Here is a 112906-nt window from a genome sequence, read left to right as displayed (position 1 = left end):
CCAAAATTTCTCGGGAAAACACTTTTTCTTATTAATTTTGGTGCGTAGAACCCAAAACAATTCGTACTTTTTCGATTAGACTTCTCAATCAAAAGTTATAGACCATTTTCGAAAAAAAATTCAAAGGGCTGTAACTTTTGAACTAGTAGCCCAATCTTGGAACTGTTTGAAATTATGGATTCTACAGGCCACATTCTATAAGAAAATTTTTTTCGGATCGATCTGAGACAATTTTTTTTTCGGGGCTCAAAAAAGGCAGTGTATTACCTTCCTTTTTTACCAAAAATCGACTGCACCAAAATTTTTCGGGAAAACACTTTTCTTATTCATTTTGGTGCGTAGAATCCAAAACAATTCGTACTTTTTCGATTAGTCTACTCAATCAAAAGTTATAGACCATCTTCGAATAAAAATGATGTCGCCACGTACGTAACTTCATTTGAAATTGCTTTTGAATTTTTGCGATTAATATAGCCTCCTTGGACTTAGTTTTCCCTAAATGGCACTTCAAGATGGACGGAGTCTTGCAAAATCTGTAGAGCAATTGTAGTTCAATGCCCCGGTTTTTTATTAATTAGTTTAAATATAATATGTACAAGTGGACCATCTCCTTGGTAATCAATACACTTCTTTCAAGTTATAGTTTTTACAGTTTAGTTGAGATGTCGAAGTACGTCCCTTTTTTCGTAATAACTTTTGAATTTTAGCCACGACCGACATACAGATTCAAAAGGCGACGGGACGACACCTTTGCGGACCTCGGGCATACATACACTCCAGGACATGGAGTATTTGATTGTAAGAGGTGGGAAAGGCGTACATGGACGCTGAGAATGGATTTGGTGGACACACACCCCCACGCACCCTCACCCTCACACACACTTATTACGGTAACCTCTACGGAGTTCTCCTATGCAGAGGTCATATGATGGCTAACATCTCTGCCTTGTGACAATTTTTTTTTGTCATTTGATATTATGGACCTGGATTTCGCTCGCTTATGCTGCGATAATTTTGCTACTATAATTGTTCGTTATGAAACTAACGGATTTCTTATCGGGTAATGTAAGTTTGGAAATAAGTTGCTTACCTTTTCTTGGTAAACCCGATGGCATTTTTGGGTTATACAACTTTTGGCGCACAATATCGCAGTAAGACTTACGGAAGTTTTGCAAATATAATTGTTCCGTTATTAAACTAACGGATTTCTTATCGGGTAATGTAAGACTAGCAATAAGTTGCTTACTTTATCTTGGTAAACCCGATGGCATTTTTGGATTATACGACTTTTGGCACAGAATATCGCAGTAAGACTTACGGAAGTTATGCTGCGATAATTGTTCGTTATGAAACTAACGGATTTTTTATCGGGTAATGTAAGAGTAGCAATAAGTTGCTTACTTTTTCTTGGTAAACCCGATGGCATTTTTGGGTTATACAACTTTTGGCGCACAAAATCGCAGTAAGACTTACGGAAGTTTTGCAAATATAATTGCTCGTTATGAACATGAAGTGATAATGTAGCAAAACGCGATAAAATAATAAAAACGCTAGCAAACAGTTGTCAAATTTGACGTGTCGCAATATAAACATAAGCTTTTCACTAAAGATTTTTGTTTTTATTTTTTAAATAAGGCACAACTCTGCATCAAGAACCTATATTTTGTGAAATACGTTTATTGTGATTTAAAATCATTTACTACAATACACAACCAGAAACTTGTAGCATCACGTGCACTTTAACTAAAAAGATCAGTAAATTTGCCAGTTTTTATTAGGATTATAAAATACTAAGCACAAATATATAGGTACATAAAAATATACATGCAATATCGTATATAAATATTTGTACATAGATTACAAGGCACATTTATTAAATAGGAGCATTATCAAATGTAGGTACATACGTAAATCAGTAATCTGCGAGGATTGTCGTCTTCAATTCCACGTACAAGTAAGCATTGTGATTTAGGTTTCTGATTGAATCTCGAGAACGTAAACTAAATTGAAATTAGTAAGAGCAATTCTATCACATTTCCCATTGAACTATAGACGTAGGTGTTAGTAATTAATTACTAATTGCACTTTAAGCTTATTTTGTAAGTAAATCACAACCAATTAAATTCTATAACGGAAAATTCACAACCTTTGATACAGCCTTCTTAAAGACGCTCCATTATTCGCATAGCCAGTCGCAGGGCAACTTCGGCATACGGCTGGCGGGCCATGGTAGATATCCGGCGGTTTTGAACACCCAATAGTCGTACGACACCTTCGCGATAAGAAACACGAGCAGCAACACCTCGGCGGTTATAATGAAGTATATATAGTCGGTCCAGTCCTGCGGACCTTTACATAGTATCGTCGGATCCAGATCGAGCACTCTCGACTCCATATTCTCACAGTAGATTTCGTCGAAATCGGGCACGTGCTTCGACTTCAGCGGCAGCCACTCCTACGACATGTTCCGATTAACCTAGGAAGAGAGATGCGCGCGGAGTTTACCTTCAGCACCTTTGCGGTAGTACAGTCGCACTGCAATTTGTTTAATCCAAGATTTACTGTGCGGTACTTGTAATTTCTATCGAAGATGTTTGACAGCAGATAGGGGGGTAACTGTAAAGGGAGGAACTGTAGAAAAATCGGTGTTCCGTTACCAATCTACGCGGGAGCATAGTCAAAAACAAATAATCTGTAAGCTTAAATTGACAAGGCCATTTTCCCATCTTCCCATAGTCCGTCTGCAATCCCGCGCGGCGATGCCAATTTTATAATTACAAATACGCTCAATGACCTATGCTGACATTGAAAATGAAAGATGACACCTTCAAAATAAAATTTTACCAAACATGGAACCGGTGACTTTTAATGACCTTGAAAATGATATAAGCTGAACATGGAGTCATTGACCTTTGATTAACTTCAAAATTAAATGACAGGAAAAAATGGGATGATCTTGGAAATGAAATGACACCGCAAAAAATGCGATCATTGACCTCTACTGACCTTGAAAATGAAATAGGACACAACATGGGGTCAGTAACCTTTGATAACCTTCAGAACGAAGTATGCAATCACAAAAAATGAGGTCTTTGACCTTTAAAAGGCATGAGAATGAAACATGACAACAAAAATTGGAGTAAATTGACATCTGGTGACCTTGAAAATAGAATATGAGACTACAAAAATTGGATCGTTCACCTTTGATATTCTACAAATTAAAACATAATAGCAGAAAAATGGGACCTTTGACATTTAATGACCTTGAAAATAAAATACATTGACCTTCGATAACCATTAAAGGTACCTTAAAAATGAAATAGAACAAAACAGAATGAAATATGATATGTCATCACAAAAAACGAGACCATTCAAGTTTGATAGCCTTGAAAATGAAACATGACACCTCGAAAATTGGCGTAATTGACTTCCGGTAACCTTGACAATAGAATGAGATCGCAAAAATTAGGTTACTAACCTTTTATAACCTTGAAAAAAATATAATACCGCAAAAAAACGGACATTGACCTCTGATGACCTTGAAAATGGAATGACATTGCAAAAACGTCATTGAACTTCAATAACCTTGAATATTAAACGTGACGACACAAAAATAAGGTTGTTTGTATCTGATTTCAAGGCCAAAACCAAGAGCGCTTGGGGAAACAGGCGAGTGCCCTTGAGCGTCACCTTGACCAAGTTTACAATGTCACAGCCGTGTAGCAAGTGCCCTTTGAAAGTCACCTTGACATATTTTACAAGGTCACCGCCAAATATTTTATTTTTTTGTACTTTCTTCAAGTTAGCGAAAAGTGCAACATTTACTTGGTACACATTTGACATTGTATTAAGTGGGATTATTGCGTTCAAAACGAAGCCTCTGTGAGCAGTGCCAACCTAGGCATTCTTTATCGAGTGTGGTATGTTCTTTAATACCCATCTAAACAGTAACAGTTACTGAACTGTAAGCTCGACCTACCTACCACAACATAATCTTGATACAGTTCCAGTCGCATCTCCAGAAGTGCTGAAAATTTAAATGGTACTAATAATAATGAGGTTTAACAGCCTCTTGCCCATCCGTCGACTGGTTTCGCAGCGGAAATGGCACCTATGTAGAGAGAAACAAACGTTTTTGAGGCTCTGTCTTTTTCTCAATAGTTAAGTAGACATTTTTAAAAAACACCTCCTACCATCTTTATCTTGTTGTTCTTCAGGCTGAGCTCTTTAAAGTTGGACATGAACTTCGAACCTTCCAGCGGCAAAATTGAAGTGATCTGATTGTTGTCGGCGTACAGCTCGCGCAAGTTCTGATAAGACACTTCGTCGTTCAACAGCTCCAAGGATGATATCTGCACAATTCTCGTGAAAGAGAACAATCATAGCACGTAAGGCACTTACATTGTTGTTCGACACATTTAAGGCGATCGTATGAGGCGGTAGCACTAACGGCAGCGAAGTCAATTTCAAATTGGAGCAGTTTACGAAAAGAGCGAACGTCGGCGGTTTTCCGGGAACGATATCCAAACGGGACGGCTCACAGGTGCAATTGATGATGCAATCTTTACGCAACTGAAAATCATTACTAGCACTGTATATTTTTGAGTCAGCAAAAGCTTCGTTATTGAGATATAATTTTTTTTCACATTGAAAGTAATTTTTCGAATTTAGTAAGCATAGGAAACTTTACACATGTACCGCTTAATAGTGAACTTGAACAACGATGTCTGGCGATAACGGGCCATATCAAGCAAGAACGTTCTCTTCGGGCCTAAAAATTTCAACGTTGCCGATCACGTGACAGAAATGCGGGTTTCTTATTGGCTTAAAGGGGTACCCGCGTCGCAATTGTTTCGTTCAGAAAATTGGGTCTGTATTACCAGACGACATTAAATAGTGAAGGCGGTAGGAGAAAGAGAGATTGTTCCACCTGTTTGGAGAGTCAAGTATTTGAAATTGGAATTTTCTTTTTCTAAGAAATCAAATATATAGCGGGTTGTTGTGTTTCAGGTTGTAATATGCATGCATTATTGTTTACAGGGCATTTTTTAACCATTCTTGGGAGTAGTCAGAATAATGTTTATTTTGTGCGTGTTTCATTGCACACCCCCGAGACGAAATATTATTATTGATCGATTGATATGTGCCCTTTCATATATATTTTTATGAAACATGACAGAACTATGCAAAGTTAGGTTATAAAAGAATAACAACTGTTTTTAGTTGTCATTTTTTAAAGTTGACAGCAAATTTGGCCCAAAAATGGCGGATGATTGCGGTACGCCCCCTAGCGGCCATTTCAGAAACTTAAAAATATTTGCCCGGTTTTTCTTGTGGCCGTTTTAGTAATAACTTTTTTTACTTTAAGCCTTTTCGATGGATAGGCTCTCAGATACAGTACCTCGCATTCTTAATAATAATAATATAATAATAATATATATATTCATTGTGCTAGTACATTAAAAGTAATGTTTACACGCGTCATAAAAGCAGAACAATACATATAAATATAAAACACAGAGACTTGCTATAGCATAAAACATAAAACGTAAACTCTAAGAAATATTAAAATTTATAATTTAACGTCAATGTTAAGAAAATCTTTAATATTGTATAAGGGGTTTTCAGTTAAAAAAGCCTTTATTTTTTATTCTTAGTTGGCCACCCTGTACATTGTAGATCAGAAATAAAAAATGAAGCCGGGATGCCCCTATTGGTCAAAATCCTATAATTTCGCAATCTTGTGACAATTTTCCTCACAGTGCCAGTGGTTATAGGTACAAACATCAATTAGTGGATTAGTGCAAGTAGCAATTTATTTTCGAACTCACCACGTGGACGCTAACGACCTGATTTAAGGGAACAAGCTCGGTCGAATTAAACCACTGGAATGTATTCGAAGACATGCAAAACGTATCATTCTCGTTGTTGAAGTGCAGTTCGGTTCGTTTCAGCGCGTCGACCAGATGCGAACACAAAAGCTGCTTGTTTGCTGAAAAGTTATCGAGTACAGCCCGGCCACAACGGGAAATTACTAACCAGAAATATCCAAAGTGACTATGCCCTCCTTCTTCAGTCGCGGTACGTCCATCATATTATTGTGTGACAAATCGAGGACGCTCAGATTGTATAGGTTGACTAGGGAACGATCGTCGAATTTGTCGATGGAGTTCGATGAGAGATTCAAGCACGAGATCGTCGTGTGCTTACCGAACTCGCCCACCACACGATTGATTACACCGTCCGTTATGGACAACGATAAAAGCTGACGCCAAGTCGAGAATGTCACGTTGAGAACGTCTAAAGTCGCATTTCTGATGTGCAACTCAATAACTTTCCCGTTCTTAATGTCTGCAAGTTAGAGAGATAAAAGGGCTGAACATGCCACGTGTCTTACCGGCGCACGACAATCCCTTTGTGATCAGCGACTTGTCTACGTTACAGCAAATGGCAGCCCTACTCGATATACGTCTACAGTGGCAAGTGTCGGAAGGGGGCGGACAAGCGCTTTCGGGTTGGTGGAAGCATTGAGTGCCCTTACTTTCGTTGATTGTCTCTATTGCGGCCTCCTCGTTTAAACGTCCCCAACATGATGTTATAATTGCTACATCGATAACTAGAGAGAGTAAATTCATTTGGAATCCTAACCTAAAAAAATTACTTCGTTAACGCTCACATTTTTTTTATTTTTATTATTATTTGAGGTAGCCTGTTTAATAAGTGAATGTTCTTAAAAGTAAATAATTAAATAAAAAACTTAAAGTAAGTAATTACTTTTGGATTAACCTAATCTTTTTATTGTAAACACATGACGCAATAGATGTGTGGTTATATATATGGTGGTTATGGTATGGTATAAGCGCGTTTCTTTTGCATTCCAATGGTATTTACCACAACCGAGTCTCACTATAATTTCAATTTTCTTTGTCTCACAGTTTCAGATTAATTCCCGATAAATTTTCCCGATAAATTTTGGTGCAGTCGATTTTTGGGAAAAAAGGAAGGTAATAATACACTGCCTTTTTTTTGCCCAGAAAAAAAATTGTCTCAGATCGACCGGAAAAAAATATTTTCTTATAGAATGTGTACTGTAGAATCCATAATTTCAAACAGTTCCAAAATTGGGCTACTAGTTCAAAAGTTACAGCCCTTTGAATTTGTTTCTAGTCTATAACTTTTGATTGAGAAGTCTGATCGAAAAAGTACAAATTGATTTGGATTCTACGCACCCAAATTAATAAGAAAAAGTTTTTTCCCGAGAAATTTTGGTGCAGTCGATTTTGGGTAAAAAAGGAAGGTAATAACTGCCTTTTTTTGGCTAGGAAAAAAAATTGTCTCAGATCGACCGGAAAAAAATATTTTCTTATAGAATGTGGCCTGTAGAATCCATAATTTCAAACAGTTCCAAGATTGGGCTACTAGTTCAAAAGTTACAGCCCTTTGAATTTTTTTCTAGTTTATAACTTTTGATTGAGAAGTCTGATCGAAAATGTACAAATTGATTTGGATTCTACCCACCCAAATTAATAAGAAAAAGTGTTTTCCCGAGAAATTTTGGTGCAGTAGATTTTTGGTAAAAAAGGAAGGTAATAACTGCCTTTTTTTGAGCCCCGAAGCAAAAATTGTCTCAGATCGACCCGGAAAAAAATTTTCTTATAGAATGTGGCCTGTAGAATCGATAATTTCAAACAGTTCCAAGATCGGACTACTAGATCAAAAGTTACAGCCCTTTGAATTTTTTGTCGAAATTGGTTTTTTGCCCATAAATATACCTATTATTCAAAGTTTTCGTTGACTAATTAAAGCAAAAGCAATAAAGGGGCCCGTCAGCAGTAAGAAATAAAATACCGTTCTAATCTAATCTTTTTCGCCTGTACAATAATAAATAGATAAATGACTACCAGCATCAGCAACCTGCAACCCAATTTCTATTTCTTAACCCCCACCCCCTCCCCCTTCTAGTACGCACTGGGTGACTGTATGTGCCACGAACTTGTTTATTCCCCCCCCCCCCCCCCCCCCCCCCCGAATACATTTCTACGTACGCCACTGAATAACCACAATTATTATTGATGTGAGGGTTGTTATCTGATCCCTTCAGGATTTTTGTGCTTCCCTAATTAGTTTTTAGGGTAATTTTAGATCGAAAAACCAACAACTTAGATACTTTTGGAACTTTCTTCCTGTAGTTCGTTAGGGATTAACTATCTTGTCTCTACGGGATGAAGGTGTACCCTTGAAGCACCCTGTTAATTCATTGGCCTACAGATCTCTTCTTTATCGATCGTACGCCATAAACAACCGAAACGTCAGTGGAGTTCTGTTTTTAGGTGTGGTTAGGAAGTTTGCCATGATTCATAAGTAAAATAGAACGGTCCGATTTCCGCGATCTACGATGGATAGTCAAGGTAGAAAAGTAATTGTGTGCGATAACGGAACGGGGGTGAGTTATTTTTAATTGATGCGAGCGGGGGGTAGTTAAATCTAACATAACCTCCTCACGCAGTTCGTAAAATGCGGATACGCCGGCAGCAACTTTCCGGCGCACATCTTCCCGTCAATGGTCGGCAGGCCGATAATACGTGCCGTCAACAAGATCGGAGACATCGAAGTTAAGGTACGACTAGCTTTAATTAATATTGAAGTGCGAATCGGTTATCAAAGTGTAACGTTCTGTTTCAATTCTAGGGTTATCATGTAGAAGTAAGTGATACGTTACTTAATAGGAATGCTTTGTGTTTGCATTTTACCGTTGTTTTTTTCTGCATGCTTAAATTTGTTTTTAAATCACTTACATTTTTACTAACTATTTTTCATGCATCAGGGTGTTGCAAGTACGTTACCTGTGAGTACACTAACCGTTGGCCGTATGTCTCGAATTACTAATTAATTTGTCTGTGACTCGCAGGATTTAATGGTCGGCGACGAAGCATCGGCGCTACGGTCACTTTTGGAGGTGAACTATCCCATGGAGAACGGAGTCGTGCGTAATTGGGATGATATGTGCCATGTTTGGGATTACACATTCGGACCGAAAAAGATGAACTTGGACCCAAAAGAAACAAAGGTAGAATTCATTCGTAAGCTCCTGCGAATGTGACCACAGTGATTCACAGATTCTACTGACTGAGCCGCCAATGAATCCAATCAAGAATCGGGAGAGAATGATCGAGGTCATGTTTGAAAAGTACGGGTTCGCTGGCGCATATATTGCCATACAAGCTGTACTGACACTCTATGCTCAGGTTAGCACAAACTGATCCGTTTACACCATTAAGGCTCCGTTTACATTTGATGGAATCAAATATTCGTATTGAAACTGATCATAGTCCATCTTTTTGTTAATAGAGGGCACAGCTTGTGAACGATTATAAATTAATTAGTACAGACAGTCATTTTACATGACCATTTACAGGGATTGCTTTCTGGAGTGGTCGTCGATTCCGGTGATGGTGTAACCCACGTGTGTCCCGTATTTGAGGCATACGCCCTGCCACACTTAACGACACGATTAGACATCGCCGGCAGAGATATTACGCGCTACCTCATCAAACTGTTGCTTTTAAGGGGGTACGCATTCAATCACTCCGCAGATTTCGAAACGGTGAGGATGATGAAGGAGAAATTGTGCTACATCGGGTACGACATCGAAACCGAGCAGAGGCTGGCATTGGAAACGACGGTACTTGTCGAAGCGTACTCGTTACCCGACGGGCGAGTCATTAAAGTGGGCGGTGAGAGGTTCGAGGCACCCGAGGCTTTATTCCAACCTCATCTCATCAACGTGGAGGGACACGGGATTGCGGAGCTCGTCTTCAACACGATACAAGTAAGCTGATCTCCGTTTGCAAAGAAAATGACATCGATTTTAGGCTGCCGATATCGATATGCGTTCCGAACTCTACAAACATATCGTGTTGTCTGGCGGTTCGACGATGTATCCGGGACTTCCTTCGCGTTTAGAACGCGAAATAAAGCAGCTGTACTTGGAAAGGGTGCTGAAGAATGATATCGATAAGCTACATAAATTTAAGATAAGAATCGAAGATCCTCCAAGGCGTAAGGATATGGTATTTATTGGGGGTGCGGTTTTGGCCGAGGTCATGAAGGATAGGGACAGCTTTTGGATGTCAAAACAGGAGTACCAAGAGCAGGGTCTACACGTATTGAAAAAATTGAGTACCCGAGCAGAATAAGTCTTATATGATTTTCGATCGATGTGTAATTTTCAACTGCAATTATTTGTACATTCCAATTTGCATTGTGGAAATTACTAGGCATAGATATTTTTTATTATAAAATGTTTATAGGATGTATGTGTATAGGAATTAAATTACTTTACCTTTACTCACAGAATACGGCCTTCTCAGAATAGAAACAGCAATGTTACAAATTTGTATGGTATTTTGGCGGAGCCTGGTGGGTGTACTGTGAACTAAAGCATCGAATAAAGTCACTAGATATTTACTATATTTAGTGACTTTAGCATCGAAATCAGAGTAGCGCCATCTGGTGACCAGCTTCTAAAGTCATGAAGTAATTTCCCAAATTCGATATAAATCATAAATATTGATAAAGAATACACAGTTGTTACATTAAAGTGTATTTAGATACAATCACATTACATTATTTAACACAGAGAACTTAAATTACATGTTTACAAATTACATATAAAACTCGGAAGTGAATGGAACTTACGGTTTGTAGATGTTAACACTTTGAAGAAAGATCCTTACATAACAATTTGTCGTACGAAATATTTGGTTTTAATTGCTGTTTGGACTACATATTTTTGTTAAAAAATATCTTTAGAACTAAATTTTTTGTTCCAAGAGGTAATAAAACCGTTTCAGCAAATTGTCACACAAGTTTTTGACAACAAATGTTAACTTGATTCTGGTGCTTACTTGTTACTTGAGAAGCGAGGGTGGAAGTTGTTGAATTATCTAAAACGTATTTTGTATTCATTGTCTAAAAGGAATTACAATATAAGTATCTACGTCTATATAAATATAAAACTCAAGTCTACTTTTGCGCCTATACCGTTGGTAATTTATAAATCTTCATTAGTGTAACCCAAACGATCCATTATTGACGAGAAGTGTAAGTTCAAGCAGCGAAAATTTGAATTTTAAACAATATCATAATAAAAACAAAAGAATAACATCAAGCGACTTAATTTTTTTATCAATTTGCCACAAGAAGTAACTATAACATGGAATATCTCGGAAACCGTTTAAAGCAGCTTTTCATAATTTGTATCAAATTGAAGGTCTGGGAAAAAGGAAAACAACGGTGAAGAACAAAATGGGGGGTGCCATTTGAAAAAATGGAGTTACGGATATTTAAGTTTAAACGTTGAGAGCTTTAAAAAAGTGTTGTAGTCTCACTTTTTTAGACTGTTACGCACACCATAAGAAAATTCGATCTTTCTTTAATAAATCAGTGTAAACTGTGTCGCAATATCTCTCACCGTTTTCGAATAATAAATTTTTAAAATTACCCCTGCAAATTCAATTTTTGACATAAACACTTGAATATCGGCGAAGCCCTTGGAGTAAAGGGTCAACCATGGGGTATCGTTGTACTCCAAATTCTACGTAGAAACTGAAAATGTAGAAAAAATAGGGGGTCCCTATTTAAAATAACAAAGTTGATGGCTACTTCCGGAAGTGACGCCATCTTGACAATATTTTAGTTCAATTCATCATGTGCCAAAACCATTAAAGAACTTATCAGTTTATCTTCATTTTCAAAGGTTTTCCATATCTTTATAACTGATGCTCGTCAAGAATGACCCTGTATAAGGATCTGGATCTGGTAAATATGACAACACTGTTCAACTCTTATAAACAAGGAAAACAAAGAACCCCTAAGTATAACTGGTTTCCCTGTTTAAAATAGTCATTATTTACCGCCCGAGGCCAAATATCCTTCAATATTTGTGGTAATTAACCACTTTGCAGTGAATGCAACACACCTTACACCAATTTCAGGTTTTTTATGTAGTTATACTTCTTTAAAGTGCTTATTCAATGGCTTTGCGTAAAGCCCAAACTCAAGGAAATACCAGAGACCATGTCTCTGGGAAATACTTATGTCGGCTGGTGGAAAAGGTATGAGATGAAAAATCGGAGACGGTTTTTCAATGACAATCTTTAGGTACAATGAAATTTGTTCCTATGAGAAAAGCCGTTACCAATACGGACAGTGCCGATCGCGATAACAAGAACCGAAATTTGACGAGCGAGCAGTTTAAAATTTGGTCAAACGCACAGAACAACAGAGCCCGTCAACCGTCATTTAAGTTTTTGTAATTTTCATCTCGAAGCCTAAATTAGAAAATGCACAAGAAGCAGTACAAAACCCCGAAACCGTCAAAAATGCGTGCAACGCCGGCGACCGCAAGAGAAACAACAGACAGCGGAGAGAGCTCCACAAGTTGTTCTTCAGAATCCTCAAGGAATAACAATGGCGAATTGAGTATTGTGGCGGAATACGATGCGATGATACGAACGTACAAGCAGTACATTTCTTTCCTGGATGTTACCGAAGAGTTTGAGGACTTCATCGAACAGGCCAAAGGAATTAACATGCAATGGTTAAAGACGAAAAACGAGGTGGAACGGTTGCGGATGGATAACTCTAAGATAACCGAGGATTACGAAGCTAAATTGCAGGTGGCACGCAGAATGCTCGATCAGGAGAAGAGGCGTTCGCGACGCTTAGAAGACGAACGTGACGAATTAGTAAGTCGAATCCTACTAAACTTTCGCTTTCACTAGATCTTTGCAGGGTCGTAAGATGGACACAGCCGCTCGACTTCTATTTAATAAACAAAATCATTTGCCTGACCCCTTACTCCGAGAGTTAAATTTTTTGCAGCGTGAAGGGAGTAACGCCAATGCCATGCTAGATGTTGGAGTACCACAACTGAGTGCCATACAGGAAGTGAATACAACAGGTATGCCGATTTTGTAATCAACAAAAATCCGTTCCTGTCTGCTTGTCTTTGTATTTTAGGAAAGTTTGTTGAGCAACAACTCCTAGTATTCGTGACTTTTGTAGACAGTGTGTCTTATTGAGATAATGGAGGGTGTGTTGTAATCAGTTTTTCTTGATGAATATCAGGGTACTCGCCTTACCTGGAGGCTCGTCAATGATTTTTACTAGTAGGTCAATAATTTGACTTAATTGCTTTCACAAAACAAATGCGGTGAAGCAATTTCTTTCACAGTGGTGTGCTCAGATTAGGGAATGCAATCTCGCAGCAAAATCTCAATCCCGGTATTTGCGGGATCCTTAGATGTTAATCCCGCGGGATCCCGCAAAATTTTAAATAAATTGGCAAATAAGCAATTTTGTGCAGTTAACTTCTGTATTAAAATAAATCCCGCAAAAATTCTGCGGGATCCCGGTATTGCATTCCCTAGTTACAGCCCGTTGAATTTTTTTTGGAAATTGGTTTCTAGTCTATAACTTTTGATTGAGAAGTCTGATCGAAAAAGTACGAATTGATTTGGATTCTACGCACCCAAATTAATAAGAAAAAGTGTTTACCCGAGAAATTTTGATGTAGTCGATTTTTGGTGAAGAAGGAAGGTAAAACACTGACTTTTTTGAGCCCCGAAGAAAAATTGTCTCAGATCGACCCGGAAAAAAATTTTTCTTATAGAATGTGGCCTGTAGAATCCATAATTTCAAACAGTTCCAAGATTGGGCTCCTAGTTCAAAAGTTACAGCCCTTTGAATTGTTTTTCGAAATTGGTTTCTAGTCCATACCTAACTTTTGATTGAGAAGTCTAATCGCAAAAGTACGAATTGTTTTGGATTCTACGCACCCAAATTAATAAGAAAAAGTGTTTTCCCGAGAAATTTTGGTGTAGTCAATTTTTGGTAAAAAAGGAAGGTTATACACTGCCTTTTTTTGATCCCCGAAAAAAAATTTTCTCAAATCAGCTCTATCTGTAACTTGACCAAAGAGAAAAAATACATTGCTGTTTCCCTATGGTGCATTCTACCACTTGGGACACACTGTATAATGACTTACAGACCTTTTTGACTTTTAATTTTTATGTTAAAAATGACATTATTATTAAACATTGAGTAAGGTTTACCACCTTACTATACTGCATTCATTATAAGAAAGTAGTAGATGGCGCTGTGTTTGAAGATAAACACGCACAGGAAAAATATAAAACGGCACCAAATTATTGTAAAGTAGAAATATCAAGCACTGCGAACAGAAATAAATCTTTTACATTAACAGCTAATGACACTTCGGCAGTTTAGTTGGCAATATAAACTACCACTTTACAAAATTCTCCAGTCGTTTTATGTTTCAGCGTTTAAAATGAATACATAATATTTAATTAGACAAACTGCAGCAGCAATCGGGAGTTTCTATGTATCACCCATAAGTATTGTATTGTGTATATTATGGGTTTTTTTTTAAATTTATACAGTTTACATAGGAAAGAATATATAACAATGGTCATAGAGGACAAATAAGAGGAATGATGTACTGCAGACCTCATTGGGTTTCAAAAAATAAGAATGGCATTCAATGCTGTTAAAATCAAATGTTGGTCATTTCAATGTGAAGGTAAAATATTTAAATTATGGGTTCCAGATGTGCAACTATACAAAATTAACTTTGGCATCCATCACTTTGTTGCTGAAAATCGATCAAAAACGTTTTATGCCCAAGTTTGTTGGGAAAATGACTAAACTCTATTGCATGATGCCCAAGGAATGATCCATCTGCATTTTTGGCAACCAAAATATTTTTATCCAAAGGATTTTGATCTTTTGTCCAAAACATTTTGCTCGCCATGGATCGTTTCTGGGGATCGAGTTTGGTATTTTTTTCCAAGAAAAATGGTGCTTAAATAGCGATGTTGACATCTTTTGTTTAAAAATATTTTGGTCATCAAAAATACACAAATACCATTTCTTGGTCATCGAGCAATCGAGTTTGCTCTTTTTCCTAGGAAATTGGTGCGTAAATCGGGATTTAGACCTGCTTTGGGCAATAAAGTAAATTTTTGGTAGTTGAACCTGGAACCTATAAGGTTTTATACACGGTGTCCATTTTTCGAGTGCCACTATGGGGATCTCGCTTACCTGAAGAGATAGAGAGTTGATTAAATGGGGACAAAGTTGCGAATTTTCCTGGTCTGAAAAGAAATTTAAAATATCTTTAGTAGTTTTGAAAATATTGCAAAAAAACGAAACTTTCTGATCTTCGTTTTTAATTTTTTCATGGTAAACTAATCATATTAGACATTTCTAATTAACACATGATTCAGACACTTTTTAATTTTTTCGGAAGTGCTTTGGAAAAACAAAACGCTCTTTTATCGTGAACAAAAGTTTGACAGTTTGATCCATCTGTGTTGAGAAAATTCGATTTTCATCTGAATAGAATTGAACCTTCGTTTTGCGAGAAAATTATAATTCAAATTAGAACAAAAATACATAAGAATAAATAATATTTTCGCAATAAAACAAACACAAACGTAAATGACACTACTTGAAATAAGTCAACGTTTTGTACATAACAAAAAGAACGTTTTGTTTTTCCAAAGCACTTTTTGCAGAAAATGAAAATTGTAATTTTAGGAAAAATGTGTTACTGAACCACCATGTGTGATTATATCGTTGTAAAGAGAAAAAAAGACCTAAAAATGTCAAAATCCAAAACGGCGCCCATAAGAAAAATTAAAGTTGCCACGTGTTTGCCCGTCATCTTAAAAGTTATTTAAAACGGGATGCCATATTCGAAATCTCCATTAAAAAGTGTCTGAATAATGTGTTAATTAGAAATGTCTAGAACGATTAGTTTACTATGAAAAAATTAAAAACGAAAGTCAGAAATTTTCTTTTTTTTGCGATATTTTCAAAACTACTGAAGATATTTTAAATTTCTTTTCAGATTATTATTCAGCACCAAAATTCACAACTTTGCCCTCATTTAACCAAATTTCTATCTCTTAAGATAAGCGAGATCCCCATAGTGGCACTCAAAAAATGGACACCGTGTATAGCGAAAACCGGAAGTTGATACAAGGTCTAAGAACTGATCTATAGCGCGGGGGGTTACCACATTCCCTTTGTCGGTACCCCCTTCCGACGTCTCGTTCACCCGCAAATCCCGAAAAGGTCTCATGGTACTAATTAAAGGTCTCAACGAAAGGAACTGTTTTCTACCGTTCCTGTCTTTATCCCTTATCAAAATTAGGGGGAATATTGGGGGGGCGGGGGCTGACTTTATGCTTTATGATACTCTAGTGAAAGGTCTTAACAAAAGGAATTGACTTCTACCAACTATCGCTTTCCTCCACGACCTATTATTGGGTTCGGTTATAATTCCTCAACACGTGTTACTATCCTTCATGGTATTCTAATGAAAAGTCTCAACAGTAGGAACGAGACATATTTATGGGTGATGTGAAAACTTCAAGTAAATTTATAACAGTCTTACAATAGATTAATTTATAACAGTAATTATTATTTATCACTTCCAATTTATAACATAACACAAGCGCGTCGAAGTTGGAACTGTGTTCAAACGCAATTCGATTTGCTTATATAGTAAACCCGAGTGTTGTCGATTCTGTTCTAGTATATACGCATATTTCCGAGAAAGATTACGTCACATTCGCCTTGGTTCTTTACCACCGATGATTAATCTTTCATGGCGCCTCAATGTCTATCGAGATATCTGGAATGTTCGCTACATTATCTTTATTTGAGAGTTTTAACGTTAAACAAAACGATCATTTTAGGTTCGTTAATCTCAGACTTCAGCTATTCTCGAAGTGAAGACGACTTGGATACATCAGTCGCGTTTTGCAACAAATTAAGTAGCACTATGAAATCACAGAGGCGAAGTGGCGAGTTTGTAACGGAGCCGCCGATAAAGAAGCGTCGCTCCAGCAATAGAGTTGTCGAGATAAATGCGGCAGACACAGTGAGGGCAACTACTACATTAACTGTAAGCAGAGATGGGCCGATTACGGCAACTTCAATAATCGAATCTGTGCCGCCAGAAGCAGCAAAGGTAAACTATAAACTAAAGGAGTCACAACTGTAAGTCTCTTATAGAAAGTCAAGGACTTTCGTCCGAGTGCGCCGCCCGCACACTTCGTTAATAATAATAATAGTATCGCATCCGGCAGCAATATAAACGTTAGGCAGCATCAGTTCCAAAGCAAGATCGTCATGATACCGGAAACATGCGCTCTATGCGATAAGCGAATCAAATTCGGACGTAACGTCTACAAGTGCGTACAGTGCCGGACCCACTGCCATCCCGAGTGCAGGGACCAACTTCCGTTGCCGTGCGTGCCAAACGTAAATACGCCGCAAAAGGGGGCGCTAGTTACGATTAGCGATTACACGCCGACCTCGTCGCCGATGGTGCCCGCATTAATAGTGCACTGCATGAAGGAAGTTGAAAGTCGCGGCCACAACGAGCTTGGTATATACCGAATTCCTGGTTCTGAGAGGGAAGTCAAATCGTTAAAGGTAGGTTAGTTGAAGGCACCTTCCCTATTTTTGGACGCGGTTTTTTTTGTCTTAAACTGTGGCTACATTACTTGTAGGTAGTGTAACTTCGGCCTTTAAAGAAACTAATTTAAATTACAAGGTGACAAACTACTACGCATAATTATTAACTACTTACAACGCAGAAATTTAAAAGAAAATATCTATACAAACGAGTTACAATCAAATTGAGTGACCATTAATTGCATTGGTAATTTTAGGAAAAGTTCTTAAACGGCAAAGGGTTGCCCTGCCTTAGCCAAGTAGACATACACGTAATTTGCGGTACAATCAAGGACTTCTTACGCAACCTTCAAGAGCCGCTGGTCACCTACTCGCGACGGTCCGATTTCATTAAAGCAGCCGAAATGGCGAACAAGAACGAAGCGATTCCAATTCTAAATCAGATTGTTTCCGAACTGCCGCAACCGAATCGCGATACTTTAGCTTATGTGCTATTGCACCTTCAACGGTAAAAGATTCACGTACATCGAATCGCATTAACGCCCAATTTACAGCGTGAGCAACATGCCCGAGTGCAAAATGCCAGCTGATAATTTGGCGAAAGTTTTCGGACCCACGCTCATTGGCTATTCGTCGTCCGATTGTAATTCCGAACAGCTTCTAACCGAAACCAGGCAGCAATTTATGGTGATGGATCAACTGATCGGACTGTCGTCCGATTTTTGGGAATCTTTCCTCGAGTCAAACGGCGAATTCAAAACGCCTATGGGAAAATTGCAGCAGACGCCTAGTACTGATTCATTACTTTACCCTCGAAACAAGGCAGGAATTTTTAGTCCGTACTATATGAAGTGAGTGGGATACAATTGCAATTTCCATTTTTTACCTTTCTCCATTTTAGATTGGGTAAACGAAAGCAGAAATTTTTTCCATCACCCGATAAATATTTGTAGGTATTTTTTTAATTATATGTATATTGTATTAGGCATACTTCACATTTAAGAATATTGTACTTAACATTTTATATAATTTAGTTTTACATTTTCTATAGGTATATGCTATGCTTTTCTATTTTTGTAAAAATGCAATAAAAGATTTCTATGTCTATTCTAGTTACGTTCTCCTAGAAGTCAAGGTTGTTTGAAAAAGTATCAAGAGTTAATTGCAATTGCAACATACATTTGAATCAGAGCTGGGCAGAATACTTTAAAAAAGTATTTGAATACTAAATACTTTTACGTCCAGCACAAGCGAATACTATAGATACAGATACATTGAAAAGTATTCAAATACTTAAAAAAATAAGTATTCAAATACTTTGAAAAGTATTCGAATACAGTAAAAAGTATTCAAATACTTGCCACTCAAATTTATTAAAAATTTAAAAATAAAATTTATAGAATGTGGCCTGTAGAATCCATAATTTCAAACAGTTCCAAGATTGGGCTACTAGATCAAAAGTTACAGCCCTTTGAATTTTTTTTCGAAATTGGTTTCTAGTCTATAACTTTTGATTGAGAAGTCTGATCGAAAAAGTACGAATTGTTTTGGATTCTACGCACCAAAATTAATAAGAAAAAGTGTTTTCCCGAGAAATTTTGGTGTAGTCGATTTTTGGTAAAAAAGGAAGGTTATACACTGCCTTTTTTTGAGGCCCGAAAAAAAAAATTGTCTCAGATCGACCCGGAAAAAAATTTTCTTATAGAATGTGGCCTGTAGAATCCATAATTTCAAACAGTTCCAAGATTGGGCTACTAGTTCAAAAGTTACAGCCCTTTGAATTTTCTTTCGAAATTGGTTTCTAGTCTATAACTTTCGATTGAGAAGTCTGATCGAAAAAGTACGAATTGTTTTGGATTCTACGCACCAAAATTAATAAGAAAAAGTGTTTTCCCGAGAAATTTTGGTGCAGTCGATTTTTGGTAAAAAAGGAAGGTTATACACTGCCTTTTTTTGAGCCCCGAAAAAAAATTGTCTCAGATCGACCCGGAAAAAAAAATTCTTATAGAACGTGGCCTGTAGAATCCATAATTTCAAACAGTTCCAAGATTGGGCTACTAGTTCAAAAGTTACAGCCCTTTGAATTTTCTTTCGAAATTGGTTTCTAGTCTATAAACTTTTGATTGAGAAGTCCGATTGAAAAAGTACGAATTGTTTTGGATTCTACGCACCAAAAATTAATAAGATAAAGTGTTTTCCCGAGAAATTTTGGTGCAGTCGATTTTTGGTAAAAAAGGAAGGTTATACACTGCCTTTTTTTGAGGCCCGANATTGAACTACAATTGCTGTACAGATTTTGCAACACTCCGTCCATCTTGAAGTGCCATTTAGGGAAAACTAAGTCCAAGGCGGCTATTAATCGTATAAATTCAAAAGCAATTTCAAATGAAGTTACGTCCGTGGCGACATCTCAACTAAACTGAAAATACTATAAAATGAAAAAAGTGTATCGATTACCAAGGAGATGGCGCACTTGTACATATCATCATTGAATTTACAATGAAATTATATTTAAACTAATTAATCAAAAACCGGGGCATTGAACTACAATTGCTCTACAGATTTTGCAAGACTCCGTCCATCTTGAAGTGCCCTTTAGGGAAAACTAAGTCCAAGGCGGCTATTAATCGCATAAATTCAAAAGCAATTTCAAATGAAGTTACGTCCGTGGCGACATCTCAACTAAACTGAAAATACTATAAAAAAAAAAGTGTATCGATTACCAAGGAGATGGCGCACTTGGACATATCATCATTGAATTTACAATGATATTATATTTAAACTAATTAATCAAAAACTGGGGCATTGAACTACAATTGCTGTACAGATTTTGCAACACTCCGTCCATCTTGAAGTGCCATTTAGGGAAAACTAAGTCCAAGGCGGCTATTAATCGTATAAATTCAAAAGCAATTTCAAATGAATTTACGTACGTGGCGACATCTCAACTAAACTGAAAATACTATAAAATGAAAAAAGTGTATCGATTACCAAGGAGATGGCGCACTTGTACATATCATCATTGAATTTACAATAAAATTATATTTAAACTAATTAATCAAAAACCGGGGCATTGAACTACAATTGCTCTACAGATTTTGCAAGACTCCGTCCATCTTGAAGTGCCCTTTAGGGAAAACTAAGTCCAAGGCGGCTATTAATCGCATAAATTCAAAAGCAATTTCAAATGAATTTACGTACTTGGCGACATCTCAACTAAACTGAAAATACTATAAAATGAAAAAAGTGTATCGATTACCAAGGAGATGGCGCACTTGTACATATCATCATTGAATTTACAATGATATTATATTTAAACTAATTAATCAAAAACTGGGGCATTGAACTACAATTGCTGTACAGATTTTGCAACACTCCGTCCATCTTGAAGTGCCATTTAGGGAAAACTAAGTCCAAGGCGGCTATTAATCGCATAAATTCAAAAGCAATTTCAAATGAATTTACGTACGTGGCGACATCTCAACTAAACTGAAAATACTATAAAATGAAAAAAGTGTATCGATTACCAAGGAGATGGCGCACTTGTACATATCATCATTGAATTTACAATGATATTATATTTAAACTAATTAATCAAAAACTGGGGCATTGAACTACAATTGCTGTACAGATTTTGCAACACTCCGTCCATCTTGAGTGCCATTTAGGGAAAACTAAGTCCAAGGCGGCTATTAATCGCATAAATTCAAAAGCAATTTCAAATGAATTTACGTACGTGGCGACATCTCAACTAAACTGAAAATACTATAAAATGAAAAAAGTGTATCGATTACCAAGGAGATGGCGCACTTGTACATATCATCATTGAATTTACAATGAAATTATATTTAAACTAATTAATCAAAAACCGGGGCATTGAACTACAATTGCTCTACAGATTTTGCAAGACTCCGTCCATCTCCATAATTTCAAACAGTTCCAAGATTGGGCCACTAGTTCAAAAGTTACAGCCCTTTGAATTTTTTTTCGAAAATGGTCTATAACTTTTGATTGAGAAGTCTAATCGAAAAAGTACGAATTGTTGTAGATTCTACACACCAAAATTAATAAGAAAAAGTGTTTTCCCCAGAAATTTTGGTGCAGTCGATTTTTGGTAAAAAAGGAAGGTAAATAACTGCATTTTTTTGAGCCCCGAAAAAAAATTGTCTCAGATCGATCAGGAAAAAAATTTTCTTATAGAATGTGGCTTGTAGAATCCATAATTTCAAACAGTTCCAAGATTGGGCTACTAGTTCAAAAGGACTGCGTCCATCTTGAAGTGCCCTTTAGGGAAAACTAAGTCCAAGGCGGCTATTAATCGCATAAATTCAAAAGCAATTTCAAATGAAGTTACGTACGTGGCGACATCTCAACTAAACTGAAAATACTATAAAATGAAAAAAGTGTATCGATTACCAAGGAGATGGCGCACTTGTACATATCATCACATAGATATATAAATACCTAGATACAGCCATCCTTAACAAACGTACCTCGGTTTTTAAAAAACATATCAAAGAAATTTGTACATCTCTCCATTACTTTCTAACCAAGAAGAAACATGTTCTATCTCTTTTTATTGCATTAACCACTATGTCGTACGCGAATCGGACGCTTAAAACAAACTTAGCGCGTCCCATAAGTCATGTGACAGTTGACACATTTCACGATCGCGCGAAATCAAATCTAACTAAAAATATTCGCCCTAAACATGATGGGCGGATTTTTCACTAAATTTTATGTAACTATTGCGTTTTCAATTGAATACGGATAACATTAGTGCTTGCCATAATGATAGACGCGTCCAGAATTGTTATTCCTGAAATAGTTTTATTACATAGAGCTACGCCATTCAAATTTGGGACTATGTTTACCTTGTTTGGCATGATGTGCTGCAGCGAATTCATTGCTGGCTTGCAGATTAACAATAAAACCGTAAGTAAGTAAAGTTTATGTTCAACATTTTAATTTTAATTGCATGGTTTTCGGCGTAATGGTAACGGAGATTAAGTTGCGACAGGAAGTGAATTCGTTTCCAATTATCATTTTGGCCTATATGATGTTGATGCAGTGCGTTTGTATCATGATCACAAAGAAGGATCCGTGCAATATTCTTAGGAAAACGAGATTTATAGACTGTGTGTGCGTGCAATATCAAATTTTGGTCGCTACGCGTCTTGCTTACCTTTCGGCATATGTCCAATCGGTGGGGTTTCTTTTTGAAATTATAGGGCTAATTGTAGTAAGTAAGCTACACGTGTACATTTATTTAAAATAAATACAACATCTTAACAATGATATCCAATTGGTGATAATACTCATTTAGTGAACATTCATTACGTTTGTAAAAGTTCACAATCCGAATCATCATCAGATGAAACTGACAAATCCGAATCATCACTGTCATTATTAACACTTATTATAAAGTTCAGAAACATCAACCAATATAACTTCTCTTTTAAATTAATCACTTTCCACATGTTCACACACTGTCTTCCAGTTGTCAGCTGTAATTTTTTCAAATTCTTCATTTGCCAGCTTTCTAAGTAACATCTTCCATTTTAAATGTAACATTTCTTGCTGCTATGCGATTTAAATAAATAAAAAGNAGGTTATACACTGCCCTTTTTTGAGGCCTGCAAAAAAATTGTCTCAAATCGATCCGGAAAAAAAATTTTCTTATAGAATGTGGCCTGTAGAATCCATAATTTCAAACAGTTCCAAGATTGGGCTACTAGTTCATAAGTTACAGCCCTTTGAATTTTTTTCGAAATTGGTTTCTAGTCTATAACTTTTGATTGAGAAGTCTAATCGAAAAAGTACGAATTGTTTTGGATTCTACACACCAAAATTAATAACAAAAAGTGGTTTCCCGATAAATTTTGGTGCAGTCGATTTTTGGTAAAAAAGGAAGGTAATAACTGCCTTTTTTTGAGCCCCGAAAAAAAAATTGTCTCAGATTGTTGTGTATTTTGAGGTGGCACACTATTAGTTAAATTCACATGTCTTTAGTTTAGTAAACTTTAATTATCCATAACACAGAAGTACAGAGATCTATTTATGTCGAAATTAATATCCTAATTGAAAAGCGATGCGTAATTAACTAAAAAATAATAATTGACAATCCTTTTTTTCCCTAGCAACAGCGCGCTAGATTTTTAGACTTAATTCTAATTTAAATTGAGAACATAATACAGATCGAATCGGAAAAAAAAATTTTCTTATAGAATGTGGCCTGTAGAATCCATAATTTCAAACAGTTCCAAGTTCAAAAGGACTCCGTCCATCTTGAAGTGCCATTTAGGGAAAACTAAGTCCAAGGCGTCTATTAATCGCATAAATTCAAAAGCAATTTCAAAGGAAGTTACGTGCGTGGCGCCATCTCAACTAAACTTAAAATACTATAACGTGAAAAAAGTGTATCAATTACCAAGGAGATGGCGCACTTGTTAATATCATCCCATAGATATATAAATACATAGATACAGCCATACCCCAACATAGTTCAAAAGGACGTACCATCTGTTACCATCACTTTCGGCACATTAATTACGTATAGCGCTATCCTTTATAGAGGTACCCTGAGCATGGAAGACAAGATTCGCATTATTTATTATAACTGTCAATCAAATTGTTAGCACAAATCACAAAGAAAATGATCAGATTTGGGACTTTACAACATAAATAAACCGCCCTTTTATTTATTTAAATCGCTTAGCAGCAAGAAATGTTACATTTAAAATGGAAGATGTTACTTAGAAAGCTGGCAAATGAAGAATTTGAAAAAATTACAGCTGACAACTGGAAGAAAGTGTGTGAACATGTGGAAAGTGATTAATTTAAAAGAGAAGTTATATTGGTTGATGTTTCTGAACTTTATAATAAGTGTTAATAATGACAGTGATGATTCGGATTTGTCAATTTCATCTGACGATGATTCGGATTGTGAACTTTTACAAACGTAATAAATGTTCACTAAATGAGTATTATCACCAATTGAATATCATTGTTAAGATGTTGTATTTATTTTAAATAAATGTACACGTGTAGCTTACAACAATTAGCACTATAATTTCAAAAAGAAACCCCACCGATTGGACATATGCCGAAAGGTAGGCAAGACGCGTAGCGACCAAAATTTGATATTGCACGCACACACAGTCTATGAATCTCGTTTTCCTAAGAATATTGCACGGATCCTTCGTGATCATGATACAAACGCACTGCATCAACATCATATAGGCCAAAATGATAATTGGAAACGAATTCACTTCCTGTCGCAACTTAATCTCCGTTACCATTACGCCTAAAACCATGCAATTAAAATTAAAATGATGAACATAAACTTTACTTACTTACGGTTTTTTTGATATTCTGCAAGCCAGCAATGAATTCACTGCAGCACATCATGCCAAACAAGGTAAACATAGTCCCAAATTTGAATGGCGTAGCTCTATGTAATAAAACTGTTTCAGGAATAACAATTATGGACGCGTCTATCATTATGGCAAGCACTAATGTTATTCGTATTCAATTGAAAACGCAATAATTACATAATATTTAGTGAAAAAACCGCCCATCATGTTTAGGGCGAATATTTTTAGTTAGATTTGATTTCGCGCGATCGTGATATGTGTCAACTGTCACATGACTATGGGACGCGCTAAGTTTGTTTTAAGCGTCCGATTCGCGTACGACATAGTGGTTAATGCAATAAAAAGAGATAGAACATGTTTCTTCTTGGTTAGAAAGTAATGGAGAGATGTACAAATTTCTTTGATATGTTTTTTAAAAACCGAGGTACGTTTGTTAAGGATGGCTGTATCTAGGTATTTATATATCTATGATATCATCATTGAATTTATCAATGATATTATATTTAAACTAATTAAACAAAATCCGGGGCATTGAACTACAATTGCTCTACAGATTTTGCAAGACTCCGTCCATCTTGAAGTGCCATTTAGGGAAAACTAAGTCCAAGGTGGCTATTAATCGCATAAATTCAAAAGCAATTTCAAATGAAGTTACGTACGTGGCGACATCTCAACTAAACTTAAAATACTATAAAATGAAAAAAGTGTATCGATTACCAAGGAGATGGCGCACTTGTTAATATCATCCATAGATATATATCATCATTGAATTTATCAATGATATTATATTTAAACTAATTAAACAAAGTTCCAAGATTGGGCTACTATTTCAAAAGTTACAGCCCTTTGAATTTTCTTTCGAAAATGGTTTCTAGTCTATAACTTTTAATTGAGAAGTCTAATCGAAAAAGTACGAATTGTTTTGGATTCTATGCACCAAAATTAATAAGAAAAAGTGTTTTCCCAAGAAATTTTGGTGCAGTCGATTTTTGGTAAAAAAGGAAGGTGCCTTTTTTTGAGCTAACCTCACTATCACCCTAACCTAACCTCACTAATTTTTTATCCTAACCTTCAATCTTCTCGCACATCATATTCTCCTGATACAAGACACTTTAAGGAGCCTTTCATTGCCACCTAATCTTTGAAATAATTATTTCGACGCTGAGGGTCAACGTTGCCAACGTACTGAGTAATATGGGGCGGACGAGCATATTAGTTTACCATAAGAGCCGAAAAACAAGCATATCTGAAACCGTATCGAGAGTTGACCATGAAATTTGAGTATCTTCATTGTTTCAGTTTTATCATTTCCATTATTTGTTATTTTCCAGAACATATTTGTCTTATCGAATTTTGAAAATCGCATCTTAGATAACCAAATTGGTATTTGTTATACTAAGAACGTAATTAAGAATCTTAAGTCGCATGGCCATAATAGATATTGTGTCCCCTCCGTGAAGAATGCTATTTACTGGATCGACAAAAGATCACTTCGGTGAAGCTGAAAGTGGAGTTGACTGTTATTTGTCGGGTTTCGAAATTTGTTTTTTGTTGATATCAATTTTTCAAGATGCATTTTATCTGTTTATCACCTGCGTGGGCACAGTTTGGGGCAGATGTCTATAAATACCCATAGGTATACCTACAAGCAAATCACCGTCAACATGTATTTTAAAACTTTGCTGGTTGTCATCGCGTCCCTAATTTGTGTTACTGTGGGTAAGTACCTATCTACTTCACTTTTTTAATTTTTTTTAACTGACCAATGAAAAACTTAGCTGATTTTCCCTGTCTTCAATGCTTGAGCACCAATAAGGGCCAAACTCCTACCGAATGTGAAAGCGGGCAAGGCGGAATTAAATTTGCGACATGTTCCAAAAATACGTGCCTGTATGTTACAGGAAGTAAGTTCTCTATAATTTAGCTTTGCGTAATAATGCATAATACCTATTTTTTCTATTCAAGTTTCCACTGACAAAAAATCACATGTAACAGCAAGAGACTGCGCTAGTTCTTTTAGGGTCTGTAATCGGAATGCCAAGGAATTGATGGTAACTTACAACATGTCGAAAATAACGATGTGTGGTGTTTGCAACGGTGATAACTGTAATAATAATAAATAATAGATTTATTAATCACATCCAAACTGTACTTTTTCTATGAAGATTTTATTGAAATCTATAAATGATGCATATTTTCCCAATTAAATGTTCACCTGTTCAAAAGCGTTTATATTTGGGGTTTACAAAGTAATAACTTATATGGTCCCAGTCTCTGGTGCAATAGATACCTATCCTAGCATTTGCAATGCAATCCATGAAAATGCGTTTATTACAGTAGAGCGCATTTCCGTCCGTTTCTCAAGCCCTTCGTGAGTGCTATTGTTGTGAAACTTTGGAAAAGATGTGTTCCGATTTAGGCCGCAGTCATTTCCTGAGTTTGGAGTGTTATGGTAGCATTAGTGACTTGACTAGTAGCAATGGAACTCGTTTTCTATTGCATCCAGCAGGACACTAGGTATAGGTACCTACTTTCCGAATCATGAATCTCTGAGATAATAGCTAATAACAACTGTCTAGTGCCTAGATTACTTTTCACGAACCTGAGATAACGGGTCTTGGTGCTGAAGGATCAGATCAGTGTGCCTTATCTTATCTGTAATAATACTTTTCCGGTGCGCTCATATCGAATCTTTCTAACTGTATCTCCTCCATTTAGTCGAATTGATTATTATAATACTTGAGAGTTTTGGATTCCGCAAGTATGAACCTATACCTAATCCTCTTGGACTTTAGCGAATGACGCTAAATAAAATTCTGTTGCGTTTTATGGAATATATTTGTAAGTAGCACCTTTATTCACAGAATTTCACAAGAGCACAAAGAAAAGTGTAAACTCCCATACCAAAGTATAGCATTTTAGCCCCAATATGGCGACCGAAACCAGCGACCAGTCAAAAACGAGATACCCGGTTGTCGCCACTGACGCCACTGTTCTAAATTATGTCACTGTACCTATACCTAGAAACGATTGGACTTAATGCCCTAAACTTGTGAAAATACAATAAATTATATTATAAAGCAAACGCCCATTGTAAATTGTTGTATAGTGTTTAATTTAGGGGTGTAATACCCCCTAATCCTTTACAAATCTGAACGGTTTACCGCGAAACAACCACGCATACATGGCATTACAGTGATTATGTCACTGAACATGACATGACGTAAGTAAACCTTTGAGAGTTTGCCACAAAATGGCTGCGGGTGGTACACCACGTGATTTAGCAACCAATCAAAAATGAAACCATATTTAATTGTCGCAACTGTCGTGTATAGAGTCACTGTATAGTAGATTGGTATAATACGTATACCTACATCTAAGAATAGATTTCATTTTGGCGTCATCTATTGGATATTGCGATTTAAAATGACGGAAAATAAAAAATGTCTTTCCGTACAATTTTTTGGAAATTATCTTTTATACAAATTTCATTTTTATTTATATAGGTAAAAAGAAACGTTTATAGATTTTAATAACATTGCCAATCGATTTGATGTGATTAATAAATCTATTGTCTATTACTATTACAGTTATCACCGTCGCAAACACTACACATTGTTATTGCCGACATGTTGAAAGTTGTCTTTATTTCGTGGGCTTTCCGACTACAGACCCTAAAAGAACTAGCGCAGTCTCTTGCTATTACAATTGATTTTTTGTCAGCGGCTTAACTTGAATAGGAACAATTGGTATGCATTATTACGCAAAGCTAACTTATGGAGTACTTACTTCCCCTAATCTACAGGCACATATTTTTGGGACACTTCGCAGATTTCACTCCGCTTTGCCCGATGTCACATACGGTAGAAGGATTTTGCTGCTCTCACTGACGTTCAAAATTTAGCGTCTCAATTGCTCATTAGCAAATAGCAGCTAAAGTAGTTCGCCGTCCTTTTTTGAATACCACGTATCTTTCATTTGCCAGTACACTCCGAATTCTGTATATGGTCCTCTATATTTGGGTTGAAGCTTCCCTCCACCGGCCAACTGCGATCCTTCCACTGCCACTTGCTCTCCTATCGTGAACAACTTTGCGCGATATCGTGACGAGGAGGGAACCTTACTGATGGTGGCACTCTAATTCAATTTGTTAATTGGACAACTGATATCCGCCATTTTGTTCTCGACATAATGGGCGATTAAAATGAGTGGCGATCGAGTCGCCTTTGGAAGTTCAAGTTAAATACGATTTCCCATGTAAACCAAAAATTCCAAAGGTGACTCAACAGCAACTCAATTTTGATCGCGTAGTGTTAGCGTAGTTCCTCCAGGGTTCTTGTCCTTGGGTGCGTTTAAGTGGTCCCTTCCATGAATATATACGTTCGTCTGGCATATTCCAAGGATATTCAGCAATGAATATACACTATTAATATATTTCTTGATTTTCTGTATTGAATATTCTGTTATAAAATTCCCTGGATGTATGGGGAATATTCGTTTTGTCACAATCACGTGTTAATTTCAAGCCTTAATTACAATACACAAAATGTCTGTTTTAGGTAAGTGGTTCGGTAGACACTTATTTTGAATTAAAAATTATCTTTATTATAGGTTGTCAACTACTTATATATCTCATCCGCTAAACTTCGGGGAAATTTACCTAGATGTCGCCACTGCAAACATTTCCGTTTAGTACGAGATTGTGTTGTGTCACCAAAGAGTACCTTACTCTTTGGTGTCATCTCCAGGATAACTGATTGGGAAAATCGAAAATGTGATGTTTCGTTCTTGTAATACACCTTATACTTATGGCATGCCGATAAGTTTAAATGTGGGAATTTTTTTTAATAAATAATTTTTTTCTCCACGTACATATTTTTATTTAAACAAATTAAAAATTAAATTCAATGTGAGAATTGTGTTCCGTTGATGATATTGTGGATTGTATTATACGGCATACCTTTGAATATATATATAAATTTTATAATCAAAGCTGCATACCTATTCCAATAACCATATGAATGTCCTGTGAATATTCATACTTCCAAAATTGCACATGCAGAGTAGTGATGGGTCAAGTGTAGAGCATGTTCTAAGAATATTGAGAAGAAACGGATACCGTTAATTCAAGTTTATGTTCAGAACATCCGAAAGAGCTATAAGTATCTTATAAACAGTGAAGATTCTGAATAAACTGAGAATATTCTGTAAGTTTATTCTCAGAATATCAGAAGTGGTAAATATCCTAAGAATATTGAGAATAAATAGAGAATATACTTTTAAGGTTACCTATATCTGAGATATTCCCATTCGCATTACTAGTATATCTCAGCTTACAAGGCACGTACATACATATTCCAGATATATTTAATACCTACATGTTCAAATACAGCTTTTTGACTATTCCTTGTATATTACAGAAATATTCAATGTTATCGGGGTTGCAAGAAGGCTGGCGTATTTTGCACCGCTGCCTGTGCCAACTGCCAAAGAAGCTGTTTGAACTGTCCACAAATGAATGATGAAGAGGAAGCATAAACACCACACGTAGGTATATGATTCTTGTAACAAAACGAAAATCGCATGGGATATTGTTAATATCCATAATTTTACGGTAACCCAAATAAAAATTTATAACGAGGGAAGTAGTTAATAATCAGGAAGCTGTGAACTTGTTTAAATAGTACTCATTTCACTAATTTATATACAGATAACAAATCAAATTTATCAATCATTCGCCAACAATTTTTCCTCTTTATTTTTTCACTTATTCCTTTGGATTGAATCACTATTATTGACGCGCTTAGATCGTCCTTTCCATATCATCCTAATTATATCGTAGATTTTATTTCTTTCCTCTTTCTTTCTTCTATTTATATTGTAAATTTTATTTTCTTCCTTCCCGTTCAGAGCTGGGCAGTATTCCATTTTGTAAATACTTTTTAGTATTCAAATACTTTGTAATTAAATACTTTTATGGAAGCAGTATTTGTATTTGTAACTCAAATACTTTCACAAATATTTAGTATTCGAACACTTCGCAAGGTATTTGAATACTTTGAGAAGTATTCGAATACTTCGCATAGTATTTGAATACTTAACCTTCCTTTTTTTACCGGGTCGATCTGAGACAATTTTGTTTCGGGCCTTTTTTACCAAAAATCGACTAATCCAAAATTTCTCGAGAAAACACTTTTTCTTATTAATTTTGGTGCGTAGAATCCAAAACAATTCGTACTTTTTGGATCAGACTTCTCAATCAAAAGTTATGGACAAAAAACAAATTTCGAAAAAAAATTCTAAGGGCTGTAACTTTTGAACTAGTAGCCCAATCTTGGAACTGTTTGAAATTATGGATTCTACAGGCCACATTCTATAAGAAAATTTTTTTTCCCGGTCGATCTGAGACAATTTTTTTTTGGGCCAAAAAAAAAGGCAGTGTATAACCTTCCTTTTTTACCAAAAATCGACTACACCAAAATTTCTCGGGAAAACACTTTTTCTTATTAATTTTGGTGCGTAGAATCCAAAACAATTCGTACTTTTTCGATCAGACTTCTCAATCAAAAGTTATAGACTAGAAACCAATTTCGAAAGAAAATTCAAAGGGCTGTAACTTTTGAACTAGTAGCCCAATCTTGGAACTGTTTGAAATTATGGATTCTACAGGCCACATTCTATAAGAAAATTTTTTTCCGGGTCGATCTGAGACAATTTTTTTTTCGGGGCTCAAAAAAAGGCAGTGTATAACCTTCCTTTTTTACCAAAAATCGACTACACCAAAATTTCTCGGGAAAACACTTTTTCTTATTAATTTTGGTGCGTAGAATCCAAAACAATTCGTACTTTTTCGATCAGACTTCTCAATCAAAAGTTATGGACAAAAAACAAATTTCGAAAAAAAATTCAAAGGGCTGTAACTTTTGAACTAGTAGCCCAATCTTGGAACTGTTTGAAATTATGGATTCTACAGGCCACATTCTATAAGAAAATTTTTTTTCCGGGTCGATCTGAGACAATTTTTTTTTCGGGGCTCAAAAAAAGGCAGTGTATAACCTTCCTTTTTTACCAAAAATCGACTGCACCAAAATTTCTCGGGAAAACACTTTTTCTTATTAATTTTGGTGCGTAGAATCCAAAACAATTCGTACTTTTTCGATCAGACTTCTCAATCAAAAGTTATAGACTAGAAACCAATTTCGAAAGAAAATTCAAAGGGCGGTAACTTTTGAACTAGTAGCCCAATCTTGGAACTGTTTGAAATTATGGATTCTACAGGCCACATTCTATAAGAAAATGTTTTCCCGGTCGATCTCGACAATTTTTTTTCCGGCTTCAAAGAAAGGCAGTACTTTTAAGTTATTCAAATATTTGAGAACAATTTAGACATTTTTAGGGAAAGTTTCCATTGTCACAAAATCAAATGTAAAAATCCGATACATCTGAATACCGAACTCGATAGTCTACGTAACTTAAAAACAATAAGGACCTTTCTTATGTCCTTAAGACCATGTGTACCAATTTTCAAAGCGATCGCACGTTTCTAAACAAACTATGCACACGGACAAACGGATGGTCAAAAATCGATCTGTTCCAAAATCGCTAGGATTAATTTCAGAAAGGCGTACGTATCATGTGCACGACGTACGATCGCTTTGAAAACTGGTATACGTATTCTTAAGGATATAACTGGTATAAGAAAGGTCCTGGTAGGTACGGTTTTGGTCAGAAGTAATGTCCCTCGATTATCTCAAGTGTAGCACATAATTAATATACCGGATCTCCTGTGAGATTTGAGCTTCTTTTCAACATGAGGAAAATGCCTAAGATTGAAATGAAATTGAACTAAATCACGGAGAAACTGACACATTGGTACTTTTTCTACAGTTGCAGTTTCTAAGGGAGGACATTACTTCTGACCACGACTGTACCTCCTATATAATAATATAATAATAATAATACGCTTTTACTCCTCTTAAATTTGTATATAACAATAGAAATATAAAAAAAGCTAACCCCATACAAAGTATAACTTGATTTTTTAAGTAGTATTAAGCCTTTTATCTAGGTAGAATACTATTTTAAATTTTTAATGTATTTGAGTGACAAGTATTTGAATACTTTTTACTGTATTCGAATACTTTTGAAAGTATTCTGCCCAGCTCTGTTCCCGTTGCTGATTTTGGTCCAAGTGGAAGACCAGGAGCGGCGCTTGTGCCTGCCCCTGAACTTTCACCTATTGTCACGCATAAATGTATCAACAAAGAAATGTTATTTATCTGCTGTTTGTTCGCTTGACAATAAAGACATTTATTATTATTATTATTATATGCTAGTTAACCTTTAAAAAATGCAAGAATACCATTGACCGTCCATGTTATATTAAATCATGCCATAAATTTGTGTTAATTTTAAATTTCTTTTAAATATTGTCCAGAAGACTTGCGCGCTTTTTATCTTTGACAATCGAAGGCAAGATGCGGCATGGATTTTTTTAATAGCTTGATAAAGTCGTGTCCGGATTGGTTTATGTAAGTACAGTGTTACAGCTGAATCACATAATGTTATTGATATTCAATGTGTTTTGAGCCGTCGTACAGCTCACGTGAAAGTAGTTCAACTTGGCCAAAATCCATAAAACTCTCATTGAGCCAGGTCTATTGCAGAGAAAGCGCAATCCCAATGAAATTGGCGCATAAAAAAGGAGTTGATCTAATTAATTGTAGAGACGTTCCAACCGCCCTTTGCGAATACCTTTTCAGAAAATGTACATTTCTTATTGTCAAAATAAGAGTCCAGGTTTATAAAAAAAGGTTTACTGTTAACACGTTCGCTCGCACTTATCCACATCTACTCATATAACTACAGGAAAATTAAAAAATAAATATAACGTTGTACTTAAGGTTTAAACTTAAAATTAATTCTACGTTTCCGTCACTTGGACATTCGTGTGATTCTCGCCGTTCTCCGCGCTGCGAGTTTGTTCGGTTTTTTCGTCGTTGTCGGGATTGTCCCACGGCTGCCTGTCGCCCGAGGCAAATATGGCGAAGATCGTGGCGACGACTATATAAACACCGCCCGCGGTCACGAACACCTTTCCCCACTGTTTTAGCGTCGGCTGAAAGTTGGGCAATTAATTTTGGAAGTTAAAAGGAGAGGGGATTACTCACCTGGCCTTTGACCATGTATCCGGCGTAAAGCGGCGCGAGTAATCCGGCGAGATTGGCCAGACAGTTCGTGAATGCCATGAGAATTCCGGCGAATCTGGGCGATATGTCTAAATGGTTTACTTTGAAGCCTGAGTATATGCCGCCGTTAAGGCCGACGCCGACGGTGAGTAGACCCACTGTCAGCCATCGATCGCAACCGGTGAAAGCTGCCGCGATTAATGCGATTCCTGGACCGAATTGACCTATGGTTTGGCGAATTGACCTATGGCGACTGTGGCTAGTTTTCGGGGCACTTACCAATTCCGTTGATCACTTTTCTAACCACAGTGTGCGAGAATCTGCCGCTTGTTAACATCCAGTCGGCCACGTGACTGATGAAGATTGAAAAAATCCACATGGCGAGGTACGGCAAGGCCGACAAGAATCCATTCTGTAATCTTGACGTGAGGAAAAGCGAGTTAAATGTGGTGGACTTACGCTTTTCAGGCTGAAGTGCAGCACTTGGTTCATGTACGAAGGAAGTTCGGTCATTAAAGTCTCGTAGCCATAATTATGACCCATGTGCGCGATGAGGATGGCCCAAAATGGCAACGACGTCACGATGGATTTCCACGGTATGGGTGGAGACTGTGGATCAACAGTTCAGGCTCGCCCACTTTGGCTAGCGTAAGACTCACCGTTGCGTTCGCCGCCCCCCACAAGGATTTCTTAATGTAATGTTTCTCCTCGTCTGAAATCCTGGGGTGACGTTCCGGATCTTCGAACACGAACAGTAGAAATAAAATCGACCAAATGGTACCGATAGCTCCAAAAACGTAGAAAACCGATGGCCATCGAAGTGATGAGTCGGATAATAGCCCACTTAAAGGCATCGAAATGACCGTTCCAAACTGTGCACCTGAAAGCAAACGGATGGTTACTCATTGACCCGAGTCCGAATGGTAAGACACAAACCAACTGGACGAGGGACGGGTAAATAGAAAAAACATATACCTGCGTAAACGAATGCGCCCATGCGACTTCTTTCGTTAGGAGGAATCCACTTAGCCAACAACGCATGCGTGCATGGTACAATAGGGCCCTGGCCAGAAATGAATGTTTGAATACCAAGACAAGGTACAAAAGTGAAATGTGCACATTTTCGCTCGGACTTACGAGCCGAAAATGAATTTCACTTATTGTACTTCTTGCAAACTGCAACTTACCTCCCCTAATCCTTGAATAAAGCGACACGCTAGCAACCATCCGAAACCCCAATGCGCCGATACCGGTACCAGGAATGCGAATACCGAATTAATCAACATTCCCACGCCCAAAAACCACAGCGCTCCAAATTTCTTCGACAAGATCCCGAAGGGAATCTGCGTAACAACGTAACCGTAGAAAAAGGAACTTAATATGAGGCTTTGCTTGTCGGCCTCCCACGCGAATTCGCCGTTGCCGTTGTCCATCGGCGGTTTCGTCTGGAAAAACCAAAGAAAATTAACAAACGTCCCCCGCTGTGTAACGGTCGACCCCATACCGCGTTATATGCGCCGCACTCTTCGTCTATTTCGGGATTTTCGGGCGCGATAGCGTCGTGGTCGACCATCGCTACAATCGCGACGGACATGTTGGTTCTCATAACGTAGGCGTTCGCCATTCCCAGGAACAGCATGAACGTAACGACGTGACGTGATCCTATCCATCCTGCAACAAAGATACAAAGACTTAATTTCGATACTCATTCCATGGGTCCCTTTCCCCAAGCCATTTCAGGCCCTCATAAGTTGAGGAAAAGTGTAACATTTTGGGAAAATACGGTATAATCTATGCGCCTAATCAACGATTACGAATCGCTCGATGATATTTTCTACACCTTTTGGAAATTATCTGGCGTGTTTTTTTTTTCAATTTCCTAGGATTTTTTTTGGAATCATTACCTAGGAACTTGTCGCTTGGTTTTTCAATAAACCTTTTCCAAAATTTCTTAGTAATCTAAGACCATTTTAGCACTTAGAGATCTTCCAAGAAGCTATCGGAGATCAAAAAAATTGAACCACTTCCAAACCACTTCATTTACATTAATGAGGCGCAGTAGTAAAAAGCACTGAAATCCATAATTGAAAAGTACAGCAGACCATTACAGACAGGGGTAAGATTTTTTGGAAAATTTTTGAAAAAATCGCCTCAACTGGTTCATTACCCTTTCGTCTGACGCATAGGTTTAGTAATACATTAGACTGTCGACAGTCATAGTCAATTATCGCGGGGGGGCAAAGTTCAACTTATTTATGTAACTCATCACTTTTTTTAATCGATTGCAATTTATTTTAAGATCACGCGAGGAGTAGGCGTACAGTGACGGAATTTACCTGGATTTTTTTAACGGCCCAATTTTCCAGTGCCCTTGATATGTTTTTTCGATCTCTTTATCAATATATACTCAAGAGAAAAAAAGGCGGTAATTTTTGCGATTTGTTCGTATCGCATGGGGATGAGGTGGGGACGTACACTTAAGTTGCAGTTTAATAGAGTACAATCAGTTGCCAATTGACATTGACCTTTGGCAGCCGTAAATTTGCACCTATTAATGTTCTCCGTTGATTGCGCAGTTTCATGGAATTAAAAACATTTTTTTTTGATTTGATAGACTAGTAACAAGCGGATCAAGTGATCTGGGCAATAAAGGGAATTGCACTCGCCCTCCGCGGTTTTCCGTTCGATATCAACAAACGTCCTGTTATGGAAGTGAGGGAAACTAGACCACAGATAGATATCAAAACGAATAGTGTCGAGGGAAGAATCACACCGCTCGCTCTGATTGCACCATGTGCGATTTCTATTTCTGAAACGGACTACCCCTCTTAATCAGCGACGACTAGGTTCGTCGTGGATGTCATGGAATTGTCGACTGAGTGCTTACGACTCGGGACGTTTGCCGTTTCTCCAACGAAATCGGTGGCCAACATTCTAGTCTATATATGCGGATGACGACAGGATATTTTTCATGCGTAGAGTAGTATCTTGTACAGCATATACACTGTGTCCAAAGACAAGGATGTCTATCATGGGGATCTCCGAAACCATAGAAGAAACGACATCGTCAAATTACGGTTATAATCATGCTTTAAAAAGAAACAGAAAATTCCGATGGCTTCGGAAGATATGCTAGAAAAACCGAAATTTCCCTTTGGTTTTTATTTTTTTTTTCTGATGTTATTTGAACACACATTCTCATTGCCGCTTTTTGAGCTCTACAAGACCCCGTTGAGAGATTTTCAATACAACGTTACAACTTTATTTTTTTGTATAGCCCGTAAAATAAGTACACACTGTATTCAGTAGCATTTTTTTGAATTATTATTATTATTATTATTATTCAAAAAATAGTGAATATCTCGGAAACGGTGCAAATTTGCGGGCACAAAAATTGTCTTCTTTTTTTGTCATAAAAAAAACTACGTTCCGGTTTTTCTCGGAAAATTTGAGGTTATGTGAAGAAGGTGTAGAAACAAAAAAGCCTAAAATGAATAGTTTTGCCCTCGGTTTTGCCACAAATTGCAAAATATTTCAACCCCCAACAAAAAGGCAGTATGCAAAAACACAAAATAGTGGTCCCTGAAGAGGCAAATACAATTGTACGAGATATTAACGGATCAGGATCCTACATGAAGAGGAAATGCCGTTTCCTGTAATAAAAAGAAAAATAGCGAATTAATTGAAAAAGTCGGACATTCTTGACCTTTTTTTTTAATAAAAAAAACTGAGTGCGCTATTGCAGCAACTTTCTCTGTCCGTCTCTCTGCCCCCACGCCGTCCGTCCGAGGCCTAGTTTGCAATATACATTTTTGGGCGATACCGCGTATATCGGCGCATCAGTCAATTGTTTAACTTATTTTAATGTTATTATTTTATTTTATTTATTTTTTGTTCTGTCTAGAGGCATTTTAGTGTTTTGTAATAGTTCAGATAAGTTGAACGCTTTTATAACTTAATGCTTTTATTTTGTTTCTTATTTCGTTGACCCCAAATAACTATTAACGATTATTAAAAGCTTTTCAATCCCTTTAAGGACTCTCGCAAAAGGTCTAGGCCTCTAAGGTCCATCTCAAAGTTGTGGAAACTGTTGAATACTCACAAATACTAAAATCTCTCAACATTTCTTAAGACTCAAATTTAGTACCTTAAAGACTCTTAAAAATGACTTAAGTATTTGGGAAGTCTTAAAGGACCCATAAAAGCTTTAGAATTTCTTCAAGGAATGTCTCGCAACGTTCTTAAAGTAGGAATCGACTCTCGACATACATACATACTAGGAAGCCATGATTATCGACTATTGCAAACAAATTAGAATTATTGATTTAATAATGGGTAAACTTCCGTTTTTGTCCGAGTATAACGACGGAATTCGGAACAGTACTAAAATAAATAGCGGGCTATATACGATACTTTTCGCCTAGAAAAGATATCAGTTTCAGGCGATGATTTATTGGAGTTTAACTATACCTGCATAAGCCAGATGATTTAGGGTGTAGAGCTCATTTCTTTTATAAGTTGCGACTACCAATTCCGTAATCCTATATCTGAATGTCAATTAATTTATATACAGGGGGTCCTATTTATCCCGAGACACTTTTTTCACGTAACTTCAAATTCTTTGAGAAAAACCGGAAATTTTTTTTTGTTTTCTATTTTTATTTTTGCGCAAAACCGCTCGGGGTACATTCGACTTTACTATATACCTAAGCAAATCGAATTGCGTTACAGTTGAGTTCCTACTTCGATGCGTTCTTGCTATGATATATATTGTGAGTGATGAATTGTATGACTGTTATAAATTAATCCATTTGAAGACGTAGAAATAATTAAATTTACGTTACATATTGAACAAAATATTATTCCTCCTTCTTTAGGTCTTCGAATAAATGATGAAATTCTGTAAGCTTGTCCTTTTCAATACACTCCAATAGGGACTTCTTCCTTTTAGAACAACTGTCCGCAACGGCAAGTGTGCGACAACCTTCATTCGATCAGACAGTTATTTTCCTGATTTTACAACGTAATAAAACGCTAGATATTTGCTAATTTATAGCTCCAATAATAACAAAGTTAGTCATAGCGTGTCGGTTTTACTTGGAAACCACTAAGCATAATTATACATTTCCGCAGTTTGTAAGAAAAAAGTGGCCTGTTTCTATCTACCTCTCGGCGAAACTAATCGAGGCAATTTCCACGTTTACGAAATTTAAATTGAATATGCGCCACTTCCCTCTGGCGGTACAAATTCATAGGTCGACTTCGCTCATCTGCGCGTAAGCGTCCAAAAAGCCCCTAATTAGCGGTTCTGTTTATGTAGCCGTTTTGCTTGTGCATGCCGGAGCCGTGCTGTAGTAACGCACGTGTATGCATTTGGGTTGATAGAGGTCTCACGGCCACGCACTCGCATTTAGCGAATATTCTAGAAACCCCGATAAGAAACAAAACACGTTCTTTCCGGGAAATATGACGTGTTTGTTCGAGAATATTCTAGACGATTCGAGAGCGTTCGGGAACTTTCGAGAAATATTGGTGTTTGTTATATAAGCAAATCAAATTGTGCTCGTGTTATGTTATCAATTAATTAATACAAGATTGTTATAAATTTATTGTTAATGAATTGTAAATAAATAAATCATATAATTAAATTTACGTTAAAGACTGGTGTTTAGCACACGAAAATTCGCAAAGCAAAGCGTGTCGTGAGAAATAACAGAGAAATAAATTTTTGAAAATGGCCCATACGCCAATATTTTATCGGTATCGGCCTTTAGGCATAGCAATATCGGCCAAAAATGCCGTATTCTCGGCCTTATCGGTTGATCCCTACTTCCTGCAAGCAAAGATCATACTTTGCTGCAAGGGTTTACCAGTGGCGGATCCAGAAAAACTTTTCAGGGGGAGGGGGGGGGGCACATTGTCCTTGGTGGAAAATTTAATTTTATTCGTATACAAAAAGAGATACATATAGGTGAGTTAGGTCAGGGTTCAATTACAAGCAATAGATTCAAGTCTTCGATGTCCACATAGTACATGTAGTACACAAGATAAAAAGTGGAGAAAGTAATGCCAATTTTACATAATAATATATATTTATGGTTATATGGAAAAAAAATTGCTTCCGCGCATACTTCAAACTCTTCCCTTGGGAAAAATAAAAAATAAATTAAAGTTGTAAATCAGCATATGCATGATTAAAGTACATTTTTGGTAATNTTTTTAGGCTATCATCACAAAAACGTTGATTTTGTAGTCGCTTTTGCGGCCATAAAGTTTAACTTTATTGTACGCTTCTGTCAAACTTTACTTTATTGTACACATCTGTCAAACTGTACCTACTTATTTGAAACTGATGTGTGAGAAACAGTAATCTGTTTGATACAAAGCGTCTATCTGGTCTAGCCCCATCAAGGATTGGGCCATCCACGTGCGTTTTTTCCATTTTCGGACTTGTAGGAATGTTTCACACTATTTTGCATAATCACAATGTTCACATTTAAAATGATAGTTTGACGTTTCAATCTTTGCTGCTTGCAGACCTTTTTGAAGTGTAGAACCAAAACATGAGGAAGATGTTATTGCTTACATTATTGCTTACATTATTATACGAAGAATCACCAGCAATTAACCGAGAACACAAGTAGCTGCCTATACCTACCATCAAAGTAGGTAATCAGGTTTCTAATAATTGTACAGCATGTTAACTATAAGGTCTTGGAAGCCACAGTTACGAAAGACCTATTGCATTATTAAAATTTTGTACAACGGAGGAAGTTGCGATTGTACTTTTACTCTCAAACGCCTGCTCTTATATCATATATGACTTAGGGTCGCAACGCTTGCAGCTTCCAAAATTTCATTTGGGGTATCTGAACTGTCGCTATCACCCATTTTGATACGCACAAAACACACGCAAAGATGCTAATTATAATTTATTACATATGACAGGAAATGCTTTGTTTTTAATTGTCTAAGATAACTATGATTTTCAGAAAAAATATGTTTATGAGCAAATTTTTGAATTCTTTTTTGATGATCGCCTAAAAAATGTTGTGTGCACCTTGGCCAAAAGTGATTTGTTAGGCCTCATCTGAATTGCAGCCTCGGCTACCGCCTCGGCCACAAACAGCAGCTTCGGCCAAAAAAGATCACTTTTACGGCCTTGGTACACAAATAACTATTAACGATTATTAAAAGCTTTTCAATCCCTTTAAGGACTCTCGCAAAAGGTCTAGGCCTCTAAGGTCCATCTCAAAGTTGTGGAAACTGTTGAATACTCACAAATACTAAAATCTCTCAACATTTCTTAAGACTCAAATTTAGTACCTTAAAGACTCTTAAAAATGACTTAAGTATTTGGGAAGTCTTAAAGGACCCATAAAAGCTTTAGAATTTCTTCAAGGAATGTCTCGCAACGTTCTTAAAGTAGGAATCGACTCTCGACATACATACATACTAGGAAGCCATGATTATCGACTATTGCAAACAAATTAGAATTATTGATTTAATAATGGGTAAACTTCCGTTTTTGTCCGAGTATAACGACGGAATTCGGAACAGTACTAAAATAAATAGCGGGCTATATACGATACTTTTCGCCTAGAAAAGATATCAGTTTCAGGCGATGATTTATTGGAGTTTAACTATACCTGCATAAGCCAGATGATTTAGGGTGTAGAGCTCATTTCTTTTATAAGTTGCGACTACCAATTCCGTAATCCTATATCTGAATGTCAATTAATTTATATACAGGGGGTCCTATTTATCCCGAGACACTTTTTTCACGTAACTTCAAATTCTTTGAGAAAAACCGGAAATTTTTTTTTGTTTTCTATTTTTATTTTTGCGCAAAACCGCTCGGGGTACATTCGACTTTACTATATACCTAAGCAAATCGAATTGCGTTACAGTTGAGTTCCTACTTCGATGCGTTCTTGCTATGATATATATTGTGAGTGATGAATTGTATGACTGTTATAAATTAATCCATTTGAAGACGTAGAAATAATTAAATTTACGTTACATATTGAACAAAATATTATTCCTCCTTCTTTAGGTCTTCGAATAAATGATGAAATTCTGTAAGCTTGTCCTTTTCAATACACTCCAATAGGGACTTCTTCCTTTTAGAACAACTGTCCGCAACGGCAAGTGTGCGACAACCTTCATTCGATCAGACAGTTATTTTCCTGATTTTACAACGTAATAAAACGCTAGATATTTGCTAATTTATAGCTCCAATAATAACAAAGTTAGTCATAGCGTGTCGGTTTTACTTGGAAACCACTAAGCATAATTATACATTTCCGCAGTTTGTAAGAAAAAAGTGGCCTGTTTCTATCTACCTCTCGGCGAAACTAATCGAGGCAATTTCCACGTTTACGCATTTAAATTGAATATGCGCCACTTCCCTCTGGCGGTACAAATTCATAGGTCGACTTCGCTCATCTGCGCGTAAGCGTCCAAAAAGCCCCTAATTAGCGGTTCTGTTTATGTAGCCGTTTTGCTTGTGCATGCCGGAGCCGTGCTGTAGTAACGCACGTGTATGCATTTGGGTTGATAGAGGTCTCACGGCCACGCACTCGCATTTAGCGAATATTCTAGAAACCCCGATAAGAAACAAAACACGTTCTTTCCGGGAAATATGACGTGTTTGTTCGAGAATATTCTAGACGATTCGAGAGCGTTCGGGAACTTTCGAGAAATATTGGTGTTTGTTATATAAGCAAATCAAATTGTGCTCGTGTTATGTTATCAATTAATTAATACAAGATTGTTATAAATTTATTGTTAATGAATTGTAAATAAATAAATCATATAATTAAATTTACGTTAAAGACTGGTGTTTAGCACACGAAAATTCGCAAAGCAAAGCGTGTCGTGAGAAATAACAGAGAAATAAATTTTTGAAAATGGCCCATACGCCAATATTTTATCGGTATCGGCCTTTAGGCATAGCAATATCGGCCAAAAATGCCGTATTCTCGGCCTTATCGGTTGATCCCTACTTCCTGCAAGCAAAGATCATACTTTGCTGCAAGGGTTTACCAGTGGCGGATCCAGAAAAACTTTTCAGGGGGAGGGGGGGGGGCACATTGTCCTTGGTGGAAAATTTAATTTTATTCGTATACAAAAAGAGATACATATAGGTGAGTTAGGTCAGGGTTCAATTACAAGCAATAGATTCAAGTCTTCGATGTCCACATAGTACATGTAGTACACAAGATAAAAAGTGGAGAAAGTAATGCCAATTTTACATAATAATATATATTTATGGTTATATGGAAAAAAAATTGCTTCCGCGCATACTTCAAACTCTTCCCTTGGGAAAAATAAAAAATAAATTAAAGTTGTAAATCAGCATATGCATGATTAAAGTACATTTTTGGTAATACAGATCAGTATTTTATTAGCAAAGTTTAAAATTATCTAACTCTCGAAAAATCTAACTCAAAATATACTACATTCTGCACATCTACACGATAGCAGAAGGCTTTTACTGAACATTTGAAGTCTCTAACTACTGTAATTGCTGAGATTGCAGCCGAACAGCCAGTCAGCCATAACGATTATAATAACGTATTTTTTTCTCAAAAAATATTTTCTCGTAAGAATGTGAAACTTTCCACACGTTTACGAGATGACAACAAAATTCTGACCTTATAAAAGAAATTTGTTCAACCCCCCACACCTACACAACTACGTGGTTGTAATAAGGGGTTAAAATTGTACATGTGACATGTTAAGGGTAACATGTAAAACGTGAATATCAATTTTGGGACATATCTGATCATCCCCACAAGAGCCACAGATTTTCTTCCCGTTTTTCCGACTGGAATAGTCCACGCGCGGCAAAACGGGAACGCCCAATGACGAAACAAATTTTCGCATTTTTTTTACGGGCGGAAAATTCGGCGGTTGTCCGAAATACTGTCCCTTTTTTATGGGGTGTTCCCAAATCGTCTCCAAAAAACCAATTCTCCTAGCCTCGGGCCGAGTTTTGCGCTTGGCCCGCCCAATTTTCCTTATCGCGGACCGCAAATTGAACGATAAAAAACAAAAGAAGTGAAATTGCCCGAAGCCTTGACGACGAAAACGATGCATTCCTCCAGGTTTTCACGTACCTTTAATTCCAGTGACGCGCGTATTTTAAAACTAATCCAAGCAGTGATTCACCTCGGGGCGTCATACCCACTTTAGGTACATTAATTATTATCTCGTTATTATATCATCTTGTTTGCTTTTTTTGTCATGAAACGGAACCGCGCGCGGATGTCCGCTTACGTGCGATTGGTTGCGTATTCAAATTTCAATTGACATTTTCACCTTGAAACTCGACCCTTTAAAAATCTGTCACTCACCCTTAGATTTGCTAGGATCGAAGTGGTAGGTCTCGGTCGTGGGGTTAAAAACAGTTATGTACCCGTTATGGTTCCTGTCCTCCGACGAATTGCGAACGGCACACATTTTTTTTGCGCTCAGTCTTATAATTAAAAATCACAATCGATGCATATTGGAGAAATACTTTAAAATTATCACGGGCAAATATGCGAATTTTGCATTATTTACCTTCACACGTGATTGACGAAGCGGGACGCGAGACGAGAGGGGGGGCCGCGCGCGATGCCGGCAAACACGTGGGTATAAAAAATGGAAGATCAGAACATTGCGGTTATTCAAGCGGATTAACGTACACTTATCACCTTATAAAAGTGAACTGAAAGGGAATTCCACACATTTTATTTACACGTTGAATTTTCACGCAGCAAAGATAAACGTAGAGGTTACGCTTATATAGCATTACTTAAGTAAGGCGCGCTTGCGCGTTTCGAACCCGCAAAATTTGCGAAAGCGCACCGTTTTTCTAGATCAGATCGTATGCGAAAGAAGTAGGAGAGTGCACTGTTGATTTGACGTAAAACGAACTTTTAGCGAATTTTACTTTTTCGCGATATCGATAACCTATCAACTTCACGGCTAAACCGCGATTAAGTTGTTGGAAACATTATAGATTTATTTATTTATTTATAGATAAAATTGTTTGGACAATCTACGTCTTATACCTTTCGTCCTTAATACGCCTTGGCAATTGGCATTTTCTACGGTGGAAGTGCGCAAGGGCGAAAGCGTTTAGAGCGAAACACACCAGCGAGGAGAATCGGGTCCTGATGGATACCATGGGTCTTGGACTATAATAATGAGTGCCCCCACGCCCCTGCCCTCAGCCACCTAGCAATTATTATTTTCAAATCCGCACAACATAATAAAGATCTTCGCTATGCCTTTCCTTGGATCAGAAAATCTTCAGATAGTTCCCCCGATCAAATTTTGCGTTTTTTTTTTTAAATTCAGACCTCATAATTTATACCAAATTTGGAAAGTATTTGCAAACATTTTCTCCTCAACGGTTGTAGCCAGGACAATTCGCACCCGGACATTTCGCACCCGGATAATTCGCACCAGAATTTCGCTCCCCTGAGAGGGTATTTTGTGTACGGTTGACTTTTAACATAGAACGTCTGGCTGTGAAGTATTAAATTAACTCGGAGCTTGAAATCTCCAATATTACTCACCAATATCACGTTTATTACTTTGGGCATGTAATAGACGTATACCTACATTTAAAATTTGGATACTTTCAATATTAAGGTATAATTTGGAATCGTGACGTCCATTTTGTGTTCAAACTCTAAATGGGATAATTTATTAATATTGAATAAAAGTTCTCTAAACCGTTCCCATATAATTTAATAAAACGAAGTGATACACTACATGTTTCGACCAACGGTCATTTTCAGGTGATATACAAGATGGTAGAGATAATTGAGGAGAGACTATAGCTATAAAACTTACAATAGATGGAAAACAATTAAAAAGGGCAGTAAAACTGGAAAGGCCAACGACCATATCCGTGGTTTGTTCCAGAGTAAAATTGAAATTTGAAGAGATTGATAAACTAATTTTTTGCAAGGGAGGGCCGAACCTAAAAACTAACATTAGACGACGGTATAAGCAACGATGAAACTTACGTATAAAAAAGTCAAAAGGTCAAAAGACGATATCCTAACTAATAAAATACCCAATTAAGGGCTTTGAAACTGGAAACCATCTGCACTTCCAAAATCAGTGCTCGGTTTAGCTAATCTTACCTTGTCATCGTTGACCCAGATCCTGGCATTGCATGTTAAACTAAGAGCCGATGGATCCTTCTTTGCTCTTCTCGCTCGACACAGCCATGATGAGCAGTTTTGGAGTTTAAGGTTCTTAGCAAAGAGGTACATGTATCCTTCATAGATTATGTATCTCTTTCCACTTTTCGTTGTACCGAACTCCATTGTTACGCGCCCCGTATAGTTTGCACCGCCTAAATCTCATATCCATTATCAACTTTTTGTAATAAATCAAATTTCAACTTTTAGCCTCAGGGACAAGTTCATTTTTGAGATTTGATTTTCCTTGATTTTGGCATTTAAATGTGGCACTTAAATATTTATGTCGGTTAAACAATAGGCATACAATTTGTAGAGGAATAATTTTTTTAATAGTATTTATGAGGCAAGAATTCATACGTACAATCCTATGTACCTTTTTAAATGGAATGGACCATATCAAAGCAGTAGAGATTTTAGGTCACTTTAATAGCATCCATATCACTCAAAATCTGGAATTTAGTACTTATTTTATTGTAATCTCCGTATTAAACATGAGAACACGTGCTAAAGGTACCATGAATGAAAATTTATTTAAAAAAAAACAAAAAAAAAGGTAAAAAGACACTCATCCGTGATGTAAATTGTCCATGCACTCATGTTCACAAGTAGAGGGATGCTGCTAAACGCTGGTATCGGTCTATCAGCAAAACTGTCACCTGACATTTCTTAAACCTATTTACCCAGTTTTATTGTACCAATTGACAATCAAGGTTTTTTCCATTTGGAAACCATTTAGCACGTACAAATAATATTGCAATAGCAATATAAAAGTCTAAATAAAATTTTAACAATTATTATTTGTTAGTAGCTGCAAGTTAAGTTTCCTAGTTCTCTAACCTTCGATGTCGTCCATTTAAAGGACACATACAAAATACGTATGTATTGTCTTAAAAGAATCTCAAGTAAATTATAATCATATTTGAACGTAAAACAAATAGATTCTTGAGAGTTTCCGTAAAATTAAAGGGATAAGAACTGTAAAGTAACGAAAAAAGCAAAAAATGTTGATAAATATCGTGAAAAAAATTGATCTTGCTATAAATTATATGGCTATTATTTAAATAATATACTGAAATTGTGAAGATCCATGACTCTCAATGGGGTGCTTAAGAAGCTTCGGAGAAATAACACCAAAATCTACCCATTTATTATTATAACAATTTTTATGGGGAGATTTTGGTGTTATTTCTCTGAAGCTAAATAATATACGTAAATTGTGTAAATTAAAATAATTTTCAAAAACCGCTTCGGCACATCAAATTGATCATGGAAGGAAACAGTGTCTAAAATAAAACTTGCTCACTAATGTCTATGTCTCGCATCGTTGACAGTGCAACCCTTAAAATCTTAAATTATGCATCGTTGGTAAGGTCGCCCATCTCTGAATTCGGATATGTATTTTTTTTGGTTTAGTTGTTTCATTTCCAGCGCATTCGACGTTGCAGGTGCAAGATTTCTCTTTTTTCTACCACTTGCAACTGCATAATTTTGACGCACGATCGCATTAGCTTCTATTACATAGTGATCGGCCCGAAATCCTTCAAATGACATAAACAACAGCGCGCCCTCAACTTACTTTTAAAATATTTCGAAAATATCAAATCTAAAAAATTATAGTCTCACCAAATTCAGAGAAGGAAAGCCTTTCCAATGATGTCCTATCTTCCTTGTTCCGCAATTACCAATGCTAAGGGTTTTGATTTAGTACTAGGTATGCCATACAAAAAATAAAAAGGAAGTATGTAGGTACTTAATAATTACAAACATTTAAAAGAAAAAATTATCAATATCGACCTGTTCCTAAAACGTTTCAAGATTTTTAAAAGCTTTACTGTTTTGATTATTAACAATCTCTTAAAAAATTGCCAGAATTTTTCCATGTATCTCTTCAAACTATAAAATAAATAAGAGTAAGAAAATCAAAAAGAAACTTTTAAGTTCATTCACTACCATAGTTGTAGCAAAGATAACGCAAAAAAATAAGCAGTTAGTGTAATTTTACTCAGTCACCAATAATCAACAAAATATGTGGTCAAAGAAACGTAAAATTGGTTCTAAGAAAACAGGAAACTTACCTTTTCTGAACACCACCACAACACTACCACCAGAAATAAAATTTTTTAAAATAAAAAAAAAAGTATACACAAAATCAAAACCCGGGCTCAGATAAACTTTAAAATACCACTCTGTCAAACGTTCAAGAATGAAGATACCATACAGGCGTTAAAGTTCTAATTAGTTGTGGTCATGCGTACTTAAACCTGATTTTTCGGACTTAATTACTTTTACCTTGTAATAAACCCTATTCATCTTCCAGAAATAATAGAAAGGAAGTCATTACGATATTTCTCTTATTATTTCTTTATGAAGTGCAATTTGTTTTATCGGGGTCTTTTCAAATTTACCTTTACCTAATTATAATATTATCTTAATTACTTAACCAAATTTAATTTTAAAGATTTACAGAACACCCGGATAGGGTGTGAATTATTCGGGAGCGAATTTTTCGAGTGCGAATAGTCCGGGTGCGAATTATCCAGGAGCGAATAATCCGGGAGCGAAATGTCCAGGGTGCGAAATATCCTGGGAGCGAAATGTCCGGGTGCGAATTATTCCGGTGCGAATTATCCGAGTGCGAATTGTCCGGGCGCGAATTGTCCGCGCACGTTCCACAACATTTGACAATTTTTCGAATTTTTTTTGGAGAAAAAATCGCGCCGGCGGCGGACGCCCCCCCCCCCCTCTACTACCAAACTACAAAATTTCAGCTGATACAACCCTACGTTCCAACTTCCTTAACAAACATCCAGAGAAAAAATTATCAAAGTCCTCGTGTGAGATCGAAGGGAATTCAGCGCATTTTTGTGTGGCAGATCAGTGTTTTATTACCCGGTATTGACTCCACCATCAATAAGATGTCGAAGGCTACCACATTCACTTTGTCGGTACCCACTTCCGATGTCGCGGTCCTCCGCAATTCGTGTTTGAAGTGTTGACCATCAGTTAGGATCTTGATGTCTGGGGCTACATCCCTTTGTCAGTGTCCACTTCCGACGTTCCATTGACCCGCAATTCGCGTTTGAAGTTTTCACTCCACCTGCCACCATCAGTAAGATCTCGTCGGGGGTTACCATATTTCCGACGCTCCGTTCGCTCGCAATTCGCATTTTGGTGAATTTCGTTAAAAACCCGCCATAAAATAATACTCAATTTTTGGGTACTCCTCATAGCTCGAGCTTCTATTGGCGACACGAGTAAGAGGGATCGCGATTCGAGCTCTAAAAAACTTTTGGGCGCTTAAAGTCGACTACCCCTCGAAGCGCGCCTTGTAAAAGGTTCATTTCGCCAAAAAAATCAAAATTCCGCCACGCAGGAGTTGTGCGCGTTGACAAGATCTTTCCGACGACACCTATTTGAAAACAATCGGAGAAAATCTGTAGAAGAAGAAAGAAAAAAACTGAAAAATCTCCAGATTATTATAACACGCTCGGGGATGGCGCCCAGATGTCGCCGACTCCACATCTTGTAACCCCGTCCTTAAAGTTGTTAATTACACGGCCCCGATATGTACATGTACACTCCTCGTCTTTTTACAAGCGTTCGTCTACGGGCTCGCATTTACTGCCAGCCAGGCAGCCAGCCAAAGTGAGATTAAAAGCTATCTATTTGCAAAATGCGCTAAAAATGAACTACTTCCCGTGCACCCACCATTCGTGTTTGAAGTGTTGACTCCACCATCAGTAAAATCTTGTCGGGGGCTACCATATTCCCTTTGTCGGTACCCACCTCCGACGTCCCGTTCACCCGCAATTCGCATTTTGGTGGATATCGCTATAAACCCACCATAAAATAGTACTCAATTTTTGGGCACTTCTCATATCTTGGTGATACGAGGAAGAGAGGCCGCGTTTACAGCTCTAAGAAACTTTTGGGCGCCTAAAGTCGTACCCCTTGAAGACGCGCGCCTTGAAAAAGGTGGTCAATTTCGCCGCTGGGGAAAAAAACAAAATTTCGCCACGCAGGAGTTGTGCGCGTTTACAAGATCTCTCCGACTACACCAACTTGAAAACAATCGGACCAAAACTGTAGATGGAAAAAACTGAAAAATCTCCAGGTTAGTGCACCACGCTCGGGATGGCGCCCAGATGTCGCCGACCTCACATCATGTAGCCCCATTCCTAAAGTTATTATTTACACGGCCTCGGTAAATACATGTACAGTGTACACTCCTCGTCTTTCTACAAGCATTCTTCCATGGGCCCGCATTCGCTGCCAGCCAGCCAGCCAGAGATTAAAGCTACCTTTACTCAAAATCGTCCTGCAACCTTCATTTTCATGCCTAATTTCTGTCAGGAAATTTGAGTTTCCATGACAGAGGCAGAGCAGACTACGTTTCCTGCCGCTTGTCACTTTACTGGCCGCATTTGTGACATTTCTAATGTCTATAATGACGCCTGTCATCACTGACAGATTGACATTAATCGAAAGTTGACATTACCTGACTCGGAAATTAAAGTACTCGGCCCCACACTTCAATATTTCCTAGCCAGTAATGTATCATTTTCCTGACTTTTATGTATTATAACTATTTTAGTGCATTTTTGCAAATTTATTGGTGAAAAGGTAGCTTTTAATCTTACTGGCTGGCTGGCAGTAAATGCGAGCCCGTAGAAGAACGCTTGTAAAAAGACGAGGAGTGTACCTGTACCTATCGGGACCGTGTAATTAACAACTTTAGGGACGGAGCTACAAGATGTGGGGTCGGCGACATCTGGGCGCCATCACAGAGCGTGTTACACTAACCTGGAAATTTTTCAGTTTTTTTCTATCTTCTTCTACAGTTTTTCTCCGATTGTTTTCAATTGGTGTCCGAAATATCTTGTACACGCGCACAACCCCTGCGTGGCGGAATTTTGTTTTTTTCCTAGGGACGATATTAACCACTTTGGGCGCCCACCATTTTCTTTGAGTTCTAAACGCGGCCTCTCTTCCTCGTGTCACCCAGGTATGAGAAGTGTCAAAAAATTGAGTATTATTTTGTGCCGTCTCTTTATCGAAATCCACCAAAATGTGAATTGCGAGTGAACGGGACGTCGGTCCTATATTTATTTATTATCCCTCTCTTGTTCTGGACCCTCAACAGGGCCCAATTACAGAGTGGCCCGCATAATGCTTTTTAGAGGTGCCTCTGCAGAAGGTCTTAAGTTGTTCTATACTACTCCGATATTTACCTTACGAATTAGGAAAACCTAACTCAGAGTAGCCGGCAGAATGTTCGAAACTGGTGTAAGGTAATTCCCATCTCAGCCACAGATGAAAAATTCACCTCAACCCAGGTTCGAACACCCGACCTCCTGATACACATCGAGGCGCCGTGAAAGATGAGTCATAGGCCATAAAGAACGAAGGCGGATGTAACGTAATCATTTCGAGAACGTTCTAGAATAATCGGATGCCTTCGGAAAGGCTCAAAATCTTTCGAGGAAAAGGGGACGTTTGCTATATAAGCAAACGAACTGCGTTTCAGTTGAGTTCCAATTACGACGCCGAAGTGATAAATAGATCGTGCTGTTATAAATTGTTATTCGTGATAAATAATATTTCACTGTTATACATAAATATTACTTATTTGTAGAAACTGACCAAATTTAATTATATATAATAACACAGTGCCCTGTTGCACAAAAAACTGAATTTTGTGCTGTTCTCGGATCTTAGATATCTTGGTAGTGCCCGATTTATTCATCAATTTCATTTGAAAAACTGCAAAACTCACTTACTGCACGCAATCTGCATTTTGTGCTGTTCGGGAATTGGTGATCATCCTCGGGACATTTTGATCTTCGTTTATTCATGGGTTTCGAGTGGCCATTTCCATTACTTGTAATAGTAAAATAAAAGGTTACCTTGCGGTGGTTGCTATATATCTTTATTTATTTATCCCAGTCGTTGATATTTTAATTAAATGCATGTTTTGTAATTAACATTTTAAAGCCAGAATGTAACCACAGATTTAAATAGGTACTATAAATCGGTGGTGATGCGATAGTAGTGCTTAAACCATTAGATCTTAAGAGTTAAGACTACCGTAACACTATTTTTTCAACTTAATTAGGTTCAAGGTAGTTGGGGAATTTAGCCAGATTATAGACCAACTTTTAACGCGAAGGTCAGAGACCGCGTAAGCAGATCGAAGTTTCCAGATCAACTCGATCACTGGAAATTAGGTACTTTTTGGAATTCCGGAAAATTAATTAAACGTCACAGCTCAATAAAATTTAACATCAAAAGGAATTTATCAAAGAACTATGCAGAAATGATAATTATAAGCTATAAGTGTGTAATGATCTCATATTACACCTAACCCAAAATTTTAAGAAATATACAGTTTCATTTCAAAACGCACCCCCATTGGCACAAAAATGCTCATACAAATACAAAATAAATCCATTTTACACCTTTCACGTCTCGAAATATCCAAATTCTGCTGAGAAAAAATTGAGGGGGCACAAATTTTGGAACTGTTCGGGACGTAGCCCCAAACGAAGCGTTTTGGTAACTTTTGGTCCCTTTTAGCATTCATTATTTTCACACTTGTATACCGGGTGTTCAACAAACGATGAGAGACTGATTGGTCTGTAACACTAAGCTTAGGAATTGGTCTTCAGTGGTTTTCCTTTAGGCTCGTGGGACGTGTCCTAGCGGGGCCATAGTAAAGATTTCGATTCCTTTTTTCATAGGCCATCTGGCCCTTTTATTTGTTAGCTCTGTTCCAGTAGGTACTCATTTTTTGGTATGTGTCTGAAGAGGAGTACGACTGCGTCCTCAGTGGCGACTGAGAAGAGAATAGAGCGCTTGGTAAAACCTCCAAATAGAAGATTGGAGCTTTTGCTGCTCTTTCCATAACTTCATTGGCTTTGTTCCATGTATTTGGAAAGTCCCGACCAATCGCCTAGGAAAAATGGGAATAAATAATGGCACGAAAAAATCTTGCCAAATCGAATAGGAATGTCAGATGTGAGTACTATTTTTAAATCCAAATTTAACGCGTGATATTCAAGTTAATGAATGTCCAACATTGCTCGACGTGAAAGTTTCGAGTACCTTTAGATCAGTTCACGTCGTCTGGCGGCGGAAAACCAATCAAAGCGTTCAGACTGAGCTCAAAATTATTTCCGTCTCAATCGGTCCCTTATTATTTAATTATCGATTCTAATTTTAGATTATTAAGAAAAACTCTCGTTTACTCGCGGCCAAACATTTCCAAAGCCAAAATTATAAATACGAAGCCGTAGGATGATCATATCGGCTACGTACGTGTCAAGGGCATCTCTATCGCAATTGATTCAAAATGTGCAATTTCGTCATCTTAATTAGATCAATTTTCGCTAGTTTTCAATTTGTGTACAACAAAATTGGCCACAACGCAGATCCATGTGGCTCGCCATCTCCGCCTCTTTGAGGAAATGCAGATTCAGTATAGGTAACGAACGATCTTACGTCTCTAATCAGATTAGCAGATCGGCGGCGACTATTGACTTTATTAATTCAAAGCGTTTAGTACCTACGCCGCCAGAAGTAGTTACGCAAATTTACTTACGTGATATTAACCTAATAAGTAATCTCCACAATGATCGCATCAAGTGGGGACCGTAATGGGGAAACGGAATTTTTCGCCATAGCTGTGCGGTATAAAGGACATACGCAAATATATGAGGTTAAATTGATAATTTTTGCAAGGGTCGGACTGAAAAGCAGTCTAGTAGCCGGGTTGTAGGGGTTCTTTATGAAATACAAAACATAAATCTACCCACCCCAACATACAGTTACAATAAAAGAATTATATGTGCAAGTGAGTTAAAAATTATGCCCTTTTATGTCCGTGTACCAAATTTGGTTCCGATCGGTTCAGCCGTTTAGCCCGAAATGACAGTACAGACAGACAGATCGACAGACTGACAGAGAATCTATCACAAATAAATTTGCTGTTACTAGCACAGATACCACCTGCACACCTGCTCTTGCGCGTTTCTGCCTTTTTATGTATAAGAATGTGTGTACCAAATTTAGTTTCAATCGGTTCAGCCGGAAATGAGAATTTGACCCACTTGCGCATGCGCGATTCCCCCCAAACGCTTTTCAGCTTTTCCTTTTACCTCTAAGAATATGTGTACCAAATTTGGTTTAAATCCGTTCAGCCGTTTAGCCGGAAATGAGAGTACGGACAGACAGACAGATCGACATCATTGAGAGTCCCCGGTTCGAATACGGGTACGGGCATGGATGTTTGTAAATGTATAGCGGTTTGGATTAGTAGAGCAGCCTTGGCTGAAACAGAAACTCCGCCCGCTCAAAATAAACGCAAAAATAAACAAATTAAACAATAATAAAGAGACCATGGGGGGGGGGCAGAGTAAAGTGCAAAAAAAGAGGAGGAAAGCATACAGGACAGACGAGTAGAAGTAAAAGGGAAGAGAATGAGAGTGATAACTATAATACAACAGAGAGGGAATGAAACAGTTTAAAAACAAAATAGATGAAACGAAAGAGGAGACTTAAATGCCAGAGCAAGGAATAAAGGAAAATTGGTAGAGGTGGAAAGAGGAACAAGAGATAAATAATTCAACAAAGAGGGAGCATTGTTATTGGAATTAACAGAAAAGGAGGATGGAGAATATTGAATGGAAATATCGACGGGAAATACACATACATGGGAGGTTGGTAATTGATTACTAACATAGGTAACGAAAAAAAAACAAAGAATCTAAGGTAGGAACACGGATAGAACCGGTTTAGCAGTCGATGGAAATAAGTTGAAAACGGAAGATAAAGAGATCAAGAAATGTGAAGATAGAAAGACGAAGGGACTGTAGGGATTGTGTGAATTAAAAAAGCAACAGGTAAATGAAGGAGAAGAAGAAAGGAGTAGTGTGGCAGAGAGTGTACAGAAGAAAGAAAAAGATGGATTATAATGATAGAAAGAGAAAGAGAGAGAGAGGGGCTGAGAAAACAAAAAAAAAATACAAAAGAAAACGCAAGGAAAAATGCTGAAGAAACAGAAAGAATATGAAGAAGAAATCAGGAGAATAAAAACAGAGAAAAAGGGAAAACGTAACAAGTGGAAAAAATACAAATATAGAGGAGAAAGTTGGTGTGGGTTGGGGAGAGAAAGGGAAGAAAGGATGGATGGACCGAGGGATGCGCCTGGTTATTTGGTGCGAATGAGTCATAAACATCTAGTGAATCGTGTGATGGTGGATTGGTGGATTATTTTCTTATTTCTAGACAGTGCGCCATAAAATTTTCCTTTTCGAGGAGATCCCACCTTTAATTCAGCTACGAGACTACAACAATTTTTCAGTAGGAAAGGTTGATCTGATGGTGCTGCAACCAATCGTACACTTGTGACACCGCGTTGGTACCCACCTTAGGTCATACAAATATATGATCCAAGCAGAGCTGGGCAGTATTCGATTTTGTAAATACTTTTTAGTATTCAAATCCTTTACAGTATTTAAATACTTTGTAATTAAATACTTTTATGGAAGCAGTATTTGTATTTGTAACTCAAATACTTTCACAAATATTTAGTATTCGAATACTTCGCAAAGTATTTGGATACTTCGTAAAGTATTCGAATACTTCGCAAGGTATTTGAATACTTTGAGAAGTACAAACTGTTTTAAATTATGGATTCTACGGGCCAAATTCTATAAGAAAATGTTTTTTCCCGGTCGATCTCAGACATTTTTTTCTGGGCTCAAAAAAAGGCAGTACTTTTAAGCTATTCAAATATTTGAGAACAATTTAGAAATGTTTAGGGAAAGTTTCCATTGTCACAAAATCAAATATAAAAATCCGATACATCTGAATACCGAACTCGATAGTCTACTTAACTTAAAAACAATAGTATTGATAGTATTAGAATACTTTTGAAAGTATTCGAATACATTCTAAAGTATTGGAATACTTATTTTTTAAAGTATTTGAATACCTTTCAATGTATCTGTATCTAGTATTCGCTTGTGCTGGACGTAAAAGTATTTAGTATTCAAATACATTTGATTTGTGTAAAGTATTTACTATTTAGTATTCAAATACTTTTTGAAAGTATTCTGCCCAGCTCTGGATCCAAGGTATTAGCAAAGAGTAATTAAGTATTCTTTGGTATTAGCAAAGAGCAACTAATAATTCTTTGGTATTAGCATGGTATTAGTCAATGATCTAAGGGACCCACTGTAGATAGGCAACACACAATGCACATTTTCCGACTGGTGGTTTCCATCGGTAATGTATCTCCCGATTCGGTCTATGGCGGAAATAGCGTGGGTCTTCCACCCAATCTCTGATCCGAACTGTGGGAACCGTCACTGGAAATCATTCATTACTCAACCCCTATTGGCCTATGTGCACGGAGAATAGCGTATGGTCATAAAAAATGTGCGTACGTGGTACAGGGTGGTCACAGAAAGCCGTACGAACACGTACGCCGATGACGGAACGGGCGTCTCTCAGTTTCAGACGAGACCAGTGACGAAAATTTGCTTGCGGATCGGCGTGTCACTGTGCCAGAGATTGCCGAACATATAGAAGACCACTCTCGTACTACGGTGCCAGGTGGGTGCTCCCTAATGAGCACAAAAAGAAACACATCTACAGTGGTCGTGAGTTTCTCCGCCGAAGAGGGTGAGGAATTTTTGGATTCATTTCTAACAGAAAACGAGACTTGGGTCCATTACTTCACGCCAGAGACTAAGGAACGATCAAAACATGGCAGCATTCCAATTCTTCAAATGTTCAAGCAAACGCCGTCAGCGGGGAACGTGATGGCTTTGAATGGAAATGCGTTCTGCTGATCGACTATCTGAAAAGAAGTATCGCAATCAATGCGGCAAGGTGCAAGCTATTCTGGCCCACACCAGAACAGATCTCAGCTCCAAATTCGAGTGGGATATCAATGACCGTCCTTCGTACCTACATCCTTGATTGGGCTCCAAGTGACTACTACATTTTTGTGCAGTTCGATGAGAGGTTGGTACGACGTGGGTATGAAAAAGCTTTCGGAGCAGATTTCCGAATCTGTAAAAGCATTGGAAACCTTAATTTACGGACAACCCTTGTATATATTCTTGAAAGAAACAGAGTGGGGATCCACTACATCACTGTACCTGAATCCTGAATCGCTACTATGAAAGTGGTGTAGGTATTTCTCGTTTTTCTATTTCCCTTCGATCATGATTGGCGCATCCTCCATTCATTTTGCCATATATCGAGCACTTTGTCCTCGTTCCACGTCTCGGCGATCACTTTGGATTATATGCAAAGGTCGCACCTCTTTCACCGCTAGGATATCCTCCAGTGCACCACTCTTCTATAGGCGTAAGAAATCCTGGAGAAAAGGAAATTTCGATTAGCTTTTCCCGAAAGTTATCGAAAAACACTAATCGATTCCTCTTGTGTGTGTTGTACTCCCCTGACTCTCCGGTGCTACATTCTCCCCCGGGTCGTTCAGCTCTTGGAGCTGTGGTAAGTAAATCTCTTCCAGAAACGACCAATCACTCTCTAGAAATTAATCATAAGCATTTCGGATTGTTTTAAAAATTTGGGGTACCAGGGGAGGAGTGGGGTATGAAACGATATGACAATACAGTTACTTCCGGCAGAAAGTCATCAAATTTCCTTTTCCCCGAGGGCATTCTAGATACCTCACTGTAGGATATTCTGATGGTGGCAGGAGTGCGACCCGGAAATTTAACGCTATTATGAGGTCGAGAGGTGGAACGAGGAAAGGGCGCTTGGTTGCACGAATTGTGACAACGCTCTGGGAAGACCACTCAACTTTCGGGGTGGGGAGGATGCTTTCATTGTGGATAAGTGAGGCACTGACAATGTATTTGCCGTAATGTGAAATGGTACAACAAACGTGAAGAATAGATAAAAATCGTTCTTTTGACTAGAGAAGCAGAAGAAATTAATTAGGAGCGCCAGTATCATTCGCGATTTCCGGTAACGGTTCCTATAGTTTGGATCAGAGATTGAATGGAGGACCCAGACTATTTCGTCCATGGACCCAATGACCAGACGGCATTTCCCCAATTCCCTCGACTCGTCGATGGAAACCACCGGTCGTAAAACGTGTATTGTGTGTTGCCTAAAGATCTACAGTCGGAAGCAACGCGATGTCACAGGTGTACGACTGGTTGCAGCACCATCACACTATAATTCCGTTCTAGAAAAATGACCTTTTTAGTCTCATCATAGACGATTTAAAGGTAAACATGTACTGGTAAAACATGTTAAGCATGCAATTATCAACCGGTAATTATGTCGCGTAAAAACATCTGTATATATAGAATAGTTTACAATGGTTTTTTAACGCAGGTAATATATTCACCGTGACCATGAAACATATACGAAGGTTATCTTTAGTAAATACATGAAAAACACTGCCTAGATTTGGAGTAGCTTTGCGAAACAAGGCTGTTTTTCCGTAGCACGCCAACAGTTAGAAAATTCAAACTATTTGCATTCTCATGTAAATAACGCGAGGTGAGAGATAATCGGTCTGATAACGCTTAGTCATTTAATGAGAAAATGCAGTTTCGATTTCATTGCGTGGCGTAGGTACGGTTTGCAAAAAAAAGGCGTCATGGAAGACTACCTTGCGAGCGGTCACGCTCAATCGCCCCTAAAACCGAACCAGGAAATCGAAAAGCGCTTTTGAAGCTGCGAAACTCCCCAACTTCCTTGAGTTTGGTAACTTTGGTCCACTTTCTAGAGGACGACGTGCGGCGCGTCGCCTACCTAGTCTTCTGGAAGGGAAGATACACGACCAAAGCTGCCCATCTCTGGGAGAAGACGAGACTCAATACGTCGTCTTCTCCAGGAGTTATCGCCTTATCACGATATACTGCAATCGTAATGAGTATGATTAAGTTTAGATGTCCTTTATCAGCCCGACAACTTTCATAGTTCACAAAGTGCAAAACAATCGTAAATCTTGGGCGTGTTTAGTGGCCAAATAATTTGTTTTCAGCCGCTAAATCCTGTTAATTAAGTGATTCATCTTGCATAATGGCAACCTTTGTTTACTAACGTAAGAAGAACCGCCCGACGGTCAATCACCCGATTAGCTAAATTGCCTTCGCATCAATTAGCTATGGAAATTGAACCGGATTAGGTGAAATTTACCTACGGATTAATTAGCCCAAACGCAGTGACCATGTACACTATAATAGTAACAATTACGTTGTTTATTTGGCGTACTTGTAATTATATATTATATAAATTCAGTTATATGTTGTCAACAATTTTCAACATGAATTAGCACCTTACTCGTGTAATTCTTTGGAACAATATTGGCAAATGGGTTTTGCACAATATCAAAGTTTAGTCTAGGTCATAACCCACAAGAATAGAAAAGAATACAAAACGTTCATAAATAAGATACGACTAATGGCATACGATTTGCAGTAAGCGAATTTTTTGCCACTCAGCTTGTATTCGAAAACCGGACTTTTAATCCGGCTCATATTCAAATACTTGAAATCGTAGAAATCGATTGACGAAGGTTTGACATCACCGTCTCTTTTCGTTCTAGATGAGAAAAGGACGAACGAAACCAACACACCAACAAGGGGAATTTTTCAATTGAAAAAGGAGAAGATCTAACTGACAATTTTCTAGAGACCCCTTATCCAAGGATGGAACTTACGGTCCAAAGATAAAGCGACAGTTTTCGAAAATCGTCTACAGAGTATAGGTATAGATAGTATAGAATTAGAGGGTCGAATTATATTTGGTGGAATTGTAAAAGTTCGGAAATAGTTGGTGGAATTAACGGTCATTATTTATAGGGCGTCTGGGTTAGATTCGGTTATCTTGATTAGGGATACATGATTAAAATTGCGAGTTAAAAGGTGTGAAATGACACGTGACGTATTTTATTTAATTCATAGGGTAGAAAAGAATCAATGATTAAAGATGGCCGTTGTCGTTAATAACGCGCCACTTTGTAGGCGTCAATTAATTAAGTAAGAATAGGAAGGGGTTGTTAGTCTGTGAAGTTTTTTGAATTCATTCGTTTCTGGGCCGCGGAAGCATTAACAGTGTAGTTCAGAGAAAAAGATTAATTCCGGCCGGTACCACCGAGTATCCACGATGGCATAGCACATTTTATATTACATTTTCGTGTGACTAAAGCGAAATTTGCTTTGAGGAAAATTAATCTGGAAATGACTATTGGTCGCTATAGCATTAATTTATTAGATTATATCTGTCGGTAATGACAGGAGTGATTAGACATTGAAAAGTGACAGGTACGGCCGGAAAATTGACAGGGCGCACGGAAAGTAGTTAGTTTACGTATTGCTGCCACTGCCATAGAAACTAAAATAGGCATGAAAAGTAAGGTTTTTGAAAATTTCGGGTAAAATAAATTTAAACAGCCGTGTTTCAACCAAGAGCAAATTAATTAAGTGCGCCAGAATATTTCTTTTCTATTACAATAGTACAAAAATTCCGCATTAAGTTACTTAACGTCGTTAGTGAACAATAGGGGATTGAACTTTGTGGAATTCGTAACCATAAAAAGGTTACATCCCTTTGCAGTTAAATAAACGTTACTAAACAGTGTCCCCTGAGTGAAAAACATTTTCTCCTTTAGTGTGAATATAAACAAAGAAGGTTGATACCATACTTCCATATTAAAAAGAATCCTACTTGCTTGCTAAATACCGAAGTTAGTTGTTCAACTACGTTTAAAGAACTTTTATTTCACAGAGAGACGGGAAAGTTCCAATTTGCAACTGTATCAGTTAATTGTCCGTTCCGAGCTTATGTACAAGGACATTCTGTTTACGAGGTACAGTGATATGTATTTACTTATATCAAATTAAGGTTTGAACGTCTTTAAGAAAAATTGTCGCAATTTATAGTTGATTTAAGAACAATTAAATTATAAAGAAAAATCTGAATCTGAGGTTTCTTAAGGTTATTAACCCTTGGGCAAATTTGAAGCCCTTTGTATTGCATATATGTTCCTACTGATAAACCCCTTAAGCTCGACACTCATCTTCAGTTCGCCGGCGGTCCTTGGACTGTTAGTCCTGGCTGACCGGCCATTACCGTTGCTAAAAATTATTCCGGCCGGCCAATATCGTCCGACTTACAGTGCAATTTTGACAATTCTCGTTAAGAATTGGTCGATCGGCCGCCTGTACGTGTGTAGTGGAACCGCGTATCAGTCAATATTTTTTTGGATGGGACATACGGCTCGGTTTCGGCGGCTGCGCCTCCTCACTTTGCACACCCGTCGAACTTCATACCGATTTATTTACATGAAAACCTTCGCGGGCATACGTCAATCAATTTCTCAAAGTTTCATCGCAATCCGATAAACGGCTTATATATACTTACATAGAAGGGAGGGAGTTGAACCCCCCCCCCCTTTTATATAAAAACTCTTTGCACTGTTAAACAATAACAATTTCTACCCCCTTCTCTTTTAAAACACAATTCGCAATCTTAAAACTAGAAAGTTTTGAACCAAACTATAAGTTTTTCACTAATTAAAAAATTTAATGCAACAAAAAATGTATCCCTACTAGATGGATCGTGGGCTCAATTTAAAATGTAAACATATTATTACTATTTGAATGATAAAAGTCTTCCCTATGCCCTTAAAGGCACTGTAATGAATTGAACATACAAATACAAGACAAACGAGATTAACACTACGGTCTCCTTTACTAGGCGTATTTGAATCTTTACTAGGCGTATTTGAATGAGGAGAAATCAATGGGCGGAGGCTCCTGTTGTTTTCCAAGGGAGGCAGTTTGGTTTTCTCTCGAACATTTTCGAAAGATTGCACAATGTACGCAATCCAATGGTAAACGAATTCGATAATGAAGAGCAAGTGCGAAATCTGAACTTCTAGAATCTACGAGTCAAAATCGCGCCGATTTGAGACTGAAACGTTCAGAAGTACTTATTTCACATCCAATCGTACAGTTCGAATTAACGCAGTACGTCTATTGAACGACTCGCCTTGAATTTACTTGAGATCTCTGACAGGTACTATTAACATAAGTTCTCTTTTCGATTAAAAAACCACCCACCGTAATTGTTTCCTCCTCCACTTAATTTTTCGATTTCTTTAAAACACTCCGAATCAAAATCGTAGATGATTTACTTAGACCTTTGTTTCGACTGCTTTAATTCTGCAATAAGGTGCGCCAAAGTGCTGCCTAGTCGGGCTTCCCTGATATTTGATAGAGAAGAGACTAAAGACAGTCGGAAATAGTACCAAAATGATTGCAAACGTTTTTAAATTTTGACCCAGTCCTCCTGTTAGTTTAGCGATTAGTGAAGCTCATGTCTACACTTTTTCGATCAGACTTCTCAATCAAAAGTTACAGACTAGAAAAAAATTCAAAAGGCTGTAACTTTTGAACTAGTAGCCCAATCTTGGAACTGTTTGAAATTATGGATTCTACAGGCCACATTCTATAAGAAAAATTTTTTCCGGGTCGATCTGAGACAATTTTTTTTTCGGGGCTCAAAAAAAGGCAGTGTATAACCTTCCTTTTTTACCAAAAATCGACTAAACCAAAATTTCTCGGGAAAACACTTTTTCTTATTAATTTGGGTGCGTAGAATCCAAATCAATTCGTACTTTTTCGATCAGACTTCTCAATCAAAAGTTATAGACTAGAAAAAATTCAAAGGGCTGTAACTTTTGAACTAGTAGCCCAATCTTGGAACTGTTTGAAATTATGGATTCTACAGGCCACATTTTATAAGAAAATTTTTTTCCGGGTCGATCTGAGACAATTTTTTTTTCGGGGCTCAAAAAAGGCAGTGTATAACCTTCCTTTTTTACCAAAAATCGACTACACCAAAATTTCTCGGGAAAACACTTTTTCTTATTAATTTGGTTGCGTAGAATCCAAATCAATTCGTACTTTTTCGATCAGACTTCTCAATCAAAAGTTATAGACTAGAAACCAATTTCGAAAAAAAATTCAAAGGGCTGTAACTTTTGAACTAATAGCCCAATCTTGGAATTGTTTAAATCTATGGATTCTACATGCCAGATTCTATAAGAAAATTTTTTTCCGGGTCGATCTGAGACAATTTTTTTTTCGGGGCTCAAAAAAAGGCAGTGTATAACCTTCCTTTTTTATCAAAAATTGACTACACCAAAATTTCTCGGGAAAACACTTTTTCTTATTAATTTGGGTGCGTAGAATCCAAATCAATTCGTACTTTTTCGATCAGACTTCTCAATCAAAAGTTACAGACTAGAAACCAATTTCGAAAAAAAATTCAAAGGGCTGTAACTTTTGAACTAGTAGCCCAATCTTGGAACTGTTTGAAATTATGGATTCTACAGGCCCCATTCTATAAGAAAATTTTTTTCCCGGGTCGATCTGAGACAATTTTTTTTTCGGGGCTCAAAAAAAGGCAGTGTATAACCTTCCTTTTTTACCAAAAATCGACTACACCAAAATTTCTCGGGAAAACACCTTTTCTTATTAATTTGGGTGCGTAGAATCCAAATCAATTCGTACTTTTTCGATCAGACTTCTCAATCAAAAGTTATAGACTAGAAACCAATTTCGAAAAAAAAATTCAAAGGGCTGTAACTTTTGAACTAGTAGCCCAATTTTGGAACTGTTTGAAATTATGGATTCTACAGGCCACATTCTATAAGAAAATTTTTTTTCCGGGTCGATCTGAGACAATTTTTCCTTCAGGGCTCAAAAAAAGGCAGTGTTTTACCTTCCTTTTTTTACCAAAAATCGACTAAACCAAAAATTCTCGGGAAAACACTTTTTCTTATTAATTTGGGTGCGTAGCATCCAAATCAGTTTTGTACTTTTTCGATCAGACTTCTCAATCAAAAGTTATAGACTAGAAAAAAATTCTTAAAATTGTGACGCTATCTGGAGGTATGTAAGCAGAACACAAAGTGGCAAAATTGTATACGAAAAAACAAACCGGTGGTAACATGGAAAAGAACCCCCCACACTGTTGGGGATATGGCGCAGGCTCTGTAATCTGTGGCGCCAGCTGGCGCTAGGTTTAAACAGGTTGTAAATCAGCATATGCATGATGAAAGCGCAATTTTGGTAATGCAGATCATTAGCAAAGCTTAAAATTATTGATCTCACAAGTAATCTAACTCAACATAGACTACAGCCTGCACATCTACATTACATCACAAAGCTTTTAGTGAAAATTTGAAGTCTCTAGCTATTGTAATTGCTGAGATCTCAGCCGGACAGCCAGCCAGCCAGTCATAACGAATATAATAGCGTTTTTTTTTTCAAAAATGCTCTAATGGCGTATTAAGGGTCGACAACGCCCTAACCCATAACGGATTTTGCGCCCCATATCAGATTTTTTAATAGTCAATAATAAACCAACTTTTACGAAATTATCAAGACAAAATAAAATAAGTACATTTACATAGAAAAGAAAGCGTACTGTAACGTAAATTTAATTAGGTGGTTTATTTATTTACAACTAACTAATAATAAATCTGTCTTGAAATGAATTGATTATTGAGTTAAAATAATATCACTTAAATATACACAACTTACAACAGCGCTAGCTATTTACTACTTCGGCGTTGAAATTGGAACTGACTGAAACACAATTCGATTTACTTATATAGCATACGTTTCCCGAAAGTTTTCGAACGCTTCCAAACCAGTATTCCAGAATGATCTCGAGCAAAACACGTCATATTTCCCGGAAAAAATGCGTCACATCGTTAGCACTATAAATACGAGTATAAATTCAAACGATCATATACGCTTTCGTTTCTTATAGCCGATGACTAATCTTTTATGGCGCCTCTATGTCTATCGGGATTTCTAAAATATTCGCCACTTAAACGTTTCCCCTTTTAAAACAAAGAGAAATTATTGTACTTACGGTTCAGATAGTATATAATATACAGTGTGTCCCAGATCGGGTGGGATTGCATGGGTAACTTTGTTATTATTAAGGATAGAGAATTGGTTAAATGGGCAATGTTTTGCAGTTTTAGATGCTTATTTAAAATTTCCTTTTGGAAATTCAAAATGTCGCATAGGTTCGACGTAAATTGAAAAAAACTAAAATTGGTCATTTCCTTGAATGTCTTATATCATCGAAAGTATAAGAGATATAAAAAAAAGTTTTATATAAAAGTTACTGTCTTTGATACGTTTAATTTAGAATTGATGTCAAAAAAAATTCCAACTTCCTAAAGTTAAAGGGGCGCTATATGGGATTTTTAGATTACTTGATAGATTTTTTAATTCTCTTTTCAACGAGCCATCATAACATAAGATTGAAAATAAGATACCAGTTATATCAACGGTTTTTATATTTTAATCAAGTAGGCTGTGATGAATTAAAAAAAAACAAAACAAAATCTATTCGAGGCAACAAAACAATGAAAATAATTACATCAAATGTTTAAAAAAATCAGGGACGCACTCATGAGAGGGGGGTTTGGGCATTACAACTCCCTCCAAAATTTTATATAAGCTAGAAAAATTTGATTTTTATAACATCACTTATTGACTTATTATCCATACTTACATACCTACAAATGGTGGTATAACTACAAACTATCTCCTCTTTAATAGCAAAGTTACCCATGCAATCCCACCCGATTTGGGACACACTGTATAAGTACGTAGTTATACAGGGTTTCCGAGATGCAGCTATATAAAAGTTTCAAATGAGTAAAGAAAAAATCTGAAAATTTCGGGATCAAGATAACGGGTCATAAAAAATGCATTTTAGATGGTTTAGAACTTTCATACACTGGGGAGTTTTGTGGGGGGAGGGGGGGGGTGATAGCCACAGTATTGTGTATAGTGTATGAAACAAACTTAGAAACAATAATAAACCAATTGAGTTAATTAAGAAAGGAACCTAGAAGATTAATTATACTTGCACCCACCATTACAATAAGTGGAAAAAATACGCAATTTAGCCCAACGACCGAATAGAATCGCACCACTTCAAATTTTGATAGCGAAACACTTGTGCAAAGTGCAGCGCTGCGGAAATAAATTATTTTTTAATAGGTACTTCAATTATAATTGCTAGCCATTCAATTAAAATTAATTGTAAGTAAGAGATTAAATTATAATACCATTTGAAACACGACAAATAAAATTAGGGTTGTAATTAATTGTTGCGCCCTTTGTTTTTCTTAGAATATAACAGAAAGTTGTCTGCAATTAGAGAACGAAAGGTGAAGAATTCGTATTGTAATTCTAATTGAAAGTCATTAATTACCGGCATGTAAGGTTTGTTTCTCAATACCCACCTCGGCCTTGGTAATGGTGCAAGGTACTGTACCTCCTCAATCAGGAACCAGGTTCAGCAATTAGAAATTAATTTCGCCTTCTTGGTTGCGGTTATAATTAATAATGTAATTGCCGAAATGCGGTCGAATTAGAAGGTTTAACTGGATTAAGAGGTAATTTCGCGGGTTTTTGGTAAGAATTCGAGCTGCAAAATGTAATTGCAGGATGCCTTTAATCAGGAAAGGCGTAATCAGTCAAGACCATGTAATTGTCGCAATTGCAATGCAATGTTATTAACAAAATTGGTGAACAATGGGAATAATTCTCTATGAAAGATAAAAAATTATCTTATCAAAATGCTTCAAGTAGTGAACTCTTTGGTACCATATTGACCTAAAAGATTATAAAAAGCCCTTTCTTGATACATTGTTGATGATAAAATTTCGTAACCGTTGAAATTGAAAGGTCGGTTACGAACAGGGGTGGGTTTTTTGAAAATTTACTTACCAAAGCATTTCGTCGATTTCGGCGGTTCGATGGGGTGATCCTTGTAGACCTTTATCGGCTCCACGGTAGCTCCTTCTCCGTGTCCCATTTTAATTGGTGGCGCACTATATGGCGTCGAGTCCGTTTGATGGAAGCGTCGCAACGTAAAAGTACCGGTAATTAAGAAAACACCTCACGGTTCAGCGCAGGTAAAGCGAGCGAGAACTAACTGAACGCGAAAAGCGCGGCACTATCTTTAAATCATTCTGACGTTTAACTGATACGCCGCCCGTACACCCACTTTAAACTTTAAAAAAATTCTAACCGTCAAGTGCTCACCTTGTCAATTTCATTACGCTACCATTGGTTCTCGCAACGAGGGACAACAATTACGCGATTATTACGTTGGTGCAGGTTTCGTTCACTTTCTTTATTTCCAATTACTTTTGAACGTCGGGCTTCGTGCGTGAAAATTGGGTGTCCGGAATCGGATCATGCGAGCGGTGCGTTGACGATCTCTAAAAAGAAATCGATTGTAGGTAATCAGTCAAATCTGCGATGGATGAGGAAGTTACTAGCGCACGTAAAATCGATCAAGCGCAACTATTGACATCAGTGTAATTTGCGTCCCCGTGATTCAATTGCATTATATTAACTAGTTATTGCACCGACAATAGTGCAAGGAGCAAGCTTGTATGATGCTACATTCATCTCTAACAATGTTTAAATCAATTCCTTTCACTGAGCCCTTTCATTAGAGTACCATGAAGGATAAAACTAGCCCCCCCCCCCAATTCCCCTCCACCCCGTACTTTGCTAAGAGGACCGGAAAAATGGCAGTAGTTGGTAGAAAACGGTTCCTTTCGTTGAGACCTTTAATTAGAATACAATTAGAGATAACATTAATTTTTAGCCCCCCCCCCCCCTCCTCAGGCCCCGTCGCTCACTGATCTCGAAAAAGAATCGCACGGGAAAGTTATAGTTTGTACAAACAAATTTATTTCGATGAGACCTTTCGTTATAATACCATGAAGGGTAAAACATGTGGTTTTACACCTCCTCCCCCCCCCTCCCATTTTCTAAAGTTTAACCTTGTACCACTAAAGGCATGCGTATGCAAAATCTGAGACCAATTGGTTGTCGTATGTAAAAGTTATGCACGTTTTACTTTCAAAATCAGCATCTCAGGAAATAATTCGTGGGGGGGGGGGCTTTTAGACTTTTGAAGGTCGTCTGGTACAGCTTCAAGGTATAGGCTACCTGCTGCAAAAATTCCAGGATTTTAGGACCATTCCCCTAGAAGTGGTTTGAAACGGCAGAAGTGGGTCCGGGCGGATGGACGTACGGACGCACGAACGGGCGGACAAAACGCAAACAATAGCACATTTTTGTTAATTCTTAAAAAAATGCGTTCAAAAAATATAAACGTTATCACTAGCTCCCATGATACATTTTCATATCTTTGTTGGAATGCCACCCTTGTAAATGCTGAAAACGTAAAATACGCTGACGGAAGAATCTAGAACCCAGGGGCCTGGGGTGTATGGAATGCCCTCTAAGAAGAAAGTCTTATTCAACGTTCCTTTTCTTCAAAGTATCATTGGACCCCCGATGCTACGTCCTTTCTCTAAACTTGAACCGTTTGTATGGCATTTTTGTAAGTGCTCAAAGCGTTAAATAATACTTTGAGGGAAGAATGTAGAACCTCTGGGGGAGAGGGGGGTATCTGGGGGGCATGGAATACCTCCTGAAAAAAATAGACAGATTCAGTGTTCCTTTTCTTCCACATATCATGACATATTTTCGTTCGCGGGGGGTATGCCACCCAAACCCCCCGGCACTACGTCCTTTCGCAAAACCCACAGTAGGCGGACATAATTCCATACCCCCCAAACCCCCCGTTGCCACATTCTTTCCCCACAGTGTTTAGTGGTTACGTTACGTTACGTGGTTTACTTATTTACAATTATTTAACAATGAATTTATAACAGTCTTAAAATGAATTGATTTGTAACAGTAAAATAATCACTTACACGTACGCAATTTATAATAGCGCGAACTATTTATTACTTTGGCATTGAAATTGGAACTGACTGAAATGCAACTGGAGTGGTTTATATAGCAAACGCCCTCTATTTCTCGAACGCTTCCGAATGCACCAAGTATTCTAGAATGTTCTCGAACAAGCACGTAATATTTCTCGGAAAGATTGCGTCACATCCGCCTTCGTTTCTTATCGCCGATGACTAATCTTTCATGGCGCCTCCGTGTCTATCGCCCCCAGGGCTACATTCCTCCCTATCCGTGCCCACAAACTACCATGAAGATCTTAAAGGGTCAACGCTTTTGTGAGACAACGTAACTACGAAAATTCGCTTACCGTTTCCCAAAGGTTAGGTACCATGCAGGTGCTGGGAATTATCCAGGCATCTTTGAGGGCTTTGAATACCCCCCCCCCCCGGCCCCCTGGTGCTACATTCTGTCCATACATTAGCACTCACACGATAGTTTTCATGAAAAGGCTGGGAAGGACTCTATGAAAGTGCTATGGATAGTCGAACAATCTTATCATGAAGGTCTTCAAGGGTTTTTTCGGGGTAAATTTGATCGGGGATGATTGTCCTGTACCGCCCGGTACTACGTTCTCCCACAAAAAAATTAAACCTCCAAGATCTTCATGATAGTATGTGGGAACGGATGATTGAATAGTATTCCATACTTCATAGCATCATAGATTACAGTTCGATTGTCTTTTCTTGAAAACTATTGTAGTGAATATTCCAGAAATCTCAATAGACATCGAGACGCCATGAGAAATTCTATGTGTTTGTTCGAGAATATTTTAGAATACGTTCGGATGTTTCGAGAGAGAGAGAACGTTTGCTATATAAGCAAATCGAATTGCGTTTCAGTCAGTTCCAATTTCAACGCCGAATTAATAAGTAGTTCGCGCTGTTATAAATGTTGTATGCGTGAGTGATTACTTTCACTGTTATAAATTAATTCATTTTAAGACTTATAAATTTATTGTTAATTATTTGCAAATAAAGCACGCAAATAAATTTAAATGTGAGTGCTAACGCTGTGGGCACCGGGGGGGTTACATCGTGTATGTGGCGGAAGAATGTAGCATCGGGGGGGGGGGGCATGGAATACCCCCAGTATACGCATATTCTATTACCTAGTATCTAGTAACTTTTGCTCTACTAGCCCCTACCGCTTTCATGGTAACCTTTGGAAGTAGATAAGGGAATATTCGTATGCTGAGGGGTTTTCCATACCCTCCAGACCTCCGGTACTTCCACGAAAGTGTTGAGCTTTCAAGACCTTTATTATAGTTTATGTAAAAAAATAGTGGACCTTTTTTTTCTGAGGAATATTCCATACACCACAAAATCGTGGAAGAATGTAGCGCCAGGGGGTCTGGAGGGTGTGGAATATCGACGAACATTCTAAAAAATGGCTTTATAATTCTTGCTCTACTATCCCTAGCACTGTTATGGAATCATGAGGGTCTCAACGCTTTATGGGAGAACGCAATATGAATGGGGTCTGAGGGATATAGAATACCATTTTCCCTAAGGTTACCATGAAAGTGCTGGGAATTTTCAAAAAATGAAAGCTAGTGAAACCTCTTGAAAGGTTTTAAAGGTGTCTTACAGACACTTGGAGGTTTTTTACTGCTTTTAAATACACTTCCTCAATGCTATGAAAACCCTTACAAATGTTCACAACCGAAAATTGTGAAGGGCCCTTAAATACTGCCCGATAAAGTCTTCTTCGACATTCTTAAAGGCACTATGGTTTAGAATTTTGTGGTTCAGGTGGCAAAGCGTGTACGACTCTTAGAGACAGTTGTGAGCTCTAAGGAGGATCGGCCCATTAAAGGACCTCTTAGAGACTGCTTTCAAAGAAGGAGGGAAATATGAATTATTTGGGGAGCCCTTTTAAGACTTTTGGAAACTAGTTGAGACTGTTTGCGACACTTAAGGCCTTTGAACATTCACACTATCGCGCAAGATCGGAAGACTATTATTTCATCTTTCCCCTAAGTGTCTTTCGCTAACTTTTTTCATTAATTACTCTCTTGAAATTACATTTTTGATCTGCAAATTTCTTTTTGCGTCTTCGAATTGCCGGGATTTTTTTAATTCTTCGAACTCTTCGGATCTGTCGTGCTCACCAGTTTTTTTCCCCATATTGTTATTCCCCCGTTTCAATTCTCCTCGGATGTTTTAATTTTTTTGATTTTCTAGAACGGTATACCCTCGAGCTTCTTCAAATAATTTATTTCAATCAAATTCATTGCGGATTCTTTCGTTTCTTCGAATTTTGCTATGCGTTTCCTTGAAGGTTCTTCTTTTCATTTTTCAGATTTTACGGATTATTTCGTTTTCAGTATTCTTCAATGTTTATCAGATCTTCTTCAAATTCTTTGGTCCACACTGATACTTTCGATGCATGAATCTCAGAAAAAAAAGTCAAAAAAGCTTTACATTTAAAAGTCTTAAGTTTAAAGTATTCAAAATTCAAAAACGGATACTAAAATCTCTGGAAGGGACCCTTTCTTCAAAAGGAAAACGTGGAAATGATTTATTGCAGAACTTGCATAATGCAATAGCAAGGAAAAATTATTGCTTTTTAATTCCCAGAATCAGTGAACATGGAGGAAACGTATGATCGAATGGGAAAGAAAAATACCACACAATAGTTAATTAGCGGCATTCTTTAATTAATTGACACTTTGAGCTATCTATCAAATTAAAAAAAATCGGCGCTAATTAACTACGACGAGTACGTTTAAAAAACAATAAACTAATTACCAAAAAATGTACCTACCCAAATTTGCTTTTGATTGTAATTGAAATTTAATTGCGCCGTAATGGCGTCTTTCCGCAAAGTTTTTTTTTAGCACGAACGATCTAATTGCCTAACTTTAAATTTCGACGAACTTCCAAGTCCATTCAATATTGGTTTATGGTAACCGCTTCATTGCTCTCCTTGAAACGTAGGGCACTTAGTTATGACTAACGTTGTGTAAGCACGTCATAATTACATAATTTTTTCTTGGATCTTTTCTGTAAATATATACAATGTTATTCTCACTTATTTCATTCCTGAATTGTATTAAAATTTTTCTGAATTTTCTAAATCTTCATTCTTAATCTTTGTATTTTCGTCCCTTGAAGACAGTTTGAAGTATGTCAAAAGTCAAAGAATTCACAAATTCCACGCTTTAGAGACCCTTAGAGAAGAGACTGGAAAAAGAGGAGGTGCCTGGGGGAAAAAAGAGATTCAGAAAGAAAGAGTTACAAAAGCGAAAAGAGGAGGCATGAAGCATGCGTGAAGATCAAAAATTTGAATCGATGAAAAAAGTAGAAATGAATCCGTCAGGAATCTGTGAAGTTGGCATAGAGGTAGAATGATGAAGGAGGAAAGAACTTCGAGGGTAAGAAGCGTGAAGAAGACCCCCCGAAGAATAGATGAAGAATCCCTGATCCTCAATGAAAGGTCTCACAGTCTTTGAGACACCCGAAACTGCCCATAAACGCAGATACGTGGAATGCTGAAGGAGTATCTATGACGCAATATGCATTGACGATGCCAAATGTTATAAAAAAAAATCGTGCGAGATGGTCCAAATTGATCAACCAATTCTTCAATTTTACTGCAGTAAATCAAGTGTTTTTCTAATCTGTAAGTGTTTCTCGAGATAGCCGATCCACCTTGAGAAACACACGACGTGCGTAGATCTCGAAATGATTTACTTGGGGACTTACCCGCAGTTTCCAGTTGAGGACGGGCAGTTACGCATAAATTAATTGCGTCCTTTATCTAAAAATATCTCGCCAATATGCAAAACACAATAACAATTTTACAATAGTCATATGGAAAACAAGTTAATTGCGGTAATATCTCATTTACAGATTTGGTTAATTTTTAGCAATATACAGTTATCTACCAGATTATCTCACAGCAACTTTGATGATAATGGTCCCAAACTAAGTGATTTTTCTTGTAAAGGAATTGTTGATAAGATAATGCGAACAGTTACACAGGGGTGGGGTGGGGGCAAAACTGCGCAGTAAAAAATAAACCACCTTATATAATTTGTAGATGTAAAAGATTGTAATTAACAATTAATGTCACCCATCAACATTATAGTATTGTACCGGTTATACCTGCCACAATTAATTCCAGTCGCAATTCATTTGCACAGTGTAACATTGGCGTCTATGTAACCTTTACGCAATGGCGCGCACGTTGGCATTTCACCAAACCTTAATGGTAATAATCGGATTCTTAAGAGAGACGTGTCCAATGTACAAAAATTCGATTCTTTTTGTCAATTTTGACGCAGCCAAGTGGACCCATGAGTATAACCCAAGACAAATTTTTGGTTGTGGTATAATTTTGGCATTGCGCCCTTAGCAGAACAGTCCTTTATAACTCAAATCGCAAATTAATATACGTAGACTTCGATTGCTTTGGTAACAGCAACGATTTCTCTAGAATTTTGACAATAGGTCCTTCGCGCCTGACAGAAATCGTGTGCGCACATCCGCAAACCCCCGTTTGTTACAGTAGGATTTTCCTAAGTTTGCGCGCGCGTCATCAATTCTGGTTTTGGGGAATATTGTAATGCCATAACGTATATTAACAAGTTAAAAAAAAATCATTTTAAACCGCAATAAACGATAGAATTACGTTTGTTTCATAACGAACAATTATAGTAGCATAACTTCCGTAAGTCTCACTGCGATATCCTGCGCCAAAAGTTGTATAACCCAAAAATGCCATCGGGTTTACCAAGAAAAAGTAAGCAATTTATTTCTAATCTTATTCGTTATTTTGAACGAGAAAGCACAGTTAAAGCTGCTGGAAAGATGAAGCGAAAAAAGGCGCCGTTATGGGAAACTATTGTGCAACGGGACCCATTTAAATTTTGCTTGTTTACGACCGATTTAAATTGCATATAAACTTCATGTCAATAGTAATCGGCGACAAACAGGCAAAGGCGCCTAGGTTGCGCAATCGTCAGGATAAGAATAAGGGATTGCTGTTCGTAGGAAATGGACGTGAGTCGTTAAGTTTGCGTTGGTTCCGTTCTCAAGTTGCAGCACGACAATAATGGGAATGGACAAAACAGAGCAGAGACGCGTGGGGACTGTGAAAGCGCATACCTCGTCTGCGAGAATCTTAGTTGCGAAAGAAGCGAAGTTATCTTAAGAGTTAAAATTTGGTGGAAACGCAGCGACAGCTTTGGAGACTCGAGACGGGACCACCGCTACACCACCAAAGCGTGCAGTCGGTTTTGGATCCGTATCTGGAACTCAAAAGACTTTTTGTCTGGAAATCGTGAATCGGCGCGGCGTGAGAGATTCGTCCGAGTTTTAAAGACGACGAGTTGTAAATTTCATGTGTGAACGAAACGAAGAACAGAGTTTCTAGATCAAATTCGGATGAGCGGCGGAGAAGCAAAGCAAACCACTTTCATAACACTCCCGGTATCCGCAACATCGTACTCGTGAAAGTGAATTTTTGTACGGGTTGCATGTGAGGATTTGCTCACGTAGACTTTAACGACGGTAAATTAATTCCGTTTTACTATCACATGAAACTCTCGAAAGAAGACATACTTTCGCACGAAGTATAATACTCTCGTTGATGGCCTTTAAACTCGGCAGCATTAATCCATTATCAACGAATATGCGGTTTATCTACCTATTTCAGACCATTATCCTTTCGTGTAAACTTCATATACCACGAAGTTGAGTCTGATCTAGGGGAATTCTCAATCAAAAAGATTTCTATGAAGATCGATGCCACCCCAGGATTGTAAAATTCTATTCTATTTCAAACGCCGTGAATTTTAGTTTGTTGTCAAATAGCACATTTTGATCTTATTGGTTTAACCAATTTGAATTTCAAAAGAAATGCCTCTTGAGATATTACGGTAACGTAAATAGGCTTCTATTTGATGTGTATTTTAAAAGGACTGGGGGAGGTTAATTTTGAAGGAGTTGGGTCATTTGTTAGTGTTCAGTTAATGAACCTACTCCCATTTAAAGGCACAAATGTATTAACGCCTTATAAGTAAGAGTATAAATACTCAGGTATAAGGTAAAATAAGGTCAGTTTAGTGGTGAATGATAACTTGGGAAATTTTAGCAGTCTTATTTTTTTTTATCTCCTAGGAGCGTTTTAATTTGTAGGGTCGATTTATTCGCCGATAAAGAAACAACATGCCGTATCTAATTGTTCCCGTAACAATATTTTAATTATTAAAAGAACATAAAAAAACCTCTATCGCGTTCCCCCGCAATTCGAGTTTGCAGTTTTGACGCCACCATCGGTAAGATCTTCTCGAGGGCTACCAAATTCCCTATGTCGGTACCCACTTCCGACGATCCGTTCACCCGCAATACACATTTTGGTGGATTTAGCTAAAAACCCTCCACAAAATAGTATTCCATTTTTGGGCGTGATTCAAGCTTTAAGATATTTAAACTTTGGACGACCGAAGTCGACCCCCTCTCCCCCAAACCGCGCCGTGCAAAAGGTGGTCAATTTCGCTCCTAAAAAAAAGAGTTGTGCGCGTTTGTTCTTTCCGACGACACCAATTTGAAAACAATCGAACTAAAACTGTAGAAGAAGATTCGGAAAAATCACCACGTTAGTGTAACACCCTCGGGGATGGCGCCCAGATGTCGCCGACCCCATGTACACTCATCATCTTTCCGCTAGCGTTCTTCTACTGGCCCGCATTTGCTGCCAGTCATCCAGCCAGTCAGCCAGCGAGCAAGTTGGCCAAAGTGACATTTAAAAGCAGCTACCTTTTTACAAATAAATTTGCAAAAAGCGAAAAAATAAACAGCGCAAAAATAAACACATAATAACTACACGGACATATAAGATAATTATCCTAAAAATAGGAATCAAAACAGCTATAAAAGAGGGAAACTCCCAATTATAATACAATAAAACGAAGTTAACTATTTTGCAGGCCAACCCTCAATCAAGCATTAAACCGTCAAGTGTGTGTGTGTGTGTCGAGAAAATCCACCCTTAGCTGTTTACTCGGATTGGGCCCACAGGGTGTAATTCAAATCAATCACACTGCGTACTTGATTAATATTCCGCAATCTTTCCTCAATGCAGAAAATTCCAGAGAGAAAAACTTCCACATGATTACATAAGCGAACGCTTTGCCGTTTGGTTTTTTCAGTGACACACTGACAAATAATATTTTACGTCACCTCTCCATTATTCATCGAAGGCCGTATTGACTAAATGACATAATGTTTAAACGGAATCTACACGTAAACGTTAACGACTGAGCGAAATTGCATATCCTTGGTACCAGTAAATAGAATCGGAATATTATAATATTGTAACGTAAATTTAATTACGCGATTTATTTATTTCCAGTTAATTATTAATGAATTTATAACTTACGAGCGCGAACTTCACTAATATCTAATCATTTCGGCATCGATGTTGGAACTACCCTGCAATTTGGTTATATAGCAAACCGAAAGTTTCTAGAAAAATCACGAAACGTTCTCGAGAAAGAACACGTCAATCTGTATAGACTTAATGGTGCCTGGTGGCGGGCGTGTTGTGTTATGTTAAGGAATTACCGAACAATATGGCTAATATTGTAAATGTTTGTACGTGTTTTTTTCTAGTCTTTAATGTGTTTATTCGAACCCATTGTGCTACCCGGATGGAGCTTTCATGTCAGATTTTTCTCTTTTTATCCAAGATTTATTCCAGGTGCTGATTTAAATTTGAATTTGGAATTTCGGAAGTTGATCGATGGCACCGAGTCTCCCAAATTATTAATTTCAGTCAATATTTTTGTTTGTTTCAATTTTAGTTTGTTTGAATTAGCTCGACAGGTGTTTTGTGGGTGTAATTGCCCGTTTACCTTTGCACCCGGCATTCTTTACTTGACGCCCAACGTGGAGCTACAGCAATATGTACCGCTTTATACGAATACTAAGCGCGGGTGGGTTTAAAAGCGATCGTGGATGGCAGTAAACCGCCCAGCTTCGTTGGTTTCGTCTGCGTAAAGCCGAGACAACGTAAATACCGGTTGGCAATAGGCTGAGAAGGGACGCTGCGTGCGAGATTTGCGTTGGGTCCGTTTCGGTTAATCTACCCAGCTACATAAATGGCAAAGTTAAAGTGAGAAAGGGGATCGCTGAGAGTGCAGTTATGAAAATTAGGTACAAAAAAGATAAAGCTGCCGAGCCTAGCAAACGTTGAATTGCGGAAGGGTCATAGTAAATACGGTATTAAAAGCGTAACAGGTTAGTGGAATCGCGGCGAATTAATTGTAACACGTCCTTTTGCGACTTTAAGGAATTATAGATTAGAATTTTAAGCGGCCCGGCACAAAACTCTGTTGTGAATGGACAAAACGAAGCATGGAGTTCTAAAAATTCGATTGAACAATAAAGAAGCGAATTAAATTCAGTTCATTTGGGAAATAGGTAATCGTAATGGCGTGGTTACATTTTCGTGAGAGTGAGAGTTCCCAAACTTTTATGTCTAAGTAAATAAACCATTATCGACAATGATGTACCTTGACATCAGGAAAGCTGACACATCATAGATCCAGTAAGTGGGCGGAACGCAAGGTAAATGCATTCACATATTTCGGACCATGGTCCATATTTATTTATAACCATGTAGCACTACGCAGTTTATTTATATTTTTGAGAACGACACGAAGCTACTGATATAAGAAAATGCAAAATACGTACGTTTTTACCCAACTTGGGCACATCACAATTTCATATTGTATCAATCACACCAAATGTTAAACACGAAAACGTGACCTATCTCTTACACTAAAGTCGTTCCACCTCGGAGATTTCAATGTTTATTACATTATTTGCAATTCAAATATTTTTATTATTTACCTGACGTAAGAGGCAAAAACAATGTTTGCGAGGTTTTAGTATATTCCGTATTTTTTTCCACGAATATTTTATGCCAGTTTGTGCAGCAGAAGAATCGGTCATTTGTGATGGGGATAGGTCATCAGAAAAACTGTAATTCAAATAAAAATTATCTGCGCAAAACGTAATGGTGGACGCCTTTCTGCTGTTGACCTAGTCTGATCCACTATTAATAGAAGATAAAAGGGGCGCGAACGTATCCCACACACGAAAGCTCTCTTTTGACCATGATACGAAAGTATGAGCTCCCGATAATTATCGCCAATTTTTTCAGTTTTGCATTTGCGTTTGGTACCTTTACAAAGGACACGGATTTGACTTCAATTTTACCAAATTGTGGCGATTGACCTTACACATAGTAGTACTATGAGGCGAAACCGGAAACTACTCGCCAGATTTGGAACCGGGTATACATATAAAGGAGGCTCAGGTACTCGAACCACCTATTTTTCACCTTGAAGTTTACCTACTTTTATGACCACCCGGTACTTGGAGGCGCTTCGTTACAAAAAGTGACGTGCGGAAAGTATTTGTGTTGGTTGTAGGAGTTGAAGATATAAGGTAAAAGTAATTGATTTAATTTCTAGAGTTGTGTTTCAGTTACCGTAAACAAAATCTGTAATTAATTCGCCGTTTGCAACCGTTCCCGTTAAGATATTTCAATTATCTTTGTTTCGTCCGAAAGCTCTTGCCATTTAGAAGCCGAGGCAAATTAATATTTTAGAATTTCAGTCTCGTTAAGTAATTATTAGCCGGTTTTAGTTTCCTATATTACGAGCATTAAAACTGTTAAATGTGATATACACACATTAAGAAGGCCCCATTAAAGCACTCTTTTCATCAAAATTATAATTTTTTTGATTTCAGTTTCTTCTTCCGCTTCAACCAGCGCCAGTTTCCGCAAAATAGGGGTTAGCGACCCCACCCTTAGATCACTTTTCTATAGGTAAATTTGATATCTTCAGTACCTGTCCATCGGCATAAGGTATTTCCCGTTGATGAAGAGATCAGAAGTATTAGAACGAAGAACCCTGAATTAATTGATGCCACTCGCATCTACCGTTACAAGCAGATGAAAATATTCAAGAACTAGAGAAGGAGAGAAGTTGGCGCCGTATAAAAATGATAAAAAAGAGTGTAAATGATATGACTAATTTAGATGTCAATGAATCTGAGTTAATTAGCAATGAAGCAATCATATGAGGCTGAAATCTAAAAATAAGCTGCAAAAGTGATGCTAAACGCCACGCAAATTAACCGAGTACCTTTGTTAATTGATGTGTCATCTTTCCGCTGCACTATCTTAATCTGAATTTATTGCCGATAATGGTATAATCATCATTCGGTTTTTTATTATAGGTTTAGTAGTGTGAAATTTGAAAAACTGAAAAATCACTCATCGAAACTATATTAATAGACGTTTTTCAAGATCCACTTGTTCATAGATAATCCGTTTCAACGACTTCGTAAATATTGAATTAGCTTAATTTCAAAGGCATTTACAGTCGGAAACACCTTGTATAGATCACGCACCTGAAATCTCATAATAACTATGGAGATTCGGGAACTTTTTCAACAATTTGGAACTGACTGATCGGCAAATTATGCGAAATTTAATCTTTTATCTTAATCGATTTGTCCGTAGGTTTATCGGAATGAAGAAGTTCACTAAACAGGAAATTGATAACATTTCGCACTTTGATAGTCTTGACCTTTCAACACAAACCGTGGTGGAGAGGTCTGCTCAGTAAGAAAGGACAGGTTGAATCATTAAGGTATATACGGTCGTCTTTCCTTCTTTAAAGTTTGAAGTGCACCTTTTTCCCAGATTCCTTGTTCCTTCTATCTCACAATCTGCATTTCCTTGTATTATTTTTCTACTTTCCTCTGTTGATCATCTTCCAAAAATGCTTTTCAATTTCTATTTCCCTGATTTGCACCTCGTATTCTTTCTGTTCTCCTTCTTTTTGTTACATTTTCTTTTGTATGTTTTTCTCTGTTTTCTCACGTCGATCTCCTCTATTTTCCCTCTTCTTTCTTTCTCTATATCTATTTTTCTCTTCATACACCTTTTGTCCCACCGCTCCTGTTCCTTTCTTTTTCTTCCCCTTCCCCTTCCATATTTATTTCCACGTTATTGCTTTTTTAATACTTTCGTTTATATTATTCCATTCCTCCTCTGTATTCGCTCCTATTTCTTCTCCTTGTTCCTCTAGTGTCCTTCTATACAGCTTCATAACTGTATCCCCCTTTGCCTGTGCGTCTTTTCATTTCTTGATCTCTTCCATCGGTTGATTCTATTATTGCTCCTATCTTAAATTCATCTATTTCTTCCAGTATTTTTTCGTTGAATACTACCGACTTCCCTCTTTCTCCCATGTATGTGAATTGCCCGTCTCTGTCTCCCTCCATATTTCCATTCAAAATTCTCCAACTTCTCTTTTCTGATAATTCCAATAACACTTCATCCTCTTTGTTGCACTACTTATCTCTTGATTTTCTATCTTGTGTTCCTCTTCCCGTCTCTACCCATTTTCCTTTAATTCCTGTTCTGGCATTAAAATCTCGCTACAATATTAACCCCCTCTCCTTTCTTTCATCCCCCATATTGCCTATTTTATTTTTTAAATCTTTCATTCCTTCTTTGTTGTATATCATTCTCATTTTCTTTCCCTCTACTTTCACTCGTCTGACCTATGTTCCTTCCTCCTCTTCCGTGTCATCCCCCCATTCCCTTATCTAATTACGTACTTTATTTATTTATTTAGTTAATAATAAACAATAAATTTATAACAGTCTTGAATGAATTGATTTATAACCGTGCGAACTATTTATTACTTCGACGTTGAAATTGGAACTAACTCGAAACACAATTCGATTTGCTTATACAGTAAGCAACAATCTTCCTAGAATGTTCTAGAATGCTCAAGAACGCTTCAGAATGTTCTAGAACAAACACGTCATATTTCCCAGAAATTCATGATTTAAATTCCACTTTTTTAAATTCTTATTCTCGTGTATACTCCACATTCTTACGCCATCTGAGAATTTCCTTTGTAATCCACTAGTTTAAACGTAAATTATTCTAGTAGTAGAGTTTTGTTTATATAGTTCCTTGTTTCGCCGTTACAATACTTTGTCTTGACACTTGTACCTCTCTGCACGTAATGCCATCCCTTCTTTTCCTTTTATAACGCATTCGCTGTACTTCTTCCTTTCAGTGAAGATTCTGCTTTCGCAGTATGCCATTATTTTTTACTGACTCTTGCCTACCTGTATAAGATATTATTGTTTTGGCTGTTAGAGTGGTTTCTCTTTAATTTTCATGTCTGTAGCTGCGCTCCATTGAAGCGTTTTTACGGATTTGTATTTTCAACTAAATCAATACGAGAATTGTGATTAATAGAAGTTCCAATATCGATGCCAAAGTGATAAACGCGCTCGTTTACGGAAAAACCGCAAGAAAGATAAATACCACTAATAATAACGGTACCGGTTCCCGTTATCACAACTTCTGATTAGCGAGTCCAGTTCCAAGAGAGGGACCTATAAATGCAATTGGTTTCAGTTCCTTTTGCCAATAATTTTTGTAAGTGTGTACGTATCTCGAATATCATTTAGATCGTCTAAAATGCGAGAGGCGGCTGATAGCGGTCTATTTCAACTCGCCTAAAGAAATTGGCGGCGCCATTTCAATGTATCGAAAGACACGATAAAAATTTCGCACTCCAGATAAACGTAAATTAAGTTTACTATGTAACTTATTGATTAACAACGTCTGAAGTGATTTTTCGAGTACATATATACACCGTATTAAATAAATTGTTGCTATCCGACGGCTGATATAATGATAAATATTGCTCGACTACAATAAACTGTTCTAATTTTACCCTCGGGAAAAAAATTGTGTCTGATGCGTAGATAAATTCTAATGCGAGTGTAAATAATCGACAAGGAGGTGACAAATAAGGAAATTCTGTACTTTAAGCATACAGCAATTACCGTGACGCGAAAAATTTCATTTATTTTCAACGTCCACATCAGTTCCAGTGAAATATAGACTACTCAAAGTGCTATAATCCGCCAAACTTTCAACGTGACAAAAAAATTTATAATCGACTTACCTTAATTAATTACGTCCGTGGTACATTCGTCAACGTCCTCGGTGGACGTATCCGTTGCTCGGCCGTTCGGGGCAAAGAGATGGCACCAGGTTCAAACTCTTAGATTAAATCATGGAAAACACACCAAGATACGATTCATCTATGCCCGAACTCTGAAGATAAATCCTAATCTAAAATGCAGATGTAAAAATGTCGAATTTGGTACAAAAAAACACCAAACACATCATTTTGGAAAAAATGATAAATTGCATGTACATTAAAAAACATCAAAATTGGATGACTTTGCTCCGGGATTTGCTACAATTAACTTAACGTGATAAAATAAAAGTGAGAATGGATGCAGGATTCATACTAAACAGACCACAAGTTAATTCACGGTATTTATTTGAAACTGGTTCTCTATATGGCGATGTTTTATTAACAAGGTGAACATTATTTTTGGACGTACATAAAGAAAAAATGGTTTTAATGTTTTTTTCGTAATAACAGTACACAAATCGGATAGGTTATTGAATAAAAACTCATTTAGGGCGTAAGAAAAGACGAGAACATGTAAAATATATTACGTACACAATCAGGAGGTGTCAGGGAAACCTTCTTCGGAACAAAAACCCTGGCATAGCCGACACGAACAAAATTAACAGACATCAAAAGCAAAATTGCTTAACTACAAAAATTAGGTCACGAATTTCAAGATTCTAGGAACATCACATTTTTTCCAAGAACATCAACGTGCATCGTTCCAGCTGGCTATTGAACGTCACAAGGGCCATAAACTTTGGCCTAAATTGTTCGTGAGGCTACAAATTTCATTTCTCTGTACCATCAATTTAAAATAATTTTGTTGGTATCCTTTATTAGTGCGTTCTGGCCAATGTATGGTTTATAGTGTTAGTTGCCAATTTCCCATATATTTTCGATGGGATTGAAAACGTAATGGTAGGGAGGCAATCGTAGTACCCCATGTCCATTTTCTAGTGCCATCTGTTGAAGATTTGTCTAAAATAACAATTTTTTAGTCTCGAACCTAAAAGTATTACTAACTACGAACCATGCTTTAGCCCAGGAAGAATTTGGCAAGTTTTCCAGTAAGTTACTGTGATGACTAGCATTGCCCATAATAGTCAAGTCAATAGTTATTTACTATACAAGACGATAAAGGGATCGAGTGAAAGAGACTTTTACACTTTCACGAGATGGTTAGTTTCCGTTTATCGTCGTGTATAATACAAAACTTTATTTTAGAGCAGAACCGATATAAATCATTGTAAAGCTTCTGACAATTCTGAATTTAATTTAGGGACGTCAAAAATAATAAGCTTAGGTTCTGCCGTCGTGATCGTTTCTATAGAAACAGAATTGTCATATGTTCTGAACGTCATTTTATAACGTGCATTTGAAATAAGAATGACAGATGTCATTAGAATGCACAATCATTTGTTTCACTTTATCTACACTGTGTCCATTGCAAATACTAAGGGTGAAAACAAAGTATTGGTATTTTCATTAGTTTTTATTCACAATGTAGTAGGGAACGCTAATCTTAATTCTTTTAGAACACCATACGAGTAGCGCTCGCCTTTTTACCGTTTTGTACAAAGGCTGCGCCGCCTCACCTTACCAGGCGCCCTCAACGTGGGGTACAACTATAGTTAACATGGGGAGTAATTAACAAAAAAACCGGCGCAGGCTAAATGAAAAACAATAACTTGCAAAATCGCTTTATTTCAAGTTGCCACCTTTGACAGTTCCTTTCTTCTTCTTTTTCTCATCTCCTTTTGGCAGTTTGACGTATCGCCTAAAACACAAGTTAACCAAACGCTCCAAACGGCTCGTACAGTTACCAACCCGTTCGTCGACAACTTGTCCAACTGATACGCCGGAGTTGTATTAATCAGTTCTCGGCGCGGCGCCCTGCTCTTCAGCTTTTTCAACTTCCGCTTCGACCGTTTTTTAATTGTCAACATATACTCGGGAACCTCGCACCCGGACTGGCGAATGACGTGCGCGATACTGAAACGGACAAGTTCACAAATATCTTCCACGGTTGCCATACCTTCGCACGTTGACCGTATCTTCCAGAGTGAAAAACGTGATCGCCTTCCCGGAGCGTCCCGCTCTACCGGCGCGCCCCACGCGGTGTATATACGAAATGGCCGACGTAGGAAAGTCGTAATTTATAACCAGATTGACGCCTTTGAAATCTATCCCGCGCGCCATCAGTTCGGTACAGATCAGCACCCATATCTTCCCCTCGCGGAAGCATCGAACGGTGTTGTCCCTCTACAATTTTGATCGCGCTCAGCGGAGTTAAGACCAATCGGTCTACTGTACCTGCGTTTGAGTCCTGTCGGAGTGAATGGCGTCGACGTTGATGCCGTCGAAGATTAGTTCGGAGAAGAGCTGTTGCGCTCTGTCTTTGCTTTGTACGAAGACGAGGACGGGAGGCTGGAGTCCTTTGCGGACGATGTCGCGGAATGCCAAGAGTTTTCCCCCCTCGTTGCCCACGAAAAGGAGTTGCTGGTCGACTAAGTCCGTCGCCGCGTTTCTATAAAAAAAAATTGGTGATACCTTTTTGGCACCCAGCAACGTGGGGCGGGCTCAGGTAAGTTGGGAAGAGTTTGTGATTGGGACCGGGACTGGGAAAAATGCATTCAATCAACATTTTAAGTAAGGTAATTAAGAGACTGGGTTCAAGACAGGTAGTATTTTACGTGCGGTTACAATAAACATTAAAAAAAAAAATTTTAATATTCAGAAACAATAATAATAATAATAATAATAATTACATCAATTGACTGTCATGTATACTTTGTAGTATCATTTCGGCATTCTCTCTTTGAACCTCCGAGGGCTATCTTCTGGCGTGAGAAGGTGGTAGATTTTGGGTCTCCACAGATCTCTTGTATCCATTTTCCTAATTGTTTGGTGAAGGTCAGTGCTTCCTGTCCCCACACACCACTTGACTCCAGTCCAATAGTGAAGAAATGATTGTTTTCTAAAAGTGTGTGGTATTTGGTTCTCTTATCTGATTCTGATTTGCGTATTATCGCTCTAATTGGTGTAATAATTATAAAAATCAATAATAATAATAATAATATACCCAAATGGGTCCGTGAAGTTAGCAGAACATTGAAGGCACAAATGTCGACACTAGGTGGGTTGGTTAGTGCTTCGTTTGTGCCGGTTTGTGCCGTAAAAAGTTTGCCAGCAAAACATACCGTTTGGAAATTATTTCGATTTTTAGAGGTTCTGCTAATAGGCCAGTCATTGAGGATTTTTACCTGGAAATAACTCGGGAAGTACAGAAATTTTGTATACTTGAGTGCGAAGAACTAAAATTCATAAAATGCACAATTCTAAACTTGCCGCCGGGGCCGCCATCTTACCAAGATGGCCGTCGGTAAGATGGCCGTCAAAAGCGGTTTTCCGCCGATATCTCCAAAACTATGCATTTTACGAGAAAATATGTGGTGAGCAAAATTAAAGAGGCGAAAATTTCCTACAAAAAATGTAGTTAGCATATTTTCACTAAAGTTAGCCCTTGCGCAGAAAAGCAGAAATTTTTAATAACCAATGGCGTGTATTTTATCAAAATAATTCATTAATCATTTAATTAATTAAGCAAATTGATTAATCATTAGTCTATGATCAATTAATTTTAAGTAACATTAGATTCTCTATTTACGCAGGCCTGACGGACCTGGCGGTTCGTTAATGTCACTGTTTTCATTGCGGAATACGTTTATCCCTATTTCGGGATCAACGTTGGCTTCTTTGAATTCGTCAGATTCTCCTTCTTCAGTCGATAAAGGAATATCGACACATATTTCACAAATTACGTTTGTGCCGGTTTCTGCTGTATTGCCAGGAAAATATTTTCCTGGAAGAACTTATTTCGATTTTTAGATGTCTGTAGATGTTTGCTATAACTTCGCACACTTTTGTCGGCATAAATTTCGAGACTAGATGGATTGGTTAGTGCTACGTTTGTGCCGGTTTGCGGGGTAAAAAGTTGCCTTTAAAGGTTATCTCAATTTTTAGATGTTCTGGAAACCTTGTACACTTTTGTCGCTATACTGTTGAAACTAAGTATAATGTTATTGTCACGCATGGGTTAATGCTATCTTTGTGCCGGAATGTATAGTAAAAAGTTTGACCAAAAAAGGGAATGTGTGAAAACTCCCAGCACGTTTCATCCAAGGTCGCTCTACCAACCCAACCCACTATACATTTACAAATCTCTATGCCCGAACGCCGATTCGAACCAGGGACCCATAGTACCACACTCGAGCCTAAACTGAATTGCGCCACACGGCCTGATAAAAATATAACACACCATGAATGATATTGGTTTTCTATGCGATTTTTTTAAACTTTATTACTTTAAGTCACAGTAGGCTATGAAAAATAATCTTTTATTTCGTTCTCAAGTTTCTATAATTTTTTTATTTACTTTCTTGTGCCAGACTCTTTGTCTGTTAAAATCTTTCCAGCTACAATGTCAACACAGTTTAGTTTCTAGATCAGTGTTTGTTTCACATCGCCTACTGTGGTTTAAAGTAGTATATAAAGTGTATATAAATCGCATCATCTATGATATTACTTTTCCACACCCATATATGGGTAAGTAAAGTATTGTTTTCATCACAGAAAAAAGTCCATTGTCGTTGTCCGGGTTGTTTTTAGCACGATAACTCAAAATTGAATGGGACAAATTGAGTAATTTTTTCAGTCCTTGCCGCGTGGAGAAGGCACCCATTAATTTCCAAACTGGTAGGCCGTAATCTTCTGCGCATGCGCAAAAGTAACTTTGTTACTTATGGACCGATCTTACTGGAATTTTAACATTAGCATCCTTTACTAAAGGCAAATCGATCGATTATTTCAAACATATCAAAAGCTTCTTTCGCGCATGTGCAAAAGTAAATTTCTTATTTGTAACCAATTTTTGTGAAATTTTAACGGTAAATCAAATTGAACATCCATGCAGTTAATTGCCAAATCGATTAGATACTTCGCTCAATAAAAGGCGAAGCGATGTATGAGAAATAAATCCAATGAAAGGAAAGTGCTGGGTCTCAACAGATGCTACCGTGCGGAAAAGTTAAGTTTTGATTTTTTGATATTGATATTGAAATTGATTAAAGAACAACTTCAAATACTCATTTAAAAGCTTTAAACCGTAAGGTTTTTTGACGGTGGTATCTGAAATTTTTTTACTGTCATTTCTAATTCATAGTCTATCATGGAAAGCGTTTATTTTGACCATTCCATGCTATAGTAATTTTCAAGGCAATATTTTATTATTATTAATGGAAAAAAGAAATTTTCCTTTCAAGCGACTGTGAGGTGGCGCCGCCTAACGAAGGTAACCAAAAGTAAGTGCTAAGTGGTCGTCATTAGAGGGATAGAAAGAAAAACAGTGATGCATGGTTTTCTTGCGTAGGAGCGTGACAGTGTGGTTAGAGAAGTCACGTGCAAGGTCACGTGCTATAGGTATGGCGCTCTTAACGTAAAATTAACATAAATTATCACATACCAAACAAATAAAGTCCATAATGTTAGCTAAAAGGAATTGAATATAACAATATAACTGATTGATTTAACTAATAAAATTTAAAAATTGACAAGTCTATCACCATAGAAGATTGCGACGACTAAAATTAATTGATCATAGACTAATTGTTAATCAATTTGATTAATTAATTAAATGATTAATGAATTATTTGGATAAAATATACGCCACTGGTTATTAAAAATTTCTGAATTACTGCGTAAGGGCCAACTTTAGTGAAAATATGCTACATTTTTTGTAGGAAATTTTCGTTTCTTTAATTTTGCTCGCCACATATTTTCTCGTAAAATGCGCAGTTTTGGAGATATCGACGGAAAACCGATTTTGACGGCCATCTTGGCAAGATGGCGGCCCCGGCGGCAAGTTTAGAATTGTGCATTTTATGAATTTTACAAAATTTCTGTACTTCCCGAGTTATTTCCAGGAAAAAATCCTCAATGACTGGCCTATTAGCAGAACCTTTAAAAATCGAAATAATTTCCAAACGGTATGTTTTGCTGGCAAACTTTTTACGGCACAAACCGGCACAAACGAAGCACTAACCAACCCACCTAGTCTCGACATTTGTGCCTTCAATGTTCTGCTAACTTCACGGACCCTACCCAAATCCATGTCCAAACGCATACAAGAACTAAACATTGACAAATCAATAATAGGTAGCTCAAAATAACTCCCATCAAGAAAAATAGAGGAAAAAAAGTAAATAATAATAATAATATTTATTGACGGCCAAGTCAAGAAACATGTCAAATCGAAATCAGACAAAATTGTGAGAAAATACTTACATATAGGCAACACATCACACAATTCTTCAAATTTTCTTGAGTCCATTACTTTACCCTATAAATTTAAATCTCAAACACTTACCTACCAAAGCAAAGATTCAAAAAGAACATTTCTGCAACTATTTACATAAAAGTGACAAAATCCCAATAAACAATACATACTAGCCTTTGGAAGTTACTACAAAAAAAGAGCCAAATTTGGCCACTACTAGCTAGCAGTAATCCATGGAAATGACAAATTACAGGTACTCACTTTTGCCCCACAGTTATCCGAACAAAATCTGCCATATTTTCCTTGCACCACTCATCCACGAAAGTGGTCAAAGTGGCACTAAACATCCCTATTTTACGATCCTTATTACTACAGGCCAACAAGATCTCCTCCATTTGGTCACGAAAAGAATTAAGACCAGTCTCGAAAAGCTTATCCGCTTCGTCAATAATCAGCCACTCCACGCTACAAACGCAAAGAATAAACCACACCTGAAGCGGGGGATATTTGGAGCTTACTTCGCCAGAGATATGACCGGCGGCTCTTGTTTCAGCAAGTAGCACAAGCTGTTTGGGGTCGTCACCAATAGGTCTAAATTGGATGAGCAAAATCAAATTACTGCGGTGTCTTTTACCTCTTACCAAACTTTTGAGAACTCTTCGGCGCGTATTGAGTGAGCGCCTTCTTGTGTATGACATGTATGCGAAATCCACGACCTAAAGACAACAGAAGGCACTCACGTTGCGTCTGCCTGGCCAATTCGCGCGTCGGACAAACGATAACCGCACGAAACCCTTTGCGCTGCGGACCTTTCAGGTGATGAATCAGGGGCACAACGAAGGCGGCCGTTTTCCCCGAGCCGGTCGGTGCGCAGGCCAGCACCTGCCTACCCTAAAATTACGATATAATTCGGTACAAACGGACGAGAAAGTTTACCTCCAGCATGACTGTAATGCATTGTTTTTGTATGGTAGTCGGCTCGTTGTAACCGGCCCGTTTCAAATTGACAATTAGGTCGGTAGGAATGGACAGCTGATCGAATGACACTATCGGTTCCGGTATATCGCTTCCGGACACGTTTATGTGCAGTTGATTTCGAGTACGATTAACCGCCTGTTCGTGTACAATCTTCTCTCGTTCCTCGTTGCTGAGTTTACTTGGCTTCTTACGTTTCAGTTTAGGCTTGTCCGACGTTATGGTACCCAGTAAGGTCAGTGCCTTTTCGTCCACATCCACACCTTCATCACTCTCAGGCTGGGCCTGACTCTGTTCTGCATCCTCTAGCTTTACTTTTTCGGGCAATGCAGTTTTGTAGGTAAAAGTACTCGCAGGGTTTTCGCTGCGAGTGGAATTTCGTTTAAACCGAGCGCCTTGGGTCAATTTTTTAAAAATATCGAAAGCATCCATTATTAACTACAACCATTGAATAATAAATCTTATGATTCAATGCTACAACAAAAGGTGATAGGATTACACATTTAAACTGTAGAGGTTATGTTTTATTTCACCAACTGGTTAAAGTACAACAGCCACTACCAATGGCAGTGGATATTCTAACTCGTTTCAACTGATACAGTGTGTGTCGCCATTTTCCATTAAAATAAAAGCTCCATTCCGGGGGTTCCTTCATATAGAACATTGTCTTTTATGCATTGACTACAAAAATTTAGCCGAAATCAGTCATGAATCTTTTGCATAAACGTACCATTTTTGGTTATCGCAGCGACAATGAGCTCGATCACGATAAGACGTCGTTCGTTTTCTGTTAACGAGCATGTCGTTTGGACTCCTAAACGCGCCAGCTACTTTCCAACGGCATATTGATCGATTCCGTAATGGACCAGAGCTGGGCAGAATACATTGAAAAGTATTCAAATACTTTAGAATGTATTCGAATACTTTCAAAGGTATTCGAATACTATAAAAAGTATTCGAATACAGTAAAAAGTATTCAAATACTTGTCACTCAAATATATTAAAAATTTAAAAATAAAATTTCTTATAGAATGTGGCCTGTAGAATCCATAATTTCAAACAGTTCCAAGATTGGGCTACTAGTTCAAAAGTTACAGCCCTTTGAATTTTTTTCCGAAATTGGTTTCTAGTCTATAACTTTTGATTGAGAAGTCTGATCGAAAAAGTACGAATTGTTTTGGATTCTACGCACAAAAATTAATAAGAAAAAGTGTTTTCCCGAGAAATTTTGGTGCAGTCGATTTTTGGTAAAAAAGGAAGGTTATACACTGCCTTTTTTTGAGCCCCGAAAAAAAATTGTCTCAGATCGACCCGGAAAAAAATTTTCTTATAGAATGTGGCCTGTAGAATCCATAATTTCAAACAGTTTCAAGATTGGGCTACTAGTTCAAAAGTTATAGCCCTTTGAATTTTCTTTCGAAATTGGTTTCTAGTCTATAACTTTTGATTGAGAAGTCTGATCGAAAAAGTACGAATTGTTTTGGATTCTACGCACCAAAATTAATAAGAAAAAGTGTTTTCCCGAGAAATTTTGGTGTAGTCGATTTTTGGTAAAAAAGAAGGTTATACACTGCCTTTTTTTGAGCCCCGAAAAAAAATTGTCTCAGATCGACCCGGAAAAAAATTTTCTTATAGAATTTGGCCTGTAGAATCCATAATTTCAAACAGTTCCAAGATTGGGCTACTAGTTCAAAAGTTACAGCCCTTTGAATTTTCTTTCGAAATTGGTTTCTAGTCTATAACTTTTGATTGAGAAGTTTGATCGAAAAAGTACGAATTGTTTTGGATTCTACGCACCAAAATTAATAAGAAAAAGTGTTTTCCCGCGAAATTTTGGTGCAGTCGATTTTTGGTAAAAAAGGAAGGTTATACACTGCCTTTTTTTTGTGGCCCGAGAAAAAAATTGTCTCAGATCGATTCGGAAAAAAAAATTTCTTATAGAATGTGGCCTGTAGAATCCATAATTTCAAACAGTTCCAAGATTGGGCTACTAGTTCAAAAGTTACAACCCTTTGAATTTTCTTTCGAAATTGGTTTCTAGTCTATAACTTTTGATTGAGAAGTCTGATCGAAAAAGTACGAATTGTTTTGGATTTTACGCACCAAAATTAATAATAAAAAGTGTTTTCCCGAGAAATTTTGGTGCAGTCGATTTTTGGTAAAAAAGGAAGGTTATACACTGCCTTTTTTTGAGCACCGAAAAAAAAATTGTCTCAGATCGACCCGGAAAAAAAATTTTCTTATAGAATGTGGCCTGTAGAATCCATAATTTCAAGCAGTTCCAAGATTGGGCTACTAGTTCAAAAGTTACAGCCCTTTGAATTTTCTTTCGAAATTGGTTTCTAGTCCATAACTTTTGATTGAAAAGTCTAATCGAAAAAGTACGAATTGTTTTGGATTCTACGCACCAAAATTAATAAGAAAAAGTGTTTTCCCGAGAAATTTTGGTGCAGTCGATTTTTGGTAAAAAAGGAAGGTTATACACTGCCTTTTTTGAGCCCCGAAAAAAAAATTGTCTCAGATCGACCCGGAAAAAAAATTTTCTTATAGAATGTGGCCTGTAGAATCCATAATTTCAACAGTTCCAAGATTGGGCTACTAGTTCAAAAGTTACAGCCCTTTGAATTTTCTTTCGAAATTGGTTTCTAGTCTATAACTTTTGATTGAGAAGTCTGAACGAAAAAGTACGAATTGTTTTGGATTCTACGCACCAAAATTAATAAGAAAAAGTGTTTTCCCGAGAAATTTTGGTGTAGTCGATTTTTGGTAAAAAAGGAAGGTTGTACACTGCCTTCTTTTGAGGCCCGAAGAAAAAATTGTCTCAGATCGACCAGGAAAAAAAATTTCTTATAGAATGTGGCCTGTAGAATCCATAATTTCAAACAGTTCCAAGATTGGGCTACTAGTTCAAAAGTTACAGCCCTTTGAATTTTTTTTCGAAATTGGTTTCTAGTCTATAACTTTGATTGAGAAGTCTGATCGAAAAAGTACGAATTGTTTTGGATTCTACGCACCAAAATTAATAAGAAAAAGTGTTTTCCCGAGAAATTTTGGTGCAGTCGATTTTTGGAAAAAAGGAAGGTTATACACTGCCTTTTTTTTGCCCCGAAAAAAAAATTGTCTCAGATCGACCCGGAAAAAAATGTTCTTATAGAACGTGGCCTGTAGAATCCATAATTTCAAACAGTTCCAAGATTGGGCTACTAGTTCAAAAGTTACAGCCCTTTGAATTTTTTTTCGAAATTGGTTTTCTAGTCTATAACTTTTGATTGAGAAGTCTGATCGAAAAAGTACGAATTGTTTTGGATTCTACGCACCAAAATTAATAAGAAAAGTGTTTTCCCGAGAAATTTTGGTGCAGTCGATTTTTGGTAAAAAAGGAAGGTTATACACTGCCTTTTTTTGAGCCCCGAGAAAAAAATTGTCTCAAGATCGACCCGGAAAAAAAATGTCTTATAGAATGTGGCCTGTAGAATCCATAATTTCAAACAGTTCCAAGATTGGGCTACTAGTTCAAAAGTTACAGCCCTTTGAATTTTTTTTCGAATTTGGTTTCTAGTCTATAACTTTTGATTGAGAAGTCTGATCGAAAAAGTACGAATTGATTTGGATTCTACGCACCCAAATTAATAAGAAAAAGTGTTTTCCCGAGAAGTTTTGGTGCAGTCAATTTTTGGTAAAAAAGGAAGGTTATACACTGCCTTTTTTTGAACCCCGAAATAAAAATTGTCTCAGATCGACCCGGAAAAAAATTTTCTTATAAAATGTGGCCTGTAGAATCCATAATTTCAAACAGTTCCAAGATTGGGCTACTAGTTCAAAAGTTACAGCCCTTTGAATTTTTTTTCGAAATTGGTTTCTAGTCATAACTTTTGATTGAGAAGTCTGATCGAAAAAGTACGAATTGTTTTGGATTCTACGCACCAAAATTAATAAGAAAAAGTGTTTTCCCGAGAAATTTTAGTGCAGTCGATTTTTGGTAAAAAAGGAAGGTTATACACTGCCTTTTTTTGAGCCCCGAAAAAAAATTGTCTCAGATCGACCCGGAAAAAAAATGTTCTTATAGAATGTGGCCTGTAGAATCCATAATTTCAAACAGTTCCAAGATTGGGCTACTAGTTCAAAAGTTACAGCCCTTTGAATTTTTTTTCGAAATTGGTTTCTAGTCTATAACTTTTGATTGAGAAGTCTGATCGAAAAAGTACGAATTGATTTGGATTCTACGCACCCAAATTAATAAGAAAAAGTGTTTTCCCGAGAAATTTTGGTGTAGTCGATTTTTGGTAAAAAAGGAAGGTTATACACTGCCTTTTTTTGAGCCCCGAAAAAAAAATTGTCTCAGATCGACCCGGAAAAAAAATTTTCTTATAGAATGTGGCCTGTAGAATCCATAATTTCAAACAGTTCCAAGATTGGGCTACTAGTTCAAAAGTTACAGCCCTTTGAATTTTTTTTCGAAATTGGTTTCTAGTCTATAACTTTTGATTGAGAAGTCTGATCGAAAAAGTACGAATTGTTTTGGATTCTACGCACCAAAATTAATAAGAAAAAGTGTTTTCCCGAGAAATTTTGGTGTAGTCGATTTTTGGTAAAACAGGAAGGTTAAGGATTCAAATACTATGCGAAGTATTCGAATACTAAATATTTGTGAAAGTTTTTGAGTTACATATACAAATACTGCTTCCATAAAAGTATTTAATTACCATGTATTTGAATACTTTAAAGGATTTGAATACTAAAAAGTATTTACAAAATCGAATACTGCCCAGCTCTGGGTTCTATTAACGATATTTAAGGAGTATTATGTGTAGAAAGCTCGCTTCTGGAAAATATACTTCTCAACTTTTGCCTCCAGAAGGCTAGTTGTCTCGGTGTATCTACGTATCGGTGTCGCCAAAATGTCTCATCTCCAACATATTGTGTACTTCCGCTTCTCCGAGCCTAATACCGAATTTCAAGTCACAGGGCAATCGGATTTCCCTACCGAAGGGTTCTTAGGGCGGAGTTTGTCCAGAGACCCGGACCGGACCAAGAAAGAACCGAAAACCGGACTGAAACCGGTATTTCGTTCAGGACCGAAAACCGAACCGAAACCGTAATTGCTTCAGAAATGGAAACTTTAGTGAGAACCGGAACCCCGATTTTTTTTTTCGTTTTTTACGGTTCTTAAGAGGTTATTGAAAGTTGCCCAAACACGTGCGGAAAATTGATAAAATATAACTCTATGAATGTCATCGGTGGATTATAAATTTTTAATAAGGTATCGAAATTGAAGGCAGTTGACGGATGGCGGTGGCGGTAATTTAGCCACTACTGTAAATTTAAGTTAAAAAAGCAGGGGCGAGGTTTTAGAAAATATCGATCAAAAACAATACTCCATACTTACTTTTTTTACAAAAATGTTTGTGTATTTTTTCTTTTTTTTTATTAATAAATTAAGTTTAAATACATATTTCCCTCTTCCTCCTTTATTCCCCTTCTCGTTGTAAATTATCTACACTGACGATACGTCACGTTTTGGTATTCATGACTTTTTACTTCTTTTTCACGCCTATTAATTAACAAATTACGTTGTTATCTTTTGAATACCATACTTTCTAAAAGACTAGAACCGAAAAAAACCGTTACAGACCGAAAAAATTCGCAGAACCGAAACGTTATTTTTTTTAGAACCGAAACCGGATCGAAACCGTTATAAATATTTTCGCTTAAATATAAACAGAACCGGAACAGATATTTCATTTGGGTCCGGGTCCTTGAGTTTGTCCCGTGCTTTTATATACTGAAGATCTATTCGCCATTAAAAACAAATGCAAATACTTATCCCAGTCACCCTGATGATCCAAATAACATTTGCTTGAGTGTTTTCCCATTCATTCTTTCCACCATTCCATCAGACTGTGGGTGGAGATGGCTACTGTCCTAGTTTTTCGGGTGCTTAGCAGTTGGCACATACCTACTCTGGAATAATTTCTGGAGTTGGTCGGATTATAATTCCAATGGGACTTCAAATCTGCTAAAAACCGTCACCAGCATGTCCGCAACTGTGACAGCTTCTTGATTTGGAAGGCCATAAGCTTCTGTCCATTTCGAAAAAAAGTTCATCGCTACTAAAATGTATTTGTTTCCATTGTCGCACCTGCGGAATAGTCCTAGGGTCCAAGTATAACTTTTAAAAAGGGGGGGGGGGGGCAACACGTTCTGACCATCATGTTATTCAAATGAAAGGTCTCACAGAAATGAATTCACTTGTACAAACTATAACTTTCCTGCGCGATTCCTTTTCAAAATCCGTGGATCACCGGGGGGGGGGGGGGGGCTTATGATACTCTAATGAATGGTCTTAACCAAAGGAATTAATTTCTACCAACCATAATCGACCTCCTGGACTCGACTCGACATATCGTAATCGAATACACTTCCTTATATCTCAAGAACAGATTGTCAGAGGAGGTACTCACAAAGGGCGATTGAGAAATCTGGAACAAATATATCAATTGGTGATATCAAAACTTTAAGAGCGAATATCTCCAAACCGGTTTGTAGGAGATTTATTCTCAAAGGGCGGAAAGATTGTGAAGATGAGACACATCCACTGGCGATATAAAAATATATGGAAAATGTTGGAGGAAAGGGAAAAACAATAATTCGGAGGAGAGATTCTCTAAGGGCTTGATTCTTTTTGCATTACCTGGGAGATACGGATCCACGTCTACTGCAACTCCATTTTCAGATATCACATGACCGAGATATTTCACTTTTCGTTGAAATAGGATACCTTTCATCGTAATTAGTTGCCAGTTGGCACTTCAAACAAGTTTTCCATGAGAGCCCTCCAAGAATTAATTCCATTAGGCGCTCAAAAATTGCAGGGGCGTTGCATAATCCAAACGGCATAACTTTAAACCACCATAAACCGGAACTAACGTTGAACGCAATCTTTTCTCGGTGTTGAGGTTCGAGTCCAAGCTGCAGTAACCACTCTTTTTTTCGTTTTTCTTGGGAAGATGAAATTCTGGAATCGCAATTTTTTAGCACAAAACAGCACTAACCTTGCACTAACGATTCACATGTGGTTTCATCTAATTAAAAATGTATGGGCGGGGCTAACTTCACACTTGATTTTTTAGGAACAGCGAAAGAATTTGAGATAGTGTTTGTCTGGCATTTAATAGCACTAACATAGCACTAACGCCGTGTGCGTTCGTTATTTCGGTAAATTTAATAAAAGTTGAGTGTGAAGTTGTCCCCGCCCCGCTTTTTTTTATTTTTCTCATATTACAGAGCAGCACTAACGATAAGCTTGGAGCACTAAAGAGCACTAACGTAGCAGTGTAGCACTAACTATCGACACATTTTTGTCAAATTATTTCATGTGAGCGGGGCCAACTTCACATGGATGGCAAAGTTTCCCACATTTTCGATCAATTTCAAGTATTCTTCGTTGCAGATGCATGTGGACGTTTGTTAATTATTATCGTTATTGTTGACCATTGGTCATTTTAAAGAAGAGTGTCGTTCTAAAAATAACACTTTCGTGGGAAATTAGCACTTAAACGGCAACGTCCATTCTCGTCCGACATCACGTAACATCCCGCCGGCACAAAACTAATAAAAATTGAAAGAGCAAATACCTTTACTCCCGTGTTATGTTTTAATTATCCCAGCTGTTCTCGTCCTACCGTCGTTTCCATCGTGACTAATTAATAGCCCCTTTATTCCCGTGTTTATTCATTCCGAAACAATAATTACCGTCCACGATACAGAAGTAATTACATCCGAACGTAAGGAAGGTTTTTCCATTAAAAAGTGGGGAGGAAAAGTTTCGGCGATAGATAAATATCAACCCCCCAATAATTTATTTTAATGGAGTAGGTACCTTTCTATAAATATCGGACGAGTGCAATTTAATTATTTATAAAGGACACTCCAATTCCATTTCATACGATAATCGCCCAAGTGATGTAACTGTACCCTAATGACTTTGATCGCAAGCATTTTTTATTGTGTAGCTAATTAGGAGAATATCGCGTTTCCGTTAAAAAGGTCTGTAACACAAACCGGCACACGTCTTTCTTAATTTGCCCTTAATTACGTTTCGTCTGTCGACGATGGCAGTGGAGGAAAGGTTATCCGATTACAAGTTCAGAAAATTTGGATAAGACGCTTGGACAATAATGACAGAGAGTTTCGGATATTAGGTATGAACCAGGGCTAATTATAAGTTGTCTATCTAGAATGCCGATATAATCACGTCCGCCGAGATGTAAATCATTCAAAGTCGTTAAAAAATTTATCATGAAGACTACCGAATCACGATCATGGGATTTTCGATAAAATATTACTTCGGTTTTGGACGGGCGTTGAGCGTGAGGGAGTGTTGGTGTGGAATGTTGACGGAAATGGTGACTGATGTTTGAAAGGTGTATCGGTTCTCTTAATTATATACAATACAGTTTTAATGTCATTACGAAATTTGCATAAAACGCAAAATGTGGGATTTATAAATCAAATTAAAAATGAGGAATTTTCAAATGATGTTTTAATCTGTACCAGAAGCATTCCTAAAATTACGCTCTTGTCTTCTTGAATTCTTATCATTAAACCTATATAACTGGATTCAAGCTAATTAAACCCTGTAACAGCCTCCAGTCAATCCATAGCCAAACTAAAATAATTCCTCCGTTTTCAACTCGGATTCAAGTGAAGTTCAACCCAAATAACAACACCAAACAAACAGATATCTATGAAACAGGCTTTACATCGGTTTTGGCTTCAAATTTATATGCCTACATGTACCGTCATTTGCAACCCTAATTATTTCATATGTAAAGTGTATCTACTTTCCCAATCCTGTAACTGTAGGTACACGAAAACCGAAACAAATTCTTTCTTCATTCTTTCATTCTTATTCGACAAAAAATATTGCATCAACGACCATTAGTTTTTTTTTTCAAATTCAATGCTTGGTGTCGATCAAACTTGATGGTTGGTGTCAGTTCAGATCACCTGACGATCAACTTAATTTTTTCATTTAATGTGTTTCGGAGTTAAATTTTTGATCAATCAATTAATTGTGTGTTTATTCGAACCCATTGTGCGACCAGGATAGATTTTTTATGTCGGATTATCGAATTATTAATAAATAAATCCGAAAAATTGGCTAGTGCAAATGAAGTAAGATGGAGTGGAGACAACATTTCACCTTCTATTATTAAGTGGAGATAAAAAATGAAGAAATGGAGTATTTTTACCTATATAAAATTCTGCTGTACGTGTGGTTCTGACCGAACTCCTCCTAAACGGCTGGACGGATTTTGATGAATTTTTCTTTACGTGTAGCTATGTGATGTGTGTATTCTCGGATGGTTTATATTCACAATTGGGCCCAATCGGACTATAGGACTTCTCTAAAAACTCCTTTTTTCATTGATGTCGCACTCTGCCTTTTTGCGAACCAATCGATACATGCGCATTTTTACAGATTCTGTACGCGTTACCAAAGTAATAGAATCATAGAAATGAAAGTACATGCCGACAAGTAGTCATGATGAAGAAATAAAAAAACTGTACGAAAAAGTTAGAGTGTAAGTAAGGAAGAACAGGGATGTCGTAAAGTTATGATGGGAGATTTCCAGTATGGGAAAGGGAGAGATTAGGTGAATGCTTGGAAGATATGGGCTCAGAGAAAGGAATAAAAGAACGCACCAGGAGACGTATTTGGGAAATAGATAGATTTTATATTGGTAGAATATTGAAAAGAGATTATCGTAAAATAATTCCATGTCAGAAATTGTTTGGTAAAATCAATGTACGTGCAAATTCGTATTCAGTAGATTAGCAATCGCCAAGTCTTTGCCGCTGTGTATCACGACTAGGGGGAAACAACTTTGAATTTTTGGTGTACACTCCCTTGAATTAATTTGAATTAACGCGAATTAATTTGAATTAGCCTGAATTAATTAGAATTAATGTGAATTAATTACAATTAATGCAAATTAAAGAGAATTAAAGTGAATTAACGTTGATTAATTTGAATTAACGTGAATTAATTTTAATTAATGTGAATTAATGTGAATGTATTTGAATTTGAATGTTTGGTGTGCACCAAAAATGGTACTTGTTCCCCTTAAGAAAAATTCGTTTCTAAAAATCATCGATTCCTGAAAAAATTGCCCTTGTAAATATCCAGAATATTCGCTTCAGAAAATTTGTTTGCGCTTAAAAAATCGCCCTTGGAATATTTCATTCCTAAAGGCTTGTTCCCGAAAAAGTTTCTCACTAGAGATATTCGCTATAGAAAAATCCTCATCCTGAAAATGTAGCCTGGAAAAAATCACTATTTTTTTTTTTTTTTTTTTTTTTTTTTTTTTTGTGTCAGGTGGGGAAATGCATTATGCACACTCCGGATGGAAAAGTCCGGAGTAGTGTGGGACTCTCACCCACTAAAACCCCACCTGAGGCTTCGGCTTCTAGGGCCATTCGCCTTTATACATACTTTTACACAGAAAAAGATGACTATATAAGTACAATGGGACAGAAACGGATCTAGTTACATTTATTAACATACAAAACCAACAATTTAAAAATATCATAGATCATTTGCTATACCAATTCTTTGGATGAAGGCAAGAGTATTTTTACATTGCTCTTTGTTTTTAAAGTTATTTTCCCATGCAGGGTCGATATTAAAGAGCACACGTACATCTGTGTACTGCGGACAGACAGAAATAATATGATGTGGTGTTAAAATAACACCACATTGTTCGCATAGTGGCCGTTCTTCGCCCGCCAACAAATATCCATGAGTGAGGGCAGTATGCCCCAGCCGGAGTCTGTACAGCCTGATCAAGTTCAAACGCCCAACGTCGATATAAAATAGCGGATCCAGACTCTGTTTGATCTTCTTCAAAGCCGTATCAGTCTCCGACCACTGTTCACTCCACCGCTCATAAATTTTCGTCTTCACAAGTTCACGTCGTGCAATAGATGACATATTCGTAAAGTCAACGTTATCCAGTTGGAGATAGTTTAATACCTCTCTAGCTCTAACACCTAACGATCTACATCTATTTAGCCGAGCAATTGTAGTTGCATCAGTAAGTGATATAAAATTTGGATGTTTATCATCTATCCTTACTTTTATATAATAGTTTGCAACAATCTGTTTCCGGCGTAGAGCTAGAGGGGGAATATTTGCCTCGACGTGGAGCGATGTTACCGGACTTGTTGGATATGCTCCCAAAGAGTAGCGAATGGCCAGGTTCTGAATCTTGTCAAGTTTCTCAATCAAAGTATTACTGCCACATGTAGAGTACGCTGCACATCCATAATCCATCCTTGACAGGATGAGGGCCTTATAAATATCTAGGAGGGTCTTAGGGTGAGCTCCCCACCTATGATGAGCTAGAACTCTCATAATGTTCAGCGATTTTCTACATGCAGCCGCAACATTCTCCAAATGCTTTGACCATCGTAATCCCCTATCAAAGGTAAGTCCGAGGAACTTGACTTCTTGGACAACACTGATTATACGATTGTTCATAAACAAAACGGGGTCATAGTGGGGCTTACGGAGTCGACAAAAGTGAACAACCTTTGTCTTCTCCTCCGACAGCACGTACCCGACAGCATTGGCGTTATGACAAATGATGTTAATTGCCGTTTGTAGGTTTCGAGTTATTGTGCCAACCGTCTTACCAGAACAACAAACCATTAAATCGTCTACGTATAAGCATTTATCAATTGACTCCTCAACACCTTTGGCTATTTCATTTATGGCGATGCCGAACAGGGAACAACTGAGTGTTGACCCCTGCGGCACACCATTTTCTAAAACATACTCTTTGGAGTTGATATCGCCGATTCTTACACAGAACTTCCTATCCTCTAAAAAGGATTTTATAAATTTAGGTAAATTCCCTCGAAGATTGTATTGATACATATTTTGCAATATTCCATATCTCCAAGTCATGTCATAAGCACCTTTTATATCAAAGAAGACCGCAACCAGATGTTCACCACTGTCAAATGCCCTCAGAATTCTGTCTGTCAGTTTGACCAGATGGTCTACCGTTGACCGTCCTTTCCGAAAACCAGTTTGGTAAGGCACGTATACGTTATTGCTTTCGAGAAATGTTTGTAGCCGCACATTAACCATTTTTTCTAGCAGTTTTCCCAAGCAAGATGTCAAACTAATTGGGCGATAACTTTGTGCCTGCAACGGATCTTTTCCTGGTTTCGGTATAGGAATTACGATGGCTTGCTTCCATTCTGAGGGGTAGGTAGAATCATTCCATTGTATTTGATCTTCAAAGACTTGTTTCATTTCTTCTGGGAAAATGACCTATGGAAAAAATCGCTTCCGGAAAATGTAAGCTTGAAAAAGTCGCTCGTTTCTCGAAAATACGCCGATTTCTGTAGAAAAAAAATCGCCCTTACAAATCTCCTTCCCGGTCGATCTGAGACAATTTTTTTTCGGGCCTCAAAAAAAGGCAGTGTATAACCTTCCTTTTTTACCAAAAATCGACTGCACCAAAATTTCTCGGGAAAACACTTTTTCTTATTAATTTTGGTGCGTAGAATCCAAAACAATTCGTACTTTTTCGATTAGACCTCTCAATAAAAAGTTATGGACAAAAAACAACTTTCGAAAAAAAATTCAAAAAACTGTAACTTTTTAGATCGTCTCACGTAAAAAAGGAATCGGGAGAAAGTAGTGTAACCTCCCACTAAGTTTATTGTTCATCTCAATGTCGCTGTGCTTTGAATAAAGATAGGAATAAAACTGGTAATTATTCGGGCCGTTGGAACCACCCTCTAGACTCCCAATGAATGAGCGAAGTGTTTATAACCACATAGATGTTTATAATTTGAATGGTCAACTGTATAAGCATTATAAACATCTATGCGGTTATAAACACTTCGCTCATTCATTGGGAGTCTAGAGGGTGGTTCCAACGGCCCGAATAATTACCAGTTTTATACCTATCTTTATTCAAAGCACAGCGACATTGAGATGAACAATAAACTTAGTGGGAGGTTACACTACTTTCTCCCGATTCCTTTTTTACGTGAGACGAAGTAGCCCAATCTTGAAACTGTTTGAAATTATGAATTCTACAGGCCACTATAGACACTATAGAAAAATTATGGAGGTACGAATGCACTTATCCAGCAGATAGAAATAAGGAAAATCAATTTCTGCAAGGTATCTACCCATTTCTTATGCAATCTGTAGATAGTCTGCACGAACTGTTTCCAAAGCTTTGCCGAAAACTGTACTGAATGAGTCAGGCATGCACGCAATACTGTACTAGTTTTTCAATAAAATTCTACGAAATCTATGCAGATTATACCACTATATAGCTTTTACTGCGAAATTGTTTAACACTCCGCCCTACGTTCCTCCGTTTCGTTTCAAATGAGGTTCTTTGTTACAACGTCCAAACTTCGTGCCTGCTTTACTACGTTAAAGATTTTTTAAGCCGATGCTTAAGGGGAAATTATCAGCCTATGTCTTTGTGTATCCATTTACACAAGTACGTAGAAGTGGAATTTTTTACAAGGACGAATATTTAAAATTCCCTACAGTAAACGAATAAATTCTCTTTACAAAATTTAATCATTCTTCGCGAACCCTCCAGACGCAAAGCGCACAAAAAACGAACATCGTAATAAACATTTTGACGTACACCTCCGTTTGATATTATAACCGAACAAAAAATAATAACGGTTGCCCTTTGATGACCGCCACAAAAAAAAAACGGAACAGCTCGCTGCGTCGATAGTTATTACCGACCGTCAAAGTTGTAATCGTGTAAAGGGCCTTTGGAAAAGTGGGTCTACGATGTCAAACGTTGTGTTTTAATCGAAAATGACTACGCTGAAACCGAATAGTTCATTTTGATGAAACCTGATACGTTGTACTTCAAACAGAATTCACCTTTTACGAGTTACTTTGTCCAAAATGAGCCGTGAGCTTTGTACGATAACCCGATTAAGTACAACTCATTAAATTAAATTTTCATAATTGAAATTGATTATATTATGGTGTCGGAATACAAATTATGCTTTGTTTAATTATAGGTGCCTTCAGTGGTTTGCAGATATTCAATTCAATAAGAATGATTTCTTTGATGTCTGTACTTCCGCCAGACACTGCAGGATTGCAAACGCACCTTTTTTTAGTACTTAGCTTTATACAACTAACTAATCATCCTGTATGTTCTCCATATGTGAACGTTCATCTTCACCCCACGCTTTTATTTCGCTTTCATCCTTGTCCGATTCTTTCAAATTTCCCTTTTCTACCAATTAGCTTTATTTCTAAATCTGCAGCTAAGAGAATGTCGCAAGGCGCGAATGGACCCTATCTGAGCTCTGTGACGGCCCAACACGAATAAATTAACTTGCTCTCTCTTACAACCAACGAGTCTCTTACGCCAAATTTGCGCAGCTTCTTTATCATCAATGACCTTAATTCCCAGACGTCTTAAAAATACGGGACCACTGTCAAAATGCAAATTTTTTAAGGGCGCACCTAACGGATGTAAGCTCGACTTAATTCGAGCTGTTAGCAATAACCCAGTGAACTAAGCAGCCTCGGTGGGGTGTCCTATCACACTGCGCCACCTTTCCGGTTTTAATGCTGGACGCCAATTTGGAATACCTGTACAGGTGGCGGTGATACCACAGAACTCAATAAAATTCATCCAGGGATGCCAACATAATGTTGTTAGATTATGGTGTTAAGAAATGTTATTTAGTATCTTGGAGTCACGACTGCAGCTACACGAGTCACACTCATAAAGGTCTTTCTATTCCATCCGCATCTTTAGCTTTTTTGTTATCGTAAAACTCCGCTTTAAAATTCGGTATATCGACCATTTTCCGAGAACCTTTGGATCGAAGCTATAATTTTCGTTATTAGGGCGAAATCAGAAGGAACGAGGGCCTAAATACTTCGTAATGCGACATTTTTTTCATCCTCGCCGTCGCCGATTTCAAATTTATTTATTCGCGCACATAAAAGTAGCAATAAAACGCTGGTTAGCAGCGCGAAAACTTGAAACATCCCCCCCAAGTATAGCATATAGTATCATAAGATGAGCGATGCCATGAAAATAAAAACCAGGAAACAGGGGCTCGGATTCATAAATTGGTTTTACTAAATGCAATAACACTTTTATATGCTGTGTCGGATTTTTGTGGGGTAAGAATCTCGTTAAAAATACAGGGGTCGATCGTTTCGTCTACAATTAAACTCGCACCCCGTCGACGTCGTTTATTCCCGCTGTATTATAAAAAATCGAGGGCTTCCTTTGTCGCCAGTGACTCTAGATAATCTTAGTATTCGACGACGATGATCTCGAATATTGGGTGTAAACGGTCGTTGCTCGAAAGCGAGCGTCTTTTCTTAAGCCGAGCAGTCTTGTAAATATTCACCCCCCATTTTAGTGTAGACCGTTAAGATTTATATGGCGCAAATCCGTTCAAAAATTCTACGCGATTTTTGCGGTGTGTCTCTTCTCGCATTCACATACGTCTAACGATCTAGTGACATTTTATTGATGTTGCTACATGCGAAAATGTTTTCCTTTTTTCTGTCTTCTCCTCACCACACACATTCATTAAAACAATTTCGACCGATCGTTTCAATTATTTTCCTTCAGTTTAGCAGACGACACAAAAAAATGCTGGAAGTGCAAGTGATGAACGCTGTGGTCGGAGTGAGCGCGGATGCTGGTCTTTTGACTGGTGGAGCGTGACGCAAGGTCGAGCTAGGAAGGAGAGCTGGTTGTTTCTTGAAGCGCCGTTGAAGCAGGAATTGCCTTTGCCTTTATTAGATCATTTTTAATGCCACGGTACTTAGACCCTCTACATCTTCATGGCAAGGGACAGAAGACTGTGACCGTGTCCGTGTGTTGCTTTGTGTTATTCCTGCAGGGAGTTCTTGGGCCGTTTGTACCTTCGCACGGTTGCGCTGTCGTAGTTCCAGGCACTCGCGACACTATTTGACCACGATGACCTTCAGTGACACTTCGAGCATGCGCAGTAATTTCAAATTTGGAATTGGCGCATGCGCAGAACTTAAGGTCAAAGTAGGTTCATATCCGCCTTACTCCGGTCTGACCACGGTCTTGTAGATTTATTGTCGATGGATAAAACCCTGTTTCGACCAATAAGCGGGTAAAGTCTGGCCGCGTCTCCCAGTTTCCTCTTTTCGCCGATGTGTTTCCTTCAGAGTAGTTTGCGATCTAAGACCAATCCCAGATACTTAACGGAGTCGCGCCATTCCAGGTCCGTGTCAAAAAGCTTTAGAACCGATACCGGACCGGAACCGTTATAAATATTGTCGCTTAAACATACACAGAACCGGAACCGATATTTTATTTGGATCCATGTCCCTGATTCTCGGGAGTGGACTGGATTTTCTCGGGCGTTGGAGTTGACCTGTTTGATTAGTTCGCCAATTCTTTTACTTTGTTCTTAGATCTGAAGGATAAGACGCATGACGAGCTGACTTTGGACTTCCAGTTGCTCGTTAAGCGCCAGACCTTCTTCCATTCTCCTTCTCCTTCCATAACGGTGTCTGACGGAGTAGCTTTCTTAATAGAATCTCGAAGTTTGCCCATTTTCTTGTTTACAATGGGAAAAATTCATTGGAAATTGGTAATTACTGACTCACCTGACTAACTGACTAAACTCACTGACTGTTCACTACTACTTGGTGATCACTATCCGTGTAGGTTTGAGGAGCAGTACCCGAGCATTGTTCGCGGTGCTGACCTAAAGGTGCGAACGCCGTGGTCGGAAGGTGCGACACTTCTACACACGGACCGATTACAAAACGAGATTGACATTTTTAACCATAAAGAAGCAGTTTTGTTTTTAAAGGCTACGCTCTCATCGGTTAGCCGTGTTGACCAATGAGAGTACAGCACGTTTTAGTTTGCTGACGGATGTGCATGCGGCGCGTCGTCACATTCAGTTTTTTCTGGCGCGAAATAAAGGTCGATCGAACAGAAATAGCTGGTCAGGAAGAAATGATAACCTTTAGAGTCGTAGAAAATTAATTCTTACTAGCACCACGAGAAGGCATTCATTGATTAATTTAGAAGTCTGTTGATTAATTGACAATCTCGCTAATAACTGCTATGAATGAGAATCTAATACAACTTTTGAATTAACTCCCAATGCTAACATTGAGAATTGAAGGAAACAAGTATGTAGGAAAATTGAAAGGAAATAAATTAAACGAAACGAAGTTTCGTCGATTGATTGCTCTTGATTGGAAAAGGAATTCTTTTTAATGCCCGTAGGTATATAGAGAGTGGAACAAATTAAACTTTCGTTAATTTGACGTAATGAAATTGTTCGCTCTCAAAGTATGTCCGATTCGAAATGCTTTTGGGTAGAAATTAAGTGTTGAGTAATTAGAAAATTTCAATCCCGATATTGACAAATCGGGTATGAAGAGTTTCCTCGACAAAAAAACAACGCGCACAGCGATCCCGAAATGAATGTGCCATTAAACGTCCATCGCGCTCGAGAAAGTTTTCTTCCGAAAGACTTCATTATAACGCGGTTATTTCAATTAACAACTGTCATTTCCTTGCTTACGGCGTTCATTTGAATTTTGAAACGCAAGTATTTGTAGTGCGCTGCATTAATTAAAAACGAAATTAATTTCGAACTAATTGTTGGTACTGTAGATGATTTCTAATAAATGGCTTCCAGAACTATCTAACTAATGAGTCTGAGATATTAATTACAAGTTTGTTGTAGGGAAGGTTCAATATTTCATCTTTAGGGCTGACGAAATTATTTTGCATTCGGACAGTGGTGATAGATTTAATGTCCATAAAGCAATTAATTTTGAATATTTCAATTTAAGCTTCGATCGTTAAATTTATCACGGACATTGCTCGTAAAAAGTATAATTAGTACTTCATCTGAGGCAGCCATTGTGTATCACTGTGAGAAAATTTCACTTATCTCTCCATTTTCCAATGGACCGACTAATTTATTTCAATCGAGGATAATGATAATTAAATTTACGATTTTAGTTTAAGACGTTGTGTAAATCAATTTAAATACCGACAGTGCCTTTGTGATACAGCAATTTTAGTGCTTCTTGTATTTAAAATGCAAGGGAGGTAATGTATGAACGTCAAAATCTATCAAAAAAGTATTATAGCTCGCTTGAATTTGGATAAGCGATATAAATAATGCATAGTGTGCCTGACCTGAATCATATGGATGGAACACGGCATGTCCAAACCGATCTAAATACTCAAACGGATTAGGGTCATCCTTATAGTGAGTTGTCGTGAAATCAATAAGGGGTTTTCTATTCCTGTCTACGTTTCCAGAGTAAATCACGTTAAAAAGGAGGTTCCAATTGCAAATGGCATTTATTCAAGGACAAAGTCAATCAGGGGTGGGTACTATGTAAGAAATCGTAGGAAACAAAAGATGCTGGTCTATTTTATTGGTTTAAAGGGACGCCGGTGGAAGAAATCGCGTTGGTTCCGTTTTGTCTTAAATACAGCGAGTTCCGGTGGTAAAAAAATGCAATCAAATCATGTGGTTACCATAACTAGGGTATGATAAACGATATTTGAGGTGTATTTTGCACCGACGAACATTTTTCAGTCGGGGAACTGATTTAAAAATAAAAGCCCCTAAGGCGAGTAACTTTAGCGCATTTTCCTGAATTGATTAGTACTTCCCGAAGGTTGTATAACGGACTATTTATGTGCGCAAAGGAAAATGGCATAAATATTTTTATAAATAAGAAACTTTGTCTGCGCGTATACACACCTGATGCTTAAAATATGCGATATGTTTGTCTTTACTTCAAGAATCTGTGGATAACATTTCAAAAAATACCGTTATAAATAAGATATTGCGCAATTAGCACGTCCGACGTTTACAGCATGCGATATGCTTGTGTTTACTGGAAGCATCTGTGGTCTCCATTAATAAGAAATTTGACATTGCGCAGTTTGCGCGTATGCATATTTGATTTTTACAATATGAAAGGTGCTTGCCTTCACTTGAAGCATAGAAATATCTGAATAAATAAGAAAGTTGACATTGCGCAGTTTTCGCATGCGCACGTCTGATTTTTATAATATTATGCGATATGTATCTGTGATTAAAATTTATAAGGAACGTATAAGAAATTTTATTCGAAGTAACTTTAATATTCCTAAAGGAATCGACCTATTGTGTCCATTAGCACGAATAGATTTGTATTAAATTTACGAATAAGAATCGAACCCAGACAAAGGATTTGGGTCACTTGGCTTCATTTATTGAGATTGTTGCATTTAATTTCAGTGATACCATTCCTTTGGTCAGTTAACATTTTGTTTCCCATTCAGGGGTGTACGTATGCTTTAACGAGAAGGTACCAGGAATTTATTATGTATAAAAAATAGCTGTCTGGCCGTTAGTGTTAAATAATTTAGTTAATGTATTTATCTGTCTGTCTGTGTATGAGATTAGATTTAGTTACATATAGCTTTTAAGTACACAGTTGAGCTAAAAATTTGCATTTAGTTAAGTGCCTTTGCAACAGATTGCCAATTTATTTACTGTTTAGTGTTTATGCAATTAAGTGGTATTTGTGTATCTGGATTGTTCATTTCCAAGATAAATATTATACCCACTGGTGCCCGAGGATTCACAAGGTTTGTATTCTTTTTAAATTTTGTTGGCGCACAAAAATGATCTTTGTCAAACCTCATTGGTTGTTTCACCAGAAGACCAGTTTCCCCTGTCTAGCTGTGGCCAATTTTCTTTTCCGCTACGAGGTTCGCTGCAGTACACAGATGGAATCGAACGAGCGCTTCATTGCCAAAAACAGAACGACTGTATTTATCTTCTAGGAGTCGGGAGTAGAAGGTAGAATTCAGCGCTTTAATTTGCAGTATTGTTGTAGCCGACTATAAGATAAAAGATGCCGTATCTAATTGTTACGTATAAATATTTTAATTATTCTGGCAGCCTTCAAAAGCTCCCGTCTTTTGGAAGACGATGTAAAATTAATATTGTGTGATCTCAGTTTACTTTATTAGTTATTGTAGTTCCCTATGTTAAGTGAAAACGAGTGTGAAGGTTTGGAAGGTTACATAGTTACTAGGCGAAAACGGTTTTTTAATTTTTTATTTTTAAATCAGTTCCCCGACTGGAAAATGTTCCTTCGTGTAAATTCTATCACTTGTAAATAAAAATAAAAAAGGCTGTTAATAGGTTTTTGCTTGCAGAGAAAGATTTAAATCGCTAAATATATTTTCCTTAACGAGCCTTTATTTATTTAAAACATCTATAATCATTTTCAAAAACAAACAATCCCTCACTAAATCGTCCGACGTCCATGATTTTCCTACAAGGTCAAATACTCAATTAAGACTTCTAAAAGTACACCTATTGTCCATCTTATATAGGTATCAAAATCCTCAATCATCTGCCTGATTACATAACATCAAAGCAATCATTACCCAAATTTAAACGCAGCCTGAAATTATAGTTGAAATCACATGAATTTTACTCAGAGTTCTATAGCATTCATGATACGAATCCTTAGTTTACATTTCATCAACCACATTATTTCTATTTCTATTGGGATTTAAAAAAAAAAAATTTTTAGTGACTGTATAAACACTATTTTCTTCCCGACACCGGAATAGGTTTCTTCCGTTTATTTTATAATTGAATTTATACTGTTAGTTTATTGGCTTGTACAGAAGTAGGGAATAAATCATTATTATTATTATTATTTCTTTAATTTAAGTAGATTCTTGATTTAAACAAACTAGCTCTGTTGTAATTACAATTTTGAAGTGGCTTTTTGATGGTGGAGAACTTTACTTTATGCGCTAACCGCACTATAGACACAACACTCAAATTACTTCACCGTAAGCGTGACACAACGTTTGGAGTAAAATCCAAATGGGATTTAAATCCTACAAAAGGTCGGGGGCAACCACATTCCTTTTGTCGGTACCAACTTCATATATCCCGTTCACTCGCAATTCGCGTTTTGACTCCACCATCAGTAAGATCTTGTCGGGTCGAGTTAACTTGCAATTCGCATTTCAGTAGACCCACCATAAATCCCTCTACAAAATGGGGCACTTTTCATAGCTGGAACTTCTATTGGCGACACGAGAAAAAGAGATTGCGATTCGAGCTCTGAGAAACTTTTGGGGGCTTTCTCGTATACTCGCACCTTGTAAAAGGTGGTTAATTTCGACGCTAGGAATCACCATGATAGTATAACACGTTAGGGGATGGCGACCTGATGTCGCGGACCCCACCTCATGTAGCCCCGTCCCTAAAGTTGTTAATTCACGGTACCAGTAGGTACATGTACACTTCTCGTATTTCTACAAGCGTTTTTCGACGTACCCGCATTTTCTGCCAGCCAGCCAGCCAGCCGGCCGGCCAAAGTAAGATTAAAAGCTACTTTTTTACAAATACATTTTTAAAAATACGCTAAAAACGGCAGGCTACTTAAATTTTTGAATCTGCTAGCACCCTATCTTTATCTCTATTCGCGGAGGGAGTGATTCAGGAGCAAAAAGGCTAAATTTGCTATTGATTTGAAACTTTTTTAACTACCGATCCCATTTTCAATCCAAATGCAACCGGAGTGACCACCCTTTATCCTAAATAATTCCTGGTTAAAGAATAACAAATCAATTAAGGCACAATTTTGTGAAAGTTTATATTCGAGGTAAAAGAGAATCTTCTCTAGTCCCTTCTGCTTTTGAAATTAAATATAAATATAACTTAATAATAAAGGTGCCGTATTCGGATCCATAACAATGTAGGGAGAGGGGGGAGGTGCAAGGGTCAGCTACGGAGGACTCATTGAACGTAAACAATTCGGAACTCCTTTAGCGTAAGGTGACTTTGTGTCCCTTGAAAAAACTTTACACAGGAATGTCACCATTTAAACAATTTGTCGGATTCTGTGGCTAGGTTACGTCATACTAAGTACAGCCACGTTCTTGTTTTTAAAGTACAAGTCAAATCTACATTGGTGTGACGATTGACGCTGTCGGTAATTTGTGATCTATTTCCTCACTTTTTACTTAATCTGAATCGTTAAAAAATTTGATTTTTACTTTGATTTGTAGCGCGGTCGTGCGTAATCAAACGTCACAAGCGCCTTCCGGCTACCTGTTTACTTCGGCCTAATCCCCACTTTTTTCAATTTTACACGTACGCCTCTAAAATGGTTGCTAATCATTTCCAGCGGCCATCTTTATCCATTTTTCCAATCGCATTCATCTCTTTCCACCAATGCCGACTCTCGAAAGGCAACTTTTCAGAAACCTCGGTTACCGAAAATCTTTGATTCAGCGATTGACTGAATAATAAAATTAGAGTCCTTAAATTAAGCCAAAGCATATGATTTTGAGGATATGCGATCGTCGTCCTTCGACGTATGGAATTGCAAAAGGTTGTGCCTTTGTGTAATTCTATATACTGCTCTGTATGTCCACGTAAATAAAAATAAAAGTGTATTTTGAAGATGAACAACGCCGACAGAATGGAAAAAATATATAGATATGAGAAAAATTAAGCAAATATTTGTACGAATGAGGAATGTTGCTTTATTTGAAAGGTTGGGGAGGGCGAAGAGGGAATTGTTTACCATGGTATACCAACATTTCATTATTGCGTAACTAATTGCATTTACTTACGTTTTCGTCTATAGTTTCGAGAAAAGCGCCCTTAGTAATGAGGGCAATTTCATTTAATATGAATCCTCGCGAGTCGTATTGAATAAAATATGATTTTATTCATTCAAGTGCACCTGTTCTGCTGTAATTTACCTTTTATAAATGACGGCATTGGATTTTTTTCCATTGCGCGCACAATAAATAATCTTAGATCGACTAATATCGCAGGATATTGCTAAACGTCCGTAGGTGAATTATTCTAAAATAAATAGAAAGTTATAAGCGGCGGTATATTGCATGCGAGATGTTTCTTTATGGACTTTAAAAGTCCGGTTCTGCGGCAGGTTGTAATAAAAATGGATCGCACCTGTCGTTATGGAATGTCTACGTTGCTCAATGCTCACAAGTGCAGCGATTCTTACGCAAAAGCTCTCGAGTGGTTTTTGATGGATTTTAACGTTCGATTGTTCGGCGTGGTTTTGTTTGCGAATAATGTAAGGGAAGTCGGCAATTGTCCCGTCACTTTCAAGTACGAATTGAAATAGAGCAACCACTACGTTCCGATACAGTTTGGAACAAAGAAACTGAGTAAAACACCGACACCCTCTTCCAAAGTTTTTCAGTTCTTTCCCTTTGAGTAACTGGAGGTGTGGTCGGTTTTAGAGATCGAGCCAAAGTT

At 37.5% G+C, this 112906-nt stretch overlaps 5 protein-coding genes and 2 long non-coding RNA genes across 11 annotated transcripts; 4 read left to right on the top strand and 3 right to left on the bottom strand.

The window, feature by feature from the left end:
* Positions 1-1756: 1756 nt before the first annotated feature.
* On the bottom strand, positions 1757-6860 carry LOC116180504 (protein halfway). Of its 2 annotated transcripts, none has more exons than XM_031500516.1 (8): positions 6775-6860; positions 6398-6648; positions 6040-6351; positions 5832-5992; positions 4402-4572; positions 4194-4352; positions 2506-2616; positions 1757-2455 (listed from the first exon to the last, which is right to left on the bottom strand). In XM_031500516.1, exons 2-8 carry the CDS (start codon positions 6633-6635, stop codon positions 2177-2179), a joined length of 1431 nt encoding a protein of 476 aa, XP_031356376.1. In that variant the 5' UTR covers positions 6636-6648; positions 6775-6860; the 3' UTR covers positions 1757-2176. The 2 variants fall into 2 exon arrangements, with proteins under 2 accessions (XP_031356376.1, XP_031356377.1); XM_031500517.1 differs by having other exon boundaries at positions 6787-6858.
* Positions 6861-8282: 1422 nt separating this feature from the next.
* On the top strand, positions 8283-10347 carry LOC116180945 (actin-related protein 2). 3 transcript variants are annotated; one of them, XM_031501135.1, is made up of 8 exons: positions 8283-8443; positions 8507-8617; positions 8689-8703; positions 8825-8845; positions 8909-9067; positions 9117-9245; positions 9416-9829; positions 9873-10347. In XM_031501135.1, exons 1-8 carry the CDS (start codon positions 8396-8398, stop codon positions 10194-10196), a joined length of 1221 nt encoding a protein of 406 aa, XP_031356995.1. In that variant the 5' UTR covers positions 8283-8395; the 3' UTR covers positions 10197-10347. The 3 variants fall into 3 exon arrangements, with proteins under 3 accessions (XP_031356995.1, XP_031356996.1, XP_031356997.1); XM_031501136.1 differs by lacking the exon at positions 8825-8845; XM_031501137.1 differs by lacking the exons at positions 8689-8703; positions 8825-8845.
* A 1889-nt stretch (positions 10348-12236) lies between these two features.
* LOC116181416 (rac GTPase-activating protein 1-like) lies at positions 12237-18619 on the top strand. Its single transcript, XM_031501783.1, has 7 exons — positions 12237-12749; positions 12796-12964; positions 16791-17065; positions 17110-17532; positions 17772-18022; positions 18069-18365; positions 18416-18619. The coding sequence occupies exons 1-7, from the start codon at positions 12345-12347 to the stop codon at positions 18465-18467; spliced, it is 1872 nt and encodes a 623-aa protein (XP_031357643.1). The 5' UTR covers positions 12237-12344; the 3' UTR covers positions 18468-18619.
* A 7743-nt stretch (positions 18620-26362) lies between these two features.
* LOC116181322 lies at positions 26363-27115 on the top strand. Its single transcript, XR_004147235.1, has 3 exons — positions 26363-26609; positions 26669-26794; positions 26856-27115. It is a non-coding gene; the product is annotated as an uncharacterized LOC116181322 (long non-coding RNA).
* A 1522-nt stretch (positions 27116-28637) lies between these two features.
* Positions 28638-29757, top strand: LOC116181323. Its single transcript, XR_004147236.1, has 2 exons — positions 28638-29449; positions 29502-29757. It is a non-coding gene; the product is annotated as an uncharacterized LOC116181323 (long non-coding RNA).
* Positions 29758-33690: 3933 nt separating this feature from the next.
* Positions 33691-67594, bottom strand: LOC116180393 (putative inorganic phosphate cotransporter). Of its 2 annotated transcripts, none has more exons than XM_031500360.1 (9): positions 67116-67594; positions 35583-35749; positions 35266-35523; positions 35054-35141; positions 34738-34958; positions 34538-34687; positions 34358-34490; positions 34061-34302; positions 33691-34008 (listed from the first exon to the last, which is right to left on the bottom strand). In XM_031500360.1, the coding sequence occupies exons 1-9, from the start codon at positions 67201-67203 to the stop codon at positions 33814-33816; spliced, it is 1542 nt and encodes a 513-aa protein (XP_031356220.1). In that variant the 5' UTR covers positions 67204-67594; the 3' UTR covers positions 33691-33813. The 2 variants fall into 2 exon arrangements, with proteins under 2 accessions (XP_031356220.1, XP_031356219.1); XM_031500359.1 differs by lacking the exon at positions 67116-67594 and adding an exon at positions 44440-45057.
* A 16304-nt stretch (positions 67595-83898) lies between these two features.
* On the bottom strand, positions 83899-90065 carry LOC116180922 (probable ATP-dependent RNA helicase DDX52). Its single transcript, XM_031501104.1, has 8 exons — positions 89483-90065; positions 89188-89437; positions 89065-89137; positions 88808-89011; positions 84526-84739; positions 84248-84474; positions 84040-84204; positions 83899-83989 (listed from the first exon to the last, which is right to left on the bottom strand). Exons 1-8 carry the CDS (start codon positions 89951-89953, stop codon positions 83914-83916), a joined length of 1680 nt encoding a protein of 559 aa, XP_031356964.1. The 5' UTR covers positions 89954-90065; the 3' UTR covers positions 83899-83913.
* Positions 90066-112906: the final 22841 nt, after the last annotated feature.

The sequence above is a fragment of the Photinus pyralis genome, unplaced genomic scaffold (genome assembly GCF_008802855.1).
Source record: "Photinus pyralis isolate 1611_PpyrPB1 unplaced genomic scaffold, Ppyr1.3 Ppyr1.4_LG9, whole genome shotgun sequence".
NCBI lineage: Eukaryota > Metazoa > Arthropoda > Insecta > Coleoptera > Lampyridae > Photinus > Photinus pyralis.
The sequence above is the reverse complement of the archived record's forward strand: the minus strand, read 5'-3'. Positions and strand labels throughout refer to the sequence as shown.

Bases quoted from the DNA above. Each gene is read 5' to 3' on its own strand.
- LOC116180504 (XM_031500516.1), bottom strand. From the start codon at position 6,635: ATGAATTTACTCTCTCTAGTTATCGATGTAGCAATTATAACATCATGT. The intron at 5,993-6,039 runs GTTAGTAATTTC...ATAACTTTTCAG, and splicing joins AGTCACTTTGGATATTTCTG to CAAACAAGCAGCTTTTGTGT. The intron at 2,617-4,193 runs GTAGGAGGTGTT...CTCCCTTTACAG, and splicing joins AGAACAACAAGATAAAGATG to TTACCCCCCTATCTGCTGTC.
- LOC116180945 (XM_031501135.1), top strand. From the start codon at position 8,396: ATGGATAGTCAAGGTAGAAAAGTAATTGTGTGCGATAACGGAACGGGG. The intron at 8,846-8,908 runs GTGAGTACACTA...TGTGACTCGCAG, and splicing joins GTGTTGCAAGTACGTTACCT to GATTTAATGGTCGGCGACGA. The intron at 9,830-9,872 runs GTAAGCTGATCT...CATCGATTTTAG, and splicing joins TCGTCTTCAACACGATACAA to GCTGCCGATATCGATATGCG.
- LOC116181416 (XM_031501783.1), top strand. From the start codon at position 12,345: ATGCACAAGAAGCAGTACAAAACCCCGAAACCGTCAAAAATGCGTGCA. The intron at 12,965-16,790 runs GTATGCCGATTT...CGATCATTTTAG, and splicing joins ACAGGAAGTGAATACAACAG to GTTCGTTAATCTCAGACTTC. The intron at 18,023-18,068 runs GTAAAAGATTCA...CCCAATTTACAG, and splicing joins GTGCTATTGCACCTTCAACG to CGTGAGCAACATGCCCGAGT.
- LOC116180393 (XM_031500359.1), bottom strand. From the start codon at position 44,545: ATGTGTGCCGTTCGCAATTCGTCGGAGGACAGGAACCATAACGGGTAC. The intron at 35,750-44,439 runs GTGAGTGACAGA...TCTTTGTTGCAG, and splicing joins CGATCCTAGCAAATCTAAGG to GATGGATAGGATCACGTCAC. The intron at 35,524-35,582 runs GTATGGGGTCGA...TGGTTTTTCCAG, and splicing joins AGTGCGGCGCATATAACGCG to ACGAAACCGCCGATGGACAA.
- LOC116180922 (XM_031501104.1), bottom strand. From the start codon at position 89,953: ATGGATGCTTTCGATATTTTTAAAAAATTGACCCAAGGCGCTCGGTTT. The intron at 89,438-89,482 runs GTAAACTTTCTC...TCGTAATTTTAG, and splicing joins GCATTACAGTCATGCTGGAG to GGTAGGCAGGTGCTGGCCTG. The intron at 84,475-84,525 runs GTACAGTAGACC...TCAAAATTGTAG, and splicing joins CCGACAGGACTCAAACGCAG to AGGGACAACACCGTTCGATG.